Source organism: Adiantum capillus-veneris, chromosome 16, assembly GCF_014529385.1.
Source record: "Adiantum capillus-veneris isolate H3 chromosome 16, ASM1452938v2, whole genome shotgun sequence".
Taxonomy (NCBI): Eukaryota; Viridiplantae; Streptophyta; class Polypodiopsida; order Polypodiales; family Pteridaceae; genus Adiantum; species Adiantum capillus-veneris.
In genome coordinates, this window is record NC_140946.1 from 41,404,121 (window position 1) to 41,548,299 (window position 144,179).

Genomic DNA, 144,179 nt, shown 5'->3' on the forward strand with positions numbered 1-144,179 from the left:
AAGGCAATACCACCATCACACTGCTTAAACTGTATACCCAAGTGATGATGCAACAACCCCAAATCTTTCATCTTGAAAGTAGCATTCAAATCAGCCTTAAATTCAACAATATGTCTCTCATTTGGTCCAGTGATCAGAAAATCATCAACATAAAGGACCACAATGAGAAGTACATCACCCTCACGCTTTACATAGAATGTGCTTTCTGTTGGACTGTTATGAAAGCCTCGTTTGACCAAATGAGTGTCAGCTTTCTCATACCAAGCACGAGGAGATTGCTTCAACCCATACAAAGCCTTCTTACATCTACACACTTTCTCCTCGTCCTTTTATGACAAAATCGCGAGGCTGCGTTACATAAACTTCCTCAAATATGTCACCATTCAAGAAAGCAGTAACAATGTCTGATTGATGAAATCCCAACCAAAATGAGTTGCCAATGCACATAGAAAATGCACAGTAGTCATACGACAAGTGGGAGCAAAGGTCTCTTCATAATCTATGCCTTTTTACTGTGCATAACCCTTTGCAACAAGTCGAGCCTTATGGCAATCGATCTCATCATACGGCTTGCGTTTCAACTTGTAAACCCACTTTGTACCAATGGCCTTTTTGCCAGGAGGCAAATCACATAAAGTCCACGTGTCATTTTCTGTAAGTGCATCATATTCTGATTGCATGGCAGCCATCCAATTTTTGGAATTATGTGCTTCATCAAAAGACAGAGGCTCCTCAACATCATGTAAGCTAGACACAACCAAAGCATAACAATCTAATGCATAAGATGCATGGTGAGAGCCTGAACGAGTACGAGTAGACAAAAGTGCATCCAATTTGTCACGCAAAGTGTGCACCAACCATTTTGGCATACCTCTAGCCTGCTCATTTTCAGCCCTTTCCTCATCAAGTACATCATGTACATCTGCATCAGTAATAGGCTGATCTGTAACATTTTCAGAAACCCCCATAGGCTGTACATTTGCCTCATTGGAACTTACATTCGTATTTCCACCACCAAAAAGAGGCAACAAAGTGTCATAAATGTCATGTGAGCTTACATTACTGTCTCTAGTACATGACAACAAGGGCTGAACAAAATCTTCCACAAACACTACATCCCTTAAACCAAAATACGTTTTGTTTGCGGATGATACAACCTGTAACCTTTGCTTTCAACACTATAACCAACAAAAATACATTTGACAGCCTTATCATCCAATTTCTTGTGCTGTGTTTGCGGCACCAAAGCATATGCCAAACAGCCAAAAACACGCATGTGCTCAATAGAAGGCTTTCTATCATGCCATGCTTCATATGGAGTAATAGACTGTAAAGCTTTCGTAGGACACCTGTTTAGTACATAAGTGGCACACATGATGGCCTCAAGACAAAAAGAATGCAGCAAAGCTTGACTTTTGACCATACATCATGCCATTTCTGTAAGTGACCTGTTTTTCCTCTCAGCAACACCATTTGCTGAGGTGTATAAGGCACTGTACATTGGTGTTTTATCCCACGACTAGCTAGAAATGCATTGAATTCATGAGACATATACTCCCCCCCTCGATCGGAACGGAGGGTGCCCATAGTATATTTCGAGACATTTTCAGCCATAGCCGGAAATTGTTGAAGCACATAAAAACTTCGAACTTCGCTTTAAGCAGATTTACCCATGCATACCTGGAGTAATCATCAATGAAAGTCACGAAGTACAGGTAATTGCCCAAGGAAGGAGTTTGCATGGGCTCACAAACATCACTATGCACAAGCTGCAACCTGCATGTGGCCCTAACTGAACCATCCTTTGGAAACTTAGAACGTTGTATTTTACCCAGTATACAGCCTTCACAAACATGTTTGACAGGTGCTTCAAGAGGCGGCAAAGAAGCAACCATATCAGATTTTTGCAAACGCAGCAAACTGGCAAAATTCAGATGACCAAAGCGTGCATGCCAAAGTTTTGCATCTGAAATAGCCCTTGAATCTGCAACAGCATTTGCAAAATTTTGTCCACACTTGTCATACAAAGTGAGCTTATACAGCCCACAGCACAAAAGGCCAGATGATTTCATCACAAAAATAGAGATCTTGAACTGTACGTATGTCATCCACAAATTTGACCACAAGTCCAAATCTAGCAAGTGCGGATACAGACAAGAGATTCTTCTTGATCCCAGGTACATAAAGTGCATCAACAAGTGTGAAAGAATTGCCATTAGCAGCAATAAGCACAATCTTTCCAACTCCCTGAACCGGATAAGAGGCATTGTTGGCACAAGTGACTGAATTCCCATGAGGGACAGACTTGAGAGAGGTGAACTATTCACGATGTGAGGTAATGTGCTTTGTAGCACCACTGTCAAAATACCACACATGTGAACCTGCAGCAACTGACAAGCATGCATCATGGACAACAGGGTTGTAAGTGCACTCTGCACTAAAAGCCCATTCTGCATCAACATCAGCATCACAGTCTCCTTTCACATGGAGACTCAACAATGGCTGCATTTGTAGTGGAACCAGCATTTGCATTGGAATCAGCGTTTGCAGTGGAACCACCCTCTTTCTTCTTAGCCTCTTTGGCCTTCAACTTAGGACACTGCTTGATCAAGTGATCATTTGCTTTACAATAATGGCAACGCATCTTCATTTTGCCCTTATCACTAGAATTTCCAAACGTATTGCTGCCAGCAGAAGCATTAGGAACAGAAGTTTTGCCACTCGCAGCAGAACCATAAGAAGTGGCTGCATTGCTCTTACCACCCTTTCTTTGAGAAGCAATAAAATCCTGTTCAACTGCACGCTGCCTAGTCCTGTTTTTTCTGGAAAGTGACTCTTGCAACAGCAATGTGCATAATGCATCAAACTTGACAACTTCTGGATTTCCTTGGGTCATAAGTCTCCAAAACCTAGCAAAAGTCTGGTAAGAATCTGGCAAGGTATCAAGAACAGTCTGCACAAGGGAACTGTCTGAAATGACTTCACCTGCAGAAATAAGTTGCTCATTCATATCCTTGACACTAGCAAGGAAAGTGTCCATATCATCTTCCTCATGCATAATCTTTGACTCCAGCTCTTTACGCAGCAAAGCAATTTTAGCCTCATTACGACTTGCATAAAGACCAGCCAAAATATCCCAAGCCTGTTTTGTAAATTTTGCTGAACGGATGTGAGGAACAATGATGCGCTTCACAGACAACGCAATCAATGCATGAGCCTGTGCATCCTTTACATCCCAACGAGCTTGTTGTGCCGTAGGCAAAACAACTCTAATAGTTGCAATCCTTGCAGCAAGACCTGCAACATCCTCAACATCGCCTGCATCCTCAGAACCAGGACGTACATCAATGCCCCCTGCACAATGTTCCAGACACCCTTTGACACAAGAACGTGTTGCATCATATAAGCCCACATAGGGTAATTGTCCCCATCCAACCTATCCTCAGCAGCAAACATCTTGAACACATCTGTGTTGTTGTTGTCAGCCATGGTAAATGCAGCACCTGATGTGAAAACTGCCGAAAAATAGGAGAAATCGAGCGGGAACAACACGTGCTATATAGCACAAACCGTAGAAGACTGTAAGGCACCTATTATGCAGAAAACGACACTGACAAAAATTTTGCACAAAATGACGAAATTGGTTGTGCAGACCTGCTTGTAGTGGAAATGAAGGCAGAAATGTGCCCGAATCAAAAATCTGAGCAGACCTGCGAAGGCTCGCCAAACCTCACTGTAATCGGAGAAAGTGAGCACGCATGTGCTGGAGCAGCTAGCGGCTAAGCCCGGGAGGACGCAACCTGCTCTGACACCAATTGTTGGAATTAGGGTTGCAAAGAGACACACACAGCTTGGAGAAGACGAAGGAAGCTCAAGGCACACAATAGAGAGTGTGTTACTTAGTATGCAATGGGAAGATAGATAGCCCTAGAGTGATGGGCGTATATACAATGCTCGAGGGAAAAAACCTCCTAAAGCGGGAAAAAATGCCCCGGCAGTCCTAGTGTGTTCACACACATCACTACCACATGTATATGGTAACACGGTGCACGTCAACTATGAGAGAATCTAATGATTACTTTGAATTCAATGAAATTTTAGCTTATGAAAGGAGAGAGTTTATCTTAAGATAATTCTTTAGAGGAGACCAAAGGTTGTGTCGTGCTCATTTCATTACATATTTACACACTAGAACATTATAAATCATGCACATAACTCAAAGAGAATACCACAATTAAGATTGACAACTTGATGAGGACTGAATTTGCTTGGCAGTGGTTCCCCCTCCAAAAGATCTTTGTATTATAATTCTCTCTTGAAGAGAGATTTGATTACAAAACTTTTGCTCTTGCGGAGCTTTCTTCAAACTAAGAAGATGGTATTCTTCAAGATTCCATGGTATGAGCCTCCTTCTCAAGCCCTAGCCACCCCAAGCAGAGGGGAGAAAGAATTGCGGGGTAAGAGGTAGATGAGGGTGAAAGAAGTATTTTTCAAGCAAGAGAATAGATATTGTGTATATGATTACTCCATGGGCAAGCTCTTAGCATAGATTAGATAATAGAATAGTAGAGATGATGAAGAAGAAGGAGATCTTTCACTTGCTTGGATTTGCATTCATAGCAAAGCTCTCGAGCATAGAGTCCGTTTCTAGAGCTCCTATGAGAGAGAGAGAGAGAGAGAGAGAGAGAGAGAGAGAGAGAGAGAGAGAGAGAGTTTGGTCACACTTGTCACTTGAGAATGTGTAAATGAGGACGAAGAGAGCAAAATTCCCAATGACCCCTTGCTTTTAATTCATGCAAAACTTGCATATAAAATTTAAAAGGAATGCTCAGCAATTGTCTAATCAGAAGTGAACACCCAAAAATATAATGTATGCATACTTAAACACTTGTCCCCACTTTGTAAGCTTTTAGATTCTTTTCTTGGTCATCCAATCTCCTACTTTTGTATGCTATGGCATGCACTTCTTGAAGAAAAAGCTTTTCAATTCATGTAGATTCCTTGGTATAGGCCATACCTCCAATTTTTCAGGGTCCATTTGAATCTTTGTTTGGAAGATAATATGACCTAGATATTGAATCTCCTTTAAGAAACGCTCACTTTTCTTTTTATTAATATAAATCTTATTGTCTCTCAAAACTTGAAATATTACATGAGGATACTACTTATGTTCCTTAATAGACTTTAAGTAAACGATAATTTCATTGAAGAACACTCTTGTGAAGGTTTGATGAGGTCTAAAGAGCCCCTCTATAATTTGATTAAAGGTAGTTGGTGCATTGGTAAAGTCCAAAAGGAAGCACCAAGAATTCATATAGGCCAAAATTTGTACAAAAAGCCGTCTTATAAATATCTTCATGCACAATCCTTATCTGATGATAAGCACTTTTGAGATATATTCTACTAAAGTAAGTAGACATTTGTAACTTATCAAATAGATCTTTTATCCTAGGAATAATAAATATATTCTTTATGGTTATCCAATTAAGCGTCCGATAGTCCACACACATTCTTTAAGTACCATCTTTCTTTTGTACTACGAGAACTAGTGGAAAAAATGGAGATGAACTAGCCATGACCATCCCTTTTTTCACAAGCTTGTTCGCTTGCCTCATAATCTCCTCTTGTTGAGTCGGAGTGACTTGATAAGGAGGCTTATTAGGAGGTGAACTACCAAGTAGATGTTCCATGGAATGATCATCTTGTCCCCTTTTAAGAGGTCGCTCCCTAGGAATGTGCATTTGTAAACACATCTTGAAAATCATTTAGGGAACTAGAGAATTCTAACTCCTCTTTAGTTTCAATTTTAACTTCGTTAGAAACACACGTACCCTCCTTGACAAAAACCGTGTAACAAGAAAGAGAGCTTTTCACTCGCTTTCGTTACCTTGTCTAAAGTTTGAGTCTCTACAAGTGGTATAGTGTTTCCCACACTGATTACATGCAGTGAAACATCCTTTTGTCTATAGGAAAAGAGGACTTTTCTCTCAGAAAACTGCATAGTGGCAGCCAAGCAATCAAACCATGGTGCCCCTATGATAATATCTTCATGCTTGAGTGGAGGGATGAAGAAATATTTTTGGTCAACATAGCTCTGCTCATGGATGTAGCTTTCCAATCAATTGAGTGACTAAATCCTCTTGCCCTTTGAAATCTCCATCTATTTTTACCATATCCCCCATCTCAAAATCATGAATTCCTAGATTAGTAGCTAGCTCAACCAAAATAAAGTTTTGGGTAGAGCCAAGATCAAATGGTATGAAAGCATCATGCTCTCTTATTTTTCCCCAAAGAGAGTGATGCTCCTTTATAATGGACTTCCTCTTTTAGAGTTCCACCATGGTGGCTCTAGAAGAGTCTTTATGTTCATTTCTCTTTTTGACCTGCTCGAGAAACATGTCCTTGCTCCCCAAACTTGAAACACTTGTTATCTTTACGATAATGCTCAACCTCTTCAGGTGAGTTTTTGTTTTTACCTTGTAGCCTTTTTCCTTCGCCTTTCCTTTATTGTTGTTGTTGTTGTTAGCCTTGTGAGAATTCTACGTCGCATTGTTCGTCCCCTTTGGCTTAACTGGTACCTTAACTTCCATTGGCTTTGAGTCCTTCTTGCGGAAATGGATCCTTGAGGCGACCATAGTGTGACGTATGAGTGCCAAGATAGTTTTAGGTCTTTGAAAGTTGACATACTCAATCAACTTCTCAAATAGACCATCACAAAATTGTTGACTTTGTTCTGCAAAGTCTATCTTCTTGTAAACTACGATTTTGAGATGTAACTCCCAAAAGTTATCCACATACTTTTGAATAGACTCATATGGGTCATCTTCAAGCTTCGCCACTCCGTGAGAACTTTGTCTTTGGCATCACTTGCAAGGAATTGCTTCATAATAGCAATCCTCAGAGCTTTCCATGTCTTTGGAGCTTCACCTTGAGCACATAGGCTTGCCCACCATTGACATGCTGACCTTTGGAAATACATGGAAATATTTTGGAGCTTTGAAAATTCCAAGAAATCTTCATCTCCAAAAGCCACGTCAAACTGTTGGATAAAAGCTAACAATTTATCATTTGCTTCAAAGGTTTCATCATAGGTAAGGAAAGTGATGTTCTATCCTCCCTCTTTGAACGTTTTCAACTTATGTGACCTTTCCTCCGTTTACCCCTTCTCTTTTCTCTCTTGGGTGTCAAGTCACTATTCTCTGTGTCAAAGGATGGTGGTGTGACAAAGAGGAAGAGGAAGAAGAAGGCAAGGATGGTGACCGATGTCTTTGCATCCTCTTGCTTGGATTCCTTTCTCCCTTCTTTGAATTTGCATGAGAGAGAGGGCTTGATGACTTTCTCTTCTTTTTGGGAGGACTAGGAAACTGTTGTGCCTATCACCTTCTTGGGGTAGCATCTGCAGAGGTAGGAGGGGTGTTGCTTTCATATCTCTCCCTTGAAAGTTCAGGGCACACTTCTTTTTTCAAACAATTTGCCTTGGAGGTCCTTCCGGTAGCTCCTCTTCATTACTCAAAGAGATTCCTCTTTTGGAGGTCTTGTAGGAAATCTCTCTTCTTGGACACTTGGAAAAACTTGAAGGTCTTGAGTTTGAGTTTGAACCTCGGCTTGCATAATAGGGTTTCCCATTACTTCTTGTAACTTGTCAACAAGATAGTTGACAACTCTGCAACCATCATCAAATGTTATACCATTAGCCAAATCTAAGTTGTCAATATTGATTACATTCTCTTGATTATGTTGTGCCATGATTAAATATCCTTGCATGTGTATACTACCTCTTTCCTTGGCACTTCAAAAACTTTGGCTACACTCCTCGTATCCCTCAAAAATTAGCACTCAAGTATTACATTTGTGGCTTAAAATATTGTTAATTTCAAGGAGTAGTGGAGTGGGTTTAGTAGTGCTAAGCTAGCATCGGTTCCTATCAAGTGGCTAATAGCTCAATTATGGTTAAGCAGTAGGCAAGTTTCAAAAGACTCCAGTATTGAGACCATAGTTCCCAATGGTGTCCCTCGTAACCTGTTAATAGGCATGCCAATCACGATACTAAATCTTACCTTATTGCAATGAACAACTCCAACCTTTCATGGATTACTCAAGGACCTCTCTTCCTAGGCAGAAAGAAGAAACCTTTGCCCTAATACCAATGTCAGAGAATCTAATACTTACTTTAGATTCAACAAATTTTTAGCTTATGAAAGGAGAGAGTTTTCCTTAAGAGAATCCTTAGAGGAGACTAGAGGTTGTGTCGGGATTATTTCATTGCACATTTACGTATCAAAAAATTGAAAACTATGCACATAATTCAAAGAAAATACCACAATTAAGATTGACAACTTGATGAGGATCGGATTTGCTTGGAGCTAGTCCACCCTCCAAAAGATCTTTGTAATAATATAATTCTCTCTCAAAGAGAACTTTGATTACAACACAACTTGTGCTCTTAGGGAGCTTTCTTTGAGGCAAGAATATGGTATTCTTCAAGATACTATGGTATAACCCTCCTTTCTAAGCCCTAGCCACCCCAATAGGGAGAAAGAACTGCGGGGTAAGAGGTAGTAGAGGAGGGTCAAAGAAGTATTTTATAAGCAAGATAATTTTTACTGCATATACGCTTACTCCATGGGCAAGGTCTTAGCATAGCTTAGCATAATAGAATAGTAGAGATAATGATGAAGAAGGAGATTTTCACTTGCTTGGATTTGCATCCATAGCAAAGTTCTCAAGCATAGATTCAGTCTCTAGAGCTCTCATGAGAGTGGGAGAGAGAGGAAGAGAGATTTATTGCCACACTTAGGACTTGAGAGTGTGTGAATGAGAATGAAGAGGAGTAAAATTCTCAACGACCCCTTGCTTTTAATCAATGCAAAACTTGCTAATACACTTTAGAAGGAATGCTTACCACTTGTCTGATGTGACATGAATACCCAAAAATGCAACTTATGCATACTCAAATATTGACTCCACTTTCTAAGCTTAACCCCGCCCCCTCTCTTGTAATTTTCTTGGCAAGTGTACACACCACACACACTTGTTGAGTGACACAAAGCAGGTATGTGCTACTTTGGATATGTGGCCTAACCAAACTTAGAAAAGAAGAACTAGAGTCAAATTTTTAAATAAGGAAGGGTTGATCTAACCTTAGACTTTAGCTTGTCCCTTTCACTTACTAAAAACCATAAACTTACCCTTTAATTAAACTAGCTTGGGTGCAAGACCTTTGCACAAGCCTTTGGAGGATTTATGAAGCTGACTCGGGCTAGAGCCTACCTGCTAATTTAGGGCTTGTTAAATTAGGAAGAACAGTGGTAGAAATAAAACTCACCCTTGGGCTTTAAAGCTTTACCTCCTGTGCAAAACCGTAGCACAGTACGTTCAAGGTGCCGTGAAGCTGGACACAAAACTTGCTAAATTTAGACCTGCTGAGTTTAGACTATTTGTGGCAAGTTAGAAATTTACCCTAAGGCTTCATACTTGGAATCTAAGGAGTTATGTAAATTACTTGGACATAGCATAACAACTTTTGATTTTTAGACTCCTATAATTGCTCTATGTAACCTCCTTTGTCATGTCGCTTTGATCAAAGCTGCTCGCGATATATTCATCCTTCCTTGACCTATACTTATGAATGAGATCTAGACACCAATTACTCTTGCTCTTTTATGGACTTCTCCCATTTTGGTCTCAAGCCTTTGATCGAGCCAATACATAAGCACTTAAATCAACTTCACTTGTTCTGTTTTTCCCCGGATTAAAGTGGCCAAATAAAGATGGAAAATACTTTTAGAAGGTTCACAAGTTCCATTTTCAAGCTGTTTGGCATTTGTAGAAGTAAGCTATCTTTAACATAAAAAATTATGGGGCATCAAGTAACAATTAACATCAAAGAGATCGTTGCAAAAGATACTCATCAAGCGGTGCCATTTTGTCATGGGGTTACACAACCCATAGAGGTTATTTTGTATACAATACATACATTCATATCATAAGAGTTCTGTAACATTTCGTGCATGTGTTGTATCTTGTCTCTTACTTTCATTTCAATCACAAGGGAGGTGCACCCCACTCAATTCACATATGAAACTATAGGAAATACGCCATTGTAATGTGTTATCTGTATGGCATAATGAATTGATATCTAATCTTGCACCACAATTGCTCCTTGGCCTTTTTCACAAAATGTCAAAGGCTATCAATAGACTTGAAACCGAAACAACTTTCTATAATTCAAATGCAAACTTAAAATAAACACAAGAAAGAGATTTTTTTAACTATCATAAACTATAAGAAATTTCATTGGCTCAATTGCTACATTGATTCATAGTGCACTCTAAGTTTGGTGGTTGATGATCACATCAATACACATCCTTGATTAATTTTTACAATCACACACAAAAATTCATACCCTTTGTTCAAAATATAAGACCTATAAATGTGAAATAACTTTCTAGTTTTGATATCAAGAACACCCACATTTACATAGTAGATGTCTATCCTTGGGGAGGTCACTTTTCAAAACACGTATCATCTCATGTGAGTTAAAGAGAGAGGATTATGAATACTAAAAAATGTATACTTTTACTTATACAGTAGAGGGTGGTGGAGTCTTTAAAAATAGGCACATTATGTAAACATAACATGTAAATTGGGGTATTATTAATAACCGCTTGAATGTGCATGATATAGAGATCTTTTGAAGAGTGACCGCTCTGGGTATCAATCATACTAAATTCTTGTAAAGATCTCATAATTTGATTTCACTTAAGATTTATGGCACTTTATGATGTGAGATACTTAAGAACCAAAGATCCATGCCACCCATGTACATACCAATACTTACACTGATGTCATTAGAACCATGGACCATGATTTTGGTCAACATACTCATCTTGAATTATCCATCACACGTGTATCTTTATATTTGCTAGAAGACAACCAACACATCGTGACCCATGTTAATCTACACATTTGAAGCTCATAAAATTGAAGTGGTTAATATTCAATCAATTCACAACAAATATTATTTGCAAACAAAGGAGATAAAATGAGGGGTAGAAAATGCATCACTTTATCTTTCTATGACATAAATAAAAATTCAACTTCTCATATTTGTACATTAGAGAGAGAGAGAGAGAGAGAGAGAGAGAGAGAGAGAGAGAGCATCAAGTAGAAGTATGTGAACACTCTCACCTAAGTATGGCTTTGAATAAAACACTCAGTTTCATTCCAATCGGATAGAACTTTTACCATCGTAATTCAAAACTAAAAGCTTTGCAATAATCTCTAGATCCCTCACTAGACAAGTCAACCATATAGCTTCTTGCTAATTGGTTCCACATCAATATAGTCTATATTTGCAGTAGGTTAAGACGCAGAATCTTACAAATCCAGCTTCATTGCTCTCTCAATATCATTTCTATTATAAGCATTTGGATACCTTTTGAGAATGAATAAATGGAGACTCAACACCCTTCCCATCTTTCTTCATCTATCGAGACTATACAAATCTATTATAACTTTCATTTGGAAAAAGGGTTGTCATAAAATCTAATATCTAACCAACCCAAATGATTTTCTCATATTAAAGTGATCATTCAATGTGGGATAATACACGAGAACAAGGGTTAGAATATAGACATGCGCTTACCGATCTATCTCAACACGAGGCCAATGGTAAAGGGGTCCAAATGGGTCAAAGAGCAAGGCTAGCTAATGGAGCTTAAAAGACCTTAGGGTTAACTTCATTAAAGACCTCCAATGATTAGTGTTAAAAGTCCTTTGACCTTAGGCAAGCTAGGGCTGAGCTTGAGGTGGGAACCCGACCTAAGCTTGAGGTGCTTGTCGTGCTTGCTGATTAAGGTGCTTGTCATTCTTGTTGACTAAGGTGCTTGCGATGCTTGTTGTGCTTTCTGATTAAAGTGCTTGAGGTGCTTGTCATGCTTGATGAGGAAGGTGCTTGAGAAGCTTCCCATGCATTGGGGGTAAGGTGCTTGAGTAAAAAAGAGACCCTACAAAGGAGGGGGAAAGCCCCAAAGTTAGAGAAATCTTTGACTTAACCTCCCACTCACCCAAAGGGCACCCCCTTTCTCAAGGGGCACATGGACACATGTCATATTCTCCCTATGCTTAGCCACATGGTGTGCTTGAATCCTATTGGCTGGGCTAAAGAGGGTCCAATGCGCTTCTAGTTCAATTCAACACATATCTAGATATTTTCAAGCTCTCTCCCCCAAAGGGATAAGGAGGACACTTGTCCAGAGACTACCCATGTGCTTGAAATGCATTGTGCATGTGATTGGCTAGGGGGAGAGGGGTCCAATGAGCTTCAGGCTCGAGCAAAAAGGAGGGGTTGCCCAAAGCAAGCAAGGGGTATGCTTGGGGGTATACACCTCTCACACACTCATTTTTTTAAGAACATTCTCACCTGATGAAAGTGGGGGAACTCCATCTCCTTCTGCAAGCTTGTTAAGAAGTTGAGAGCCTACACCAACACTCTTGGCTATGGAATGCAAATCCAACCAAGAGCCATGCTTCGACGCTTAATCTTGCCATCTTCTCCATCTTCATTACTATGCTATTATGTATGCTAGCAAGAAGAGTGATGATAAGTGAGGAACTACTTCTTTCTCCTATGAATGTTTCTTCTTCTTCACTATCTCTCTCCACCTTTGAAGGTGTTTGAGGCCTTGGGACTGGGGCCGGGGATGGTTAATGCTTTCTACAAAGTCTATGTTATGCTCGTGATGCATGAGACTTTCCATCTTCATTACAGCACCTAGGTCACAAGGAAGACAAAGATTGTATTATACCAAGTCTCTCTTGATGGGATAATTTATAATACAAAAGCCTATTGGAGGGGGGGGACCGGCTCCACATAAATCAGGTCCTCAACTATTGTCAAGTTCTCTAAACTCTCTCTCTCTTGCAAAAGTATTGTTCATGCCAAGTTAATTAAGTACTATGGTTATGTTGCTATCGCTAATTAAGTTCACCCTCTATGTTCTCAAAGTAGTCCCACAAAAATGCTCTCTTTAATTCTCCTAATTCCGTTATTCTCAAAGCTCATAGGGCATTTCCATTACATGGGTGGTGGCTATCTACCTCCATCACTATTTGTAGTTGGCTTCTGTTTGTAGTAGACAAAGGAAGAGGAAACATAAATCATAATAAGTTTGTCAAATATTAGAAAGGCCGCAATAAGAACTTTAGGATTTCACACATAGACAATGTACTGAAGGAGGTGCTCACATAATCACGACATCTAGGTCTGTAGAGAACATGGGTGTCCCTTTCTTCAAGGCAATGTGGTTCATTCCCTCATTTAGAATTTGGTAGTATTTGAGGAAAGGTGACAAGTGCTATGATAGCTTCTTGATCTTTCTATCAAGTTCAAGAGTTACTATAAATAACCAGAGAGAAATAGCAAAGCTAGGATGGGTGAATACCACTTAAAGGTAAGTTAATCCAGTTGTGCTAGTTTTTGGGTGACAATTCTTCTCTTTATGTAGTAGTTCTCAATCCAACTCTTAGTTGTGTACAAAAGGGTTTTCTTGCTCATGCCATCGTCTTCTACTTGTGGCGCTCTTTCACTTGATTCTTGGAAGCCATAAAGGTTTTGCCTCAAACATTTAAAAAGGAGAATGCAATTCTTTTGTATTAAGATCATTTCATGCCTTCCTTGATTTTGGTGCAGGTATATGCTTGCCTAATCTCAACTATATGTGCTTATACATGGTATAGGAGGTGTTGGGTCTTGTGTTATGATTGTCCAAGCCTAATATAATTAATATAGTTTTTCAAATATCTTCTTCAAAAATAGTGCATACTTCTTGATGGCTCTTGATTAGGGGGACCCTTTTCTCTTGACATGCGGCAATTGTGAATGGGATCAATGGTTAGATACGAGGGCCATTCGATGCATTTTTGAAATTCAGGGTAAACTTAGTGGAAACAAAGGAAACATGACACAAAAGGCAAATTTGGTTGATGCTCTGACTTGGGACTCTATCTACCATGCTTCTTAAATAGATAGTAGTCCACTTGTTATTGTAGATTTGAGACATTGCAAGTTTGAGATGGATTAGTGAAAATGAATCTCGTTGAGAATGGATGTCATGTGTTGATGAGAGGACCTCAATTGTGATTTAGATGAATGTGAATTAGAGGTGAGCTACATGTGAACTCCACGAGCATTACATCTTTGGAGGTGAGAGCTAGAAGTGAATTCGATGTAAACCCGAAGTAAACTAGAATCATGGGCAAGTTGATAGTAATCATCATAATGCTACTGACTCGTTCACTGGTAAAGCATTCCACTTGGGATTGAGAACTTGTGAGTCTGCCCTCAGGTCTATATCCCACGAGGTATCAAAGAAAGTGGGAGTGTTGGGATCTACGATGGCGAATTGGGGTTTGAAACTCAAAATGTAGTAGCACTCTTGGATGGCATCCAAGTTTTTTTTCAGGTTCACGTTTATTTTTCTTTGCGATGTCCGAGTATCTTTATTGGTTCAGATCTAGTTTTCCACGTCGAGTATGCTTTTTTGGTTCAAATTTAGTTTTCCATGTTCGATAATGGTTTTCTAGTTTAGATTTAGGTTTCCCTTTATATATCACTCTCTGTCTTGCCTCATGTGACATCGAAAGCCATGAGTGCACAGGTCAATCGTCTCACAAAGGAGGGGGTCCAATTGAGGATCTGCTCTGATTTTTGGCATTGTCGGAGGCATGTGTTAATGCATTGTTTTGATTTTTTGTGGACAAAGTGTGGTCGGAGATCTCGGGACACTTTTGGGAAAGGAGGGAAAATTTGACGTGTGCTATGCTTCCATGAGTCCAATGTCGAGAGAGCGTGAGGAGATATTCTTCTACACGCCGTCGAGTGCATCTGCAAGCTCTCTCAGTGCACCCGTCCACTGGACATTGTCTTCTTTCCATTCATCCCACCAAGGTGGTGGTGGGATCAATCTTGGCACCACCTTGAGGTCATAAGCATCACTTTGATTTTTTGTGGACAAAGTGTGGTAGGAGATCTCGGGATGCTTTTGGGAAAGGAGGGAAAATTTGACGTGTGCTATGCTTCCATGAGTCCAATGTCAAGAGAGCGCGAGGGAGATATTCTTCTACACACCGTCGAGTGCATCCACAAGCTCTCTCTCCCTCTCTTCGGTAGTGCACCCGTCCACTGGACACTGTGTTGTTTCCATTCATCCCACGAAGGTGGTGGGATCAATCTTAGGTTACAAAGAATAAAGATACCAAAACAGACACAAACGCAAAAAATCAGATGGTCCGGAGTCCAGACAAGGTGCCCACCGCCCCCAATACGAAGCACGTGAGTGGTGGGGCCGTTGATTTAGGATTCATCGACCATCCTCAATGAGCTTGTTCGCATGCAGGTCGATCTTCAACCACGGCTACCTCAGGTGAAGTGCCGTGCTCCCTGTCTCTACTCTACTGCCGTGCTTAAGCTCATGAAGCTTCAAGTAAAGTGATCCACAGCTAGAGGACACACCCGTTGATTTTGCGCACAGTTTCAAGAATACCCTATTGGTTTTCCAGGAATGCTCAGAATGTTCATTTGATGGTTGTGCTGATCTTCAATGCACGTAGAAAAGCCTGAGAGCAATAGAAGAAAACACACGCTCTAAAACGTAAAACTGGAATTGATAAGTTGTCCCCACTGTGTTTGATATTTTTGGCATGCTAAACATGCCTTAGAGAAGAAGATAGAAAGACACAGAAACTTTGGTGTGTGCCTCTTTTTAGTTATTTCATGGGTCCCTATATCCAGGGCCTCATTCTCTGCGCTCCAAACTCCCTTTGGATGATGGCTGTAGGGAACTTTTACTATGAGTCACCTCTCGGGGCTACTTCTGCTGGGTTCTAAATTTGTTTCTAATATGCTAAATTTTACTTCTTCTTGGCGGCTGGAAAGCGCAGATCCTTGGATTGATATGGGTTTGCAACCTCTGACCGGTTAACTTTCCGTCCAATGCTGTCTGGTATTGCAGCTTAGGAAACACAGGAAATTGGCTAATCCAGAAGGGATTTTGACAAGGATCTGTGGCTGAAATGAGACCAATTTGTAATGCCTTCAAAATGCTGCTGCTGGCGGTGTTGCTCCTTCATGCGATAAATCCACCTGCGGTAACTGCACCCAATGTGCCTAACCTCTGGCTGAAAACTGCAAGCAAATTACAAAGTCTGGAGGGAGATTAAGAAGTAGACGAGGCACCACAGAGGCACCCTAGGATAGGCTTAGGAAGGTTGTGGGCTGAGTGTTACACCATCCCAGTACTATTCTTGCCCAAGCGCGCTTAATCACAGTCGTCCTCGATTGCAGATACAAGAAAATGTTTACAGTTTTAACATTAATACAACTTAAACTCTCACAATTGATCATTCAGTCATGCATTCTTCTGTCATGATGATCGTGCACACATAAAAGCTAGCTACAGACATCTCGGATGCGTTTGAAAACCCATCTTGTGGCCAATTTCTTAGCCAATGCCTATTAAAGGTTATTGGTTCTTGCTTGTGGTGTTGATCACACACCCAATATGATAGTCTTAGCCATTGCCTATAAAACGTCATTGGATGTTGCTTGTGGTGTCGTGCACACATCCAAGATCATAATCTCAATATTAGTCATAATCATAATCTTTATCGTCATAAATTCATACAAATGTCATTGGTCTTTTCTTTGATTCTTGATCCCTAGCTTGCCGTTGTTTCTTGAGTAGTTGGAATATTGAAATCTAACAATAACTTTGTTTTTGTGCTTCAATTGGATTATTCGTTCTCTTGCGTTAAATTGGGCATGATACTTGTAGAACCAAGGCATGCCTAATAGAATATCACATCCACCCAAATCCATAATGTAGAAGTTCAGACATTTGGATTTCCAAATGTCTGAACTTTGAGTTGAAGTGATCCAATCAATGGTGTCATGTAAGTCCCATTGGCCATTTGTGCTTCAATTTGCGTTTCCTTGTCATATTTCTCAATACCTAATCGTGCAGCTAATTCTGGGGAGATTGAAGGTGTAACAAACTTGGACACCCCAAGTCAAGATTCTGCTGCAACACAACAGAGATTCACTTCAAGATAACTCACAAAACACAAGAGAGACGACAGGCCCAGTGTAGATCCGTGCCAAGAGGTATTGGCCCCAAAGACTGGCGCCCCTTTCTATATTTATTTTTATATTAATCTTTGAGCAAAAGTACAATGAGTCTGCGGGTGTTGTCACGAGGACGTGGCAAATGCTAACCTTAGTTGTTGGTTTCTTTCCAATGATTTTTGTTTAATTTTTGAGACCCTCTTTTTGAAGTTGCAAATGGTCGGACATTGTATGGCCAATGTGAACGGTAGTTTCACCCGCAGACGGAAAGTTGGTCGGCACTGGAATTCGTATAGTAAGAGGATGTCTAGGCTCAGAGCAAGATCATGTAGGTCCCCCCATCGCACTTAGCAAGTTGGTGGATACTAGGAAGTGAACTCAATAAAGGCATAAAGTCAAGGTGGGATCACCAACAGAAAGTATCTGACAGTTGGGCCACATTGCACTTTTGGATGCGGTCCCAATGAGGATAGATGGTCAGATGACCAGTGGGAGCCCAACGGAAACATCTCCTAAAAATTAGGGAACTGCTATTTTGGGCCGTGAAATGTGTTCGCGTCATTACCTTCGGTATGACCAAAGAACATTTTATTACTCTGCTGCAAAGTCAACTGATGCACCAGCTGAGAGATTTTTAAGCAGGAAGCCCAATGCGGGGAAATTGCATGTTGAGTGCCAAGTGTCACTTTTTTGCCAATTTACCAAGTCTGGGAGAACAGAACCTGTGACTGACTTTTTGGAGTAGTTTTGGAGGCTGATAACTGTGATTTTCAGCCATTTCTCTCCATTTTTGAGCTTCCAATGACTTTACCTAGAACATAGGAGCTCATTTTCAGCATTGGAAGGCATCAGATGCGTGTTTGCAAGGCTGTTTTGTTGCGTTTTCAGCGATACGCAGGTTTTGGCAGCCATGGAAATCTTCCCCTTTTTGCATCTAATTTGTTCACAGATACATTGCAAGTCAAGGGCAGAAGAGGGGGCGCTCGATTCATATTGGGGGATGCTTCATTGAGAACTTGCCACAGGTTAAGAGCTATGGAGTGCTTGCTTTCCTCACTATGTACAGTGTGGTGCTAGGAGTGATGCCCTGCACGCTACACACTGCTCTCTCTCCCCTACGTGCAGTTATGTGATGCCCCACAAGAGGGCTCTTCATTTGACTGATGTACAATTGTGCGGGTTCATGCTTTTGTGCTGAGGCAAGAGCCTCCTTGAGCAGGAACAAGGGTAGCTAGCTGCTACTCCAAAGCAGGCACTGGTGGGTCATAACCTCACCGTACAGGTGCAAATTCAGCGCTGTGTATGCGCTGTAAATTGATTGTTTCTCAGCCATACGGAGGCCAGAACCATTGGGAATAGTGGCCCACTGTGGCAGAGGAGAGTTAGGGTGACTGTTTGGGGTTGAAAACAGGGCAAAAATCAGTAAATACAGCGTGCTGAATTTACTGTTTTTGGGCAGGAATCAGAGGGTTTATGCCAGTGGAAGTGAGTTCCAGCAGGGGAATTGGTTTCACGCAAGTTTTGGGGTTGTTATGTTGCGGAAATTTGGCCAAATCAAGTGGTATCTAATTGGATATAGACAAAGGATTCCCAGGACTCTACTTTGTAAATTTACCCTCTCAAAGTAGAAAGAAATACCGGCCTACAGGTTGTCGGCAACTGCTCGGGGCATTCTAGCTTCCGAGCCGTGTGTGCGCTTAAGTGTTAATTCCCGTCGCAGGTTTCCTTTGCAAAGTGCTCTCTTTGTGTGTCTAAAGTAAAGAATTTCAGGTGAAAGCCAACGCCTACCGCCCCACGGACCGGTTTTAGGTGCTCATTCTCGGACTTTGCGTATGGATGCTCTGAGAGGTGAGCCCCTAAAGGCCACTTATAAACATTACAAGGGATGCTAAAAGTAGAGCCCAGAAGCTGGTAATACAAAAGCAGGAGGCTCCAAAAGCAGCCAATGTGATTTGCGAAAATTTTGTACAATCAACGCGTTTTTTGATCCGCGATTAACTAACCCTTATTGCGATCATGTCTATAGAGATTTATGAGACTGTAATACTGCAGTCATTTCGTTTTTCAGTTCTTGCACTCAAACAAGTCAAGTACAGATCAATCATATTCTTTTTTGGGAATTCTTGTCATAAAGTCATACAACAGAATATTGGTCAGCCTATTGGCATCCCTGAAACCCAAAGGGGACATTAGTGACTCTATTCAAAATCGGGGTAATCAGTTGACAAAGGAGCGGAGTGACTCCCCTCTTGTGCAAACCCGTTGCACCAGATTCACCCTCGCTGAAATTGGGGTTCTATCGGAGTAGACTATCCTAAACCGAATGCTTCAAGGTAAAGTTCCAAAATTTGAGGAGTATCTGCTAGGTTCTCCTCCTCCATCCACTTCGCATCCAATGCAGGATAGTTCTTGAATTTAACCAAGAATTGCCTAATCGCTTTATCTTTTATCTTTCTGTCCTTGTGTGCAAAAATATGTTCTGGAATGAGTATCTCCTCGCTTTCCTCCACTTCGAGTTGCTCATCAGGCTTCCCATCATCGGACACATCTCCTTTAAAAGGCTTCAATAGACTCACATGGAATGCATTGTGAATCTTCCAAGTATCGGGCAGCAAGTGTTGGAAATTGTACTAGGTCGCTGTTGTGGAGTGGAGGATCGTGAACTTGGGTCTCTCTTCTGGGAAGGGGTGGTAATGTCAGTGAATACTAGTTCTTGCTTCATAATGTGATAACCCACTCTTGCATGTGACATTAGTTGACACATATTTGAGACCATCTTTCTTATGCAGTAATCCCACAATGGAAAAGGTAGGTCCACAGTGTACTTTTCAATCTGTTCTGCAGAAGTAATGTTTGGAAAAGTGAAAATTGGTAGATAAGCGTCCCAAAATCTTTGGGTGTAAGTTGGGAAGAGTGTCCGAGGGCTACATTCTGAGGCCAGACCTGGCTGCACTTATGTCTACTCTAAAGGTCTTATCCAGGAAGCTTGGGGTAGAAAGCGAGGTTAAAGTCATGCCAGGTTTTTGGAATGTCAGGTTTCTTGGTTAGGACAGCCCACCATGTTAAGGCACTATCTTTGAGGAAAGAGGTGACTATAGCAACTTAGATTCTTCTGTAAAATTTTTGTTAATAAATAGGACGTCGAACTATGTAGGACCCGAATCTGCTACGGGAGTTGTTGAGTAATAATAGTGTCACAAACAGGAGCACACACGAACAATCAACAAGGTGAAAATAAATAAACTTTCAACTAAAAGAGTCGAGGGAGAAGATTGACAGAATATTTGGGACCAGAAGATTGGCTGGTCCCCCCCTTTAAAGAGAATCTTTATTCGAGAGAATCTTTTTCTTACAAGCACAAGAACCGGAGTGACCCCTCCCGTTCTAGTTCATCTGACTCAATGGTCAACCCCTTCCCGTGCGGGAAATTCTCGAGAGAGAAGCTCTCAATTTTGTTTCTGTCTGATCCTAGAGCGTGAAGCTCTACAGACCGTTCCTGATTCTGTTTTGGGATTCTCTGATTTAGGCCGAGGCCTCTTTGCTCCTTCTCCATTATGGAGTACTTGCAAAAACAGAAACACGACACAACTCGTATCGCGAATTTGCAATCGGTACTTGTTGCTCCGAGTACGGGAAAGCGAATGCTGTGTATTGGCTTCTCTCGTTTACTTGCATATTCTTGGCAAAAGTGCTCCTTGCTGCTAGCTGGTGCTTCTGTGTAGCTGTTTATAGGCTGCTCCACCCGGCACGAATAGGGGGTGGCAGACCGGGCCGGAATAGGGGTGGCAAGTAGCGCTAGAAGGAGGAGAGGAGGGGGCTAGCGATTGAATTTTAGCGCAAGAAAGAGATCGCTGCTGTTTTCTTTTCAGACGTATGAGTGTAGCGTTGGCTTTTTTTTATTGAGGCTTAGTTTATTATTTAAGTGGGCTTTCCACTTATGAAGTGGGCGGCCGGTCATTTAAAAAAAAAAAGTGAACCTGAAAAAAACTCAAAAACAGTGAGTGAGCTGAAAATTGATGCTATATAGTTACATTCCTGGCATCCCCGGATGCAGTTCTCAGGTACAAATGCAATGCAAACACAGATTCCTCGCGGGAGAGCATTCGCTCTTCTCGGAAAACACTGAAAAATATTTCGCTTTTTTTAAAAAGCTTCTTTGAATTCATCTTATTCTTGTGCTTGTGTCTTTATGTGTATTCCTTTTTCCAGTTCGGGTTTCCTGCCAGACCAACAGAATATTCCCTTTTCGATGCTCCTGTCACCCATCACGCGACGCATGAGGAATATTCGTTTCTGAGTCTCTCCTGCCGAACTAACGGTACAACCCCTTCGCGATGGTTAATGTCACCCATTATATGACACATCAGAGTTGTCCGTTCTTGATGGCTTTTATTAATTCCCGTAGATCTATAGTTTCTAACATTACGGTTGAAGTGCACACATTTTCAATATCCTAATTTCAATAAAAAAAATTTACTCAGAAAATAGTCCATTTAGCAACATCATTGTTGCTTCTGAACAATTATCCTCAACTGTAGTGCTTGTACATATCCTTCTAGAATCTCGAGATAAGACGCTAATTCCTGCTCGGTCATCCACTACTGAGCGCCCAGAGTAGAATAATTCTTGAACTTTACCAAATACTTCCGCGTAATCTCCCTTATTTGAGTGGCCGTTCCTCATGATGAATGATCTGCTCCGGTTGGAGTATTTTTCTGTTTCCTCAACTTTAGGAGGTTCCTCAACAATAGGTTGACTTGGAGGCGGTCCCACATATAGCCGGAGTTAACTAACATGGAAAGTATTGTGGATTTTCCAATTAGACGGTAAATGTAATCGGAACGTCACATCGTTCACTTGGTCAATTATCTTAAACGGCCCATAATAACGATTGGAAAGTTTTACCACTTTTTTCTTATGAGTCGCTTGTTTCTTTAGTCTTGCCTTCTCAAACTTGAGTAAGACTAATTGATTGACTAGTAAGTCCAAGTTCCTTCTACGCTTGTCTGTAGCTTTCTTATGTTTTTCCTGACAGCGCAAAATTGCTCTTTTAACTTGCCCGTAGGCCGTGTCCAAATCTCGAACAAACTCATATGTTGCTAAAATATTATCCTTAGTGACAAGGATCGGTGGAAGCAAAGGCTTACCATAAAGAATCTCAAAAGGTGCTTTCCCCGTAGACGAATGTACGGTATTGTTATATGCGTACTCGACAAGGGACAAATCCTTCTCCCAGTCGTACTGTCTTTTTGACACATAAGATTTCAGCATATCCAATATTGTGGAATTAGCAATCTCACTCTACCCATTTGTTTGAGAATGATATGCAGAAGAAAAATTCAACTTTGTGCCAAGGTTATCAAGGCACGCCAAAAGTTCACTGTCATGCGAGGAGCTCGATCACTCACAATAGACTTGGGCATCCCATGATACTTAAAGATATGTGCTAGAAAAATCCTAGCCATACGATCCGCTTTGATCGTTTTCTTGACTGGAATAAAGTGACCTTGTTTGCTAAATCTGTCCACAATGGTCCAGATCACATCATTTCGAGTCTTTGGGAGGTCCATAATAAAATCCATGGCAATACTCTCCCAGGGTTGATCAGGCACAGGCAAAGGTTGAAGTAACCCAAGCGTCTTATGCCAATCGTACTTCACCTTTTGGCGAACCAAACACTCCTTGACATATCGATCAATGTCTTCTCTAAGGCTTGGCCAAAAGAAATACTTTTCCAATGCTTAAGTCGTAAGGAGAATTCCCCGATGACCCACAATGATTTTCTTCCTCAATGGTTCTGCCACACAAACTGCTTGGTGGTGATAGAGATAACCATCCCGAATCAAATAGGGATATTCATTCTCTCCATTTTGCAACTTACTCCAAATAGAGGAGAAGTCTGAGTCATTCGGATACAGATCGGAAAGAGTTTCCAATTCTTGGTGATATACAAAAAAGATAACTTCCGTTGTGTAAGAAAATGCCGCAAACTCTAGTGATTGGTTTTGATCACAAAATCCACTCCTAGAAGATAATGCTTCTAGGTAGACAAGGCGTGAATCACAGCCATAAGTTCCTTCTCGTGGATCGAGGCATGCAATCATCCTTAAGCCATCTACTTTCATAAGCAACTGCGCGGGCTTCTTGGTTAAGCACTGCACCAATGCAATCGCCTGAAGCATCGCACTGAATTTCGAATGGTTTCCGTAAGTCTAGCACTATCAAATTAGGTCCATGGCTTAATAGATACTTTAGCCTGTCAAAGGCACCTTGTTGTCTCGATCCCCATTTGCAAGGGATCCTCTTCCTTGTTAGGTCATGGAGTGGTCCTGCTACTTGAGCAAAGCCTCGGATAAACCTCCGATAATAGGAAGACAATCCCAGATTGCTACGTACAACATGTATCGTAGCAGGAGTTGGCCAATCTTGTACGGCCTGGATCTTTGTGGAATCCATACTCACTTGGCTGTGTGAGACTATATGGCCGAGAGTGTATCTCAGTGAGAAAGAACTTACTCTTCTTTGCATTCACATGCAACTCATGCTTGCGCAATCCTTGAAACACTATGTCCAAGTGCTTCTGTAACAAACTGTTGACGTATCAAAGCCTAAAGAATGGAGCCAACTTACAGATGTGGCCGAGGGGTCTAAACCCTAAGAAGAACAAGTAACAGAAGAAGTCCTACCAACTTATGGGGACCCCACCCCCCGTCCGATGGGCCCCAGTGACAAAAATAAAGCAGGACCTTCACACACACAAAAACTGATGACATGGCAGATTTTCGAAATTTGCGCTGACATGATGACATGGCAGGCTGTATGGATTTCCACGTTTTGCGTTGGTTGATGACGTGGCACGTTGTACGAATTTTCGTAAATTGCACTGACAGCTTTTTGGCTTTGCTTTTGGCCAGAAGCTTTTGAGTTTTAAAGGCTTTTTACTGTAACTGCTTTTCAAGCCAAGGGCCTTTAAATATGAGGCTAGGGCTCATTCTCTGGCATGCTTCCTGGTGAAGGTGCAGAGTTTGGAGTACCGGCTTGTACTGTGTTGATGCAATATAAAGAAATACCGAAAGGGGCGCCAAGGTTTGGGGCCAATACTCTCTGGGGTAGAATTCCGCCACTCCGTGTCGCGTGTCGTCTCTCTCTCTCTCTCTCTCTCTCTCTCTCTCTTTCAGTTTAGTTGTTATTGAAGTGCTAAAAGTCTGTTCAGTTTGTTCTTTTCTATTGGCACATGGTACCCACCTTGTGACAGTGGTATCAGAGCATCAGGCGTGTGCTTTTTTGAAAGCATACCGGTCCTACAAAAGAGCAGACAGAGCTATTGGAATTTTAATTGAGGTATGTTTGCCCTCCAACCCGGTGGAATTTTATTTGAGGTATGTTCACCCTCCAACCCGGACTTATTAGCCACTCCACCCTTACTTCATCGCGCATTGGGCGCGCTCCCGTCTTCACCGCTCATGTCTTACAGGGCATAAGCCATTAAGATCACTTGCAAAGAAGAATCAGATGTTTCTTTCGAGTCACTGGTTTTCTGAAAAGCAGTGCCGTGCAAATGTTGATGTCTATAGCTACCAAGCCGTACACTCCAAGTACTTGGCAAGCTTTCAAGAAAAAATTTGTCCGAAGTTATATGGTTTTAGACATCTTCCTTCAGAGTGCAACTTCTGGTAGAGTGGGGTATCTTGAAATGCTTGCCATGGAAACCCTAGCAGATTATAAGTTGAAATTTCTCGACATCTCTCAGTAGATGTCTCTTCACGAGCAGATGACCTTGGAGGTTCGATGTGATTGCTATCTCTTGGGACTACCATCGCCGCCAAAGAAACACTGTCTGTCGAAGAGGTGATGGACCATGCTATGCTCGGCTACGACCTCATAGAAGGAACCTAACCCTAATTTTTGGTGTAGGTTTCAAGATGGAAAGTCAGTCAACTTTTCGAGCTTGATTGATGTCGAGATTGCTTTTTAAGTTTGAGTTCTGTTTGATCTTGTTTGGTGATCCTGTTTGGAATTTGTTTGAAATGGATGGTATCTGTTTTGAACCTGTTTTGGTGCTTTTACTCCCGGGTGATTTTACTCCCGGGTGGAGAAGTGAGAAATGATGTTTGAGAATGCTTGTTCATACTCATGGCCCGGACCCTTGTGGTTATTTACGGAGGGAGTATTGTTGTTGTTACTCATGGCCCGGACTTGGATGGTTATGCGGGAGGAGTATTAAGAAGTCTGAGCTGTGGTTAGTCTCAGCAACTCCAAACGACGCAGGCTGCGGTCTGGAAGGCGTTTGGTTGTAAAAGGGCTCTATATCTCATGGCCCGAACCTTTTTAGGTTATTTGCGGGAGGAGTGATGAGGGAGTCGTTGAACAGCTCATGGCCCGGATCTGGATGGTTATTTGCGGGGGGAGTGTTCATCGGCGACTTTATGTTTTTATGTCTTGTAAAATGCATATGTGAGCATTTGTGTTGCATCGTGATGTGCCAATCACTGAATATTCCTAATTGGATGAGATTGCCTGGGTATGTAATTTTTTAGTGCATCAAGACACCCGTGGAAGATCAATACGGTGTGGGTGTGATGGCTAATTTTACTACGCCGGAATATCAAGAGTTCCGATCTGGACGAAAGGAGAAGCTAACTCCTTGATCAAGAGAGCAGAAAGGAGAAGCTAACTCCTTGATCAAAACAGTCGAAAGGACAAGCTAACTCCTTGATTAAAAGTGCAGAAAGGTGAAGCTAACTCCTTAATAAAAAGAGCAAATTGATTGTCCCTCCGAATGACCCTCGAAAATTTTTGAGCCAACTGGAGTTGTTTTGCAGATATACTGTAATCGCGGACGATTACTCTCTTTCAAGAAGGGGAGATGTAACAAACTGCTGACGAGTCAAAGCCTAAAGAATGGAGCCAACTTATAGATGTGGCCGAGCGGCCTAAACCCTAAGAAGAACAAGTAACAGAAGAAGTCCTACCAACGTATGGGGACCCCGTCCGATGGGGCCCCAGTGACATAAAGAAATTAAAATAAAGCAAGTCCTGTACACACACAAAAACTGATGACGTCACGGATTTCTACGTTTTGCACTGACATGATGACGTGGCAAGATGTACGGATTTTCGTAAATTGCGTTGGTAGCTTTTTGGCTTTGCTGTTGCACCAGAAGCTTTTGAGTTTTAAAGGCTTTTTACTGTAACTGCTTTTCAGGCCAAGGACCTTTAAATATGAGGCTAGGGCTCATTCTCGAGCATGCTTCTTGGCGAAGGTGCAAAGTCTGGAGTACCGGCTTGTACTGTGTTGATGCAATATAATGAAATACCGAAAGGGGCGCCAAGGTTTGGGGCCAATACTCTCTGGGGTGGAGTTCCGCCACTTCGTGTTTTGTGTCGTCTCTCTCTCTCTCTCTTTCTCTCTCTCTCTCTCTCTCTTTCAGTTCAATTGTTATTGAAGTGCGAAAAGTCTGTTCAGTCTGTTCTTTTCTATTGGCACATGGTGCTCGCCTTGTGACAGTGGTATCAGAGCATCAGGCGTGTGCTTTTCTGAAAGCATACCGGTCCTACAAAAGAGCAGACAGTGCTACTGGAATTTTATTTGAGGTATGTTTGCTCTCCAACCCGGTGGAATTTTATTTGAGGTATGTTCGCCCTCCAACGAGGACTTATTAGCCACTCCCACCCTTCATCGCGCATCGGGCGCGCTCCCGTCTTCACCGCTCATGTCTTACAGGGCATAAGCCATTAAGATCACTTGCAAAGAAGGATCCGATATTTCTTTCGAGTCACTGTTTTTCTCAAAAGCAGTGCCATGCAGATGTTGATGTCTATAGCTACCAAGCCGCACACTCCAAGTACTTGGCAAGCTTTCAAGAAAAAATTTGTCCGATGATATATGGTTGCTGACATCTTCCTTTGGAGTGCAACTTCTGGCAGAGTGGGGTATCCTGAAATGCTTGCCGTGGAAACCCTAGCAGATTATAACTTGAAATTTCTCGACATCTCTCAGTAGATGTCTCTTCACGAGAAGATGACCTTGGAGGTTCGGTGTGATTGCTATCTCTTGGGACTACCATCGCCTCCAAAGAAACAATGTTTGTCCAAGAGCTGATGGACCATGCTGTGCTCGGCTACGACCTCATGGAAGGAATCTAACCCTAATTTTTGGTGTAGGTTTCAAGATGGAAAGTCAGTCGACTTTTCGAGCTCGACTGATGTCAAGATTGCTTTTTAAGTTTGAGTTCTGTTTGATCTTGTTTGGTGATCCTGTTTGGAATTTGTTTGAAATGGATGGTATCTGTTTTGAACTTGTTTTGTGCCGATTTGAATTGTTTGACTCTGGTTTGATACTGGTTTCAACGATTGGTGATTTTACTCTCGGGTGGAGAAGTGAGAAATGATGTTTGAGAATGCTTGTTCATGCTCATGGCTCGGACCCTTGTGGTTATTTGCGGGGGGAGTATTGAATGATTGAAAAGTGCTGTTTTTACTCATGGCCTGGACCCTTGTGGTTATTTGCGTGGGGAGTATTGAATTGAAAAGTGCTGTTTTTACTCATGGCCCGGACCCTTGTGGTTATTTGTGGGGGGAGTATTGAATGATTGAAAAGTGCTGTTTTTTTACTCATGGCCCGGACCCTTGTGGTTATTTACGGGGGGAGTATTGTTGTTGTTACTCATGGCCCGGACTTGGATGGTTATGCGGGAGGAGTATTAAGAGGTCTGAGCAGTGGTTACTCTCAGCACCTCCAAACGACGTAGGCTACTGTTTGGGGGGCGTTTGGTTGTAAAAGGCCTCTATATCTCATGGCCTGGACCTTTTTAGGTTATTTGCGGGAGGAGTGATGAGGGAGTCGTTGTACAGCTCATGGCCCGGACCTGGATGGTTATTTGCAGGGGGAGTGTTCATCGGCGACTTTATGTTTCTCTGTCTTGTAAAATGCATATGTGAGCATTTGTGTTGCATCATGATGTGCCAACCATTGAATATTCCTAATTGGATGAGATTGCCTGGGTATGTAATTTCTTAGTGCATCAAGACACCCGTGGAAGATCAGTACGGTCTGGGTGTGATGGTTAATTTTACTACGCCGGAATATCAAGAGTTCCGATTTGGACGAAAGGAGAAACTAACTCCTTGATGAAAAGAGCAGAAAGGAGAAGCTAACTCCTTGATCAAAACAGCGAAAGAAAGCTAACTCCTTGATTAAAAGAGCAGCAAGGAGAAGCTAACTCCTTAATAAAAAGAGCAAACTGATTGTCCCTTGAAATGTCCGTCGGAATGACTGAAACCGGCCCGTGGGGCGGTAGGCGTTGGCTTTCACCCGAAATTCTTTACTCTAGACACACACACAGCACTTTGCAAAGAGAACCTGCGACGGGAATTAACACTTGAACACACATACGGCTTGGAAGCTAGAATGCCCGGAGCAGACGTCGACAACCTGTAGGCCCCAAAATTGGCGCCCCTTTCTTTATTCTTTGAGAGGGTAAATTACAAAGTAAGGTCTTGGAAATCCTTTACCTGTATCACACTAGTTACCACTTGATTTGGCCAAATTTCCGCAGCATAACAGCCCCAAAACTTGCACGAAATCAATTCCCCTGCTGGATCTCACTTGCACTGGCGTAAACCCTTTGATTCCTGCCCAAAAACAGTAAATTCAGCTCGCTGTATTTATTGGTTTTTGCCTGTTTTCAGCCCCAAACAGTTCCCTAGCTGTCCTCTGCCAACGGGGCACAATTCCCAAGGGTCTTGGCGTCTGTATGGCTGAAAAACAATCAATTTTCTGCGCATATGCAGCGCTGAATTTGCACCTGTACGGTGAGGTTATGACCCTCACCGGTGCCTGCTTTGGAGTAGCAGCTAGCTACCCCTGTTCCTGCTCAAGGAGGCTCTTGCCTCAGCACAAAAGCATGAACCCACACAGCTGTACATCAGTCAAATGAAGAGCCCTCTTGTGGGGCATCACATAACTGCATGTAGGGGGGAGAGAGAGCAGTGTGTAGCGTGCAGGGCATCACTCCTAGCACCACACTTTACATAAGAGGGAAAAAAAGCACTCCATAGCTTTTAACCTGTGACAAAATGCAAAAGGAGGCCTCTCCTAGCATAAAATTCAGCACCCATTTTTCTGTACGAGGCAAGTTCATGAAAAACTGCCACTTGGCGCATTTACAAGCATTTGCCCGTTTCACGGTTGTCGCCTAAAAATCTCCCGACTGGTCGCCCAGTTGACTTCGCGGCAGAGTTGTAAAGTGTTCCCCTAGTCATACTGGAGGTAATGACGCGAACACATTTCGTGGCCCAAAATAGCAGTTCCCTAAATTTTAGGAAATGATTCCGTTGGGCTCCCTTTGGTCATCTGACCATCTATCCCCATTGGGACCGCATCCAAAAATGCAATGTGGCCAAACTGTCGGATATTTTTTGCTACTTCCTAGTATCCACCAACTTGCTAAGTGCGACGGGGGGACCTATATGATCTTGCTCTGAGCCTAGACATCCTCTTACCATACGAATTCCAGTGCCGACCACTACCCATCTGCGGGTGAAACTACCGTTCACATTGGCCATACAATGTTCGACTGTTTGCTACTTGAAAAAGAGGGTCTCAAAAATAAAACAAAACCCATTGGAAAGAAACCAACAACTAAAGTTTGCTAGCAGTTGCCACGTCCTCGTGGCATAGTTAACAGCTGCCATGTCCCGTGACATACCCCCCTCTTGAAATCGCAAACGTCCTCGATTGCATACCATAAATACACGCCACTGATGATCTTGTGCTATTAACACTCTTTTATCATCGCATGTATCTGCAAGAAAGGTCGTAACACATAGATGCAAATGACTTAATGAGACCTTCATACTTTTGTCATTTCCATCTATTACACTGAATTCATATGTACATTTGATGTACTAGCTCTATCATTACCCCTCCTTTGCACACGTTGGGTTGGGGCATAAGTAGGCTGTAACCCAAAGGCTTCAAGGTAAAGCTGCAATACATTGGGTGACTCTGACAGTTCATGCTCTTCCATCCACTTTGCATCCATAGGCGGATAGCTCTTGAACTTCACCAAATAGCGTCTTGCAACCTGTCCTTTAACTTTTCTGTCCTTATGTGCCAAAACTTGCTCAGGTAACAGGATCTCATCAAGTTCCTCAACTTCTGACTGATCCTCATCTGGCATATCTTCTGGCACATCACCCACGAAGGGTCTTAGAAGACTTACATGAAACGCATTATGAATCTTCCACGCATCAGGCAACTTGAGCCTGTAAGCCACATCACTGATCTTGTCAAGCACTTGAAAAGGCCCATAGTAACGCATGTTGAGCTTAGGAAACAACCGTTCCTTGCCCTTCATCTTCTTTAACGTTGCCTTTTCGAACCTTAACAGAACCCAATCACCAGGTAATAACAACAATTCACGACGGTGACGATCAACAGCCTTTTTCTGCTTTGCCTGAGTCTTCTCCAAGGCAACTCTAGTTTTCTTTTACATCTCATCCATGTTCTCAACATATCGATCTGCCTCAAAGATTTGTCCTTTGTATGCAAAATGGAAGGAACCTTTTTGCCGCCTTCAACAATCTCAAAAGGTGCTTTGCCAGTAGACGAATGTACCGTATTATTGTACGCATACTCAAGCATAGGCAAATATTGTTCCCACTTGCCCTTATTATCTGACACATAGCATTTCAGCAGATTTAAGACAATAGAATTAGCCTCTTCTGACTGTCCATCAGTTTGTGGATGAAACGAAGACGAGAACTTGAGCGTAGTGCCCATGTTCTCAAACAATCCTCTCCAGAACAAACTGGTCATGCGAGGATCACGGTCATTGATAATCGATTGTGGCATACCATGGTACTTAAACACATTGTACATGAACAAGCGTGCCATCTGATCTGATTTTATCTTCTTCCTGACAGGGATAAAATGGGCCTGCTTGCTGAACCTGTAGATAATGGTCCATATACCATCATTCCCTGTTGGCGTTCTTGGAAGATCAAAGATAAAGTCCATAGCAATGCTTTCCCATGGCTTATCCGAAATCGGCAGTGGTTGTAACAACCCTGGTGCCTTTTGCCTGTCAAACTTGACCTTTTGGAAAACAATGCATGCTCGCACAAAGGCATCCACATCTCTCCTCAAGGTAGGCCAATAGAAGAATGTCTCTACCGCTTTAACTGTCACATCAATGCCACGATGCCCTGCATACGGTGGGACATGACTCTCTTCCATAACCTTATGTCACAATGGCCCAATGACACAAAGTCTACCATGCATCATCATAAAACCATCTCTGAGAAGGTAGTGCTCGTGATGTTGCCCCTCTTGTAATTGTTCAAAGATCCTTGCAAAATCTTCATCAGCAGTATACTGTTCCTTCATGTCATCTAGCTCATGATGATAAGGAATTGACAGCTGAAATTTGTGGCTTTCTTGATAACGCATCAGCCACAACATTCTTCTTACCTTCCACATGCATAATCTGGAAGTGGAACATGGAAAGAATGTTTGCCCATCGCATATGCTTTTTAGATAACTTTGACTGTGTCAAGAAGTATCGCAAGGTCTGATGATCTGTTTGGACAACAAAATCAGCACCTAAAAGGTAGTGCTTTCAGCTAGAAAGCGCATGAATCACGCCCAAGAGCTCTTTCTCATAGACTTGCATAGTCCTCCCTTGCCCTTACAAAATTCGGCTTTCATAAGCTACTACCCGTCCGTCTTGCATTAGCACTGCTCCGATGCTACTGCCACACGCGTCACACTGGACCACAAATGACTTCTTGAGATCTGGCAAAACAATTATTGGATCTGAAGTCAACTTTTTCTTTAAGAGACTAAAAGCTGAAATCTCTTTTTGGGTCCATCTGAAAGTGACCTCTTTCTTTTGCAATGCGTGAAGAGGCGATGCTATCTCTGCAAAATTTCTGATAAACCTTCTATAGTAGGAACACAATCCCAAGAAGCTTCTGACATCGTGCACAGTCTTCAAGTCTGGCCATGTCTTGATAGCTTCGACCTTTGCGGGATCCATTCTGACACCATCCTTTGAGACTATGTGGCCAAGAAAGTGGATCTCTTCCAGGAAGAATTCACTTTTCTTAGGATTGACAAGTAGCCTGTGACTGCGCAGCTCTTCGAACACAATGGTCAAGTGACGCCTATGCTCCTCTTCATTCTTCGAATACACTATCATGTCATCGAAGAACGTCCCAACAAACTGTTGATTCGAGTGGAAAATCCGGTCCATCATTCTGTTGAACGTGGCAGGAGCATTTGTTAGCCCAAACGGCATCACTAGAAACTCATAAAGACCAAATGTCGTTCTAAACGCAGTCTTGTGCACATCCTCTGGCCTTATATGAATCTGATGGTACCCACTCTTAAGGTCTTTCCTACTGAAAATTGCAGCACCCTCTAAACGATCGAGAATATCATCAACTCGAGGAATAGGAAACGTATTCTTGATGGTATTCTTATTCAATGCACGGTAATCAATACACATGCGCCATGAGCCATCCTTCTTCTGCACTAGGAGCACTTGGGAGCAAAGGGTGAAGAACTAGGCTGAATCAGCCCCTTCTCTAAGAACTCCTCAACCTGGCCCATAATCTCTTTCTGCTACGCCGCGCTAACAGGTTTATTTGGTGGGCTACACCCTAGCACCAAATCTATCCGATGGTCCTCAGGTCTCTCAAGCGGCAATTGCGACGGTAATGAATAAAAAAAACAGTCACTAAACTTTTGCAAAAATGCTGACCTTTCTTTATCTAAAACAGATAAATTTGACTGATCACTATCTGAGACATCACGTGCAAAAATCAAGTACACAGAAAGATGATTCTTTATTACAGAAGTGATAGCAGAAGCATATACAATAGGGACTGACTCTCCTTTAAGCTTTACATCCAAGATATGAGTTTTGCCCCTATGCTGTACAATGATCTTTTTGTTGTAGGCATCAGAGACTCCATGCACTCGGAACATCCACGGGATCCCCAACAAGGCGTCACATCCTTCCAGCGGCATGATGTAGAACTCTTCTGTGTCCGCATACGACTGATTATGCAGACGCAGCTTTCCAATGATGGGAGTAACACACTCTGAGTGGCCAGGACATGCCAACCCTGCCTCTGCTGTGTACCCCATCTCTTCAGCTCTGATGCCCAGCTTCATAGCTAACTCTGGTGAGATAAAGTTGGCTTTGGCACTTGGATCAAAGAAGATGAGTGCCGTCTGATCCCTAACTTTACCCCATGCCCTGCATAACTCACTGGCATCTGTATTGGGCCTGTCACCCATCATGTCTGGCACTAAACCTGCTGCCGTGGGTTTAGGCTTCTTGCCTTTCTGGTCTTCTTTATCATCAGAGTCAGCTGGTCTTTTCCTTTGTGGACAATTGGTAGCAAAGTGACTAGGCTGCTCGCATATAAAGCATTTGTTTTCAACCATTAGGACCTTCTTTTCCTTGAGCGACTTGCGCACAAAAGGCTTCCTTTTCTGTTTCTTTGTCTGCGCTCCAGAAGTCGCGGCTGAATCCTTGTCTTTGGTGGCCTTTTCTGACCCCTGTGACGTATGAGGAGCCGTTTTCACAAAGGGCTTCTTTGTTGAATTTCTCTTTTGTTGCCCTCCTTTGTCGTTGCTTGGAAACCCACTGTCCTCTCCTTTCAACAAGGCAAGACGAGTGTTCGCAACTTCCATAAGCTGAGTGAGGGTAGCCACTCTGTTCTTGGTGCAGTAATCACGAAGCCCTTTAGGCAGCCCACAACAATACTTCTCTTTATGCTCTGTCAATGGCACAAATCTATAGGAGGTCACTGAGAGTAACGCTTTACAAAACCTCCTATTGTACTCCAGCAAGCTCTTGCATGAAGTTGAAGTAAGCTGGTGCCAATCTGTCATGACGTCGGCTTCAAATTCATTTGACAGCCAAGCAGATGCAAACATTTGCTTGAAGTAAACCCAAGTGGCTGGTGCCTGTCCTTGAATTAACAATGTCGTCCACCATGTAAGCGCATTGTCCTTTAAGAAAGTGGCAGCTTTCCTGACTTTCGAGGCCTCTGTGAAATTCCCTCTTGCATAAGCTGTATCAAACTGTTGGAGGAAAGTGAGAGCCTTTGTCTTATCCTCGAAACCACTGAAGGTACTGAACTTCACAGCTGCACCACCTTCTTTGTAAGCTTTTGGCTTCTCCAGTGCCCCCAAATTATCATAAGGAATGGTCTGCAACGTGGGCACTGTAGTAGGCATGATCGGCACATCTTGGCCATTCACATTTTGCGTCAGAGATGCGATATCTGGCTGTTGTCCAGAAAAACTAGCCATGCCAAAATGACCCTGTGGCACCCCAAACTGGCCCTGGTTGCAGTGAAAACCTTGCTGCATGCCGTTACTTCCATACATGGGGTTTGGCATGATGCCTTGCATACCTCCAAACACTGTTCTTGGCATGTACGGCTGACTTCCAGGTGCATAACCAGCCATACTTTGGAACATTGATCCACCCCCGAAATACCCAGGATGTACCGTGGGTGGTGGAAAAACTGGGTGCATAATCTGGTATCCAGTTCCTTGTCCATTCAAGACAGCATGCTGGCTCTGAAAGGTGGCGGGCTGAAATGGCATAACCTGTGGAATAGGCGCTCTAGCCACCTCTTCAAGCACAGGAGGAACCTGTTTTGGAGCCCCTGACTCCGCAACATGCGAGTGTTCCCTATCCTCCTGAGTCGCATTAAGTACTTGGGCTTGAGCCTCTACAAGCTCCGTACGCGGCGTAGGTTGCCTATTTTGCTGTTGCACTGGTGGCGCTTGCAAGAACTCCATAAACCTTGGATTCTGCACCAGTTGCGAAAAGACATTCACGGCGGCAACTAGTTGAGTCCTGAAGGCATCATCCTCAAGTTGCCCAGTCATAAAGCCCTATACTACTAGAGGGACATTCACATTGACAGGAGGTACAAACTGACGTGACCGTGAGCTCTCGCCAATCTCGAAAACCATAGGAATCTCCTGTCTGTCCTTTGGAGAGGAACCCTCTTCCATAATGCCCTTCCCTTTGTCGGCCATAGTGTAATCCCGCGTCCTGCACTCTCTGTCTTTACCCAAAACAACCGAGGCTCACTCTTTAAGGAAAAAGTGATTGATATCCCGGCGATGGAACCATGAAACCGGCCCGTGGGGCGTTAGGCGTTGGCTTTTACCCGAAATTCTTTACTTTAGACACACACACAGAGCACTTTGCAAAGAGAACCTGCGATGGGAATTAACACTTGAACACACATACGGCTTGGAAGCTAGAACGCCCCGAGCAGACACCGACAACCTGTAGGCCCCAAAATTGGCGCCCCTTTCGGTATTTCTTTATTCTTTGAGAGGGTAAATTACAAAGTAAGGTCCTGCGAATCCTTTACCTGTATCACACTAGATACCACCTGATTTGGCCAAATTTCGGCAGCATAACAACCCCAAAACTTGCACAAAATCAATTCCCCTGTTGCATCTCACTTGCACTCACTTGCACTGGCGTAAACCCTTTGATTCCTGCCCAAAAACAGTAAATTCAGCTCGCTCTATTTATTGGTTTTTGCCCTGTTTTCAGCCCCAAACAGTCCCCTAGCTGTCCTTTGCCAGTGGGGCACTATTCCCAAGGGTCCTAGCGTCCGTATGGCTGAAAAACAGTCAATTTTCTGCGCATACGCAGCACTGAATTTGCACCTGTATGGTGAGGTTATGACCCTCACCGGTGCCCGCTTTGGAGTAGCAGCTAGCTACCCCTGTTCCTCCTCAAGGAGGCTCTTGCCTCAACACAAAAGCATGAACTAACACAGCTGTACATCAGTCAAATGAAGAGCCCTCTTGTGGGGCATCACATAACTGCACGTAGGGGGGAGAGAGAGAGAGGAGTGTGTAGCGTGCAGGGCATCACTCCTAGCACCACACTGTACATAAGAGGGAAAGGAAGCACTTCGTAGCTTTTAACCTGTGACAAAATGCAAAAGGAGGCCTCTCCCAGCATAAAATTCAGCGCCCATTTTTCTGTACGAGGCAAGTTCATGAAAAACTGCCACTAGGCGCATTTACAAGCATTTGCCTGTTTCGGGGTTGTCACCAAAAAATCTCCCGACTGGCCGCCAAGTTGACTTCGCGGCAGAGTTGTAAAGTGTTCCCCTAGTCATACCGTAGGTAATGACGTGAACACATTTCGTGGCCCAAAATAGCAGTTCCCTAAATGTTAGGAAATGATTCCGTTGGGCTCCCTGTGGTCATCTGACCATCTATCCCCATTGGGACCGCATCCAAAAATGCAATGTGGCCAAACTGTCGGATATTTTCTGCTGGTAATCCCACCTTGACTTTATGCCTTTATTGAGTTCATTTCCTAGTATCCACCAACTTGCTAAGTGCGAGGGGGGGACCTATATGATCTTGCTCTGAGCCTAGACATCCTCTTACCATACGAATTCCAGTGCCGACCACTACCCATCTGCGGGTGAAACTACCGTTCACATTGGCCATACAATGGCTTTGCTTTTGGACCAGATGCTTTTATGTTTGAAGGCTTTTCACTGGAATTGCTTTTCAGGCCAAGGGCCTTTAAATATTAGGTTAGGGCTCATTATCTTGCATGCTTCCTGGTGAAGGTGCAGAGTTGGAGTACTGGCTTGTATTGTGTTGATGTAATATAAAGAAATACCGAAAGGGGCGCCAAGTTTGGGGCCAATACTCTGTGGGGTGGAATTCCGCCACTCCGTGTCGCGTGTTGTCTCTCTCTCTCTCTCTCTCTCTCTCTCTCTCTCTCTCTCAGTTCAGTTGTTATTTGAAATGCTTAAAGTTGGTCAGTCTGTTCTTTTCTATTGGCACGTGGTGCCCGCCTTGTGATAGTGGTATCAGAGCATCAGGCGGGTGCTTTTCTGAAAGCATACCGGTCCTACAAAAGAGCAGACAGAGCTCTTTATTCGAGGTATCTTTGCCCTCCAACCCGAACTTATTAGCCACTCCCACCCTTACTTCATCGCGCATCGGGCGCGCTCCTGTCTTCACCGCTCATGTCTTACAGGGCATAAGCCATTAAGATCACTTGCAAGAGAAGGATCCATATTTGTTTCAAGTCTGTTTTTCTCAGAGGCAGTGCCATGCAGATGTTGATAGCTACCAAGCAGCATACTCAAAGTACTTTGCAAGCTTTGAAGAAATTTTTTTTGCCCGAAGTTATATGGTTTCTAACATCTTCCTTTGGAGTGCAACTTCTGGCAGAGTGGGTTATCCTGAAATGCTTGCCATGGAAACCCTAGCAGATTATATCTTGAAATTTCTCGACATCTCTCAGCAGATGTCTCTTCTCGAGTTGATAACCTTGGAGGTTCGGTGTGATTGCTATCTCTTGGGACTACTATCGCCGCCAAAGAAACACTGTCTGTCCAAGAGCTGATGGACCATGTTGTGCTCGACTACGACCTTATGGAATGAACCTAACCCTAATTTTTGGTGCAGGTTTCAGGATGGAAAGTCAATCGACTTTTCGAGCTCGATAGATGTCGAGATTGCTTTTTAAGTTTGAGTTCTGTTTGATCTTGTTTGGTGATCCTGTTTGGAATTTGTTTGAAATGGATGCTATCTGTTTTAAACGTGTCTTGGTGCCGATTTGAAATGTTTGACTGTGGTTTCAATACTGGTTTCATTGATTGGTGATTTTTACTCCAGGTGGAGAAATGAGAAATATTGTTTTGGTATTGTTTGAACCTTGGAACGATGCAGGCCGATGCTTGGGGAGCGTTTCATTGTATGCTAGAAAACCTCCGAACGACGCAGGCCGATGCCTGGGAGCATTTGGTTGTATGCTTGAACCTTCGAGCGACGCAGATTGCAGTCTGGGAGCGTTGGGTTGTACAGTCCTCTGAGCTCATGGCCCGGACCTTTTTAGGTTATTTGTGGGGTGAGTGACGAGGTAGTCGTTGAGTAGCTTCATACCGCAAACCGTTTTTCTTGGGGGAGTGCTCAGCGGCGCTGTTTGTTGTACATGCATATGTGAGCATTTGTGTTGCATTGTGATGTGTCAATTATTAAATATTCCTAGTTGGATGAGATTGCCTGGGTATGTAATTTTAGTGCATCAAGACACCCGTGGAAGATCAGTACGGTCTGGGGGTGATGGCTAATTTTACTACGCCGGAATATCAAGAGTTCCGATCTGGACGAAAGGAGAAGCTAACTCCTTGATCAAAACAGCCGAAGAAGAGAAGCTAACTCCTTGATCAAAACAGCCGATAAAAGAAGCTAACTCCTTGATCAAAAGAGCAGACAGGAGAAGGTAACTCCTTGATCAAAAGAGCAGAAAGGAGAAGCTAACTCCTTAATAAAAAGAGCAAACTGATTGTCCCTCGGAATGTCCCTCGGAAATTTTTGAGCTAACTTGAGTTGTTTTGCAGATATGCTGTAATCGCAGACAATTACTCTCTTTCAAGAAGGGGAGATGTAACAAACTGCTGACGTGTCAAAGCCTAAAGAATGGAGCCAACTTACAGATGTGGCCGAGGGGCCTAAAACCTAAGAAGAACAAGTAACAGAAGAAGTGTCACAAAGTGATGATGTGGTTGCCCGAGAGCAGAAACCCTAATTGCTGAAACCTAATTCTTGAAACCCTAACCCTAAAACTTGCAAACCCTAATTCTAGAAACCCTAACCCTAAAACTGCATAAACCCTAACCCTAACCCTAACCCTAAGGACAACAGGTAGAAATTTCCAAAATTTATGCTGACATGATGACGTGGCAAGCTGTACGGATTTTCCCGTTTTGCACTGGTTGATGACGTGGCAGGTTGTACAGATTTCCGTGATTTACGTTGGCAGCTTTTTGGCTTTGCTTTTGGACCAGATGCTTTTAAGTTTGAAGGCTTTTCACTGTAATTGCTTTTCAGGCCAAGGGTCTTTAAATATGAGGTTAGGGCTCATTATCTGGCATGCTTCTTGGCGAAGGTGCAGAGTTTGGTGTACCGGCTTGTACTGTGTTGATGTAATATAAAGAAATACCGAAAGGGGCGGCAAGGTTTGGGGCCAATACTCTGTGGGGTGGAATTCCGCCACTCTGTGTCGCGTGTTGTCTCTCTCTCTCTCAGTTCAGTTGTTATTTGAAATGCTTAAAGTTGTTCAGTCTGTTCTTTTCTATTGGCACGTGGTTCCCGCCTTGTGACAAGCAGACAGTGCTACTAGAATTTTATTTGAGGTATGTTTGCCCTCCAACCCGGTGGAATTTTATTTGAGGTATGTTCGCCCTCCAACCCGATTAGCCACTTCCACCCTTACTTCATCGCGCATCGGGCGCGCTTCTGTCTTTACTGCTCATGTCTTACAGGGCATAAGCCATTAAGATCACTTGCAAGGAAGGATCCGATATTTCTTTTGAGTCACTGTTTTTCTCAAAAGCAGTGCCATGCAGATGTTGATGTCTATAGCTACCAAGCCGCACACTCCAAGTACTTCGGCAAGCTTTCAAGAAAAAATTTGTCCGATGTTATATGGCAGAGTTGGGTATCCTGAAATGCTTGCCATGGAAACCCTAGTAGATTATAACTTGAAATTTCTCGACATCTCTCAGTAGACGTCTCTTCACGAGCAGATGACCTTGGAGGTTCGGTGTGATTGCTATCTCTTGGGACTACTATCGCCGCCAAAGAAACACTGTCTGTCGAAGAGTTGATGGACCATGCTGTGCTCGACTACGACCTCATGGAAGGAACCTAACCCTAATTTTTGGTGTAGGTTTCAAGATGGAAAGTCAGTCGACTTTTCGAGCTCGACTGATGTCGAGATTACTTCCTAAGTTTGAGTTTTGTTTGATCTTGTTTGGTGATCCTGTTTGGAATCTGTTTGAAATGGATGGTATGTGTTTTGAACCTGTTTTGGTGGCGATTTGAATTGTTTGACTCTGGTTTGATACTGGTTTCAACGATTGGTGATTTTACTCCCGAGTGGAGAAGTGAGAAATGATGTTTGAGAATGCTTGTTCATACTCATGGCCCGAACCCTCGTGGTTATTTGCGGGGGGAGTATTGAATGATTGAAAATTGCTGTTTTTACTCATGGTCCGGACCCTTGTGGTTATTTGCAAGGGGAGTATTGAATGATTGAAAAGTGCTGTTTTTACTCATGGCCCAGACCCTTGTGGTTATTTGTGGGGGGAGTATTGAAGTACTGGCTTTTTCTCATAGCCCGGACCCTTGTGGTTATTTACGGGGGGAGTATTGCTGTTGTTACTCATGGCCCGGACTTGGATGGTTATGCAGGAGGAGTATTAAGAAGTCTGAGCAGTGGTTACTCTCAGCACCTCCAAACGATGCAGGCTGCGGTCTGGGGGGCGTTTGGTTGTAAAGGCCTCTATATCTCATGGCCCGGACCTTTTTAGATTATTTGCGGGAGGAGTGATGAGGGAGTTGTTGAACAGCTCATGGCTCGAACCTGGATGGTTATTTGCGTGGGGAGTGTTCATCGGCGACTTTATGTTTCTATGTCTTGTAACATGCATATATGTGCATTTGTGTTGCATCCTGATGTGGCAACCACTGAATATTCCTAATTGGATGAGATTGCCGGGGTATGTAATTTTTTAGTGCATCAAGCTACCCGTGGAAGATCAGTATGGTCTGGGTGTGATGGCTAATTTTACTACGCCGGAATATCAAGAGTTCCGATCGGGACGAAAGGAGAAGCTAACTCCTTGATCAAAAGAGCAGAAAGGAGTAGCTAACTCCTTGATCAAAACAGTTGAAAGGAGAAGCTTACTACTTGATCAAAAGAGCAGAAAGGAGAAGCTAACTCCTTAATAAAAGGAGCAAACTGATTTTCCCTCGGAATGTCCCTCGGAAATTTTTGAGCTAACTTGAGGTGTTTTGCAGATATGCTGTAATTGTGGACGATTACTCTCTTTGAAAAAGGGGAGATGTAACAAATTGTTGACGTGTCAAAGCCTAAAGAATGGAGCCAACTTACAGATGTGGCCGAGGAGCCTAAACCCTAAGAAGAACAAGTAACAGAAGAAGTCCTTCCAACGTATGGGGACCCCGTCCGATGGGGCCCCAATGACATAAAGAAATTAAAATAAAGCAAGACTGGCTGATGACGTGGGAGGCTGTACGGATTTCCGTAAATTGCGTTGGCAGCTTTTTGGCTTTGCTTTTGGACCAGAAGCTTTTGAGTTTTAAAGGCTTTTTACTGTAATTGCTTTTCAGGCCAAGGGCCTTTAAATATGAGGCTAGGGCTCATTCTTTTGCATGCTTCCTGGCAAAGGTGCAGAGTCTGGAGTACCGGCTTGTACTGTGTTGATGCAATATAAAGAAATCCGAAAGGGACGCCAACGTTTGGGGCCAATACTCTCTAGGGTGGAATTCCGCCACTCCATGTCGCCTCTCTCTCTCTCTCTCTCTCTCTCTCTCTCTTTCAGTTCAATTGTTATTGAAGTACTAAAAGTCTGTTCAGTCTGTTCTTTTCTATTGGCACGTGGTCCCCGCCTTGTGACAGCTTCTGATGTTCCTCTTTAGTCTTTAAAAAGACTAGTATTTCATCAAAGAACACTTCTTTAAAAGCTCGGTGTGGACTGAATATTTGATCATCATTTGATTGAATGAGGCAGGAGCATTGGTCAAGCCGAAAGGCATTATCAAAAATTCATAAAGTCCAAAGGTTGTGCGAAAGGTAGCCTTGTGGACATCGTCATGGGCTATTCGTATCTGGGGATACCTGCTCTTTAACTCAATGCGACTAAAGGTGCTTGCTCTTTGCAATTTATCGAGAATATCATCAATCCGAGAAATTGGAAAACGATTCTGGATAGTGATCTTGTTTAGAGATCGGTAATCTATTCACATTCAAAACGTGCCGTCTTTCTTTTGCACCAGTAGAACTGGAGAGCAATAAGGCGAAGTACTTGGTCGTACTAGAGCTTTTCCAGAAGCTCATCAACTTGCTTCAATATTTCTCTTGCTGAGCAAGACTTACCTTGTAAGGGGGTTGGTTTGGGGGAGAGCTACGTGGTACGAGATCAATGCGATGATCTTCTTGTCAAAGTCGACGATGCGGAAGCGTAGAGACCAAGGGGAGTCAGCACGAGAGAGAGAGAGAGAGAGAGAGAGAGAGAGAGAGAGAGAGAGAGAGAGAGTCAGTCTCTTGAACCAATCAACCTTGGCAATGAATAACTGAATGTGTTTACAATGGAGGCAAGGGGTTGCTTATATAGCAATCCCAGTAAATTGCCCTACCCAAGACTTTGACAAATAAGTAAAATAAATACCTAAAAGCTAAACTAAATAATGGGATCACACTGGGCACTTCACTTGAGATGCCTAAACTTTAACACCCTCTCTACAGCTCATAATGGACATCAATAGTGAGACCAAGTCGATGAAGAAGCTACCATGTACACCCTGGAACCGGCCTGTTGGGGCGGTGGACGTTGACTTTCCCCCGAAATTCATTACTTTAGACACACACACAGAGCACTTTGCACCTGCGACGGGAATTAACACTTGAATGCACACACGACTCGGAAGCTAGAATGCTCCGAGCAGACGTCGACAACCTGTAGGCCCCAAAATTGGCGCCTCTTTCGGTATTTCTTTATACTTTGAGAGGGTAAATTTACAAAGTAGAGTCCTGGGAATCCTTTATCTGTATCCAGCTAGATACCACTTGATTTGGCCAAATTTCAGCAGCATAACAATCCCAAAACTTGCGCGGAACCAATTCCCTTGCTGGAACTCACTTCCACTGGCATAAACCCTCTGATTCCTGCCAAAAAACAGTAAATTCAGCACGCTGTATTTACTGGTTTTTGCCCTGTTTTCAGCCCCAAACAGTCCCCTAAGTGTCCTCTGCCAGTGGGGCACTGTTCCCAATGGTTCTGGCGTCCGTATGGCTGAAAAACAGTCAATTTACAGCATATGCAGCGCTAAAACGCACCTGTACGGTGAGGTTATGACCCTCACTGGTGCCTGCTTTGGAGTAGTAGCTAGCTACCTTGTTCCTGCTCAAGGAGGCTCTTGCCTCAGCACAAAAGCATGAACCCACACAATTGTACATCAGTCAAATGAAGAGCCCTCTTGTGGGGCATCACATAACTGCACGTAGGGGAGAGAGAGAGCAGTGTGTAGTGTGTAGGTCATCACTCCTAGCACCACACTCTACATAGAGAGGAAAGTAAGCACTCCATAGCTCTTAACCTGTGACAGGTTCTCAATGAAGCATCCTCCCAGCATAAATCGAGCGCCCCCTCTTCTGCCCTTGACCTGTAATGCATCTGTGAACAAATAGATGCAAAAAGGGAAAGATTTCCATGGCTGCCAAAACCTGCGTATCGTTGAAAAACGCAGCAAAACAGCCCTGTAAACACGCATTTGATGCCATCCTATGTTGAAAATGAGCTCCTTGGACCTAGGCAAAGTCATGGGAAGCTCAAAAATGGAGAGAAATGGCTGAAAATCAGTGTTAGCAGCCTCCAAAACTGCTCCAAAAAGTCAGTTACGAGTTCTGTTCTCCCAAACTTGGTAAATTGACCAAAAAGTGCCACTTGGCACTCATGCATGCAATTTTCCCGCATTGGGCTTCCTGCTTAAAAATCTCTCAATTGGTGCATCAGTTGACTTTGCAGCAGAGTAATAAAATGTTTCCTTGTCATACCGGAGGTAATGACGCGAACACATTTCACGGCCCAAAATAGCAGTTCCCTAAATTTTAGGGGATGCTTCCGTTGGGCTCCCACTGGTCATCTGACCATCTATCCTCATCGGGACCGCATCCAAAAGTGCAATGTGGCCCAACTGTAGGATACTTTCTGTTGGTGATCCCACCTTGAATTTATGCCTTTATTGAGTTCACTTCCTAGTATCCACCAATCTGCTAAGTGCGACGGGGGGACCTACATGATCTTGAATTGAGCCTAGACATCCTTTTACTTTACGAGTTCCAGTGCTGACCAACTTCTCGTCAGTGGGTGAAACTACCGTTCACATTGGCCATACAATGTCCACCATTTGCAACTTCAAAAAGAGGGTCTCAAAAATTTTAAAAAATGATTGGAAAGAAACCAACAACTAAGGCTAGCAATTGCCACGTCCTCGTGACATCCCTCCCTCTTGAAATCACAAACGTCCTCGATTGCATACCATATATACATGCCACTGATGATCTTGTGTTGTAGGCACTCTATTATCATCGCATGTATCCGCAAGAAAGACTATCAAAACATGTGTACAAATGACTTAATGAGACCTTCATACTTTTGTCAAACTGTACCTTGCTATTGCACTGAATCCATGAGTACATTTGATGTGCTAGCTCTATCATTACCCCTCCTTTGCAGACATTGGGTTGGGGCATACGTAGGCTGTAACCCAAAGGCCTCAAGGTAAAGCTGCAATACATTTGGTGACTCTCATAGTTCATGCTCTTCCATCCACTTTGCATCCATAGGCGGATAGTTCTTGAACTTCACCAAATAGCATCTAGCAACTTGTACCTGTGCAAGAGGATCTTGCCTCTGCAAACCAGCATAATTTCACAATACTGTGACGTACCACCCACGACCAAGTAAGCTCAAATTTCAAGATGATTTACCGATACGTCAAAGAATCCAAGCAATCGCCTCAGAGAATCGGCAAGCAGCGTGTCACGTGGCAGACCCACATCACTCCCGCAGGAGATGAAGTGGCCAATCTACCATCGTGAGACCTCTCCCTATCTCATCTTGGTTCATACTTGCAAACCCTAAAAATGCAGCAGAAAATCAGCCCTAATTTGACCACTTTTTGGCAGGGCGAACATGCGAAATTTCCTGTCTGTCCTGTGAAGAGAAACCCTCTTCCTTGGTGTCATTCATCCTGTCAGTCATAGTGTAATTCCAAGTTCTTGTACTCTGTGTCTTTACCCAAAACATCCGAGGCTCACTTCTTGACGAAAAAGTGATTGATGTCCCGGCGAACAGAACCATGAAACCAGCCCGTGGGGCGGTGGATGTTGGCTTTCACCCGAAATTCTTTACTTTAGACACACACACAGAGCACTTTGCAAAAAGAACGTGCGACGGGAATTAACACTTGAATGCACACACGGGTCGGAAGCTAGAATGCTCCGAGCATACGCCGACAACCTGTAGGCCCCAAAATTGGTGCCCCTTTCGGTATTTCTTTATACTTTGAGAGGGTAAATTTACAAAGTAGAGTCCTGGGAATCCTTTATTTGTATCCAGCTAGATACCACTTGATTTGGCCAAATTTCGGCAGCATAACAACCCCAAAAGTTGCGCAAAACCAATTCCCCTGCTGAAACTCACTTCCACTGGCATAAACCCTTTGATTCCTGCCAAAAAACAGTAAATTCAGCATGCTGTATTTACTGGTTTTTGCCCTGTTTTCAGCCCCAAACAGTTCCCTAACTGTCCTCTGCCAGTGGGGCACTATTCCCAATGGTTCTGGCGTCCGTATGGCTGAAAAACAGTCAATTTACAGCACATACACAGCGCTGAAAACGCACCTGTATGGTGAGGTTATGACCCTCACCGGTGCCTGCTTTGGAGTAGCAGCTAGCTACCCCTGTTCCTGTTCAAGGAAGCTCTTGCCTCAGCACAAAAACATGAGCCCACACAATTGTACATCAGTCAAATGAAGAGCCCTCTTGTGGGGCATCACATAACTGCGCGTAGGGGAGAGAGAGAGCAGTGTGTAGTGTATAGGTCATCACTCCTAGCACCACACTGTACATAGAGGGGAAAGCAAGCACTCCATAGCTCTTAACCTGTGACAGGTTCTCAATGAAGCATCCTCCCAGCATAAATCGAGCGTCCCCTCTTCTGCCCTTGACCTGTAATGCATCTATGAACAAATAGATGCAAAAAGGGAAAGATTTCCATGGCTGCCAAAGCCTGTGTATCGCTGAAAAACGCAGCAAAATAGCCCTGTAAACACGCATTTGATGCCTTCCAATGCTGAAAATGAGCTCCTTGAACCTAGGCAAAGTCATGGGAAGCTCAAAAATGGAGAGAAATGGCTGAAAATCAGTGTTAGCAGCCTCCAAAACTGCTCCAAAAAGTCAGTTACGAGTTCTGTTCTCCCAGACTTGGTAAATTGACCAAAAAGTGCCACTTGGCACTCATGCATGCAATTTCCCTGCATTGGGCTTCCTGCTTAAAAATCTCTCAATTGGTGCATCAGTTGACTTTGCAGCAGAGTAATAAAATGTTTCCCTTGTCATACCGGAGGTAATGACGCGAACACATTTCACGGCCCAAAATAGCAGTTCCCTAAATTTTAGGGGATGCTTCCGTTGGGCTCCCACTGGTCATCTGACCATCTATCCTCATCGGGACCGCATCCAAAAGTGCAATGTGGCCCAACTGTAGGATACTTTCTGTTGGTGATCCCACCTTGACTTTATGCCTTTATTGAGTTCACTTCCTAGTATCCACCAATTTGCTAAGTGCGACGGGGGGACCTACATGATCTTGAATTGAGCCTAGACATCCTTTTACTTTACGAGTTCCAGTGCTGACCAACTTCTCGTCTGCGGGTGAAACTACCGTTCACATTGGCCATACAATGTCCACCATTTGCAACTTCAAAAAGAGGGTCTCAAAAATATAACAAAAATCATTGGAAAGAAACCAACAACTAAGGTTTAGCAGTTGCCACGTCCTCGTGACACACCCCAGCACCGGCCGGGATATTGGATACACCTCGGTGTTTTTCTCCTCAATTTTGTACCTGAAAGTAATGCTATCTTGAGCTTCGGTTGCCTTTGTAGAAACTTTGAACTGTAGACAATACTACGTCCAATAATCCCCGTACGTGAACTGTGAACACATCACGTCCAAAATATAAAACTCCACGATAATGAATTGTGGAACACATCGTGTCCATGATTCGACCAACAACAATGAATTGGCGCGTCCATCCATAGTGTTTTAGACGTCTGATTGGTTCCCTGCTTGATGCATGTGCATTGAACTCCGACCTACGAGTCCAAACACCAATAACTTGAACTCCAACACAAGGGTCAAAATTAATTATAGGGAGCATTTCTTGCCCCTCTCTGCCACTCACAAGCCTCTCTCTAGCTGAAGCTAGTGGTGACACTTGTTGTTTGACTAGATGAGGCCACTGTGGCCACCGCCACGTGTGCCATGCTGATCTCCTTTGTCAAATCTTTATTACTGTAATCTCTGTCCAGCTTGCCTTTATCCTTGTCTTCCTGTGAGTTCCTACTTTTGCCTTTGGCTTCAAACTCTCGAGCCAAACAAATCGTCGAGTCACATGCATGACAACTGTGATCGTACCTCTTGGGTACCAAGGGCAGCTAACTGAGTATTGGTACTGCCATCCTTGTCCAACTGACCTTTGCCGCTGTCCGCTAGCGAACTCCTCCATTTCTTTCGACTTCACAAACTCGAGCCAAACAATTTGTCGGGTTTCTTGAGAACTGTGCCGATGCATAGGCCGCTAACTGGATGGTTGACGATCTGTTATCCATAGCTTTTGGTTGGTTTTGGTCGATGTTATCGTTGGAGGTCGAGAAAGGGGGGGGGGGGGGGGGGGGGGGATGTTGTGGATTGCTCCAAGGATCCTCTTTGACATACGAAGGCGAGGGACACGAAGTTCCTATTGTCTCAAGGTTGTCAAAAGATTCTCAAAAAATAGCCGATGGTCCCTTTGACGGCAAGGCGATGTCGGAACAGCCTCAAAATTGGCCCCACGATTAGGTGTGTCCCAAGGCTAACGCTGCTTGACGAGTTCTCGCTGCAGCAGCAGGCATTTCAGAACGCTGTACCAGAGCCTTGACCTCCTCACAAAAGGACACCACCTATCTCAGGTACAACTCCTCCAGCATAGGACACACCCGGCCGATCACGCCCATGGCAAGCCCCATCAGGTAAGCGAACTGCTGCTAGCGCAAGTTCAGAAAACACAGTGACGTTGCCCATGCCGCCCCTATTCCAGCCCTTCTCTCGTTGTCATGCACCCCACAAAAGCTGCTACTCGTCTGTTGCAAGGTTCCGCCTCCACTAAGGTTCAAAAAACGTAGCCAAATAATTTTCCGATAAGAGGGTTTCTTCTCGCCAATGAAAATTCTCTTCTCCACGTCTTCACAGGTTCTCTTCTTTGGGCCTCTCTCCACGCCAAGGGCTTCTTCGATCGCTGAGCTACACGGCGCTCTGATACTATGTCAAAGTCGACGATGCGAAAGCGTAGAGACCAAGGGGAGTGAGCACGAGAGAGAGAGAGAGAGAGAGAGAGAGAGAGAGAGAGAGAGAGAGAGAGAGAGAGAGAGAGAGAGAGAGAGAGAGAGAGAGAGAGAGTCTTGAATCAATCAACCTTGGCAATGAATAACTAATTGTGTATACAATGGAGGCAAGGGGTTGCTTATAGAGCAATCCCATTAAATTGCCCTACCCAAGACTTTGACAGATAAGTAAAATAAATACCTAAAAGCCAAACTAAATAATGAGATCACAGGCAGTTCACTTGAGATGCCTAAACTTTAACACCCTCTCTGTAGCTCATAGTGGACATCAATAGTGAGACCAAGTTGATGAAGAAGCTACCATGTACACCCCAGCATTGTGAGAGTATGCAACGGAAAGAGTGTGAGCCGCGTGCACTGAAAACGTTGGAGAGAGAGAGAGAGAGAGAGAGAGAGAGAGAGAGAGAGAGAGAGAGAGAGAGAGAAAACACAAGTGCTCTGCAAATGATGCTCTCAATACACAATCTGAATGACTACAAGACCCTAAGCATTCTATTTATAGATATTAGAATCTTAGGTTGAGGTAGGGTAAAAATGTGTAACTGGTGCAAAAAAACATAAAAGCTCAAAAATGGCTAAAAATGTGTGCACCCAATCGGGCTCAGAAAATGACCGGTCGGACACGTGCTAAAAGTGTCCGCCCATGCAATCTACATGATGTGCGATGGGTGGCCAACCTGGGACAATCACTAGCCATACAAACTGGCGAGGCAACTGTGGTGTAACGCTGACACCTCCTCTCAACACCAAATGCTGAGACAACACAGAGGAGTCGAAGGTGAGAAGCCAAAGTGTGCTGAGGTACAGCCTTCGTGAAGATGTCTGCCGCATTGTCCGCTGCAGGAACATACTCCAAATGAAGATCTCCAGCCAAAACCCGCTCCCGAACATAGTGGTACTGCACCTCAATGTGCTTTGTCCGAGCGTGAAAGATAGGGTTCTTGGCAATAGCAATGCAACTCTGATTGTCGCACAAAAGACAAGTCGTAGCAGTCTGGGGAAAACACAACTCTCCAAGTAATCTTCGTAGCCATATGGCCTCACAAGCAGCATAGCAAGCTGCTCTGTACTCCGCCTCTGTAGAAGATAGCGCAACAGTGGGTTGCCGCTTACTGCTCCATGAAATGGGTCCCGAGCCAAGTGTGAAAACTACTCCTGTAGTAGAGCGCCAAGTATCTGGATTTCCTGGCCAATCTGAATCGCACCAATCAAGTAAGGTGTAACCCTTGGAGCGATCATAGAACACACCATGGTCCAAGGTGCCATTGATGTACCGCAAAGTACGTTGGGCACACTGCCAATGTCACTGACGAGGTCGGGTGGTGAAGGAACTGAGGACAAAAACTGTGTAATAGATGTCTGGTCGGGAATAAGTCAGTCATACTAGGCAGCCAACAACATTCCTGTACTGCTCCAAGTCAATCCGTGGGAAAGGATCGTGAAGCGATACGTTCTCTCCGGACTCCAGAGGAGTGCCAATCGGTCTGGAGCCTGTCATTTGGAATCTCTCCAGGATAGCATTCGCATACTTCCACTGAGAAAAGAAGATGCCGTTTGGTGTCTGAAAAATCTAGAATCCAAGAAAATAGTGAAGAAGCCCAAGATCAGTCATCTTGAAACGCGTCTTTATAGCTTTCATGATCAACTTTATCCTGCTGGTCCAAGAACCTGTGAAAATGAGATCGTCCACATAGACAATCACTATCACAACCAAAGAGCCACCAGAGACAACATAATAGTTGGTATCTGATGAGGTACACCGTACCCCCAGCTTCACAAGAAACTGGTCAAGTATGAGGTACCACTATCGTCCAGCCTGCTTCAGTCCATACAATGCTTTCCACAACTGAGAGACCCAATCCTCCTTACCTGGTTATACGAAACCTAGGAGGTTCCCTTTTATCCAAATTTCCATTCAGAAACGCACTTTTGACGTCCATATGGAAGATAAACCAACCAAAGTTGGCTGCGAGAGCAAACACTTTGCGTATGGTAGTCATGCGAGCGGTGTGAGCAAAGGTCTCGTCAAAGTCCACGCTTGGTCGTTGTGTGAAACCCCGAGCAACAAGTCTCGCCTTGTGTTTGTCGAGGAAACCATTGGCCTTGCACTTTGTCTTGAAAATTCGTTTCGTAGGAACCACCTTTCGCTTGTTGGGCCTGGGAACCAAAGTCCAAGTTTTATTCCGCTCGATAGCGTCCACCTCTGTCTACATGGCACGCTTCCAACAATCATGCTGGAGTGCTTCCTCCACCGAGGAAGGCTCAACTGGTGAAGCCTGAATCTGAGACATGAGTGCAAAGTTCACGAACTCTGCATCATCATAAACTTGCCTATCCTTGAGGCATGCAGAACGTCGAGGCTGTCCAGGGTTCGGCGAGTCAGGTAACTTCTTGACGCTAGAGGAAGAAACCGTAGAGTAGAGCCAACTAGGAACTAACTTCTCCTTGCGAGGTGGGACCGCCTCCACCCAAGGAGAACCATCATTCACATCAGAATCTGAATCTGACATGGCATGATCGGGTGAAGTAACTGGCTGCGGTGTAGAGGGAACAGGAACAGGAACATGGATAGATCAGGTGTAGGAGGTGGACGAGGAGAAGGTAGGGAAGGGATATGCTTGGATGTTGCCCCCTCTGCAGGTGTGCTGAAGAGCTCCATGAAAGTCACATCATGGCTAACTGTGGTGGTCTCGCCTTGAAGTCTAGCTTCTGTCGCTTCTCCTTTGGCACATGGATAAAGGTCGGACACCAAAAAACTCGAAAGTGTGAGACCGAGGGCTTGCGCCTGTAGTAAGCCTGATAAGGAGTCATGTCTTGCAAAGCATGGGTAGGAGAACGGTTCTGGATGTAAACCGTCGTGTTGCATGCTTCTGTCCAGTAAACCCGGGGCAAGGAAGCATGTGCAAGCATCGCACGAGCCATCTCCATGATAGTCCGATTCTTCCGCTCAACAACTCCGTTCTGGGAAGGAGTGTAAGGAGTAGTCAGCTGGCGCTGGATGCCCTCTGACTTGCACCACTGTGCAAAGTCCTTCGAGGTGTACTCACCCCCTCTGTCTGAGCAAATACATTTGACATGCAAGTCCTTCCCTTTTCAACCATCGTCTTCCAATTTCAAACAAAATTGAAAGCCTCCGACTTGAGCTTTAGGAACCAAGCCCAAGTGTACTTGTTGAAATCATCTACAAGCACAAGCAAAAATTGTGAGCCAAAAAATGAAGGAGTGCTCATGGGGCCACATAGATCAATGTGAAACAGTGCAAGTGGTACCGAAGCTCTATTGGATGCCTGCTTCGGAAAGGCAACCTTGTGTTGCTTGTCCATCTGGCAAGCGTCGCATACGCTTGATGAGGAGCGTATCGCTGGTAAACCCTCCACCATAGAGGTCCTAGCAGCCTACTGAAGTTGCTGATAACATAGATGTCCAAATCGTGCATGCCATAGAGAAGAAGACTCCGTGGTCCTAGACAAAAGAGCAGTGAGGAAGTGAGTTGAAATCCTTGAACTGGAGGTTGTACAACTCCCGTTCAAGTGTGATTTGTCTGGCAAACGAGGTCTCCTCAAACTGGTCAAGAATTCGTCTCCACAATGGATGTGCATGCTCCTCTTTGGAAACTTCCTTCGTGATGCGGTCCGAGAGGCTCATCATAAGAAAGGTGAAGACTTGTATGTGGCGGTGGGAAGGGAAGGCTGAGTAGCCGAATGGGTGAAATCATTCAACCATTCTTAGAGTCGATGGTAGGCAATAATTGTGCGGAGTCGTGTTCTCCACACAGAATAGTTGTGTAAATCCAACTTCTTCTCCTCAACAAATTGGGTGATGGCATAATTGTTGGATGTAGCGTTGACAGATGTCGACGTAGTCGCAGGAGACGTAGTGGCCCCTTTTGGGATTGTTTTTGTTGTCCCTTCTGCTTCGGAGTTGACATGTTGCGTGCTTAGAGAGAAGTCCCAAAGGTAGATCGATAAGACCGCAAGTCATCGATGAAGGGTACCGTTCCCAAGGCTGTAGCAGTTCAAGATAACCGCACGGACAACCACTGGATGGTGTCCTGACGAGCAAGGGATGGTTCAACCACACAAGATGTAATAATTCAGCGTGCTGTCTGCCCAAAAAACGCTGCAAAGGGTGCTGAAAACATTGCTGTAATAGAGATTTCAGCGTGCGTGTATGCCACCGGTCGGTGCGGGAGCGTCGCAGAGTGTCAGAGGAGAGGGTTCTCGCACTTTTTAGCCGTTGATGGGCTGAAAACAGAGGAAAAGCCAGCAAGTAATATGTAGCGAAAATGGTGCCGATTGGGTGTAGATACCTCTCCAAGGTGTAGATTTGCAAGTTCCAGGCAGCGTAGAAGACTCCTGGGTATTCCTTGGCCGCTCCCATAGGTGCACAAGATCAGCGTTTTGTGAAAAACGCCACAAATCACTGAAAACGCCAGCAAAGCACGGAAAAACGCAGCAAGGTCTGCAAAACGCAGATCTGTCCAAAAACGCTAGCAGATTTTGGTGTCGGTTTGGTGCAAGTTTGTTGCAAGAGGGAAACGCTGGGACTTGCGAGTGCAGATCAAGCTACAAATGCAAAAAACACTGGTTGAATCAGCAAAAATGCTAGGTTGTTCAAAAACGCTAGGCTGAAATTTTTGCAGTTTTCCGTGACGGAAGGAGCCAGAATTGCAAGCGCTAGCCTAAGGAGGAGGGATCGTTGTAGATTCTCCGCGTCTTGGCGACAGATACCATGTGAGAGTGAGCAACGGAAAGAGTGTGAGCCATGCATGTAGAAAACGCTGGATGGAGAGAGAGAGAGAGAGAGAGAGAGAGAGAGAGAGAGAGAGAGAGAGAGAGAGAGAGAGAGAACACAAGTGCTCTGCAAATGATGCTGTCAATACACAATCTGAATGACTACAAGACCCTAAGCATTCTATTTATAGAATCTTAGGTTGAGGTAGGGCAAAAATGTGTAACTGGTGCAAAAAATATAAAAGCCCAAAAATGGCTAAAAAGGTGTGCACCCAGCTAGGCTCAGAAAATGACCAGCCGGACACGTGCTAAAAGTGTCCGCCCATGCAATGTACATGATGTGCGATGGGCGGTCAACCCGGGAGGATCACTAGCCGTACAAAATGGCGAAGCAATGGTGGTGTAACTCTAACAAGCACCGGTCGGGATACTGGATACACCTCGGTGTTGCTCTCCTCAAATTTGTACTTGAAAGTAATGCCATCTTGAGCATCGGTTGCCTTTGTAGAAACTTTGAATTGTAGACCATATTATGTCCAATAATCCCCATTCGTGAACTGTGAACATATCACGTCCAAAGTATAAAACTCCAAGATGATAAACTGTGGAACATATCCTGTCCATGATCCGACCAACAACAATGAATTGGTGCGCCCATCCATAGTGTTTTAGACGTCTGATTGGTTCCCTACGAGATGCATGTGCATTAAACTCCGACCTACGGGTCCAAACACCAGCAACTTGTACTCCAATACAAGGGTCGAAATTAATTAAAGGGAGCATTGCTTGCCCCTCTTTGCCACTCACAAGCCTTTCTCTAACTGAAGCTAGTGGTGACACTTGTCATTTGACTAGAAATCTGACGTCGAGGCCACTGTGGCCACTGCCACGAGTCCATATCGATCTCCTCTGTCAAATCTTTATTACCGTAATCTCTGTCCAGCTTGCCTTTATCCTTGTCTTCCTGTGAGTTCCTACTTTTGCCTTTGGCTTCAAACTCTCGAGCCAAACAAAGCGTCGAGTCACATGCATGACAACTGTGATTGTACCTCGTGGGTACCAAGGCAGCTAACTGAGTACTGGTACTGCCATCCTTGTCCAACTGACCTTTGCCGCTGTCCGCTAGCGAGCTCCTCCATTTGCTTTTGACTTCACAAACTCGAGCCAAACAATTTGTCGGGTTCCTTGAGAACTGTGCCGATGCATAGGCCGCTAATTGGATTGTTATGGATCCGTTATCCATAGCTTTTGGTTGGTTTTGGTCAATGTTATCGTTGGAGGTTGAGAAGGGGGGGGGGGGGGGGCATCTTGTGGATTGCTCCAAGGATCCTCTTTGACATACCAAGGCGAGGGACACAAAGTTCCTATTGTCTCAAGGTTGCCAAAAGATTCCCAAAATAGCCGATGGTCCCTTTTACGGCAAGGCAACGTGGGAACAACCTCAAAATTGGCCCCACGATTAGGTGTGTCCCAAGCTAACGCTGCTTGACGAGTTCTAGCTATAGCAGGTGTTTCAGAATGTTGTACCAGAGCTTTGTCCTCCACACAAAAGGATACTGCCTATCTTAGGTACAACTCCTCCAGCATAGGACACACCCGGACGATCACGCCCATGGCAAGCCCCATCGGGTAAGCGAACTGCTGCGAGCGCAAGTTCAGAAAACGCAATGACGTCGCCCCATGCAGCCCCTATTCCAGCCCTTCGCTCGTTGTCATGCACCCCACGGAAGCGTGCTACTCGTTTGTTGCAAGGTGCCGCTTCCACTATGGACACACTCGACCGATCACGCCCATGGCAAGCATAGGACACACCCGGCCGATCACGCCCATGGCAAGCCCCATCGGTAAGCGAACTGCTGCCAGCGCAAGTTCAGAAAACGTAGTGACGTCGCCCCATGTAGCCCCTATTCAAGCCCTTCACTCGTTGTCATGCACCCCACAGAAGCGTGTTACTCGTCTGTTGCAAGGTGCCGCCTCCACTAAGGTTTAGAAAATGCAGCCGAATAATTTTCCAATAGAGGGTTTCTTCTCGCCAATGAAAATGCTCTTCTCAGGTCTTCACAGGTTCTCTTCTTTGAGCCTCTCCTCCACGCAAAGGGATTCTTTGATCACTGAGCTACATGGCACTCTGATACCATGTCAAAGTCGATGATGTGAAAGCGTAGAGACCAAGGGGAGTGAGCACGAGAGAGAGAGAGAGAGAGAGAGAGAGAGAGAGAGAGAGAGAGAGAGAGAGAGAGAGTCTTCTGAACCAATCAACCTTAATAATGAATAGCCAATGAATAACTGAATGTGTATACAATGGAGGCAAGGGGTTGCTTATATAGCAATCCCAGTAAATTGCCCTACCCAAGACTTTGACGAATAAGTAAAATAAATACCTAAAAGCCAAACTAAATAATTGGATCACATTGGGCAGTTCACTTGAGATGCCTAAACTCTTAACACTTGCGGACGTTCCGGAGGTAGCTTGTCCAACAGAGTATCGGTGAAACAATCTTTATACTTTCAAGAAATTGAAAACGTTTGATTGCCAAACTAGAGAGCGAACCCTCATTAGTTTTATCTTATTTCCTTTTAATGGAGATATGGCTTACAATAGGGAATAGCCAATCCCCTGCATCAGCAAAAATTTTAATATTCTTGCCCTCATGTTCAAAAGCGAGTGTCTTTTCTACATAATTTGGGACCGGTTGCATATTGTAGTGCCATGGCATACCCAGGATGATATCAAATCCCTCGATGGGTGCCATCAAAAAGCATTCACAGTCCTTGTACTCAACAATTTGAAGATTGAGCTGTCCTTGCACGGGAGTTGCATTGGTGGTCAACCCCCCGAATGCCGATCTGGAAGTGACTGGAGTTCCAAGCTGAGCTGGTGTGAGGCCTAAGCGTTCTGTAGTTTCTAGTGAGATGAAGTTGTCCGTCGATCAAGGGTCGTAGAGGATCAACACCCGTTGGTTATTCACGGATCCCTAGCCTTTAAGGAGCTGACGCTTCCCTTTTTCGGTTGCTGTATTCGCTTGCACATCAAGAATGGAATTCAAGCTCAGTGGGGTGGGTTCCTTCTTCATCTGCTCCTTTGAAGATGCTTGTTCGTGCCGTTGCTGCCGAACAAGGCAGTCGGGCTTCATGTATCCTTTCTCACCACAGTAGAAGCACCTTCCTTGCTCTTTGAAGATCTGTACTTGGTTCGGCGTGAGATATTTGAGCCGTTTTCTGGTAGCCTCTGGCTTCTTAGGCTGACCCGAGTCGTCAGGGGGATGCTTTTTACCTTGGTTGCCATGGTCCATAAACCGCTCTTTGCCTTGCACGGTACGTGCTATGTTCCATCTGTTTGGGCGTACCAATGGAATGTACAATGATTGCGACTCCATCATCCGTGGAAGGGTTTGTGTGGGTACACCTCATGCTCTTCCGAAGCGGTGGTAAAAGGCCTGCTTCGAACTTTCACATCTTTTCCTCGTCAGAAATCTTCATGAAAGGCGTAACTTTCAGAAAAACCGACCAAAACTTGTCAACATAAGCAGTGACTTTCTCATGCTCCTTCTCGGGGAGCCAGTCCCATTCCTTTCGAATGTCCTTCTCGAAATCAGGAGGAAGAAATTGTTCATAAAATTCAGCTTTGAACTGAGCCCACGTTTTGGCTTGTGTATCTTCCAGAATTTTGGCTAACCACCAGTTGCTTGCTGTCTCCTTGAGATGCATCCCAACATGACGCAACTTGGATTTTTGGGTGAAGTTCCCATTGGCAAAAGCAACTTCAAACTGCTTGATGAAAGACAGTGCCTTGGAGATACCCCTCCGTCTTGTGTAGTTGCCAAACTTCACCGGATTTGAAAACCCGCATCTTGAGGTGACACATGGTATTATCCTTCTTGAACTGGGTCTTTTCTTTAGTATTACGTAGGGAAGTAGTAGGAGTTTTCTTCTTTGGAGAAGATTTCGATACTGTATGAGAAGTAGATGTAGTAGTATAGTAAGGAGAGTATGATGGAGAAGAGATAGAGACATCCTTGCTTTCATTAAGCAGAGAAAGTTCTTTTTTCTGGCCCTTGCTCTTGGAAGGCCGTTTGTGCTGATTTAGAGATCCCTTGTGCGCTTCGGCACCTCTTTCCGCACCATCCTCCTGTGGGTTGCTTCCACCGGCCGGATTTTTCCTGACGCCCATCGACATCTATTGCTTGCGGCTTCTTGATTCCGTCCGAAACCTTTTGGACAGCTGGCACTGAAATAAGTTGCTGCAATTTTGCAAGTTGAACTCGCATTTGCTGAAGTTCGTCTTCAACGGTTCTTCCTTGGCTTGTCATGGTTCTTCTCATTTCTTCTCGGTATTGTCCTCCTTTGCAGAGAAAGAGAGGAATCCGAGCTTCGATACCACTGTCACAAATGGGAGTGCACACGAATAATCAACAAGCTGAAATTAAATAAACTTTCAACTAATTAGGTCTCCTGAATCTCGGAAAATTAAAAATCCTTTCAAAACATCTTGAGTGCATAAGTCAAGTGTGAGTTAAGGAAATGAAAAGACCATGGAGATGGAATGTCAAAAGACTTTTTGTGTGCATATAAATAGAGATGGTCGAATGCACTTATACATTTGTGTTTCTTCTCGATTTTCTTTCCTCTAGTGTTTTCAAGCCATTAGGCATTAGGTATACCTTTTATTTTTATTTTAACTAAAAGAATCGAGGGAAAAGATCGACACAGTTTTTGGGGACAGAAGATGGGCCAGTCCCCCCTTTTAAAGAGAATCTTTATTCGGGAGAATCTTTTCTTTTACAAGCACAAGAACTGGGAGTGACCCCTCCATTCTAGTTTATCTGACTCGATGGTCAATTCCCTCCCGTGCAGAAATTCCCGAGAGACAAGCTCTCAATTCTGGTTCGGTCTGTTCCTAGAGCGTGAAGCTCTACAGACCGTTATTGATTCTGTTTCTAGAATGTCTGAGCATAGGCCGAGGCCTCTTTGCTCCTTCTCCGTGATGGGAGTACCTGCAAAAACAGAAACTTGACACAACAATTCGTATCGTGAATTCACAATCGGTACCTATCGCTCTGAGTATGGGAAAGCAAACTCCGTGTATTGGCTTCTCTCATTCACTTGCAGATTCCCGGCAGAAGTGCTCCTTGCTGCTAGCTGGTGCTTCTGTGTAGCTGAGAGAGGGCGTGGGTTGCTTTTGTAGGCTCCTCCACCCGGTACGAATAGGGGGTGGCAGACCGGCTCGAAATAGGGGTGGCAAATAGCGCTAGCAGGAAAAGGGGGCTAGCGGCTGAATTTTAGTGCAAGAAAGAGATCGCTGCTCTTTTATTTTCAGAGTGTAGCGCTTGCTTTTTTTATTGAGGCTTAGTTTATTTTTAAGTGGGCTGCCCACTTATTAAGTGGATGGCCGGTCTTTAAAAAAAATAAAATTAAACCTGGACAAAACTCTAAAAAAGTGAGTGAGCTGAAAATTGATGCTATACAGTTGCATTCCAGGCGTCCTCGGATGTAGTTCTTAGGCACATATGCAATGCAAAGTTCAAACACAGATTCCTCACGAGAGAGCATCTGCTCTTCCCGGAAAACACTTAAAAAATATTCCGGTTTTTAGAAAAAGCTTCTCAGAACCCATCTTTATTCCTGTGCTTGCATCTTTACGTGTTTCCTTTTTCCAGTTTGGTTTTCCTGCCACACCAACGGAATATTCCCTTTCCAATGCTCCCATCACCCATCACGTGACACATCAGGAATATCTGTTTCCCGGTCTCTCCTAGCGAACTAACAGTACAACCCCTTCGGGATGGTTAATGTCACCCATCGTATGACACATCAGAGTTGTTCGTTCCTAATGGCTTTTAATAACTCCCGTAGATCTATAGTTCCTAACCTACGGTTGAAGTGCATACATTTTAAATATCCTAATTTTAATAAATTTTTTTAACTCATAGAACTAAGAAAATAGTCCATTTAGCAACAAATAGTAATGGTGATGGTGCACGTCGGATGAAGAGGAAGGTGCAGTAGGTGGTGGTGGTGGGACATAGAAGTGAGGTGCACAAAGGCAACGGTAGTGGTGCTTAGGAAGCCACATGTGGTCGATCTCCTGAAGCTATGTTCTTGAAAATGCCGCCAAGAAACTGAGAGACATCTCTGGAGCTCTGTCATGAAGAGGTAATCGGGTGATTTTGAGAAGGGTCAGGTGGAAGAGAATAGTAAATCTGAGAGGGTTGTGGTGGCAGAACAAGGTTAGCAGGGGCATTCAAGGTGCCCAAATAGCTGTGCAAAGCTTGTTGTTCAGCTAAATATACCAATTGTCGTACCACATACTGGGCATGTGTCTCGTCAGGGTGCCATTATTGAGTGGATGGGCTAGGTGGATTTCCTCCTTCGGCAGTTTGATCTTTTAGTCCATGAAACTTTGTTTAGTCTGTTCTTTTTTTGTTGGTATGTGGTGCGCGTCCCCTTGAGAAGCTGGAAGCACGTTGATTAATGGTGTTGTGCATAAAGTTTCCTCGTGTATTTAACCATGGCAACAGACTAGCGAACGGTTCTTGGCTGTGTGTGTGTGTGTACACACACACACACTCACACACACACACACACACAATGGCCACTTAAGGTTTACAAAACCGCAAGTGCTCTACCTGTACACACACACACACACACACACACACACACACACACACACACACACACACACACACACACACACACAATGGCCACTTAAGGTTTACAAAACCGCAAGTGCTCTACCTGGCCATCTTCGCCAGATGTCTATTCCCCTCTTATGTCACCTGTGCTGCCTGCAACGGTTTCTTTCCATACGTTTTGGTTGTTCTTACGTAGGTATTTTTCTTTAAGGTCTCTAGGGATGGTTTCCTACGACGTTAAAATATTCTTCTTCTTCTTCTTCTTCGTTTCTCCTGGTTTTTGTTTGCTTAGCTTGCTTGCTGGTGTGCGCCTTACTTCTTTTTTGTGTGATGCTTGTGCTTGTGGATTTGTATGCGCTTGGGGTGAATGCGTTTTGCATGATTGCTTGTGGTTGAGATGTGTGCGTGTTTTGCATGTTTACGGCTTGTTCTTTTTTGTTTTTTCTCGTGTGATGGGTTGTTTAAGTTTGGAATTGGTTTGGTGGGTGTGGGTGTGTTGGGCAGTTGCTGTCTCACCTTCAAATTTGCACTATATATTACTTTTGCTTGTAGGTTAAAGAATGTCATAGCTGTATTGATCATCCCTAGTGATGGCTAGAGGTTCTCTCTCTCGTGGGTTTTTGGTGCAGAGTCTTCTTGTGGTGGTGATGTCTCTTCTGTTGGGACGCGCCGTTAGAGCCTTGGAGATTTGGAGTTGGCTATTGAAGATTCTTTGGAGTTTTTGACCTCCTGTCGGACGTTAATGTGGCCTGTTTTTGCTTCAACTCTTTGCTACTTTCTTTCCTCACTCCCTTGCTCCTAGCTTTTGTGGTACGATCCATCTTTTGTAACTTTGCATCACCGGTAGTTTCCCGCTTTGGTTTGTAATCATTGAATACTGCAGGGGTTTTTTCACTATTAGATTTGCTATCCTTGTATGTCTATTGGTTGATGTAATGCCTTCGGGCTTGTACTTTTGATTACGTAATACAAAAGGGTACCCCCAGCAAGATCTTTGAGGTCAAGCTCAATCCTGATCTCGGCTCGAAGGTGACGAAGACGCTCCGTCCTCGCAGCGTGGCTGAAGCATACGAGCTGTTTGAGCTTGGCGAACCTTCCATCCTCTGCCATGCCCAACAGCTGGAGAAGTCACTTGTTACCCAAATACTGTACCCCTATGTTGAGGGAGGCTGTGAGGATGGAGATGGCACGATACTACAATACCAAGCCCCACTTCTTTCGAGAAAGAAAAAGAGAGATTTTATAGTCCTCGGAGGTCGAATAGGATGTATCTTTGGTCCCATAGAGACAGAGATAGATGTGTGGGGGGAGGGGGAGATGTCATCACGGCTTGGCATCATTTGAGAACGAAAAAGGAAGACACTTTGGTTGACTATTGTCAGAGATTTTGGGATAGAAGATGTCATCAGGGCTTGGCATCATCTGAGAACGAAAAGGAAGACACTTTGGTTGAGTATTGTTAGAGATTTTGGGATACCATTTTACCAATGTCCTTGTTTTGCAGGATCATCGTGAAGGACCAAATTGAGCGGTTTTGTTGTGGACTACCAAAAGATATTTGACGATATTGCTTTCAAGCAAAAGTCAAAATCCATTCAAAGGCTTGTGGGACATGCCAAAGAAGCCTTTGGTATGCACGCCGGCTCATTGACATATCCTACGGACAAGTTAGTGTCCACTAGGGAAAAGAACCGCGCAGATTCTCTTCAATTTTGAGCTGTACCTTTATGGCTTTTGGATTTTTAGTAGTGTCTATTTCTTAAGTGCACATCGAATTAACGGGTTGAACCTAGTGTTGCACAAGAGGGGAGCCACTTCATTCACTTGTCATAGGTTGCCTAGATTGAATAAAGTCACTAATTTCTCTTTGACATTTTTTTGACTTTATGAAACTATGTATATGAATTGGAGATTTCCTAGATTGAACTGATTACATGTACTCTTTCATGTGTGTATTATGAGAGTGATATAAAAGAAGATGAAATGTCTCCAACATTTTATTTGATGAATGATTTGATGAATTTAGTGCATCTAGACATCTGCTAGAGATCAACGAGATTTATATGTTATGGCTAGGTGAATGTGATTGTGCATCAAGATTTCTATCTTGATGAGATGGTTGGATACTTTTCTGAGTGCAACAAGAGTTCTGAAGGGATGAGATGAGGTGCATCAAGAGTTCTGAACTAGATGAGATGGCTAGATTGAATGATTGAAACATGGTGTTGAGTGTGAACTAAGTGTGATATTTGTGGAGTACAGGCTTTGTGAATGTACTGTCTTGTCGGGATGGTCATGTGCATGCTTTGTTTGAAATGTGTGGAAAGATATGAATCTGGCAATGACATGATTTAGTCGATCAAGATATTCGTGAAAAGATCAGCATGGTCTAGATGTGATTGCGAAAAAGGTTACAATGATCATGAGTCGTATCTTGGACCCTTGACAAGAATGTGATCGATCAGTGACTGATGTCTTTGTGCAAGTACTCGGATGTGTGCAGTCTAGTGCATGTGTGCATAGAGTCAGTGTCTACTGAAGAAAGTTTTTGGCTTTTGTTTGTTTTGCAGGCGTAATCGAGGGCGATTACAGTTCTTCAAGAGGGGGATACGTCTCAAGTTTGTGATGTGGCGTGCCCAACTTGAGGAACTGGCCAAGAGGACAAGGGGTTAGAGTTTAAAAACTCTAACCCAGAAGATCCGATGGAACCCAAAAGATGTAGACACCGACTGAGGCGCTTAAACCTTGAAAAGACCAAAAGCGTAAGGGCTGTTGCGCTAAAGTGACATGTGGCATGACTCTACGGATTTCTGCACTTTGCGTTGGCTGGATCTGGCAGGTTTTGCGCTATGCATTTGGGAGTATATGCTTTTGAGGTAAGGTGCTTTGGCTGAGAAGCTTTTGGGGCATCCCTTTGTTTGCGAGGAACCTCTAAGCCACTCTTTAGAGAGCATCTAGAAGCAGAGTCTCAGAGAGCTGGAGGACTTGTACCTTTGCGAAGCCATAATAAAGAAATACCGGAAGGGGTGTTAGTCTTTGGGGCCAGTGCTTCTAGGAACGGAACTCCGCCGTTCCATGTTGACTCTCCTCTTCTCTCTTTCTATTCAAGTTCAGTTCAGTTATTTGCAGTTTCTTTTCGTGTGTTGCTATTGATTTCTTGCTTGGACTGTCCAAACATGTAACAATACCTTCAATGAAGATCAGTTGATAGATGACTTGGCAATGATTGTATGCTCACTTGACTCGTGTATGCTCCTACCCAATGTTCCAAGCCCTTCTAATGGATGCAGCTCTTGGGGCTGATTTGGGTAGGTCATGGATGCTGGATCTAGGTTCTACATGGCTGAAATAGGTTCCTATGGGCTGAATTCTTGGATGCAATGAACTAATCTGATTTGGATTCACTTTAGAGATAATTCTTGACCCTTTTGAGCATGATCGAGGGACTGGGAAGCAGATCTATATGCTGCAAATCTGGCTACCAAATACGTAGGGAGATGCTGAGATTTATGGGGTCTTCTTCGACTTAAAGCAGGGCTGTAAGGTCCTTTCTTAAGGCTGACCTCCCTCCTGCATATACTCCTCGATTCTGGATGGCTTGGCATGCCAAATCCAAGGCTTCTTGGCTAATCTGGGTCGCCTATCTAGTATCAGGGCTGGCACTGGCTTACCCAGCTCCAGCAGAATCGCAAGGAGTGCTGGAAGATGTGATGCCCCAAGTGCTATTGAGATGGGAAGGTTTGGCCTGCCTAAGGCTGCAAGGTAGTACTCCTAAACTTGGAGGCCTGTAATAACTGGGTAATGAAGAGCAAGGACTCCCTTAATTGTGGTAGCCTCTTCTCTATTCCTTAAGTGACCACCCCCCAAGGGGCGCTTATATTGTAATTTCATTTCGAATCCCAACTTTTAAATGAAAAATCCCTTAAAAAATAAGCCAAGTCACCTCTGGTTTCCAGTTGGGAACTTCGAAATCTATTGTAAGTATGTGCAAAAACACAACGGATGGCACATGCACATGCTTGCAGACACCGTGATCCACAGTTCCCACCGGTACAGGAGCGCAAACATGCAAACTTGTCCTAGGCTACCTACTAATGTTGCTGGTTGCAGGCTGCTCCTTGTACAATCAATTATGCAGAAAGGGTTATCCAGGGTTTAAACTGACTTAATGGATCAGTCCAAACTGGTGCTGCAAATGAGCTCACAAAGGTAATGGCATATGATCCCCTAGGCTTTTGTAGTTTAAGGGTTTGGCTCTAGGTCCACCTTGTTGAAGATGGAGTATTTGTGCAAGTGCATGCACATTCACATCCGGCTATTTCAATCAGAGTGACCTTAGGTTCGTGTATTGAGGGCGAAAGTTAAAATCACCAGGTTCATTACCCCCATAGGTTCGAATATGAGAAGTGAATAGAACGGAATAGAAACAATGTATCATAGGCTTATGTTTTGATGTTGAGTCCAGGAGGTGTTGATGTCTAAAAATCTCACTTCTATGCTGATAATCCATGTTTGCAACCAAGTGAAAGTTACATCCAAAGATGTTCGCTGCAAGAATGTTAAAGTATCTCATTAGGAGCTGCATTTAATGGTTCACATGCTAGTCTGTAAGGCGCAGCGGACGAATGTTGAACTTTGCTCAAGATGAGTGCTCTGAATTGTGCTCAAGGTTCCTTTTACTTAGGGAAGGGAGAGCCTTTTGTTCTTAATGAGAGAGTGCAATGGACACGAACAAAGTGAATGGACACTGTGCTTGAAAGTGCATGAGACTGAGAGATAGAGAGAGAAGAGAATACGACACCAGTGGTTGTAAAACCCTCCTCCGAAGGCCCCACTCTCGATGGTGAGAGTGGTCTACGATTGATTGCACAAACTCGTACAAACTCTGATGCAACTTGATGACTATGGCAACTAAGATGATGTCGACGGCGACGATTTGCTTATGTCTTTGACTGAAATTGGTGCTGAAGTAGATGCTGAATGGGCTGAATATTGTTGATGCAAAAACGCTATCTGTTGGTCCTTCAAGGTTGCTGATAATCTGCTGTATTGCTGCTGTTCAAAAACGCTATAAGGGCTGCAATCTGTTGATTTCAAACGCTGAAATCGGTGGCCCCAAAACAGTGGCCAAAAACGCTGATTTAGGTGACTGAAAAATGCTATGTGTTGAGGCTGGAAACGCTGCACTGCTGGCTGAAAACCCTGGCAGGCTGAGGCTATGGCGATGAGGCTAAATGTTGGAAACGCTAGGGGGAGTGTTGTGTAGATCGCTGGTCTTGCTGGGGGAAATCGCCACCAAAGGGGGGAGTCTTGCTTGAGAGAGAGAGGGAGAACCTGCTGCCCTTGGCCTGTGTTCTCCTTGCTCTTCTGCCAAATTGTGCTAGCTGTAACAAACTGTTGACGTGTCAAAGTCTAAAGAATGGAGCCAACTTACAGATGTGATCGAGGAGCCTAAACCCTAAGAAGAACAAGTAACAGAAGAAGTCCTACCAACTTATGGGGACCCTGTTCGATGGAGCCCCAAGTGACATAAAGGAAGAAAATAAAGCAAGATCCGGACACACGCAAAAACTGATGATGTGGCAGATCTTTGAAAATTGCGTTGGCATGAGACGTGGCAGACTATACGGATTTCCACATTTTGCGTTGGCTGACGACGTGGTAGGCTGTACGGATTTCCGTAAATTACACTGGCAGCTTTTGGCATTGCTTTTTGGACCAGAAGCTTTTGAGTTTTAAAGGCTTTTTACTGTAACTGCTTTTCAAGCCAAGGGCCTTTAAATATGAGGCTAGTAGGGCTTATTCTCTGGCATGCTCCCTGGCGAAGGTGCAGAGTCTCGAGTACCGGCTTGTACTGTGTTGATGTAATATAAAGAAATACCGAAAGGGGCGCCAAGGTTTGGGGCCAATAATCTCTGAGGTGGAATTCTGCCTCTCTGTGTCGCGTGCCGTCTCTCTCTCTCTCTTTCAGTTCAGTTGTTATTGAAGTGCTAAAAGTCTGTTCAGTCTGCTCTTTTCTATTGGCACGTGGTGCCCGCCTTGTGACAGTGGTATTAGAGCATCGAGCGTGTGCTTTTCTGAAAGATATCGGTCGTACAAAAGAGTAGACAGAGCTATTGGAATTTTATTTGAGGTATCTTCGTCCTCCAATTCGGACTTATCAGCCACTCCCACCTGTTAGGGAATATGACGTAGCTAAATAGATATTTGAGTAGATTACTTAATGGAGAGAGATAGATTTCACACACAAGAGATTATAGAGTAAAGTGAGAGAGAGAGAGAGTACACACGATATACGTGGTTCACCTAATGTGGGCTACGTCCACGGGAAAGCAGCCACTCAATGGCTTTAGTACTTCAAAACAAAAAGTAGGTTACAAAGGGATTATACCCTTTTGGAGCTCCCGCCTTGCTTCACTCTCACCACCTCACACTCACCTTGTTGCATCAACTTCACACACTATGAAATGTGTGTAGAAATGACCTCCTTTTACAGGCCAAAAGGGCTGCCCTCTCTCATGAGAGGCAGCCATGTGTAGCCGCCCTTGTGTAGATAAGTCCAAATCGGACCTTCCAATCCGCCCATGTGTGGCCGCCCTTGAGAAGACAAGTCCGTTTTTTAATTTGGTCACCGGCTATTGAATTCGGCCACCGGCCACCGGCCAACCGGCCAACCGATTGGTTGGTTTCCGGCGAGTGATTTTCCTTCACGCACGATGGCTTCTCCTCATAATGAGAGCCTTACAAATGTGCGCTTTTACCACAGAAAATTACGAGGGGTAAATCAGGCTTCATACTTAACACCACCCTTACTTTATTGCGCATCGGGTGCGCTCCCGTCTTCACCACTCATGTCTTACAAGGCATAAGCCATTAAGATCACTCGTAAAAGAAGGATCTTCGAGTCACTGTTTTCCTCAGAGGCAGTGCCATGCAGATGTTGATTGCTACCAAGCAGCACACTCCAAGTACTTGGCAAGTTTTCAAGAAAATTTTTGCCCGAAGTTATATGGTTTCTGACATCTTCCGTCGGAGTGCAACTTCTGGCAGAGTGGGGTATCCTGAAATGCTTTCCATGGAAAACCCTAGCAGATTATATTTTGAAATTTCTCGACATCTCTCAGTAGATATCTCTTCACGAGTAGATGACCTTGGAGGTTTAGTGCGATAGCTATCTTGGGACTACCATCGCCGCCAAAGCAACAGTGTTCGTCCAAGAGCTGACGGACCATGCTGTGCTCGGCTACGACCTCATGGAAGGAACCTAACCCTAATTTTTGGTGCAGGTTTCAAGATGGAAAGTCAGTTGACTTTTTGAGCTCGACTGATGTTGAGATTGCTTTTTAAGTTTGAGTTCTGTTTGATCTTGTTTGGAATTTGTTTGAAATGGATGGTATTTGTTTTGAACCTGTTTTGGTGCCGATTTGAACTGTTTGACTCTGGTTTGATACTGGTTTCAATGATTGGTGATTTTACTCCCGGGTGGAGAAGTGAGAAATATTGTTTTGGTATTGTTTGAATCTCGGAACGACGCAGGTCGATGCCTGGGGAGCGTTTCGTTGTATGTTTGAAAACCTCGGAACGATGTAGGCTAATGCCTGGGGAGCGTTCCGTTGTATGCTAGAAAACCTCCGAATGACGTAGGCCGATGCCTGGGGAGCGTTTGGTTGTATGCTTGAACCTCCAAGCGACGCAGACTGCGGTCTGGGGGGCGTTTGGTTGTACAGTCCTCTGAGCTCATGGCCCGAACCTTTTTAGGTTATTTGCGGGGGGGGGGGGTGACCAGGTAGTCGTTGAGTAGCTTCATACCGCAGACCGTTTGTCTCGGGGGAGCGCTCAGCGGTGCTGTTTGTTGTGTCTTGTAACATGCATATGTAAGCATTTGTGTTGCATTGTGATGTGCCAATTAGTGAATATTCCTAATTGGATGAGATTGCCTGGGTATGTAATTTTAGTGCATCAAGACACCCGTGGAAGATCAGTACGGTATGGGTGCGATGGCTAATTTTACTATGGCGGAATATCAAGAGTTGCGGTCTGGACGAAAGGAGAAGCTAACTCCTTGATCAAAAGAGCAGAAAGGAGAAGCTAACTCCTTGATCAAAACAGCCGAGAGGAGAAGCTAACTCCTTGATCAAAAGAGTAGAAAGGAGAAGCTAACTCCTTAATAAAAAGAGCAAATTAATTGTCACTCGGAATGTCCCTTGGAATGACCCATGGAAATTTTTGAGCTAACTTGAGTTGTTTTGCAGATAAGCTGTAATCGCGGACGATTACTCTCTTTCAAGAAGGGGAGATGTAACAAACTGCTGACATGTCAAAGCCTAAAGAATGGAGCCAACTTACAGATGTGGCCGAGGAGCCTAAACCCTAAGAAGAACAAGTAACAGAAGAAGTCCTTCCAACTTATGGAGACCCTATTCGATAGAGCCCCAAGTGACATAAACGAAGAAAATAAAGCAGGATCCGGATACATGCAAAAACTGATGACGTGGCATATTTTCGAAAATTGCGTTGGCATGATGACGTGGTAGGCTGTACGGATTTTCGCGTTTTGCGCTGGCTGATGACGTGGTAGGTTGTGCGGATTTTCGTAAATTACACTGACAGCTTTTGGCATTGCTTTTTGGACCAGAAGCTTTTGAGTTTTAAAGGGCTTTTTCCGGTAACTGCTTTTCAGGCCAAGGGCCTTTAAATATGAGGCTAGGGCTTATCCTCTGGCATGCTTCCTGGCGAAGGTGTAGAGTTTGGAGTACCGGCTTGTACTGTGTTGATGCAATATAAAGAAATACCGAAAGGGGCACCAAGGTTTGGGGCCAATACTCTCTGGATGAAATCCTGCTACTCCGTGTCGCGTACCGTCTCTCTCTCTTTCAGTTCAGTTGTTATTGAAGTGCTAAAAGTCTGTTTAGTCTGCTCTTTTCTATTGGCACGTGGTGTCCGCCTTGTGACACTAGCCTAGGTTTGCTTATATATTATCTTACCCAAATTGCCCTACTTAGTTCCCAACAAAAGTCATTTAAATTCATAAGTGAAAAATATCAAAAATAGGAAAAATAGGTTTAATGCACTGGAAAATGCTCCTGATGGATTCTGATGGTAATGCTGATGATCATGTTGTGTGCAACCAGAGGATATGCATCTACTCTATGTGCCTGGGCATGCACGGTCTGCGAACAAACTCACAAAAGTGCCAGAACACTTCCTAAGCTAGACTAATTGGACTGACTGAACCCTTGTCATGCTGTAGCTTGTCCACGCACACATAGGGTTGGATGTATCATGTGACATCCCCTTCTTTTTAAAGTGAGGTATTGGTACCGAGCTGCATAGCTTCCTTTTAGTCTACCAACAACTCTGGATAATCCTTGAAAAACTCTTCGTCGACCCACACCGCTTCATGGGTTTCTCGATCCTTGAACTCCAAGAAGTATTGTCTCACTTGCTTCTTCGAACCATGTCGAAACTGATGCAACAACACTTGCTCCGGCTCCATAACTTCAACTTCATTGATGATCTCCGGTTCTTCTTCTTCCGAAATGTCCTTTGGAGGCGTTCCCTGAAACACTTTCAACCAAGAAACATGGAAAACGCTGTGCATTGACCATGAGTCAGGCAACTACAATTTCATTGAAACCTCATTTATCTTTTTAATGACTGGAAATGGACCATACATTCGAAAAGACAACTTTGGACACTTCTTTCCAACTTGCTTAAGACATTGCTTCATGATTCTTTAATACACCCAATCCCCTTCCTTGATCGAAACATCCTAATGATGCTTATTTGCCTGCCATGAATAAGTTTCCTGAGCCTTGGTTAGCTGAAGCTTCACACTCTCAGAAATCTCATCCAATGATTGACTTTCAGCATTGACATCAGGCATTTGACTGACCGAGCGAGTGAAAAGTGACTGGAACGGACGGCCAAAAGTTGCCTCATACGGAGTTCGACCAATGGCAGAGGAAAACGAGTCATTCAAAATAGCCTGAACCAATGGAAGGTAGAGCTCCCATTGAGACTGCTGATCATGCACATATGACTCTAAAACATCAAAAGCCAATTGATTGTAAATCTCTGTCTGACCATCTGATTGTGGATGAAAAGACGATGAAAAATTCAACTTAGTGCCAAAATTTTCAAAGAGTTCCCGCCAAAAATTGGACGTGAACTTAACATCCCTATCTGAAACAATTGATTTTGGCAAACCACAGAGGGGGTACCAATGCTTAATGAACAACCGTGCTATATCTTGTGCAGTGACTGTGGCTTTACAAGGAATCAACATGCAAAACTTGCTGAAACGATCAACAATTGTTAAACATTGAGTGTTCCTTGAATGAAACTTGATGGAAGGTTGGTCAGAAAATCCATGGAAATATCTTGAAAAGGTCCATTGGGAATAGGCGGCGGAAGTAAGAGGCCTTGCTGCTTACCTCGAGGAGCTTTTACCTTTTGACATATGGTGCACTGTGTGACATGACGAAACACATCCTTTCGCATTTTAGGCTAATAAAAGAATCTTTCTATTTTTTCCAAAGTGGTGTTCATTTCCTTGTGCCCATCCATGAGAGAATCATGTGCATCATACAATATGGTTGGCCTGAGAGAGGGCAACACACATAGACGTTGATGAAAGTACAACAAACCATCACGAATGAGATAGTTGCTTAGTCCTTGGGAAGCAAGAGCCTGCAACCAATGCTTACCAAACTCGGAATCCGCATACTGATTCTTCATGCTGTCGAAAGACACACCTTGAATAGAAAATGTGGACCTTGACTCAAGAGCCAAAATTTGTCCTTTGTGACTCAACGCATCTGCAACAGCGTTAGTTTTTTTTTTTTTCCCCGAGAAAAAGATCCTTCTATTAGCTACTGAAAACTGTCCATAGGGCTACAACCACCTCTTCAAGAGAGGGCTACAACAACCATGGTGGAAGACTCTCCCAATGAAAAAACCAGCATATGTACAATGGGGCTAAATCAAGAAATGGGGGGAGGAAAAAGCCACACAGGTGGTCGGTAGTGCCATCGGAGTACACCCTGGACCATGGTGTAGAAAGGCCCAGGACGCCAGAGTCGAAGAAAAGCCTCTCTGTGCTCCTTCATGCGGTCGGAGTTGCCCTGTAGTCCCTCGAGTTGTCCTTTGAGAGTGTGGATCAGCTCTAGCCAGAAATCACGAACACTCTCTGCTGGTGGCACGTGACGAGCCTCAAAGATGCGGAAGCAGCGGGCCCGCCAGATGAACCAGAGTGCCAGGCCACTGATGAGCTCCCAACACTCCTCTCTCACTCTGCACCACTCCTGTGGAGTAAGCCCTATAGCAGGCTGGAGTGTAGGTGGCCCCTCCTGCATCACTATCATCCTGCTGGTGGAAGATAGCTCAAACTGAAGTGCCGGGCCTGAGAGGGTGGACCAAGCACTGCACCCAAGTGTACTGTCGAGCCGTGGAGAGAGCAGGCATGAGCCATCAGAACTTGTAGCCACACCTACTGGGCCGAGGGACAGTCCCAAAGACAGTGACGTTGACTCTCCACAAGGTGGTCACAAGCTGCACATGCGGCCGAGAGACCACTATGCACTAGCCATCTCCTGATTGCTGTAGCTCTGTGTGCGACCAGCTTCTGAAACAAGGTGACTCGCCTCGGCTGTCTGGAGTCCCACAACCTCTCCCAAAAAACTGCCAAGAACTCAGCTGTGAGCCCCTCCTCCTGCCAATGAGGTGCTGCAGCGGGGCGGGCCTCTCTGTGTGCTGCTAGTATATGACGTCCTAGTCGAACAGTGTACTGAAAGAACGGGACTCCTGGGTGGTCTGCAGAAGAGAAGAGATCTCTCCATAGCCACTCACCAAGATCCCACTGTACTCGTGCCAGTGGACAACACTCCCAAGCCCACAGCCTCCAGTGTCCAGTCTCGAGCTGCTGGGTCAGGGTCTATGACAACGGTCCTCCCACAGATGCCCACTACTCGGATCCTCTGAAAACAACACTCTGCTACCTGCGGGGCTTCTACTGCAACTCGCTGAAGGCGTCCCCCACCCTAAAGTCGAAAAAAAGAGCTGAGAGAGTCTCTGAGCAGGCCCTGGCTAAGATGAGAACCTCCAGTCGTGTGAAGGCTCCCATCCACCGGGGTGCTACTGGCTCGAGGGGCGTGAGCCACTCAGCTGGAACTGACTCTGAGATGTCCTGGCACATGCTCTGCACCCCTCTCATGCCCTGTAACTGAAGGCCCTGTACCTCCTCTGACAAACCTGTGAACTCTAGCCAGTCACCTAAAGAGCGCGCTGGACCTGCTGCCATGGGACCCCAGGAAACATGAGGCCGACTACCAACCAAGTGGCCTGTCTGAGTGCTAACCATGGGTTCCAGACGAGGGGCTGCCGTAGGCGCTCCTTCGTGCACGTAGGCTGTCTCTGCTCCAGGCCACGCCGCAAGTGCTCCCAAGATCGAAGCAAACTCACAGCGAAGCGGTCCTCCAGTCTCCTGGTCAGACCAACTCTGCGCATCTCTGTAAAGATACATCTGGTCGAAGGCTGCCAAGGGCCTCCTGCCTGAGGCACCCTAGCACGAAGCCTCTGTAGCAAGAACTCCTTCTAGGGCTCCTCACCTGGAAGAAGTCCTCTGACGATGAACTTCCCAAGAAGGGCTCTGCTCTGCTATGCTGGATCAATGATCCCAAGCCCTCCCTGTGAACAACGAAGAGTGATGACCTACCTAGCCACCTTGGCTCGGGCTATCTGAGTGTCACGTCCTGACCAAAGGAAGTTCCTGATCAGCCTCTCTACCTGGCTGATACAAGAACTCGAGAAGATCGAGCAGGAAGTGATGTACCACTTAGTCGCCAACAACACCTGGTTGACAACTACTACTCTGCCAACCAAAGAAAGTCGTGCTGAGCTCTAGTGTAACAACTTTCTCCTGATAGACAAGAGAAGGGGAGCAATCTGCTGCTCGGGAGACAAGTCCAAACCAACCTGACAGCCCAAGTATCGAACTGCAGTCCCTGGGGGAATCCACCTGAAAACCTCTCCTGGCATCCAATCTGGCACAGGGTCACTACCAACCGAGAAAGCCACTCTCTTTCTCCAGTTGATCAGTGCTCCCGATACACAACAGAAGGTCTCCAGAGCCTGCTTACACCTTTGGAGGTTGGCCTCCTGGCCATCTAAGTACAAGGCTGAGTCGTCGGCAAACTCAGCGTCCAGAAGCTCATCTCCCCGAATAGGGAGTGCTAAGCCCCGTAGACCAACCTGCTGCGACACCAAAAACCTGCTCATCGCCTCCGCATAGAACAGAAAGAGGAAAGGGGCAAGAGGACAGCCCTGTCTGACCGAGTGTGTAAGCATGAAGCGATCACCTCTCCCTCCTGCCAAGAGTACGTGACTATGAGTCTGTCTGTACAAAGCTGACACCCCTCTGATCCAAGCATCTGAGAAGCCCATCCTGCGTAGAGTGCCCTCTAGAAAGTCCCAGTCAACTCCTTCGTATGCCTTCTCAAAATCGAGAAGAAGGATCATGAGGTCCTCACCACGGAGCCGTGCTAGGGCAGAGGCCTCCCAAAAGGTAAAGATGTTGTCAAGGATATTGCGTTCCTTGACAAAACCTGTCTGAGTCCCATGAATCAGGCTCTCCAGAAGTGGCTGAATCCTCAAACTCAGAGCCTTGGCAAGAATTTTGTAGGCTGAGTTGAGGATGGTGATGGGGCGCCACTGTCGAATCTCATCCAAGGAGCCACCCTCCTTGGGAATGAGGTAGATCAGGCCCTCACTCATGCTGTCAGGCATCACTCCTGTGTGCAAAATGTACTGAAAAGCACTGCAGAGATCTGGGCCAAGCAGGTCCCAGTACTCCAAGAAAAAACTGGGAGTCAGCCCATCCTCACCTGGACAACTACCACGGGGGAGGTCCCTAAGAGCCGTGTGCAGCTCCTCAAGCTGAAGTGGCAACTCAAGCCTCTGACGCATCTCCTCAGTCACAAGACAAGACATCTGTGCCCAAACCTGCTCCCTGCATGCATCTTGACGCTCTGACAGGGACTCTACAGACAGTAACTCACGGTAAAAGTCAGTAGCAACTGCACGTATATCCTCGGGCTTAGAAGCAACTGACCCATTGGGCCTCCTCAACTGGCTGACCTTGGCATGCGAGTGCCGAGGTCCCACTGCCTCAAAGAAAGCACCAGTCACTCTGTCGCCCACCTGGGTCCACTGAGATGCCTGTCGGTGGAAAGCAAACTCATGTCGCCTCTCCTCTGTGCGAGCAAGCTCCTGTTGAACCTGCTGTAACTGCTCCTCCAACCAAGGACTGTCTGGATGCTGCTCCTGCATCCTCTGTAACGAAGCAATGCCACGTCTGAGATGCTGCTGCTCCTCTCTCGCTGCACCTCGGCGAGCCAGAGACTCTTGGAGAAAAAAACGACTAATCTGTGCTAGGCCTGCGGCCACTCTGTCAGCACTGAGCAGGAGAGTCCTGCCTGTCCAAGCCCTCTGTCTAGAGAGCCTCTACCCTCTCTCTGAGTGCTGAGTCCAACAAGACCCTCTCTGGGATGCGAAGCATCGTGCTCCCACTCCTCTGCCTGTCTGCTACTGTGAGGATCACTGGTGCATGGTCCGAGAAGGAGGTCCTTGCTAGGATGTCCACTGTCCCTCCCAAGTCACTGAAGTGGTCACTAGTGTAGAAGCAATCTATCCGCGATAGATTCACTCCTCCCACTCTGCGGTCCGATCGAGAGAAGGCAAGGTTGTCTGGAGGCCTCACAAAACCAGAGTGCTGCCAAGCATCCGAGACCCTCAAAGTCATACAAAGCCTCTCCCAAGCTGCCAACTCAACTCCATGCACAGTAGCATGGCTACCACCAATCCTGTCGGAAGGGTCCTCCAACATGCTGAAGTCCCCCCCTATGCACCAATGCTCTGCCTGCGGCAGAGACTCAACTATCTGTGACCAAAACGCTGCACGAGCACTGGCCACATTGGGCGCATAGATGTTCAGGAAACCCACTAGGCCACCCTGAACCTGCATAGTAATCCACTGAGCCCTGCCTGGCACAATGATCCCTCTGCCCACTATGGCCTGCTGCAAAGAGTCCGCAATAGTCATACATACCCCACCCTAGATGCCTCCAGGTCCAAAAGCAGCTGACCAAAAAGTATCATATCGTCCACGCAAGAGCTGACCACAACGTCTAATGCGGCTCTCACACAGATGGTGCTCCTGAAGCAAAAGGAGATCAATCTCTCCTCCCACAAGACAACGCTGAAGCTCCTGACGCAGTCGGCCCTGCTGACGTTGAAACTGGGGTCCACCTAGTCCCTGCACGTTCCATGAGACGATCCTCATGGAGAACGAGAGGATAGATGCTACCGCAGCAGGTAGATGGGCTTCGAGGCTGGCTTGGATGGGGAGTAATCCGCATCCGAGCGTCCTCTAGATAGGCGTGAGTGCAACGAGTGCCTGGTCCAAGCCCAAGCAGAGCGAGCAGTACGTAAAGCAACCTCCTCTGTCCAGGAGTCCTCATGAATGTATACATAGCATGGCAAGCACTGTGTATCGACAAAGAAGTACACCACAATGTGTCTACATCCTGCTGAGTCTGGAGGTGTCACTACAAACTTGGCCAATGGCCACAAAGTCTGGAGCATATCTGTAACTCCTAGTTCTCCCATGTGGTGAGAGAACTCTAGTACCTGTGTGTGCAACCATCCCAACACTGAGTCGAGAGTCCACTCTGTCTGGTCTCTGCCGCAGAGGGGGAAGGAGAAGCCAACTGCCGAGTCCAAGGCCTCTGTCTCCCTAGCGGCAAGGAACAGAACATGGATCCTGAAGCAGGTTGCCTCATGGTCTGCTGAGGGGTCGCCGAGAAAACGAGTAAAGACGTAGTCGAAGAAGTCCCATCGGCGCCGGATGTCAATGCTCGTCAGACCACGAGGTATAGTTGCAAGGGAAGATGTCTGTACCTGCAGAGGGGGCCGCAGGAAAGGCTGTCCCTCTCTCGCTAAGCGACTCGTGGCAAAGGCGTTGCCAAGAGATCTCCTAACCGCAGGAGAAGGCCTTGCCCCCTGGGCCGATTGTGGAACTGTAGCAGGAGGGGGGGAGCGGTGGAGAAGAGGGGCGGGAAGGAGCGATAGAGGTAGAAGGGCGGGGGGAAGAGGCGGCGGGAGCAAGAGGCGGGGGGGAGGATGAGGAGGAGGGAGGGAACTCTGGGGGGGGGGGGAGGGGTTGTCGAGGGTGAAGCTGGGGAAGGGGCTGGGATAGGGACCTCATCTTGCTCTAGGAGGACCAAAACGGTTCCCCGTGGGAACCCACTGTTGCTGAGTAGGTGCCTGAGGACCACTCTGAGTGCCAGTCTGACACTGTGGCCCCTGTCGTCGTCTACCACGGACCTGCTGCCATCCTTCCTCCACTGGAGCCCCAGGCTCAAAGGGTGGCTCTGCCTGTGTGCGCTGTCTCTGGCTGTGTCTGCTGGCCAGCCCTTGCAGGCTGGGGCTGAGGCTGTGGTGTAGGTCGAGGCCTCCTCCGTGGACAGGCCTTCGCTAGATGGCCCATCTATCGACAAATGAAGCACTGGTTTGGGAGGCCCGAATACTCCACACTCTGTCTGAACCAACCCCCACTCACCCGAGGCAGAAGAATAACCTTCGGGAGCGTGTGAGTGTCTCTGACCAAAACGCGAACTAAGGGAATGCCAGCCGCCTTGGCAGCTACTGAGGCTGCCATGCGAGGTGTCTCCAGGACAGTCCCAATGGCTGAGCCTATCCTGGACAGAAGTGGTAAGTACTCCCTCTGCAAACCCGGAAAGCAGACAGAGATGGGGATGTCTGCCTCCTCTACTAGAACATCCGAAGCAGGGTCGAAACCATGTCGCCACTGTTGAAAGTGGGTACGTGCTGCTCGGATGGTCAGTGGACTCATGGCGATGACCTTGGATGCTATCAAACTCGATCTGATAGTAACCGCGTCCAAGTATTTGTACGTCCAAGATCTTGCCCATCTCTGCGAGAAGGCGGGCCTGGAGAAGGTCACGGAGCTCTCCTCTGCTAGGTCGAGTGCCGAGAATCTTGCAGATGACAGAAGTCGCCTGCAATCGCTCTACCTCTGCGGCTAGGCTCGCTTGCTCTGTCGGCGAGAGAGCAAGTCGAATGGTGGGCTCAGCGGGGTCGGGCGAGGGGGCTTCGGACGAGTCTCTCTGTGGCGGAGCTGGAGCCTCCATCTGTGTCTACTGCTGTGGCGAAAGAACTGACGGCGGGGAGAAACTGCAAATAGGTGCACCTAGCACTGCCCAAAGAGGACAATGCGGCTCAAGCCAAAGTGTAGAAAACTTTGGGGAAACGAGGAGAGCGGGGGGGGGGGGGGTATGTAAAGGCGGCAGCGGGCAGGCAGCCCGAACGGGGAGCTGCAGGCAGCGGGCGTGCGACCAGGGGCAGTGGGCGGGCAGCGCGAGCGGGGTGGTCAGCAGGCGGGCGAGCAGGGACAGCAAGGGGGGGGGTGGGAGCGGGGGCGGGAGCCTGCGCAAGGGGGGCTTGGGGGGGGGCGATGGCACAGCAAGGAGGGGGTGTCGAACAGCAGCAGCGAGCCAGTTCGCTATTTAGTGCTTGAGCACAACGCTAGTTTTACCAGGCACATACTCAATCAAACCTCCAAATTGCTCAAAAAATTGTGACCACCGTGCCTGGTGATCACTCCAATGTGCACTAAGCATAGATTGGAGCCACTTGAGGGCTTGATGATCTGTGCGAACTGTAAACTCTCTACCATAAAGAAAATGCTTCCAATGCTTAAGAGAGTGAATGATAGACAAAAGTTCTTTATCATAAACTGAATAATTCTTGTTTGTACTATTGACCTTCCTGCTAAGGAAAGCTACCGGACGACCATGCTGCTAAAGCATAGCGCCTATGGCGACATTGCTCGCATCCCTCCATACCTCAAAGAGATCATCCCAAGAGGTAAGGATAAGACACGGTGCTTCTGTCACCGCAACCTTGAGAGCTGCGAAAGTCTCAATGGCTGCTTCGGGCAAGTTTACGCGCCGACGGCGAGTCTTGACCCCTTTCAAAACATCAATCATAGGTGCGGCAATGCGTGCAAAATTCTCTATGTGCGAACTATATGCTTGACATAAACCAAGAAAAGAACGCACATCATATGCAGTTTTGGGCAAATCCCAATTACGAACCTGTTCCACCTTCGCGGGATGTAGCTTAATGCCTTCTGCAGAAATAATATAACCCAGATAAGTGACTTCAGTAAGAAAAAATTCAGACTTCTTAGCTGCAATGTACAACTGACACTTATCCAAGCGGGTTAGTACCCTTTCGACATCCCTTTCATGTTGTTCCCACGATGCAGAAAAAATGAGATATCATCAAGAAAGGTGAACACACATACACCAACCATATCGCCGAAACGGCTTACCATGAGACGATTGAATGTACCTACGGCACCTATCAATCCAAAAAGGCATAGGAATATACTCCCATTGCCCTCGCTCGGTGCGAAAAGCGGTCTTGAAGATGTCGCCTTTGAATTCGCGTACCTGATGGTATTCACTCTTGAAATCGACCTTGCTGAAAACCTTTGCTCCATTGAGCCTATCTAGGATATACTCAATGCGAGGCATCGGAAACTTGTTCTTGACGGTCATCTTGTTCAATGCCCTGTAATCAACACACAAACGAGACGAACCATCCTTCTTGCGAACAAATAAAATAGGAGCAGCAAAAGGACTTACACTAGGACGTATGAATCCTCTAGCCACCAACTCCATGAGTTGTCGCTCTAACTCTTCCTCCCGTGTCTTGTTCAAACGATAGGGAGCCTTACTGACAGGCTGTGCCCCCTCTAGAAGCTCGATGCGATGGTCCTCCGGCCGCTCGGGTGGAAGACGGGGTCGAAGATCATCCTGCAAAAAGAGATGTTTAAACTTGGTAAACAAATTTGAATACTTAGCTGAGCCTGAATGCTCTGGGAAACTGGAGCAACACAGATGAATGCCGCTTGTGCTTCTCGTCGTAATTCACGCTTTACCTGCACATGAGAGATGAGAGGCAAAGAATGCAAACCCTCCTCAGCACGAATGATGAGGGGCGAGTCAGTTTTGGCATTTAATGTGAGAGTGTTAGCCTCCCAATCAATGAGAGGGTTATGCTCACGAAACCATCTAATGCCCAAAAGCATATCACATCCTGAAAGAGGAGACACAAGAAATTTCCTACGGAAAGCAGCTTGTTGAACTGTAAACATCACATCAAGGCGCTTTCGTGATGAGAGAGTCCATACCAGGAGCGAAGCCAGATACCTCGAGAGGAGATTCCTGACTAACCTCTAGGCGGGCTCTCTCAACAAGAGAGGCACTAATCACATCATGCATACTGCCTGGATCAAACAATATGATAAATCATTGACCCTTTACATGACCATAACACTTCATGAGAGACTCATCAATATGTGTGTGTCACGTGACACATCCCAACCCTATGTGTCCGTGGACAAGATACAACACAGCAGGGTTCAGTCAGTCCAGTCAGTGTAGATTAGCAGTGATCTGGCACTTTTGTGAATCTATTCGTAGACCGTGCATGCCCAGTCACTTAGCATAGATGCATATCCTCCGGTTGCACACAACATGATCATCAGTATTCCCTTCAGAATCCAACAGATTCAGTCAGGGGAATTTTCCAATGCATTTAGCCTATTTTCCCTATTTTTGGTTATTTTCATTTATTATTTTTAAGTGACTTTCCAACAAAAGTAGGTAGGGCAATTTTGCTAAGTTAATATATAAGCAAACCCAAGTTAGCACTTTCCGGCAGAAGAGGCAGCAGGAGCTTCCCGCTCAACAGGCAACTTCTCAGCAGTACCCCCCCCCCTCAGCATTAGACCATCGCCATCCTCTCCCATCCCTTGGCGTTTTCACTCACAGCAGATCCTCGCCATCAAGCACCCTTATCTGGCGTTTTGCTCACCAAACATCAGCCCCAATCAGCGTTTTTACTAACGCTAGGGACTGCTACAAGTTCAACGATTTTTCAGCAATCACTAACGCTAGCAGAAGCCAGCAGATTTCAGCCTTTGTAGTGTTTTCTCAGCAGGTATATCTCAGCCTTTGCAGCGTTTTCAGCAGGTGCAAAACCAGCCCTAAACGCAGCCAAAAAGGTACAGACCATCAGCATTTCGCCATCAGCATGAACCCCCGACAACTCCATCATTTTCAGCCATGAAAACAGCATGAAAACAGCCATTTTCAGCCACCAAGACAACCACGAAATTCAGCCAATAGAAGATCTCAGATTTCAGCCATAAGTCGTCGTCGTCATCATCACCGTCGTCGTCATCGGCATAGTCCCATTGCATCAGTCCATTGCATACGCATTGTACACCTTTGTGCAATCAAAGTAGACCACTCTCGCCGACGAGAGTGGGGCCTTCGGAGGAGGGTTTTAGAACCTCTCGGGTGTTGTATCTCTTTTCTCTCCTTCTCTCAGTCTCATTCACTTGCACGCACAATATCCACTCACTTTGTTCCTGATCATAGCACTCTCCATAAGACGGAAGGCTCTCTCCTTCCCTAAGAACTAAAAGGAACCTTGAGTAATAAAGATCACTAATCTTGAGAAAATACAACATTCATTCCGCTGCACCTTACATTGGTATCAGAGCTTTGGAAGTGTTCTGCATTACTCAAGGAAAGAACCACAAGAACCACAAGATTTTTTTCTGCTTGTTGCGATCGCACGAACCCAAGTTTACTTGGACGTGGCGATTCCTAATCATGTTTTGTTGAAGAGTGACAGGAATCCCAAGAAAGAAGGGCTTGTGCAGCCTCCCCTTGTGTCTCTTTTCACTCATTGAGAGCGGACCGTGCACTTAGCGGCCGGCCAATTGACGTGGGGTGGGAAAAAGCAACCTTGGTGTGAGCGCAAGGCCGCCAAGGGGTGCGCCCGCAGAAAGGAGTAGAACTCGGGTGAAGAGAAGATCCTTCTCAACGCGATTTGCAACCGAAAGGAAACCTCAAGAACCTCAAGAACCCAAGATCCTGAAGACTCAAGAACCTCAAGATCCTCAAGAACCCAAGATTCTCACGAATCAAGGACCTCAAGAACCTCAAGACCCTCAAGAACCCAAGTTCCTCGCGAGCTTAAGACCCCAAGATTATAGTGCATGGTCGTCACCCGAAGCAGAATGGATACTTCGCATACAGGTGATGAGCATAAGAGAGGCGACGAAGACTCGTCCCCACCCGGAGATGATTTCTTCAACCCTCCCCCTTCACCATCTACGCCACCAAGTGCACCAAACCCTATGGAGGCAATGGTCAAGCAGATGACGGTCATGATGGATAGACAAGAAGCAAATCGCCTTGCTCAGGAGCGTGAGCGCCTTGCTCTTGCCGCAAAACAAGAAGAACATCGCCTTGCTTAGGAACGTGAGCGCCTTGTTCAGGAACGTGAGCGCATTGCTCTTGCCGCAAAACAAGAAGAAAATCGACTTGCTTTCGAACGCGAACGCGATGAACGAGAGGCTCAAAGGGAGATTCGTCATCAAGAATTTATTTCCCACATCCTAGCCTCGAAGACCGAACCACCCAAAGATCGTGGGAGTTCGTCAAGTGGCGCAAGCCACGATGCGGATTCCAACCATCCAGTCACAAAAAAGTTGACTTTCAGTAAGTATGACGGTAAGATGGATGCTACAGTTATTCATTCTTGGTTGCATCAATTTAATGCTTATTTTGCGACAACTAAGAAGACAGGAAATAGCAAAGTTTTGACGGCAGCTATGTACCTTGTTGGTGATGCCATCAATTGGTACCACGCATGGCAAGAGGCACAGCTAGCCGCGCACCTAGAGGCAGCCGACGATTTCACGCCCCTCTCTTTTAGTTGGGCTGATTTCCAAGACAAGATCAAGGCGCGGTTTATGCCACCTCAATACCTCGCACGATTGAAGGACGATTGGCGCGCTCTCAAGCAAAATGGTATACCGGTTATGTCTTTCTTTAATCGTGTTTTGCAGCTAGGTACCCAGCTTCGCATGTCAGATGATGAGCGCAAAGAGGCTTTTCTCTTTGGATTGGACGAGTATATCAAGTACGATGTTGAGGTATTCGATCCAATCGATCTCAACAAGGCGGTAGCGATTGCTCTCGCACAGGAGATGAAGCACAACAAGGGAAAGCCTAAGGAGAACAAGACTTCCACAAGTACCTCGCAGACTTCTCAGAACCAACAGAACGGTAAGAATGATAACTCTTCTAACCAATCTTCCAACAGTCTCTCATTAAAGAATTCTTCCAATGAATCTAAGGGTAAGGCTAACACAACTGCTAAACCTAAGCTTACTCCAGATGAAAAGGTAGCACAAGGAATTGTAGGAGGTTACATCACGTCGGAAGAACAAAGCACTTATTCTAAGGAAGGTCGTTGTTTTCATTGTCACAATAAGGGTCACATAAAACGAACATGTCCTAAGCTTGAATCGAATGAATCTAAAGAACCCACAACACCCACTACATCTGTCAATGCAATGAATGATAACACGAGTGTGCCCCAAGTTTCTCAGGACCCTCCCATTGATGATTCTCTCATTAAATGTTATGGTCGTACGTCGGGGCACCGTTTTGTCATATTGTTTGACCCAGGTAGTATGCATGATGTGATCAGTTCCTCTCTTGTTGAGAGAGCTCGCCTCGAAGTTAGTCCGAGATCTCCTATCGAGGTCTCTGGCTTTCGTCCCGGTATGGACGCTCTCATCACAGAGGAGTGCCTTGACGTTTTGTTTGCAATTCAACAGACTGCCTTCACTAGAAGATTTGTTGTTTCTCCTCTCTCAGGATGTGATATGATTTTAGGCATGAAATGGTCTCGTGAACTAAACCCTCTCGTTGATTGGGAGGCTAACACTTTAACTCTCAATGCCAAAAGTGATTCTCCTACTGTCCTTCATGGAGTGGACATTGTTCATTCTCCATCTCTCATTGCTAATATGCAAGACAAGATTGGACGGATTCAGGAGGAGGAGACTCTCTCAGTCTCTTTGTCTCCACAGCATGACACACAGAATTTGCATGATTATGAGAAGCATGATGAATTGAATGACAATGATTTGCATGATGATTTGGATGAAAAAGACAAGCATGAAGATGATGTGATTGTTCACAAGGATGAGGTATTAGTGAATGCTTTTTCTAGCGAAGCTAACCTCGTTGTAGATTCGATCAATCACCAAGAACCGATCTTGGCTTTCGAGTCGAGGTCCAAAGAACCCCCACAAGACGATTCGATCATTCAAGAAGCGATCTTGGCTCTCGAGCCTTGGTCCAAAGAGCCCTCACAGGAAGTATTATGTGTTCGCATGATTGATACGCACGCATTGTTCGAGTGTTTCATTCGTGACGGTTTCCTGTATTTTAGTTAGCATCGTTATGTGATCCTTTTTCCTAGGCATGACATATTGCATGTTGAGCACGTTTCTCTCATGGATGAGCACGAATGTATGCGGATTGTTCATGAAAAGCTGAAAGGTTTGTATGTCAGGAAGTCGCATTCTATGTCTCTTCCTTGGCATGACACAGTTTCCGAAAGAGCACATTATAGTGTGAGCACCAAGCATGGGCATTTCCATTGTGATTTGCCACAATTGATTGATTTCGATCAAACAGAAAAGATTCGAGCGCATTGTTTGCATGTGTTTGATGAACGGGTTGTCACTCTGTCTCTATGTTCATCTACATTGCATACACAGTCTTTAGAGAAGACAAGATTTTTTTCCTTCACTTTACATAGAATGGGTATGTTCATGGTTTTGTGTTGGAGATGGTTTCAGGAATTTTCAGCCATGGAGATTCTTGAAGACGAAAGAAGCAAGACTCTAGACGAAGTTGAAGCATCGAAGGAGCCACAGAAGAATTTGAGTCGCTTTCGGCGCGACCCAAAGAAGCAAGCGTTGCAGACCTTTATGAAGTTCAAGTATCGCATGACCCACACATCAGAGTGGGCCGGCGAAGAGTCCCTTCCAGGATTCCGGATGCTGTTGGTGATCTCCCTCGACGCCATACAGTTCGGTACCAGTACCTCACTTTGAAAAGGAGGGGATGTCACGTGACACATCCCAACCCTGTGTGTCTGTGGACAAGCTACACCACAGTAGGGTTTAGTCAGTGCAGTCAGTCTAGATTAGCAGTGATCTGGCACTTTTGTGAATATATTCGTAGACCGTGCATGCCCAGTCACTTAGCATAGATGCATATCCTCCGGTTGCACACAGCATGATCATCAGTATTCCCTTCAGAATCCAACAGATTCAGTCAGGGGAATTTTCCAGTGCATTTAGCCTATTTTCCCTATTTTTGGTTATTTTCACTTATTATTTTTAAGTGACTTTCCAACAAAAGTAGGTAAGGCAATTCTGCTAAGTTAATATATAAGCAAACCCAAGTTAGCACTTTTTGACAGAAGAGGCAGCAAGAGCTTCCCGCTCAACAAGCAACTTCTCAGCAGTACCCCCCCCCCCCCTCAGCATTAGACCATCGCCACCCTCTCCCATCCCTTGGCGTTTTCACTCACAGCAGATCCTCGCCATCAAGCACCCTTATCTGGCGTTTTGCTCACCAAACATCAGCCCCAATCAGCGTTTTTACTAATGCTAGGGACTGCTGCAAGTTCAACGATTTTTCAGCAATCGCTACCGCTAGGAGAAGCCAGCAGATTTCAGCGTTTGTAGCGTTTTCTCAGCAGGTATATCTCAGCAGGTATATCTCAGCCTTTGCAGTGTTTTCAGCAGGTGCAAAACCAGCCCTAAACGCAGCCAAAAAGGTACAGACCATCAGCGTTTTGCCATCAGCATGAACCCCCGACAACTCCATCATTTTCAGCCATGAAAACAGCATGAAAACAGTCATTTTCAGCCACCAAGACAACCACGAAATGCAGCCAATAGAAGATCTCAGATTTCAGCCATAAGTCGTCGTCATCATCACCGTCGTCGTCATCGGCATAGTCCCATTGCATTAGTCCATTGCATACGCATTGTACACCTTTGTGCAATCAAAGTAGACCACTCTCGCCGACGAGAGTGGGGCCTTCGGAGGAGGGTTTTAGAACCTCTCGGGTGTTGTATCTCTTTTCTCTCCTTCTCTCAGTCTCATTCACTTGCACGCACAATATCCACTCACTTTGTTCCTGATCATAGCACTCTCCATAAGACGGAAGGCTCTCTCCTTCCCTAAGAACTAAAAGGAACCTTGAGCAATAAAGATCACTAATCTTGAGAAAATACAACATTCATTCCGCTCCACCTTACAGTGTGTCAGAGGCATGAAAAGATTCAACTTGGTTCATTAAAGTGCTTGTTGTTGCTGTGGGTGCCTTTGGTTCTTTAGGTCGGGCTGTCTTAGGACAAGCCTTCTTAATGTGACCCTTGAGGTGACATTGAGCATAAATCACTTGTTCTTCAGCCGTGATGTATCCTCCTATAATTCCTTGTGCAACTTTTTCATCCGGGGTTAGCTTAGGTTTTGCAGGTGCTTTAGCTTTACCCTTAGATTCATTGTTAGAGTTCTTTTCCAAAGAATTACAGAAAGATGGGCTAGAAGAGTTACCATTCTTACCGTTCTTACCATTTTGTGTGTTCTGAGAATTCTGAGAGGTTTCTTAAGAAGTCTTGTTCTCCTTAGGGTTTCCCTTGTTGTGTTTCATCTCCTGTGCGAGAGCAATCGCTACCGCCTTGTTGAGATCGATTGGATCAAGCACCTCCACATCAAACTTGATATAGCCGTCCAGTCCATAAAGGAATGCCTCCTTGCGCTCCGCATCTGATTTGCGTAATTGAGTGCCGAGTTGCAAAACACGATTAGAGAAAGACATAACTGGCATACCATTTTGCTTGAGAGCGCGCCAATCGTCCTCTAATCTTGCGAGGTACTGAGGTGGCATAAACCGCGCCTTGAGCTTGTCTTGGAAATCAACCCAATTGAAGGAAAGGGGTGTGAATTAGTCGGCTTCCTCTAGGTGCACGGCTAACTGTGTCTCTTGCCATGCGTGGTACCAATTGATGGCATCACCAGCAAGGTACATAGCTGTCGTCAAAACCTTGCTATTTCCTGTCTTGTTAGTTGTCGCAAAATAAGCATTAAATTGATGCAACCAAGAATGAATAACCGTAGCATCCATCTTACCATCATACTTACTGAAAGTCAACTTCTCTGTGACTGGGTTGCTGGAGTCCAAATCGCGTTTCGCCACTTAAGGAACTACCAAGATCTTTGGCTGGTTCGGACTTCGAGGCAAGAACTTGTCGAACCAATTTTTGCGTGCGTAGGTCTCTCTGAACCTCACGATCGGCCTCAAAGGCTGCTCGTCTTTCTTCAGCTTCCTCCTTTCTTTGTGCTTTTCTTTCTTTTCGTGCATCGCGCTCGCGTCCAAAGTAATGCGAGCGTGTCGCTTCTTGTTGTGCCAGCGCAACGCGATTTGCTTCTTGTTGTTGTGCCATCATGTCCATCATTGATTTTGCCAAAGCCTCCATAGGATTTGGTGCAATCCCTGGCGTAGATGGCGAAGAGGGAGGGTCAGGAAAATCTCCATGGTGAGGAAATTCTTCTTCACTACTTTCATGCCCGTCACCTCCATGTGAAGTATCCATTCCGCTTCGGGTGATGACCATGCACAGTGATCTTTGGCTCTTAAGTTCACGAGGAACTTGGATTCTTGTGGGTCTGGAGGTTCTTGGGTTCTTGAGGGTCTTCTTTCGCTTGCAATCAGTGATTCTGTGTTAGAGAAGGATCTTCTCTTCACCCGAGTTCTGCTCTTTTGCGCGGGCGCACCCCTTGGCGGCCTTGCGCTCACACCAAGGTTGCTTTTTCCCACCTCACGTCGATTGGCCGGCTGCTAAGTGCACGGTCCGCTCTCAATGAGTGAAAAGAGGCGCAAGGGGAGGCTGGACAAGCCCTTCTTTCTTGGGTTTCCTGTCACTCTTCAAAAACACGATTAGGAATCGAGACGCCCAAGTGAACTTGGGTTTGTGCGACCTCAGCAACCAAAAAAAAATTATGTGGTTCTTTTCTTGAGTGATACAGAACACTGCCAAAGCTCTGATACCAATGTAAGGTGCAACGGAACGAATGTTGAACTTTGCTCAAGATGAGTGCTCCGAATTGTGCTCAAGGTTCCTTTTAGTTAGGAAAGGGAGAGCCTTTTGTTCTTAATGAGAGAGTGCAATGGACACGAACAAAGTGAATGGACACTGTGCGTGAAAGTCCATGAGACTGAGAGATAGAGAGAGAAGAGAATACGACACCAGGGAGTTGTAAAACCCTCCTCCGAAGGCCCCACTCTCGATGGCGAGAGTGGTCTATGATTGATTGCAGAAACTCGTACAAACTCTGATGCAGCTTGATGACTATGATGCAATGGCAACTAAGATGATGTCGACGGCGACGATTTGCTTATGTCTTCGGCTGAAAATGGTGCTGAAGTAGATGCTGAATGGGCTGAATACTGTTGATGCAAAAACGCTATCTGCTGGTCCTTAAAGTCTGTTGAAAATCTGCTGTGTTGCTGCTGTTCAAAAATGCTATAAGGGCTGCAATCTGTTGCTTTCAAACGCTGAAATCGGTGGCCCCAAAACGCTCGAATCAATGGCCAAAAACGCTGATTTAGGTGGCTGAAAAACGCTATGTGTTGAGGCTGGAAACGCTGCACTGGCAGGCTGAAAACGCTGGCAGGCTGAGGCTATGGTGATGAGGCTAAATGCTGAAAACACCAGGGGAGTGTTGTGTAGATCGCTGGTCTTGCTGGGGGAATCGCCACCAAGGGCGGGGGGGGGGGGGGAGTCTTGCTTGAGAGAGAGAGGGGGAACCTGCTACCCTTGGTCTGTGTTCTCCTTGCTCTTCTGCCAAATAGTGCTAGCCTAGGTTTGCTTATATATTATCTTACCCAAATTGCCCTACTCAGTTTCCAACAAAAGTCAGTTAAAATAATAAGTGAAAAATGTCAAAAATAGGGAAAATAGGTTTAATGCATTGGAAAATGCTCCTGATGGATTCTGATGGTAATGTTGATGATCATGCTGTGTGCAACCAGAGGATATGCATCTACTCTAAGTGCCTGGGCATGCACGGTCTGCGAACAGACTCACAAAAGTGCCAGAACACTTCCTAAGCTAGACTGACTGGACTGATTGAACCCTTGTCATGCTGTAGCTTGTCCACGGACACATAGGGTTGGATGTGTCATGTGACATAGTCTCTCACTCTTTGGAGTGGATTTTGTGTCATTCAAGCAGTTTTTGACATACCACAGTGTCTACACATTTGATACAAACAGATTTTCTTCCTTTAGTATCCATGAAGAGAGCCCTTAAAAGATGTACGTATGTGGATTGTGAAGAAGCAATGACGCTGGTAGTGTAGGCTCTTACGTTAAATATTGTGAACTTCTTATTGGCTTTTTTCATTGGCAATGATGGAAGTCCTTGATGCATCACAGCACAGCATGTGATCGTCATTTTTACATAAGAAAACCAGCAGTTCTATCTACCGGGCTGGATTTTTTAAGTGAGATTTTAAAAACGTTTGGCTTCCGCAGGTATTAACCACTCGCCAGCTCTTATGGGACATGTTGATGAGTGCTCTTCTGGTTCAACAACTCTGGAAAAAGGTTTGCCGTTCCATCCATTTCCCCAAGACTTGTGCACAGAGAATATTTATAGTTTGGAACTATATTTACACACCATTCTTGTAAGTTGCACCTTCAATTCACCCAAGAAGTTCTATTTTTCAAGTTCAGACATTGGCTTTGTTGGAGTCCACCATGTTGGCATCCTTTGCAAGGACCTTGACAAGTCACTAAAATTCTACTCTGGCGTACTTGGTGAGGATAGCTTAACCTTTCTGTCAGTCATGCTATTGTAGCTATTGTTGACGGTGGTCATCTGCAACATGTCCTGTTACAGGTATGAAAGTGTGTGACCTCCAACCAGATAAAACTCTTCCTTTTTGTGGGGCTTGGCTATGGGTTGGGGATCAGATGATTCATCTCATTGAACTGATCCTGTTCAGGGACGACCTTTACATGGTGGAAGGGATCGACACATGTGCTTTCATGTCAAAAATCTGGAAGGCCTAAAATGCGCACTAAAAAATGCAGGTTGCGAATTGCTTTAGCATCCATCCAGAAATTGTTTTACAAGTTGATTGCTGGTCTGTAAGGTTAATCTCCTCATCTTTTATTTACGTTCCCGGTATCACTCTGTACAGGTTAAGTCCTCTGTTTTATGCAATTTTATAGGAGAACAGTAGGCGGTTTTACAAGCACATCCAAGAAGTGTCCAGCTGTAGGGTGTTATCTCAGGAAGCTATAGAAAGATGGAAGATTGAACAGGGACAAAATGGGAAGGTGAATGGGGAGGGTGGCCTATGATAGGGAGCGGGCGAAAAGTGGAAAAGGGAGGGTGGAAAAAGGGGTGGTTATGGCTTCAAAGAGTAAGGAGCTTAAGAGGGGGTGGGTAATTTACAGGGTGGAGGAATAAGCAAGTTTGGAAGTTAGAAATTGAAAAGATGTGGGCAATGAGCAGTGAGTTGTGATTTGAAATTGAGGCTGATTACACACTGCCTGCTATAAGTGAAACGCCAAGCCAATCGCAAGTTTGCACGTCGATTTGGGTGCTGCCTCACCTTACACACTGCTATCTAGAGGTCGACGCCATATCCTACTTGGAAGACAGCACACGCCCAAAACTGCGAGGGTTTTGGACGGGACCTCCAGGCTGCCCAAAGGTGGTGGGAGCTGCAGCAACCAATCAGCTAGCGAACTCCACTCAGATTCTTGCTTCAGTTTCCAGCTGTGCAGAGCACCCTCTCGGCAATGATGTGTAACTGTGTGCGCTGAAATGCATGCCCTCCATCACCAAGTCGACGCCAAGGTGGGCATGTCTTCTTTGTTGGCAATTGGACAATCACACATTAGGATGAAGTTTTTGGTCATTTTGATGGCAAGATTCTTGGTTGTCCGCTTTCTACACAACTGACTTTAGCATAGAAAAAGCGTGTGGAGTTTCTTGATTGGACTCCATATTTGACAAATGGTTCTAATTCACTTCGCTTGGGAAGGTATTCACTGGGATTTAAATATGTACGTTGGGCTCTCTCTTTGGCATTTTACCGTGTGGGGAAGCAGAGTAGAGTTACTAGAGCTTGTACCTTGTTGAAGCAATGCCAGGGTTTGGGCCAGTCACGTGCACAATTAACCCTATGTGCATGTGGACAAGCTGTACTTACTTCTACGGTTTAGGTAGCCTAGGAAGTGTTATGGCACTTTTGTGAGCCTGTATGCAGGACGCACATGTCCAGGCACTTAGAGTAGTTGCATACCCTCTACAACCCATTAACAGTAGCATGAGTATCCAACACCCAACATAAGCGTTTTCACCGCATGAACCCATTTTTCCCAAACTACGTGTGAACCACCTCTTGCAGTCAATTTATTAATGATGTGACTTTTCAACTACCCCAATCGTGGGGTTTTGGAGTGTAAGGATTCTAGTTACTAATTCTTAATTAAGTACTTAAACTCATGATTAAGACTTAAGAAACTTGAACTTGACTCTGAGATAAGACTTAGAAGACTCTGTGTTTGATTGATGAATGAATGCTTGAAAACCGAGTACAATAGGCTCCTTATATAGGAGACGAAGAGACACAAATGAAAAGACACGTCTCATGGTGAAGAGACGCGACTTTAGACGTAAAGACACGTCCTTTCGGCGAAGAGCTGCAACCATTGGACGAAGAGTCGCAACCGTAGAGCGAAGGGGTGTGACCAATCGTCGAAGGAGTGTGGATTTTGGCGAAGAGGCATGTCTCTTGAGCGAAGGGTCGTGACCATCCAAGCGTAGGGGTTCTCCTTGGCATGGCACTTTGCGTATCTGCAACTAGGAGTAGATGTAATACTGTAATATAGTCACAATTGTGACATGGAGGGTTGATCGACCCAAGTTTTGGCACCTATCCATTGGGTGCTAGTAGAAGGCAGAAGACACAGGGGAACAAACATAGAGGCACCAAGTAGTACCAAGCAGTGCTGCAATACGAAGTATCTCCTGGTGTTTTCTCAAGAAGCACCAACGTTTTTGGCATCAGCATTTTCAGCCAGCAGCGTTTTTGCTCTACCCGGTGTACGGCCGCAGTATCCTAGTAGATCATTCGATCTTTCCATCGTGGTCAAGACGTTGCAAGTTCCGATCAGCATCCACATTGATTTCAGATTTCAGCCACAAGCATCAACAACATTTTCAGACTTCAGCCCATTAGCTTCGACATGGTCGTCATTATTGTTGTCGACATCGTTGTCGTCAAGCTTCATAGCATTTAGAACCGTTGTACCAGACTCGTACAATCTAAAGCAAATACCTCTCTATTAGAGAGGGGGGCCCTTGGAGGGGGGTTTGGAACCCCATCTGGTGTCGTATCCTCTCTCTCTCTCTCTCTCTCTCTCTCTCTACCACTCATAGCATTTTCACTCTCTTATTTTGGGCATTGCGCATTCTTTCACTAAATTAAGGAAGGCTCTCCCTTCCTATAAGTAAAAGGAACCTTGAGCACACACTGATCACTCATCCGGAGCTTGCACCATCACTCTACTGCTGCACATTACAGCCGATGCCGTCTGTGTTATATTTACACTACTCTGCTGCTTCACACAAGTCTAGGGCACTTCCTTGTACGGCTAGTGTCTCCGGCCTGGCCACCCATAGCATAGGTTGTACCTTGTCCGGCTGCCCACTTTGAGTTGGGCGTCCACCTTGGACACTCATGTATATGGGGCCAGGGGGCTATACATTTCATTATCATTTGATCATCTGGTCATTGTATATTGGGTCTTCTGCTCATGTAGTCATGGGGGGCTGATCGTCCCCTCCTCTCACACCTTGCGTTTATGTTCTCTCTCTCTCTCTCTCTCTCTCTCTCTCTCACACGCTTCCGCACACGTGCACTCACATGGTATCAACAGCTTCAGGCTCTGTCGTGTTCCAAGGCGCATCTCTGCATACGGTACTCTTCCCAAGAAGCAGATCAGATCAGCCAATGTTTTTACACCAAGAGGGGGGCGACATCAGTTCGAGGCCATCCATCGCGAAGACCTCAACCCTCACCTTATGTTTTTGTTGGAGAACTACAGATTTGCCCTTTCCACACCTAGAGCTAGCAACATGAGGGCTTTTCATTGCCGGAGTTGCCACCTACCATCATCGTTTTTGGCCAGCAGACCCTAGCGTTTTTGGTTCGCTTGCGTTTTTGGCAATCAACATCAGCGTTCAGGTTGGGAATATCAGCGTTTTCAGCCAAGGGGGGGCAACATCCATAGATCTTTGCCCCACCGGCTCGGCATCCGGTGCCTTGCCAACAAGAATCCTCTTCAAATCTTCAGATTTCAGCCAACAATATTGTAAGGATTCTAGTTACTAATCCTTAATTAAGTACTTAAACTCATAAGAAACTTGAACTTGACTCTGAGATAAGACTTAGAAGACTCTGTGTTTGATTAATGAATGAGTGTTTGAAAACTGAGTATAATAGGCTCCTTATATAGGAAATGAAGAGACACAAATGAAAAGACACATCTCATGGTGAAGAGACGTGATTTTATACGTAAAGACACATCCTTTCAGCGAAGAGCTGCAACCATTGGACGAAGAGTCGCAACCGTAGAATGAAGAGGTGTGACGAGTCGATGAAGGAGTTTGGCTTTTTGTGAAGAGACATGTCTCCGAAGCGAAGGGTCGTGACCATCCAAGCGTAGGGCTTTTGGCGAAGAGGCCGTCTCCAAAGCAAAGGGTCGTGACCATCCAAGCGTAGGGGTTCTCCTTGGCATGGCACTTTGCGTATCTGCAACTAGGAGTAGATGTAATACTGTAACATAGTCACAATTGTGACATTCCCTCCTATTTAAAATGAGAGCCTCGACTAAAGGAATGACTTCTGATGTTGATAGAATTCTGGAAAAGCATTGAATCTTCGAAATTTTTTGTCTTTGAGTTATCTGAAATCTTTGTCTTCAACCTTTGCTTCTTGCGAAACCTTTTTGCTTTGACTGCTAAATCCCATGTCATTGCATCATTCAAAGACTTTTTAGAGGAATATGGCACAATCAGGTTGACTGCAACAAAGGATTGATTCTTAAAATCCTTCATTGATGTAAGAATTTTCGTTCAAAATCTTTCAATAACTGCGAAATATTTAGTGAAGAGGAAATATTTCAAGGAACTCTTGAGATGGGGTAACTTCAGTTTTAGTAATCACTGGAGAGAATTTTGGCTTGAGAGTGTAATCATCGTCGAATAATGAATCCCAAAATTCTTCAGAGTCATCTTCAGAAACTGCCACTTCATGACTTGCAATTGGCATATCATCATCCAACAAAGAATCAAAGAACGCATAGTCGTCTTCATATTCGGAATCTGGAACTATGTCGTTATCGTTGTCTGGTAACGAAGTATCACTTGGAAAAACTTCATCAATAATAATTTATGCATCTGCATCGGAAATCATATTCGTTTCATAATCCATTGTATCATGCCGTTTGACTAGTACACATGAGGCTTGAATTACTCGTTCCGCATGAGAAAGCCCGTGTAAAATCAATTCACGTCCATCTTTGAACAAGTTGATAGTATGTCTACAAAAGCTAATTGCTGGATCATATTGGAATAACCAATGTTGGCCAAGAATCATGTCGTAGTAAGATAAAGGCATGACTTTGAAATCCAATTGATCTGCATAATTTTGAATACCGAACTACAAGTGTCGAACTGTCTCATCACAAGTATTGATCCATCTGCTAATTCCACATCATGTAAGTGAGATGTCTTCTGAGTTGGTAAGCCAAGTTGTTGAACTATCTGAGTGCTGATGACATTGTTGGAGCATCCACTTTCCACCAAAACATTGATGGACCGACCATTGAGAGTTTCAAGAAGGCTCAAAACTTGCTTTGAGAGAGACTCTAAAATTGAAGAACCACACTGAGCATGCTTCATAAGAATTGTCGTATCCGTTGAGACATGGATTGTATTGACCACAGATTTACTTTATCTTTAGCAGAATCTGGTTGTTCAGAATTCGATGATTTTTCCGCGTTGAAATTTCTTTTCAAATTAGACGGATTTGGTGTCTTTGGACATTGATACCATCTTTGGTCACCAATGCAAATTGTACATAAACCATCCTTCTTTAAAGTCGAAGATGTATTTGAGGAAGAGCCTTGCTGAGTATTGGAATGCCGATCTTGAGAAAAATCACGTCCTTTACCACGATCAAGTGGAGGAACATTTGAGAAAGATCTGCTTTGAGATTGTGGATCTTGAGAATAGAACCTTGAAGTTGAATAAGGTGTTGTGGCTTGTTGTCTGAACTGAGATTGATGCTGTTGACTTTGGCTTCTCTGCGATCGCGCTGTGAAAAGCGAGCGCTATTTGAAGATCTGTCACTCGGCAGAAAAGTTCGTGTAGGGTGCCGATTATCGCCAAGACGCTCCACATAGGCTATTGCAGCATCCAAGGTGGTAGGGTTGTATTTGTGCACATCGTCCTTCAGGGTTGGTTCAAGCCCGTAAGACGCTCCACATAGGCTATTGCAGCATCCAAGGTGGTAGGGTTGTATTTGTGCACATCGTCCTTCAGGGTTGGTTCAAGCCCATCAATGAAACTGTATAGTTTATCAGAGGGGTTGAGATTCTCTATCTCCAGAGTTAGTCTTTGAAACTCTGTGATATACGCGGCCAAGGCTCAGGTGGCGGATAGAGGACCAGGCACGAAAATCCGCATTGGCAGGTTCGAATGCCTTGCGAATAGCATGCCGGAATTTGTCCCAAGCAGGTGTGTGTTTAGCATCAACAACCCTTCTTTGCCACCAAAGAAATGCTGTGTCCTTGAGCAGAGAACTAGCAAGTGCAACTTTTTTACTCTCGACTAAATCTGTGTTTGATAAGTAGACCTCCATTTTGAACAACCATTGGTCTAGCACGCGCTTGTCGCGGCGACCATTATACGGTTTCGGCAGTTTAACATCAAGCTTCTTCTTCTGTGCAGCATTAAAAAACTTATAAAGCAATTGAAGTTCACGATTGTCTATTTCATAAATTGGATCTGGTTTGTTTAGTCCGTTTATTGAAGCTTCGGAAGAAGGTGTGGAAGAAGCAACATTAGTCGTCCGAAAAGTTGTAGGATGACTCGGAGAAGTGTTTTGCGTCTGCATCTGATCCAAGCGAGTGTGTAGTGATGCGAGACTTGTGGAAAGTGTGGCCATGTCACGTGCACATCTAACCCTATGTGTACGTGGACAAGCTACTTCATGTCTAGGGTTCAGTTCAGCTTAGGAAGTGTTCTGGCACCTTTGTGAGTCTGTTCGCAAGCCGTGCATGTCCTGGCACTTAGCGTCCTCTCTCTTAAATCCCTTTGCAGTGTTACCTAAAAGCGCCCCCCATGCATGCTCTCGACCTGCTTCATATCCCACTTCTGGCGGTTGCATTTCCTCTGGTTGCACACAACATGATCATGAGATTACAATCAATACCCACCAGGAGCATTTTACAGTCCACAAAACCTATTTTCCCTATTTTAGCCATTTTTCACTTATTATTAAGTGACTTTGTTGAGAAACTGGGTAGGGCAAATCTTGCAAATGACTATATAAGAAAAGCTAGCGCTAGCACTTTCTGGCAGAAGAGGCAGCAGGGACCAAGTGTCTGGCAGTGCACCTTCTCAACAAGACCCCCGGTAGGAACTCCTAGCGTTTTTCAGCCCTCAAGACAATCTAGCATTTTCAACAATTGCAGATCAGTTCCAGCGTTTTGCAACTTGCAGATCAGCCTGGCGTTAGCAAATTCACAGCAGATCCCCTAGCTTTTTTGCAACAGACAACAAATCAGCCCAACGTTTTTTGCAATTGCAAACTACCATCAGTGTTTTGCAGATTCTCGCCGACAGAACCATTCATTGCATCAGTGTTTTGCATTTTTAGCAGTTAATTTCCGTACCGTAATCCCCAAACCTCGTAGATCTCACCTTCTTGCAGCAGATCCTCGCCGCACGGTCAGATCAGTCATCGTTTGCAGATTCAGCCTGCTACTCGTAGATTTCAGCTTCGGGGTCGCTAGGGGCTCGTGAGGTGATCTGGTGCATTTTCGGGGCAGAAAACAGAGAATTCAGTGTGCTGCAGGTTCTTACCAGGTTTGGGAAAGTGCTCGAATGTGCTAGGAAAGTCACCTTTTGCACGGGATTTTGTCTATGAAGCCTCCTACTGTGGTTATGCCGTCGAAATTGGGCTAGAGTAGGTCATTTTCAGCCCGTTAAAAGGGGGACAGCTCGTAGGAATTTGTAGGTTTCCTCCCAAGTTTAATAAGAATAAAGAAATACCAAAAGGGGCGCCAGTCTTTGGGGCCTACAGGGTGTCGCTGTCTGCTTGGAAGCACTCTAGCTGCCAAGCTGTGTTTTTGTTTGAAGTGTTAAATTCCAATCACAGGTTTATTCATGGAGTTTCTCTGTGTCGTGAGGTCTAAATGTCACAAGACGGGCACCATGTGCCAATAGAAAAGAACAGACTAAACACACTTTTAGCACTTCATTAACAATTGAACTGAGAGAGAGAGAGAGAGAGAGAGAGAGAGAGAGAGAGAGAGAGAGAGAGAGAGAGAGAGAGAGAGAGAGAGAGAGAGAGAGAGAGAGAGAGAGAGAGAGAGAGACGACACGCGACACGGAGTGGCGGAATTCCACTCCAGAGAGTATTGGCCCTGTTGGCGCCCCTTTCGGTATTTCTTTATATTACATCAACATAGTACAAGCCGGTACTCTAGACTCTGCACCTTCTCCAGGAAGCATGCCAGAGAATGCCCCTAACCTCATATTTAAAGGCCCTAGGCCCCAAAAGCAATTTTACATGAAAAGCCTTCAAACTCAAAAGCTTCTGGTCCAAAAGCAATGCCAAAAAGCTGCCAGCGTAAATCACGGAAATCCGTACAACTGCCACGTCATCAGCCAGCGCAAAACGCGGAAATCCGTACAATCTGCCACGTCATCATGCCAACGCAATTTTCGGAATTCTGCCATGTCATCAATTGCTTCGTCAGCTTGTCCTGTGTGTGTGTGGGTCCTGCTTTGTTTTCTGTTGCTCTGCCGCTTCACTTAGGGTTTAGGCCCCTCGGCCACATCTGTAAGTTGGCTCCATTCTTTAGGCTTTGACACGTCAGCAGTTTGTTACATCTCCCTTTCTGAAAGAGAGTAATCGTCCGCGATTACAGCATATCTGCAAAACAACTCAAGTTAGCTAAAAAATTTCCGAGGGACATTTCGAGGGACAATCAATTGGCTCTTTTTTTAAAGTATTTAGCTTCTCCTTTCTGCTCTTTTGATCAAGGAGTTAGCTTCTCCTTTCGGCTCTTTTGATCAAGGAGTTAGCTTCTCCTTTCGGCTGTTTTGATGAAGGAGTTAGCTTCTCCTTTTGGCTCTTTTCATCAAGGAGTTAGCTTCTCCTTTCGGCTGTTTTGATCGAGGAGTTAGCTTCTCCTTTCTGCTCTTTTGATCAAGGAGTTAGCTTCTCCTTTCGTCCAGATCGGAACTCTTGATATTCCGGCGTAGTAAAATTAGCCATCACACCTAGAACGTACTGATCTTCCACGGGTGTCTTGATGCACTTAAAAGTACATACCTAGGCAATCTCATCCAATTAGGAATATTCAGTAGTTGGCACATCACAATGCAACACAAATGCTCACATATGCATGTTACAAGACATGGAAACATAAAGCCGCCGATGAACACTCCTCCCGCATAACCTAACAAGGTCTGAGCCGGGAGATATTCAACGACTCCCTTATCACTCCTCCTGCATAACCTAAAAAGGTCCGGGCCGGGAGATATAGAGGCCTTTTACAACCAAACGCCCCCCAGACCGCAGCCTGCGTCGTTTGGAGGTGCTGAGAGTAACCACTGCTCAGACTTCTTAATACTCCTCCGGCATAACCATCCAGGTTCGGGTCGGGAGCCACAACAACAATACTCTCCACGTAAATAACCACAAAGGTCCGGGCCATGATTAAAAAAAGACAGCACTTTTCAATCATTCAATACTCCCCCTGCAAATAATCACAAGGGTCCGGGCCATGAGTATGAACAAGCATTCTCAAACATAATTTCTCACTACTCCACTTGGAGTAAAATCACCAATCAATGAAACCAGTCTCAAACTAGAGTCAAAACAATTCAAATCGGCACCAAAACAGGTTCAAAACAGATACCATCCATTTCAAACAAATTCCAAATAGGATCACTAAAAAAAGATCAAACAGAACTCAAACTTAAAAAGCAATCTCGACATCAATCGAGCTCGAAAAGTCGACCGACTTTCCATCTTGAAACCTGCACCAAAAATTAGGGTTAGGTTCCTTCCATGAGGTCGTAGCCGAGCGAGCACAGCATGGTCCATCAGCTCTTGGACAGACAATGTTTCTTTGGCGGCGATGGTAGTCCCAAGATAGCAATCGCACTGGACCTCCAAGGTCATCTGATCGTGAAGAGACATCTACTAGGAGATGTCAAGAAACTCCAAGTTATAACATGCTAGGGTTTCCATGGCAAGCATTTCAAGATACCCCACTCTGCCAGAAGTTGCACTCCGAAGGAAGATGTCAAAAACCATATAACTTTGGGCAAAAAATTTTCTTGAAAGCTTGTCGAGTACTTGGAGTATGCTGCTTGGTAGCTATCAACATCTGCATGGCACTGCCTCTGAGAAAAACAGTGACTCGAAACAAATCTTGGATCCTTCTTTTGCGAATGATCTTAATGGCTTATGCCCTCTAAGACCTGAGCGGTGAAGACATGAGCGTGCCCAATGCGCGATGAAGTAAGGGTGGGAGTGGCTAATAAGTCCAGGTTGGAGGGCGAACATACCTCAAATAAAATTCCAATAGCTCTTTCTGCTCTTTTGTAGGACCGGTATACTTTCAGAAAAGCACACGCCTGATGCTCTGATACCACTGTCACAAGGCGGGCACCATGTGCTAATAGAAAAGAACAGACTGAACAGACTTTTAGCACTTCAATAACAATTGAACTGAAAGAGAGAGAGAGAGACGACACGCGACACGAGTGGCGGAATTCCACCCAGAGAGTATTGGCCCCAAACCTTGGCGTCCCTTTCGGTATTTTCTTATATTGCATCAACACAGTACAAGCCGATACTCCAGACTCTGCACTTTCGCCAGGAAGCATGCCAGAGAATGAGCGACCTAAAAAGCAGTTACAGTAAAAAGCCTTTAAAACTCAAAAGCTTCTGGTCCAAAAGCAAAGCCAAAAAGTTGCCAATGCAATTTAGGGAAATCCGTACAGCCTGCCATGTCATCAGCCTGCCTCGAATAAAATTCTATCAATAGCTCTACCTGCTCTTTTGTAGGACCGGTATGCTTTCAGAAAAGCATACGCCTGATGCTCTGATACTGAAACCGGCCCGTAGGGCGGTAGACGTTGGCTTTCACCGAAATTCTTTACTTTAGACACACACACAGAGCACTTTGCAAAGGAGACCTGTAACGGGAATTAACACTTAATTACACACGGCTCGGAAGCTAGAATGCTCCGAGCAGACGCCGACAACCTGTAGGCCCCAAAATTGGCGCCCCTTTCGGTATTTCTTTAATCTTTAGGAGGGTAAAGTACAAAGAAGAGTCCTGGGAATCCTTTGACCGTATCCCACTAGATACCGCCTGTTTTGGCCAAATTTTGGCAGCATAACAGCCCCTAAACTTGTGCGAAACGAATTCCCCTGCTGGAACTCGCTTCTACTGGCGTATACCCTCTGATTCCTGCCCAAAAACAGTAAATTCAGCACGCTGTATTTACTGGTTTTTGCCCTGTTTTCAGTCCCAAACAGTCCCCTAACTGTCCTCTGCCAGTGGGGCACGATTCCCAAAGGTTCTGGCGTACGTATGGCTGAAAAACAGTAAAATTACAGCGCATACACAACGCTGATTTTGCACCTGTATGGTGAGGTTATGACCCTCACCAGTGCCTGCTTTGGAGTAGCAACTAGCTACCCCTGTTCCTGCTCAAGGAGGCTCTTGCCTCAGCACAAAAGCATGAACCCACACAATTGTACATCAGTCAAATGAGGAGCCCTCTCGTGGGGCATCACATAATTGCACGTAGAGGAGAGAGAGAGCAATGTGTAGTGTGCAGGGCATCACTCCTAGCACCACACTATACATGAGAGGGAAAGGAAGCACTCCATAGTTCTTAACCTGTAACAGGTTCTCAATGAAGCATCCCCCCAGCATAAATCAAGCGCCCCCTCTGCTGCCCTTGACCTGTAATGCATCTGTGAACAAATAGATGCAAAAAGGGGAAGATTTCCATGGCTGCCAAAACCTGCGTATCGCTGAAAACGCAGCAAAACAGCCTTGCAAACACGTATCTGATGCCTTCCAATGCTGAAAATGAGCTCCTTGGTCCTAGGTAAAGTTATGGGAAGCTCAAAAATGGAGAGAAATGGTTGAAAATCAGAGTTATCAGCCTCCAAAATTGCTTCAAAGAGTCAGTTACAAGTTCTCTTCTCCCAGACTTGGTAAATTGACTAAAAAGTGCCACTTGGCACTCATACATGCAATTTCCCCGCATTGGGCTTCCTGCTTAAAAATCTCTCTACTGGTGCATCAGTTGACTTTGCAGCAGAGTAATAAAATGTTCCCTGGTCATACCGAAGGTAATAACGCAAACACATTTCACGGCCCAAAAATAGCAGTTCCCTAAATTTTAGGGGATGCTTCCGTTGGGCTCCCACTGGTCTTCTGACCATCTATCCTCATTGGGACCGCATCCAAAAGTGCAATGTGGCCCAACTGTTGGATACTTTCTGTTGGTGATCCCACCTTGACTTTATGCCTTTATTGAGTTCACTTCCTAGTATCCACCAACTTGCTAAGTGCGACATAGGATACCTACATGATCTTGCTCTGAGCCTAGACATCCTCTCACTATACGAATTCCAGTGCCGACCACTTCCCATCTGCGGGTGAAATTACCGTTCACATTGGCCATACAATGTCCAACTGTTTGCTACTTCAAAAAGAGCGTCTCAAAAATAAAACAAAATCATTGGAAAGAAACCAACAACTAAGGTTAGCAGTTGCCACGTCCCCGTGACAGATACCACTGTCACAAGACGGGCACCGCGTGCCAATAGATAAAAACAGACTAAACACACTCTTAGCACTTCATTAACAATTGAACTTAGAGAGAGAGAGAGAGAGAGAGAGAGAGAGAGAGAGAGAGAGAGAGAGAGAGAGAGAGAGAGAGAGAGAGAGAGAGAGAGAGAGAGAGAGACGACACGCGACACGGAGTAGCGGAATTCCACCCCAGAGAGTATTGGCCGTAAACCTTGTCGTCCCTTTCGGTATTTCTTTATATGCATCAACACAGTACAAGCCGGTACTCCAACTCTGCACCTCTCAAGGAAGCATGCTAGAGAATGAGCCCTAACCTCATATTTAAGGCCCTAGGCCCCAAAAGCAGTTTTACATGAAAAGCCTTCAAACTCAAAAGCTTCTGGTCCAAAAGCAATGCCAAAAAGCTGCCAGCATAAATCACGGAAATCCGTACAACTGCCACATCATCAGCCAGCGCAAAACGCGAAAATCGGTACAGCCTGCCACGTCATCTTGCCAGCGCAATTTTCAAAATTCTGCCACGTCATCAATTGCTCCGCCAGCTTGTCCTGTGTGTGTGTGGGTCCTGCTTTATTTCCTGCTGCTCTGCTGTTGCACTTAGGGTTTAGGCCCCTCGGCCACATCTGTAAGTTGGCTCCATTCTTTAGGCTTTGACATGTCAGCAGTTTGTTACACTAAAGAGTGTAAAAATTGGGTGAAAGCTAAAGTGTACTGCCCTGATGGCCAGTTTCATGGTTCCATTGTTGTTTAGTCCGGATGTCACGAGGCTGTGGCCACTGGCAACCACTAACCTTAGTTGTTGGTTTCTTTCCCTTGAACTTTAACAATTCTTGGGACCCTCTTTTTGAAGTCACAAATGGCCGGACATTGTATGGCCAATGTGAAATGGCCGATGGCCGAGAGTTTCACCCGCAATAGTGAAGTTCAGGTCGCCACGAGTTGGTTGGGCTAGTCGGCACTGAAATCCGAGCAGTGAAAGTATGTCTAGGCTCAATTCAAACTCATTTAGGCCCCATGCGACACTTATAAGTTGGTGGGTACTAGGAAATTGACTCAAAGGAAGCAAACTGGACACTTGGCGGTACCAGAGCTGCAACATCAGCTGGAGGTCCACAAAAAATTGAGAGGAGGGCTGCTTCTCCTTCATTAAGTGCCTACAGTGTATGGGAGTATTGGGTGCAGGTCTTACAGGCTACAACTATAATGGAAAGCTTGCCTTCTCCCTTGTCTTATGTAGCGTGATGATTCTACTCTCGTGCACCTCTCCCCCCCTTTGAATACAGAAACGTGATACCCTGCTCGAGGACTTTTCATCTTTACGTATAGTTGTGTGGGTTCATGTGCGATTGTCAAGGCAAGAGCCTCTTGCATAGGTACTGGATTAGCTAATTGCCAATCCCCCGCCGCTACGGGTGAACTCGGAGAGATTTCACGCGAGAAATCTTACTCGATTCAAAGGGCAAGTAGCCCAACAGTTGCAGGAGCTCGAGGGCTTGCTATGGAGGCGATCAGCACGCGAAACGGAGCCCAGAACAGTAAATTATAGCCTGCTGTGTACTTTTGCAGGTTTAGGGTTTTGGCCCTACTTGATCCCTAATACCCCCAGGAGCTTCGGGGACGGTAGGGGATCGTGAGGCAATCTGGTGCATTTTTTAGGCTAGAAAACAAAGAATTCAACGTGCTGCAGATTCCTGCCAGGTTTGAGAAAGTGCTCGAATGCGTCGGGAAAGTCACCTTTTGCACGGGGATTCTGTCTCTGAAGCCTCCTACTGTGGTTATGCTGCCGAAATCGAGCTAGAGTACGTCATTTTCAGCCCAATAATTGTAAAATTTGCAGGTTTTCTCCCAAGTTCAATAAGAATAAAGAAATAGTGTAAGGGGCGCCAGTCTTTGGGGCCTACAGGGTATCGCTGTCTGCTTGGAAGCACTCTAGCTGCCAAGCCATGTTTTTGTTTGAAGTGTCAAATTGCAATCATAGGTTTATCCGTGAAGTTTCTGTGTGTCGTAAGGTTTAAACAATGTAAAGACTGGGTGAAAGCTAAAGTCTACTGCCCTACGGGCCGGTTTCACCTTTGTTTGCTATGCATTTCTTGTATATGATATACTCTGTGGGTTTTCCTCATTTTGAGGTTTCACACTAGTGATGCAAAAGTAATTTACCAAAGAAAAAAGAAGTGTTTGTATGTTTTTTGGGGCCGGTTTCACCTTTGTTTGCTATGCATTTCTTGTATATAATATACCCTGTTGGTTTTCCTCATTTTGAGGTTTCCACTAGTGATTCAAAAGTAATCTACCAAAGAGAAAAAAAGAGTGCACGCGCGTGCACTTTTTTTTTTTTTTGGGGGGGGGGGGTCTAAATGGTCAAGGACGTTTGAAATGTCACATATTGTAATGGTTAAAACTTGCCAGAACTCCTTAGCCATCTCGTTAGAGGTTTCCTACTGTTTCTTGTCAAGAAATGGGACAAGGAATGTAATTTATGTTCCTCACCTTTTTGGCTGTGAGATGGTCTGTCTTGTCCTTGTGCAACTAGCTTCTACAAAACAAATCAGTGCTTTGATTGCATGGCAGGTGAATCCATATATATTTCTTCCTCTTTCACCAAAATGGCTTGCTACATGCCTCCACTACCCTAGTGCATAAGGCCTTCGATGCCTTGTATATGTCTGAAGGACTCTTGGGCTAAGAACTTGAAGGGTGAAAATATACCAGCTACCTACCAAAAAATTGTTTGATTTTGATGTTTGCATGGACTTAATTCACTCCTTTTGTGATATACCTAGTGTCACAAATTGGTGACGTGGCAGAGCCACCCGGACATACAAACGCACACTGACGTGGCAGCAGCGTACGGACACCGGAAAAAGCGTCGACAGGCTGACTGTACGTATCTCCAAAAACACGCTGACTGTACGGAATTCCGCGATTTTCACTGGCTGGTTTTTATTGGCAGCTTTTGGAGATGATTGCTTTTGGGTTGAAGCTTTTAGGCCTCTGCGGCTACTGCCAGTAAAAAGCTGCCAGTAAAAACCAGCCACCGGAAATCGCGGAATTCCGTACAGTCAGCCTGTCAGTACTTTTTCCAGCGTCCTTACGCTGCTGCCACGTCAGCAGGCGTGTGTTTGTATGTCCGGGGGGCTCTGCCACGTCACCAATTGGTGACACCTAGCATGTGTCATATAGCTTGTGATATTCCAGCATTTCATTTGTGGATGATAACATGTCCACAATGTGGGAACAAACATTATAAATTCAATTGGCATTCCGGTTGCTAAATGATAAGTGGCCCTACCCCACCAACCATGCTATGCGGCCAATGCGAGGAAGGGGAGTCTGTGGCCAAAGTATAGGCTTTCCTTATTCAAATCACAGAGGAGATGACATCATTGCCTAGTGCACTATACTTTGCATTTGGAATCTGGATAATGTAATGCCATATGAGCTATTGGTTGAGGCTACAACTAGTCCTATCAATTTTACATGCAGTTCTGTCAAATCATGCAAATTCCTCAAATCTGAAGAGTTGAAAAGGTTCTAAGTTTTTTCCAGGTACCTAGTGGTGAGCACATATAGGCAGATAAGAACATTTTTTTTTTCAGAGGCTAAGTTGATATGTCCACGCTGAACCTAACAAGAAAGCTTTAACTTCTTTTGTTTTGATTCTTGGCTAGATGATTATTTACCTTGCACCTACTTTTTTGCATAAGGAAGAGCGTGTTCTGAGCACAATGATGTTCTTAGTATCCTCTATCAAGTTGTTCCGAATTTAAAATCAGGAGTAGTAACTTTTTTAAAAAAAAGATTTCAGGTGCCTTTTTTACAGAAAGTGAGTCCTTAAAGGTATTCGTTTGCGATCCTGATGGAAACTGCCTGGAGTTCCAACCACATCATGGAGTTCCAACCTCTTGATGTGGGACCCTCTACAGGATGCGATCCTAATGGAAGCTACCTAAAATTCTAGCCTCTTGATGTGGAATGCATTTCTAGGAGGCAGATTAGGCCAATGCCTTGAAAAAAAATGCCTTTCTACATGAACTTAGGGCCATGTTACCTTTTGTAAAACATATTCATGTGTACATTAGCCTTCCTAGGTATGTTGTAAGATTTTTTTGGGGTCCTATCTTCTTCATGATGATCCTAATCTAGTGAAAGTTTTTTAATTAGTGTGGACTCGTTGACAACAAAATTTTTTCCCTTTCCTTGACTTTCCAATCCCTCTTTATTGGCATTGTCAATGGCAAAGTGTCAAGCTTTTAATACTCGACAAACTATAGCCAGCAAGCCACCATTGTGGAATGAAATTCCACTTAGCTTCAAATTATATAATCAAAATAAAGCATGCAAAAAATTGCATTTTTTGTAGATTGTAAATTTCTTGCTTCAGGAGTGTGTAACTTATGCAGTTGATGGCTTGTATGATCACATCTTCGAATGGATATTTCAAGGCCCTGTTTGTCGTCGACTTTTAAAAAATTGAAAGCTGGTTGATTTGTTATCATGAATCTTGTGGTCCACTTGCTTCAACAGCTTGGAAGTTGTAATTTTGTCTTGAACATGGTATCCTTATCTTTTGGTTGTCAAAAGCTGGATATGGTGCTTGATTTAAGCTTTTGCTTTCAATAATTGCTGCTTAGTGATGCCCTGGCTACAACGTAATGGGGGCTCTCGATACTATACTAACCACATAATCACGTAGGATCCATATCATGACATTTTTTAATAAATATGTTTGGTTGTGTGGACATTTTTCCATCAAACTAGGTAACTGAGTTGGATAACATAATAATAGCATATGAGCCATGGGTCGAGACCACAACAATGGTATCGATTTACATGTATTTTATGCAATTGCGTCAAATCTAAAGAAACAAAAGGGTTCTAAATTTTTTATTGGTATACAACAAGTGGCTGCTTTTTCTCAAAAAAACCTTCATTTTTCTTTTTGGTTTTGATTCTTGGCTAGGTGATCCTCTACCTTGCATTAACTTTTTGCATAAGGAAATGATGTTCTTAGTATCCTCTATCAATAAAGTTGTTCCAAAAATATGAAAATTCTTTCTTTTATAAATAAATTGCAAGTGCCTTTTCCATAGAAAGTATGTTTTAAAGGCACTTGTAATTTGCTCGCAATCGTGATGGAAGCGACCTAGAATTCCAACCTCTTGATGTGGGATCCATTACAGGGAGGTAAATTAGGCCAAAACTTGAAAGAAATGCCTTCCTAAGTGAACCCAAGGCCATGCTATGTTTGGTTAAATAGATTCATGTGTATATTAGCCTTAGATATACTATAAGATAATAATTTATTTTCCTATCTTCTTGATAATCATTCTAATCCAATGTTACAAGTTTCTCAATTAGTGTGGAATCTTTAACAGGGAATAATTTACCTTTTTTTTAAAAAAAAAAACCTTCCGGTCCCTTTTTATTGGCATGTAAATGGCAAAGGCATAAGTGTTTCATTGTGTAATTTTAGATTTGGATGAGGAAATGAAGGCTTTAAGTGGATAATCTTAAATAATTGTTCATTCTTCAATGCTAAATCTTCATGTTGAGAAAATCAAGTCTATTCATTGCCATGGAAACTTGCACTCATTTCTTCAAATGCTCATGATCTCCTCTCTCTCTCTCTCTCTCTCTCATATTCAAAGTCATCATGATCTTTCAAATGAGGTTTCCTTATCTAGTTTTGTTTCCCAAAGGAAACTCACTCTCTCGCATCTCAATATATCTATGTTGAAATGCGTTTTTAATATTTGACAAACTACATTACATTTTGGTTGATGGGCATTCATACCCTTTCAGCTCTCTCTCTAACTAGCAAGCCACAATCTTAGAATGAAATTCCACTTTTGAAATAATTTAACAAAAATAAATCCTCTATGAAATTGTATCTTATGTAGATTGTAAATTTCCTACTTCTATTGAGTTTAACTTATGCCAACGTCAAGATTACTTGCCTCTATGGTCACATCTTGGTATTGACACTTTGTGACTCCTATTGTTGACTCTTAAAAGTTTGAAATCGTGGATGTTTGATGAGAAATTAAGACATGGTTGATGGAGACCTTGTCTTTCACTTTGAAGGAAACAAAAAAAGAAATGTTGCAGCTTGTCATTACCACTCTCAATGGTAAGCATTCTATAAGAGCTACGCCATATTTGATGGGGATATACTCTATAAGAATATTGCTTCAATATCCGCATGTAGTGCCTTAAAATGTAGCAGAGAGGCTACAAGGGGTTGCTCCTTGACCTAGTTTGATGGGAAAATGTCTAGACAACCAAAGAAAAAAGCACATAAAAGACTTGAATATCTAGCATGTTCATATAAAAATGTCATGGTAGTCAAGGCACTTCTAAAGTAGCTTATTGAAATTAAACACATGAATCAATCATTATATCTCTTGTATGCTCTTCAAATGTATTGTGTGCTTTGAACGGTAGTTTGGAGACTCTAAACTTACCACACATATCAATGAGAAAAGAGCCTAGCTATCCATTGCTCGATTTACCAAGTTCCTTCATTTATGAGCTCACCAGAAATTTGGTCTTATCAATTAGAATCAAACACAAAAAATTCATATGTATGAATAGTCTTTTGACATGTAGGGAACAAGGATAAAATAATAAGGGCGTCGAGTCTTTCAATGATTAGAGAAAACAAAAAACAAGTGTTGAAATTAAGGGTCCTCAACCTCGGGGGCAATATGGTGAACAAGGATAAAATAATAAGAGTGTTGACTCTTTTCAATGATTAGAGAAAGCAAAAATCAAGTGCTGAAGTTAAGGGTCCTCAACCTAGGGGGGAATATGCTTCAGTAAAGAGATTTGTGCTTGAACATCATAACCTACTATTTTTGTTTTCATTTTCATGCCAAATTTAGATATGGTGATCAATTCAAGTCTTCATTTCTAGTAAGTGCTACTTTAAAGTGCCTTGGCTACAAGGCATTTTTATATAAAGGTTTTAGGTATTTAAGTTTTTCTAGCGCTTTTTTTGTTTGGTTGTGTAGACATTTTTCATCAAACTAGATCAAGAACCAAACTCTTTGTAACCTCTCTACCACATTCAAGGCATTACATGTGGATATTGAAGCAATATGATTTCATAGTACATCCCCATCAAAGCTTCAACCTATGCGAGTACAGTATATACTTAGTGTTAATTGTGAGAACCTAATGGTTGACCCTAGGTAGTTTTGAACATTTCAAAAGGCGTAATTTAAAATGTTGGCTCCATAAAAATGTTTGGAATGTGAAGGATATTTTTTTATCAACAAGGAAAAGGGAAATTTGAATCTAGATGTCTACTATAGACCTAGCACATGCAACACCTATGGGAGTTATCATCTGCCATATAAAGAGAGATGAACTTCCTAGAAAAACCATAAAAATAACCATAGGTACATGAAAAAGAAATCACTCAAAAAAAAAAACTTGAATTTCCTTATCATAATAATGTTTTGAATATTTTTTTGGCATTTTTTTTTGAATTGTTTTCCAAATGCGTCAAAAAATGCAAACTTCATTTGATCACTTACATCTTTGAAGCAGAAGATGGTTTCCAATATGTCAGCCATATTGAAATTTTCCAAAGCATCTACATAATGCCACATGCATCTAATCTTGTTTTTTTAAAAGGCGGCTAGATTTATACAAGTTATGTAAGAAAGAATCCCAACAAGTATGTATTTTTTGGGTTTAATCTATAGAATCAGTTTAGATTAGAGACTTGCATTAAGAAAACATTGACTCTTTGATATTAGCTTTGCAAGACCAAAAATTACCTCCCAATCAACATTTTCAAAATTGCAATTTTTGGCTTTAGAATTAGAATAGGCATGAAAATTACACTTTTGAGGATAAATTTTCCTTTTTCAAGTGTCATTACCTATAAAAAATGATTCATTAACATGAAAAATAAGATTATTTTGAGAAGTTACAGGGTTTTTTTTACATTTTTTAAAGAACAACTTAAAATTTTCCTTAAGTTTTTAGCTTAAAACTTTTCATGAATCTCTTAGTATAAGATTCATTTGATATAGAAAAACAATTCTTCAATTTTCTTCATGTCATAATTTTTGAAATACTCAGAAATGCGAGTGGAGATGATATATTACTTTAGCAAACAATGTACAATGAACCTCAAGCACTACATGTGCCTTCAGGGGACACCGTTTTCACAAAAGGGGGGTGTACAATTCACCAGCCTGAGAGCCATTGATACAACTTAGAGCATGTTTTCAGTTATCGGTTTGTGCATTAGACTCCACTCTTGAGCCTATTGTGTATATAAACTCTGTGCGTGATATCCTTGAAGTGGGCTACTACAAAGTTTCTCTCAAAGACCTGGATGTTCCTTGCCTTTTGGATTTGCTTCAGGTCACATTATTTGGTAATTTGTATGCATACCAGAATTAAAGTTTTTTGAAATCTTTTCCCTACCAAGACCAAGTCAATTCTAAAGAAGAGCACCTTCCAAGTCCTCTAACTAACTTGCAAATTTTGGCGAGAAGACCTTGCAAAGAAGGACAGTCTGTAAACGATGCAAGGGAATCCCTTGAAGCTACTTTACATCCAGAGAAAGTGTCGGGGCCTATCCCTCTAAGAAGAATCTTGTTTCTAGTTGGGATAGCTACGCACGATATCTTCCAAGTGAATATCTTCATTGAGCTTTGCCATGTTGCCTCACAAATGTTGTTCACACTCTTGTGCCATTTTTTCTTAGACTAATTCACCTTCCACAATTTGCAAAGTATAATGAACCAATTTAACTTATACAACAGGGGCCTATGCTTACTGATTTGCGTGCCCTTGTGGAAAACCTTTTATTTTTCTCCTTTCTTGACCCTATGGAGGCAAAAAAAGCAAAGAAATTGACAAAACTTATGTTCCCACCTCGGACATCGATTAGTCCGTTGAATTTATCTGCAAAAGAAACAATGTGCAACTTAATAAATGACAATTCATAGTTTACCATGTTTGAAAGCATTTGAAACATAAGTCAACCTAACGTACAAAATAGAGAGACAAATTCATAGATTTCATAAATACTGAAAATTACATCATTCATGGGGGTGCCCGAAATTCTCTTTACCATTTCTTGGTGTCTCTCATGGGCATTGGGCAAGTTACCAAGAAACAGAGAGTGTGCTATCGATCGATCCAAGAGGGGCATGGATCCCTATTTAAGCAAGCACCTTGCCATGAAAACCGGTTCCAAATGTTGTAGATTACTAAAGATCTATGCACTAGGATCACGACATGGATGGTTTGGGCAATGATGCTAAGATAGAAGACCTTAGTCAAGGCCTTCAATAACCATGTCATGAAATGACTTTGGGGAGTGAAGCCATTCTGTAAAATGGCAAGATTTTCGGGGGGAGTTTTCCATTGTAGTGTGCAAGGGAGGACTTTGGTTTGAAGGCCGTCTTTGTTGCAAACTTGTCAATATCCAAAATGTCGCAAACCAAAAATGTAGGGTAGAGAATAAAAATTAGGCTATGAATAGAAGGCAAACACAACTCAACGTTTTACCTCCTACTCCTTGTGCTCCTCTTTCCTATTCCCCTTGGTATCCAAGTCAATGCATGGCTTGGCCGTATCCACAATCTTGTGCTCATCAGAGGGGTGGGGTTTGGGAGGGGGGGGGGGGGGGGGGGGGGAGATGCATTGGCATAGGCTTCCTTGCAACCACAAATTTGGTTTTAAGGCTAGAAATATTCTTCTTCCACAACCAATTACTTTGTTGCACCATAACCTTCTTGCACACAAGTGCAATAGTGTTCCGAGAGTCAGGAGCTTGGTCTCAAGGGCATCTAGAGTGGATTCAAGGGGAATGTAATGGAAATGGCCTATGAACTTTGAGAATAGTGGAATTAAGAGAATTAGAGTGAGCATTGCGAGATTACTTTGAGAACATAGAGGGTTAACTTAATTGATGGTAACTTAATTAATTAACTTGGCATGAACAATACTTTTTCAAGAGAGAGAGAGAGAGTATTAGAGAACATGACAATAGTTTGGGACCGGATTTACTTGGAGTCGGTCCCCCCTCCAAAAGCCGTTTGTATTATAGACTCTCCCATCAAAGCATAGCATAATAGCATAGTAATGAAGATGAAGGAGATGGAAAGCTTAAGCATTGAATCATGGCTCTTGGTTGGATTTGCATTCCATAGCCAAGAGTATTGGTGTAGGCTCTCCACTTCTCAACAAGCTTGGAGAAGGAGATGGAGCTCTTGCACTTTGCACTTTCCACAATGAGAGAGAGAGAGAGAGAGAGAGAGAGAGAGAGAGAGAGAGAGTATACCCCCCTCTTATGCTTGGTCCACCTCTCTCCCTCTCTCTCGTCTTATTTAATTAATTATCCCACATTAAATGATCAGTTTAATATGGAAAATCATTTGGGTTGGTTAGATATTAGATTTTATGACATTACCTCTCTCTTGAAATCATAGTCATCCTCGACTATGAGGTAGAAGAGATAAAGTCTTAGTCATTAGTCTATGCTTCTTAGCGGATAGAGGATCCCTTTTCACCCTACGATATCATTGCAAAATGGATGACTAGTCCATTTGGTGCTTGGGAGATGTAGCTACCAGGCAAGCATGTTTGCTCTTTAGTCATATCATACTCCCAAAGTAGAGTGACAAATTATACTTGTTGTTTGAGTGACATTGTCATCGCAAACATGATTCTAAGCATGGATACTATTTAAATTTGTGCACAAAAGAAGATTAGTCTTATAAGACAAAAACATTGTTCATCTAGAAAGCATTTACATTAGCTTACTCTAGTGCAACATTGTAAGCATTGACAAGGTTCATACTATCCTTAATCTATATTCCTTGCATCCATCTAGCATCTTCAAAAGGATAATTTTTGAACTTAATAAGATACCGTTGAATAATCTTACCATGCCGTAGTACCTTGTCTTCATGCCAAAGGATAGCTTCGGGTTGTAGTACCTCTTCTTGGTCTTCGATTTCTGGAGTTTATTCAATAATTGGTTCTCTTGGTGGCTCTCCTTTATAGGGCTTATGTAGGCTCACATGAAAAGCATTGTGTATGAGCCAATGGTTGGGAAACTTGAGTTGATAAGCCATGTCATTGATTGGCTTCAAGATTTGAAAAGGACCACAATATCTTTTTGCGAATTTAGCATAATACTTTTGATGGCCCGTAGGATTTTTGCCCATCGTTTGCCTTCATCGAGCCTTGGGAAACTTAAGTAATACTCAATCATTTTCTTTGAACCTTAAGGTCCTTTTGTGCTTGTAAGAAGCAGCTTTTTGCCTTTGTTGAGATATGGATATAGCCTCTTTAACGTTTTAAAAATATTCTTGTAGGTCACGACTATACTCATTAGCATGAAGATCTTCCCATGTACTTTAAGTAGCAAGGGACTTTTAGGTCTTCCCTCTATGATCTCAAAAGATTCTTTTCTTGTAGTAGTATGGACATTATTATTATACGTATACTCTATAAGAGGTAAGTACTTCTCCCATTGTGAACATTGATCTACTTCTGTAACATAAGTCTTTAGTAGATCGAGTATTGTAAGATTGACTAGGTTGGACATCTGTTTGTGGGTGATAGGCTGAAGAGAAATTCAATCTTGTACCCAACTGGATTTTCAAAGAGACCTTTCCAAAAATTACTAGTCATTCTAGAATCTCTATCTGACACGATGGATGTTGGTAATCCATGGTGTTTGAAAATCTGAGATATGAAGAGGGTTTCCATTTGGTGTGTCTTAATAGTCTTTTTGACAGGAATAAAGCGTACTTTTTGTCGACTATTGTCCATATTCTCGTATTCCCATGGATAGACTTGGGTAATCCAAAGATAAAATCCATGGATATACTCTCCTATGGTGAATTAGGGATTGGCAATGGTTGGAGTAATCCAGGTTTCTTCCCTTTATCATACTTAGTGTTTTGGCATACCACACATTTTGAAACATACTCTTGTATGTCCACTTTCATGATAGGCCAATAGAAGTACGTCTCTACTTCTCAAATAGTAGGTTGAATGCCTCTATGCCCCGCATAGGGAGGAGCATGGGATTCATACATGAATTTCTCATGAAGGGAGTGGGTATCACATAGCCTATTGACATGTACATCCTGCAAGGTGGATGGTTCCTCTTTCTTCCCCAAAGCAAGGGCTGAAATTAAATCTTTAAAGTCAAGATCAGTAGGATAGATCATTGTGAGTTGCTATAGACACCGCATTAACTTTTGGTCATTGTGAAAGTGCATTGGCTACTTGATTGTGCTTACCAGCAATGTGAGCAATATAGAAATAAAATTGCGAAAGAAAATTTGCACACCTCATTTGTTTGTTGGAAAGCTTAGTTTGCGTCATGAAGTACTTTAGACTTTGGTGGTCTGTTCGTAAAATGAATGGAGTCCCCAATAAATAGTGCTTTCATGTGTTTAGGACATATAGAACAGCTAAAAGCTCTTTCTCAAAAATGCCCAAGATCCGTTCACCCGTATTGAGCCTTCGACTCTCATATGCTATGGCATGCCCTTCTTGAAGCAAGATTGCTCCAAGGCAATCACCACAAGCATCACATTGGACCTCGGATGGCTTTGAAAGATCCGGAAGCATGAGGACTCGTTGAGAGGTACGCTTCTCTTTGAGCTTGTCAAAAGCATTTTTCTCCTTAGCAGTCTATAAATACTTAACGTTCTTCTTTGTTAAGTCATGTAATGGTCCTGCTATTTGAGAAAATTTTGATATGAATCATCTATAGTATGCACACATACTAATAAAGCTTCTTAGCTCATGTAGATTACATGGATTAGGCCATGCTTTTATTACCTCTAACTTCAATGGATCCATATGGATACCATCTTGAGAGATAATATGACCTAAGTATTGAATTTCTTGAAGGAAAAATTCGCTTTTCTTTTGGTTGAGAAAAAGCTTGTTCTCCCTCAATGCTTTAAAAATCACTTGGAGATGTTGCTTGTGTTCCTCCAAGGACTTGAAGTAGATGATGATATCATCAAAGAACACTCTAGTGAACTTGCAGTAGGGTCTAAATATTTTCTCCATCAAATGATTGAATGTGGATGTTGCATTGGTCAAGCCAAAAGGCATGACTAGATATTCATAAAGACCAAACGTGTACGAAACGCGATCTTTAGGATATCTGCATCCACTATCCTTATTTGATGATAGCCACTTTTAAGGTCAATCCTACTGAAGTAGGTAGAGCCTTGCAGCTTATCAAACAGATCTTCTACTTGAGGCATGAGAAATCTGTTTTTGATAGTGATATGGTTTACTGCTCGATAGTCCACACACATACAATATGTACCATCTTTCTTTTGCACTAAAGGGATTGGAGGGCAAAAGGGAGAGGAGCTAGGCCTCACCATCCCTTTTTCTACCAATTTTTGTATTTGCCTCATGATATCCTCTGGTTGAGCTTGGTAAACTTGATAAGGAGGCTTGTTAGGCGGTGAGCTTCCTGGTAGAAGGTCAATTCAATGGTCATCATCCCCTTGTTTTGGAGGTAAAATCCATAGGGATATCATTGATAAAGACATCTTGAAATCCATTTAGAAAAGTAGACAAGTCTAACTCTTCTTGATTTTTACCATTTTCATTTGATAAATCATTAGCATCATTAGTGGATTCTTTGACAAAAATCATGTACGCAAAAACCGAGCTTTTCATTGACTTATCAAAAGCCGGTGAATTTAAAGTGGTATAGTACGACGAGACTCATTAGCATCTATATATATGCTTTTTCCCCTATAGGTGAAGTAGATTCTCCTTTCAGGGAACTTCATGTTGGCAGCCATGCGGTTGAACCATGGTGCCCCTAGAATAGCATCTTCATGTTGGAGAGGAGAGATGAAAAAGTCTTCTTTATCGACATAGCTTTGGACATGAAGCCTCAACTTCCCAATCAAGGGAGAAGTGGAGGCTTGCTGTCCCTTGAAAGCTGTGTCAGCAGTTACAATACCTCCCATCTCAAAAGCTTGAATGCCCAACTTGGTGGCCAACTCTGTTGATATGAAGTTGTGAGTAGAGCCAGGGTCAGAGCCAGGGTCAAACAAGATGAAGGCATCATGTTCCCTTACCTTTACCCAAGCATAGGAGAGAGGCGATCCTTTGCAATGAGCATCCTCTTTCGGAGCTTGGATGGTGGAAGCTCTAGGAGCTCACTGCAGGCATTTCTCTTGGGGCAAGAACGATAGCCATGTCCTTGCTCCCCCCACTTAAAACACTTATGGTCCTTGCAAAAATCTTCAAGATCTTCAGGAGAGATTTTGTTTCTGCCCTTGTAAAATCCCTTTATCCTTGGATTGATTGTTGTTTTTGTTGTTATTGAAATTTTGGGCATTGGAAAGAATTTTGGGCATTGGTTTTCCTCTTTGCATCACTTTTGTCTTTGTTTTCCATGGGCTTGACATTCCGACTAGCCCCTTGTTGAAAATTGATGCAAGAAGCAACCATGGTGTGGTGGATTACTTCGGTGATAGATCCAGGCCATTGGGAGTTGACATACTCGGCCATTTCTTCAGGTAATCCCGCACAAAATTGTTGCTTTTTCTCGGCGAAGTCTATCTTTTGGAAGACAATAACCTTGAGATGTAAATCTAAAAAAAGAGGAAAGCTTGGAGATTCCAAGTGTTCTCCCCCACACCTTCTCACTGGATAAGAGGCCATTAAGAACTGTAAAACTACCTTGTCCCCCTATTGTTTTGAGGGCATAGAGTGTGTCCACCACTCTCTTCCTATTGGTTAGCCTATGATTAACCTTAAAGGGCCCTTATATGGCTCACATTTTTCCTAATGTACTTTAAAAATTTAGAATCACGAGATAATGAAACACGATTTGCAATATATCTATCACCATTTACAAGTTTTGTATGAACACGCTATGTTTTCTTGGGTAACAAACTTGGAATCTGATTTTTCATCAGGATATGTGGCCCCTCACACTATGCTAAGAGCATAATGGCCCACAAAACAATCACTATGCTTTCCTCTCTGTTGTATATAATGGCTTTCTTAAAGTTGAAGTCATGAGGAAGAGTCCTTGCCTTTGTACCTTACTTTGATCTACATGTGTCCTTGTAGTTTGTATGATTCTCGGCATATAGGTTTGCCATGGCCTCCATGTGAATGATCCACCCCTGCCAAATGCAAGGAGGATTTTCTCCATCATGTGAGGAATGACATTTTTTTTATATTGTGCAATAATTATTGTAGAGAAAGTGGCCTCAAATAACTCTTTTGCGTTTTTTTCTTTGGCCATACTCACTCGACATATGGGTCACCTACTGGTTTGTTTTAAAATTAACAATTAAAAGGTATTCCTAATGGCTTCGAACAAAATAAAAGGCTTTCCTAATGGCTCTAATGGTTTGAAAACGCTAGAGGAAAGAAAATTATTTAAGGTCCACTTAACCACCTCAATTTATATGCACACAAAAAACTTTTGACTTTCCACCTCCATGGTTCTTTCATTTCCTAAACTCACCCTTCGCTTATGCAATCGAGATGTTTTGAAAGGATTTTTAATTTTTTGAGATTGGGGAGGCCTAAATAAAACGAGCTACTTCCTCCCGAGATCCCCCCCCCCCCCCTCATTTTTCCTAGGCTCTTGCACTCTCTCACCTCCTTTGTCATCCCTCGCCTCCTACGGTCTGCCACTCCCTCACATCCTTCCCTTATCCATGAGGCCACCTTCGCGTATTGGAGCCCTTCCTCTCTTTATTTCCCTATTGAAAACTAGCAAACATTTCCCGCAAAAACAGAGGCAAACTCCCCAAGCATAGTTGCACTGTCGCTCATCGCCAACTGTTGTCCACACCCCATGTACCAAAAGGCAGATGACAACATTACCCTCATGCAGGTTGACATAGCAGCGTACCCTTAAGCCAGACACCATGAATCTAACGCTTGGTTGCCGTCGGCACAAATTTCATGGAGAGAGAGAGAGAGAGAGAGAGAGAGAGAGAGAGAGAGAGAGAGAGAGAGAGAGGTCCCTACAATGCAACAACCACAAACAGCACACACGCCTTGCTTAGTCTCATGTTTGCTAATTGGAGAAGGACTTTCGTAAGTAAAATTGCACGATGCTATGCAGACTGTAGGCGGGGAAACTAAAATTAGGGGAGAGAGAGAGAGAGAGAGAGAGGAGAGAGAGTTGATTCTGCATGCATGCAAAGCATATTGAAAAGAGAGAGTCTTAGTGGCAGTATATATATAGAGAGAGAGTCAATTACTTCCTTACTGGATACACACACACACACACACACACACAATCTAGAAGGATTTGCTATAATAATCTTTTTGTAAAATTGGCAAGTTAGTAGTTTTATTCAATTCATATTGAGATTCCTCAAGATTCTCTTCTTGCCCTATGAAGGATCATCACATTCACCACCCTCACAAAAAGAAGTGTGAGATTCAAACCATCACCTTCTTAAGTATGTCCCACGAAACGTGCTCCTGTAACCACTCCGGTAAGCACGCCAGGTTGCTCGCTTGTATCTATCTATTTTTAAAAATAATAATTACCATCTGCCTCTACCTGAGCGTGTCCCCCTTCCTCCCGTCGCCTTGCCAGACTTGCTGCCTCCACCTCTACGTCACTGCTCGGTCCATCTTGCCTGCGCGTCACTGCTTAGCAGACTTGTGCCACGCTACCGCATATTTGGAAATTCTGCTCGTTATATGAATAAACATCAGCTCAGCCGACATTGCCTCCTATACTACTCACGATGACTAAAAGTCATTTATAAGAAAAACTCCAATAGAACTAAGATGAAAGAGAGGCTTCTTCTGGAGTGTTTGGGATGCTTCTGGTCTAGACGTGAGCCTGACCCGTACATCGTGAGCATGGAGGCGTGATGGAGGAGGGATGTGTAGGGGCTCTTTGGGTTAGTAGCGACGGGCTGGTAGGTTATGGAGGAAGCCATCATGCGGGGAAAGGGTTGTCCCCAGGTGGGGGACTCTCGACTGCCCTCTCTCTTCACTTGCATGTCCTTTCCAAAGCCCAATTTTTTTGCTAAGTTGGAGGGCACCCTGCCTGCACTGCTTGTGGGGCAAAACAACATTTATGTCAATATTGCTTGCCTACTAGGTTGTTCATGGGACATTGTTGGTACCCCTAAGGTCCCAATAGTTGTTTTCTGCTCTGTCGGTTTGTGTTCAAGTTGTTCCTTCAATGCGGTTGGCGTTTGGATGTTTTCTGGTGACTCTGGAGGTGGAGTTTGTCCCATATTGGCTTCCCTCCAACTGTTTGGTTTGCTTTTCCTTTGCTTTTCCAGTTTGTTAAGGGCACTTTTGGAGATGTGGCATATCCATGGGGGCGATGATGGGAGCCTTGGCAAGCTGTATAGGTCTTCGACTTTATTTGTGTTGCATTGTAAAGCTGAGGCTCTTTGTAAAAGCCTAGAGCTTTTTGTTGACTCTAGTCTCATGGCAAGTTCTTGCATGAGAAGTTGTATTGTGTTGTTATTTTTAAAATAAATAAGCTCACATAATGTGAGCATTGCAAAAAAAAGAAAACTCCAATAGTATCTTTAAAACCCTAAAAGAGTACTCTACACATGAGAAGAGATTGAATGACTCAAGATAATTGACATGCATTTAACTGAGACAAATGTTGCAAACAAAAAAATCATTCATTACTCACAACTGTGTGTGGATCAGGGCTATATTATCACAAAAAAGTAATGTACAAATATTCTCAAGGCACTTAGCCTCAAGCACGCTAAGTGCCTTGAGGGATCATAATACATGATTTAGGGGCTACACAATCTTGGATAGACAAGAACTACTAAGAAAGTTACATTTTGGTGGCTTGTAGATACCAGATCTGAGAGGGATTTGATTGCTTGATTTTAGTCCTCAAAGTTTTTGTGTTTTTCGATAGAGATGATCACCTCCTTGCTTTCCTAAATAATCTCTTTGAAGCTGGCCATTGAGTGGTCCTTTTCAAAGATACAATGATTCCTAGTTTTCAAAGTTTTCTTGAAGTAGTAGAACCGAACAAATTGTGTGCATATTAAGATGGCTTGGTCCTTCCAAATCTTACCTCTTAGGAACAGGTTGTTCTTGAAAAGCAAGATCTTTCCTGTCTTATGTACCCACCTACATAATTTACCGGCTAGGACTCTCGTAGTTAGACAATTTTAAATAAGTGAAGGGGATCCTTAATCACAAGCCACTTGGCACCCTGAACATATATCATAGCATATCCCTCTAGATATAATCTTACCCGATAGGAATAGACCCCATAACACCTTCCATATGAAGATCTTCATAGCTGGGGGCTACTGAGGGTATGTTGCTTGCTACCGATGTCCATTTGAATTTTGGCCAATGCTTTTTCCATTTTTTATTGAGTCGGGAGAACTAGTTTGATTTGAACCTAAGATTGTCATATATTTCCTTAGTGTGAGGCTTGATGAAGTTTTTGTTCTCAGGAAAGTGCTTTGCTTTACAATCAAATTGTGTCTCACAAATAGGCATGAGCAAGTACAAGTGATGGGCGACTGGACACCTTTGGCGTGTTTGATCAGGCTAAGAGGCACAACACATTTACCCCAATAATCTCCCACTTGAAGGTGAATGTGCCGATAAGTGGTACTATTATATGGTCTATTAGTATGCACAAGAGGTATAGGGAGGAATCTGGTCCCAACCTATGTTGATTGGCTCTCTCAAAGTCGATGCATGCTACCATATAGTCAGTCTCTAGCAGTGTGCAAAAGCATATATCCCTACTAGAATCACCATGTATTTGCAGGTATGCTGTAATGACCTACACTGCTCCACTGCAAACTCTCCCAACTACAAACAATCCCATTGTACCTATTAGTCTTGAATGATAATACCAATTGCAAACTCTCCCAACTACAAATGCTCACAATGTACCTACTATATCGGATCTCAATATTAAATAGTCGTACATGAGAGTCTCGAAGGCTAATAACAAATGCGTATCTATGCTAGCATACACGTGCCAATCGCATCAACGTCATGTACAATGACAGTTGACGTCCACCGATCCATCCGCAGTAGGTATCTCAACCCTCACTGCATCACCACCAAAACTAGTCATGCATGGACATGCCAATCCTAACTCCACGATAGTTGTAACTCCCTCATCATCCATAGAAATTGGATCCACATATCCTAGCATCACCATATCAACCTCTTGCATGAGCATGTCAAAGAATTCCATATCGCTCATCTCTGTGGTAGGGGACATCTCTATCCTAAGAGGATCAATCTGTTGTGTCTCGCACTCTGCATCTCTTGACATGTTATGCACAACAATCTGCAACTCATCCAGGAAAGATATGTGTCTAGTCTCTCACTAACATGACTGTAATGTTTTTGAAACTATGATGTCTCGCACCTCAAATACATGCATTGGGTAGAGCACACCAATAATCATGGATCCTCTCGCAATGACTAGCAAACCATAGTTCCTCTAGAAAAAATTCTCTCTAGGTAGTACGTGACATCCAATATCTCTCAACTGTCTCACTGATATCAAACTATGTCTCAACTGAGGAACATATTGCACATGACGAAGTGTGTGTGATGCACCAATGGACAATGATAAGCATACGTCTCATGCACCCTCTATGTCACATAATAAACCATCAGCAAGTCACACACAACAAAGTCTCCCACTAAAAAAACTACTAACCAATCATGACATGGTGTGATGTGGAAATCAACATTGTCATCTAGTAACCACTGTGGAGAAAGTGTACTATCCATAGACATATCTGCAAGAGGTATGCTCAATGCAAGGATGACATCACCATCATTTGCATATACCACCACTGTAACTGCCTTTGTAACATATGTCAACACCACATCTGCATCTCACATGCATCTCTCTTGCTGTCTCATGCGTCTCAAGCAACATCCTCTAATGTGCCGTGTGTGACCACAATGCCAACATCTCAAGTGTCAACATAAATGAGATAGTTCTCTCACATGAGTCATCATCGTGGACTCATAAGTGTCACACCTATCAATCTCTAGAAGCGAAGTTCTGGATGGATCTATAGCATGTATAAGGGTAATGTGCATAAAACAATGCCAAAAAGAGTGCACTAAACCTAGAACAAAAGGAGCTCCTTGTGGAGAGAAAACACTCTCAAAAGAGATCATATCAATGCATAAAACCTCTCGCAATAGTATAACCACACTACTGTGCTCTACGATTGTTACACAAATGCAAGTCTCAACTGCCAAAAGTAGACGGAACTTATAACTAGTGACTACCTATAAACTTGATGTAGTAGAATTATAATTGAAATGTTTGTTGATCGAAAACAATGCATACCATAAATCTACCTATAGCCACGAAAAGTATACACAAACCTCACTCTTGTGAGAGTGGATACAAGAACACTAAATCTGTGTTCGAACTGATAAAAACTATCAACGTGAGAGTGAAAACTTGATCACTATCAATGTGGAAGTAGATCTCAACCACTAAACCATCAGAGAGTAAACTATCAAAACTGCTCTTGGATAGGAGCACTATGTGGTAACCGATGAATTTGTTGACAATCTTCCTCTTGAAGAGAGTATTACATACATACCAAAGGACACAACCCGATGAGAAAATACTCAAGCCCACAAGAGAAAACGTTCTTACAATGCAATGCAAACACACTATGGCAATGTTGAAGGAGTACGAGCGAAAGTGCGACGCGAGAGAGAGTGCGAGAAGAAGAGCACGACGATATGGTGAACTCGCTCTACTGTAATGTGTAGAGCATAGTGAGTTCTTATTAGGTTTTTACAAAAGAATATGTGTACATACCTGGCGGCCCGCCCACTTACCTGGGCGACCACATTGGGCTTTATACCCCAACAACCTCCCACTTAAAGTCCAATGTGGTACTTTAAGTGTGAGAGAAGCTACTATACAAGCTAATATACAAGAGATGTAGAGAAGTGATGTACTACCCTACACCTAACTGCTTGCAAAAATGCGCAAAGCTCTCTGAGGGAAGTCCTTTTGTAAGTAGATCAGTAGGATTTTCTGTGGTGTGAACTTTGACAAGCTGAATTTTCTTATCCTCGAGCATCTCCCTGAAGAAATGATACTTCACATCCACATGCTTTGTCTTTGAGTGATAAACTGGATTGCGAGCCAATTGTATAGCACTCTGACTATCACAATATAACACAAGCATCTCTTCTTTGATTCCCAAATCTATTACTAGTCGATTAAGCCAAATTGATTCTTTGCATGCCTCTGATGCTGCAACATATTCAGCCTCTGTAGTAGACTGAGTAAAAAAATCTTGTAATCTAGAACGCCATGATACTGCTCCACCAGCCAATGTAAAGACATACCCTAAAGTAGACCTTCGGTTGTCTAAGTCACTTGCATAATCTGAGTCTGTAAAACCCTTTACACTTAGCTCCTGACTCCCATAGCATATACGCATACTCTTTGTAGCTTTCGGGTATCTCAATATTCCTTTCAATGCCTCCCAATGTTTCTTGCCTGGGTTTGACATGTATCGACTTACTACTCCCACTCCAAATGCAATGTCTGGGCGAGTAGCAATCATTGCATACATCAAACTACCCATTGCAGACGCATATGGAATCTTATCCATTTCAGCCTGTTCTTCCTCAGACACAAGACAATATTGTTTGCTAACTTTCACATATGGTGGCAATGGAACACTCAATGCCTTTCCCTTCTCCATATTGAAACGTTGCAAAACCTTGTCAATATACTCTGTTTGAGATAACCAAATCAACTTCTTTGATCTGTCTCTCTCAATGCGCATACCAAGAATATGACTTGCCTCACCCATGTCTTTCATGTCAAACGATTTTGCCATCTTTGACTTCAAAGCTGAAATTTCTTCCAAGTGCTTGCCAGCAATCAACATGTCATCCACATACAAAATAAGGATCAGCCAACTGCCATCCTTAGCCTTCTTTGTATATAGACAGTGATCGAACTCACTACGTTTGTAGCCTTGAGAAAGCATAAACTTGTGGAGCTTATGGTACCATGCCCTCGGTGATTGTTTTAAGCCATAAAGACTCTTTAACAACTGACATACCAAATCTTCCTTGCCTTTCTCAACAAACCCTTCTGGCTCCTGCATGTAAATTTCCACATCTAAATCACCATTCAAGAATGCTGTCTTGACATCCATTTGGTGCAACACCAAATCTAATATGGCAACCAATGCAAGAAAGCATCTCAATGTAGTAATCTTGACCATCAGAGAGAAGAATTCATCAAAGTCAATGCCTTGTTCTTGCTTAAAGCCCTTGGCAACAAGCCTTGCTTTGTACTTTGGCTGACTATCATGAGTGGTGATCTTATACCTGTAAACCCATTTACAAGGTAGATCCTTTTTGCCCTGTGGTAATTTAACTAGCTTCCATGTCTGGTTTTTATGTAGAGCTATCATCTCTGATTGCATGGCCAATTCCCAATTCCCGGAGTCCTTCATTTGCACTGCTTCCTTGTAACATGAAGGATCATTGCAATCAGTGAACATGACATAGTTCATAGATGGAACAAACCGATCAGGAGGTCGTGAGATACGTCCCGATTTACGCAAAATAGGTGGTTGAGGCTCAGCCACAACCTGTGGTTCCACTCTATCCTATCCTTGATCCTCTTGAGCCCTGACATTTTGTCTTGCACGTGCAGGTCCATCTTCTTGGAAGACAACTCTTCTAATCTCCTCAACCCTCTCTGGTTTAGAATGATATTTGGCTTCATTAAAGTGAACATCATTGCTGCGGATAACCTTTCTGGATTCGGGATCCCAAAGTCTATACCCCATTTCACTAGAATTACCATAGCCTAGAAAGATGCACTTTCTACTCTTTGGCTCAAGTTTGTTCCTAAATTCCTTTGGAACGTGAGTATATGTCATAGCCAAAGACTCTGAGATGCTTGTATGAGGGTACCTTGCCTGACCATACCATCTCTGCCACTGAATCCTTCTACAAAACCTTTCTAGGAGATCTATTTATAAGATGAACAGCTGTTGATACAGCTTCAGCCCAAAACCCATTTGGCAGCTGTGCATTAGACAACATACTTCTGACCTTCTCTTGTATGGTCCTATTCATCCTCTCAAAAACACCATTTTGAGGAGGATTGTAAGGAGCAGTAAGTTCACATTTTATACCTTTTGACTCACAAAAGTCCTTAAAGGCCTTTGAAACATACTCTCCACCATTGTCAGTGCGTAAGCATTTAAGCTTCTTGCCACTCTGATTCTCCACAAGTGTCACAAACATTTTGAAAACACTAAACGCTTCATCCTTGTGCTTGAGAAAGTAAACCCATACTTTCCTCGAGTAATCATCTATAAATATCATAAAGTAAGAAGCTCCCCCTAGAGATAGGTTAGGAATAGGTCCACACAAATCACTATGAACAAGCGCCAACTGTGTATCTCTTCTACTACTTCCATGCTTATGTGGCTGCTGTGTTTGCTTACCATACACACAATGTTCACAGAATTCAAAATCATTAAATGAAAAGCCAGGCAAATAACCAGAACGAGACAAGATTTCCATTCCCTTCTTGGACATATGTCCTAACCGGCTGTGCCACAAAGAAACGTTCGGCTGCTCGGTTACATTGATTACATTTTTAGAGACATTTGATACATAAATCATGTAAAGTCTAGACTTTACTCCATGTGCTACTGTCATAGAACCCTTGGATATCTTCCACATGTTCTGTCCAAAAGTGGTGACGTAGCCAACATCATCAAGTAAACCTGTGCTGATCAAGCTCTTTGTAATTGCGGGAACATGTCTCACATTTTTCAGCATGAAAGAAGAGCCATTCTGAAACTTCAATTGAACATCTCCAACACCTAAGATCTCACATGTCTGCCCATTGCCTAGCCGAACATGATCTTTAGTGGGGTCACATAAGAGGTAAACCACTCCTTATTTGGAGACACATGAAGTGATGCCCCTGAGTCTATAATCCAATCACTCAGTGCATTTCCATCAGATGCTGTAAGAAGAGCTGAGTCCATTGTATTCTTCAAGAAGTAGATGTCTCCTGACACTAGACTGTCATCCTCTGCAACAGTGTTTGTCACATTTATTTCTTGAATCTTCATTGAGGACTTGTTCTTCTCACCATGGTCTTCAGCTTTCTCTTTGCCTTTTTCTACTTTCCATTCTCTGCAGTCTCTTTTCATGTGACCCTTCTTGCCACAATGGTAGCATTCTATGTCACTCTTGCCTTTAGCACTGCGGGACTTGCTACGAGACTGATTCCTCTTTCCACCTTTGTACTTTTCTTTGGTCCTTCCCCTGAAAACTAAGGCTGTTCCTTTGCCTTTGTCCATTGTCTTTTTGTTGGTTTCTTCAGTAAGCAGACTGCCTTCTACACCTACTATGGTCAAACCATCTAGAGGTGCATAATTACTCAAAGCTATGCGAAAAGTGTCCCAACTTTCTGGCAATGTGATCAACAGGAACATAGCTCTAACAGGTCAATCAAACTTGACACCTTGAGATGACAACTGAATGTAGATGGTGTTGAATTCATTTAGATGATTGGACATAGGTGTCCCTTATTTCATCTTCAAGTCAACAAGCTTCTTAAGCCAGTATACCTGTGAAGTTGCACTCTGCTTCTCATAAAGATCACTCAGCTTTGTCCATGCTTCATAAGCCGACATCTCGTCTATTACATTGAAGTAAACGCTTTCTGCTAGAGTCAGCATAATGGTAGAAAGTGCCAACTCATCCATTTCGCTCCATTCATCTTCGTCCATATCTTCTGGTTTTATCTCCTTGAGCTTTATAGGTTTTATCTGCTTCTTTTGTACCAACACATGCCAAATTTGATTCTTCCACAATGGGAAATTGGTTCCATCCAGCTTCTTGATATTGTAAAGAGCAGTGTCCTGTGATCCAGCCATAGCTACGCTTCACAATAGTTTACTTTCCTGGGAAAAATTCGACAGAGTTTCCCCTGTAAAAAACTGACCTCTGAACCAATATCAACCTGTCAAATGAACCAAGAAAACTTCAGGTTCTGCAGAAATTTCGGCAGAGTCTCCTTTGTAAAATGGCTCTGGTGTACTCAAAAACAGACCAAAAACAGCTCAAAAAACCAATGTCTCTCTAACACTGTAAGCTGTGGGTAAACCTGTCCTGCACCTGTACTGTTTCTCACTGTCCTGTAAGCATAGACTACGACAATGTCTCAACGGTAGTAAAGCAAAGATGCAATCCCAATTTTCTAACTCACAGTAAATACATCCTAGCCGCCTATCTAAGGGTGCTCGAGGGATCGCTCCAAGACCTGTATCACCGAAAGTATCTCAACATTCGAGAATCCCCTAGCTCAATAAAACCTCACTCGACCCTCAACAAAGGCTGCAATAAATCTGACAATACATAGACTTCCCACAAAGTCATATATCCACAAATTTCCCACTATATGTTGTAACCGCTGCGGCGGTTGTTTACTGCGTGACTCACAGCCAGCAAACCCTCAACAGACATACATCATCTCTGACAATACATCCCATGTGGAAGTACCTGCAATGTCAGGATTAAATATGGAATATCAAGCAGCAAACACAAGCTACCTGATGAACCAGTGGATGTCGCCTACAGTCTGTGTGTAGATGCACCCGTGTCGTATGTGACACGCCTCCAAGAACTGTGAGCCGTCCTTCGATGTGTAGACAGCCACAAATCAGCACTCTGGGAGTACCGATATCCTCAGCACCTACAGTCGTAGGCCGAAACCCCAAATTTGCAGAGTCAGATCTGCACCCGCCAAGACCACGTAGTCGAAAATGGCCTGCACAGAGCTTTGTCGAAGCCAAACGGTAGCCGAGATGACCTCAGAATGAAATTCTGAGAACACCAATCCCTTCAAGCTTACCCACAGGATTTGGGGCCGTGTCTTCGCCTGTCGAATCTCACTCCAATCTGAGCAGGTGACTCTGGCTACCTGTAAATGCTGCCCCGAGCCTCGATCTGAGCTCTGATACCAGTTGAAGGAGTACGAGCGGAAGTGCGATGCGAGAGAGAGTGCGAGAAGAAGAGCACGACGATATGGTGAACTCACTCTATGTAATGTGTAGAGCATAGTGAGTTCTTATTAGGTTTTTACAAAAGAATATGTGTACATACTTGACGGCCCGCCCACTTACCTGGGCGACCACATTGGGCTTTATACCCCAACAAATGTAACCATTGGGTGCCAAAATTCAATCAAAGTACAATTGCAAACCATGCGCATGAACAAGTAAAATTGCAAAAGAATTCGATAGAGTTTTGACAGTATTCGGGCTATTTGATTATAATAACCGTACATGCCATAAACATGCTCAAGACACCATGAGTAAATCATGTGCAAAATCTGCACTCAATCATGTATACATGAGCTACACCAAGAAATTTTGCAATCCGATCAACCTGTGATGACTCTGCTCTCAAATTTTGAGAGTTTACAAGAGTTCATTCATCCACTAAATGTTCTCAATTTATGCACGTAAATTTGCTAAAATTTTTAGCCCACATTGTTTTCATTCAGAGAAAACCACAAATGCATAAAACAAGAGAACAACCAAGCTCAATTACAGTTCTCTAGATGTAACAAATTATCTCCAAAAGCCCACTAAATCACCACATTATGCATACATAGTCTGCATATCAATTTGCACCTTCCAGATTAGCTTATAGTTGATCAATTGATGTCTCTCAAACCATAGAGAATTGGCAAAAATTTCCTTCTGCAAAATTGTAGATCTAAAAAAAAAGGCATGGAACGAGCTGCTTTTACAGATCATAGCAGATATGTAAGAATTTGTAATTGTCTATCCTTGACCTGAAGGAAGTCCGTCATTGTGGAATTTGAAACAAATTTCAACTAGAAAGTTGTAGACCATGATGTTTTTGGTAAGGAAGAACCAAGCTGGAAAAATCTTTTTACTCAGTCAAATATCTATTGCAAAATAGAGTTGGAAATTTTGCAGCTTCACCACATTCTCTACCGTCACGACGTTGTAATGATGCAAGACCTTCACTCCGTCTCTAATATCGATTGTGATGCACAAATGCAATGTGAGTGTGGGGAGAGAGAGAGAGAGAGAGAGAGAGAGAGAGAGAGAGAGAGAGAGAGAGAGAGAGAGAGAGAGAGAGAGAGAGAGAGAGCACATGATGGGGTGGAGCAACTCACCACAGTGTGTGAGAGAGACCCTTATTCTTCTATCTAGTAAACAATAAAGTGTGTACCGATGATGGCCGGTCGGACACCTCTAGCGTGGCCGACAGGGGTAAGAGACACCATGCCGTTACCCCAACAAGATCTAGAAAGCTGCATAGCATCAGGTGAAGCAAGGCAATCAAAGGTTAAGCTAGGTACAACAAAGGGATCCCACTTTGTCTGTGATAAACTCCTCTGAATGATGACTGCAAGCATACGGCCCGCACCAACTCTTGTCAACACACTCATGCTCTCTCGCATTCTAGACAAAAATTGATGCGATTATCTTGGGTTGAGGTGACCTTTTATAAGTTCCCCAGGTCTTCTTAGGAAATAGGGGAGCACATTTTCAAAGCATCTTAGGATCATAAGTTTACACATTTTCTAAGCTCCATATGTAATGAGATGCACCCATAGTAGATTGCTCAACATGGGGAATGGCGATGGCATGTTGTTGGGGAAGGAAGTCTTGAGCTAAGGGGGAAAAGAAAGAGCAAGGAGAACTTAGAAATGAGCAGCGATACATCAACTCCACCAAATTCGACGTTTGTGTTTATTGTTGAGGGGTAAAAAATGAGCCGACAACTATACTAGTCTAAGTGGCCCCGTTAAAGCCTTGAAGCCTTTCTCTTTTGGTGCAATATGATTGAGGTGATTTTACAAGTTGTTAATATGGTCAGCCAAAACAAGGATTTGGATGGCCAATTTATAAATGTTGAATTTAATCCTAAAGTTGCTCTACAAAGCCTAGAGACCTGCTAATCAATTGCTCTATAATAATCAGTTGTGCTATACTTCATGGACAAATGCATGACGAGTCAAGATCTCTAGGACTGGATGTTGAATTTGCTTCCCTCTGTAGAAATGAGATCTTTCATTTCATGGCAGTGGGCAAAGGATTCTATGTGGCTGCATGTGGCTCAGAGCAGGTGGCTCGGGATCTCATCATAAGAGGAGGTGTGTGGGGGGCTTCGTTTTTTGCATATGCAATGTTGTGGACAATGGAGTTCTATCCACATGAGAAGTTTATGGATTTTTGTCCTGTAGTATGGGTTACGCTAATAAATCTCCTCTTTGGCTGTATCATAATGTTCAGTTCATTCCTCTATGTTGGGCCGTGTGCTGTTCATACCAAGGCTACAACCGACTAAATCAAGATTGGATGTTAAGGTTTGTATCTTATAAAATATGAGCATGCCCATTCCCAAATATGTAGATCTAAACATGGGATGTTTTGGATCCTTTTGGAAGAGTTAGCATTTTCCTCTTTCCCCAACGCTTGTTACAAATGTCGCAGATTTTTCACTATGCTAGGAACTGTCCCGAGGCAGCGATCATCAACAAACCAATGGTCAAATCCACTCGGAGGCGTGTTGCTAGGGATGTCACACCCCTATGGAAATGAATGCAAACATGCCAAATCTTGAACAATGAGATTGGTGTGCGCCTAAGGATATGTTGGTTGACGATACTTGACAGCCTACATAAAAAAAGCAAGCGGAAAAAAGCAAGCTTCAAGAGCCCTATGCAAGACGTCTTTTTTGAGGTCACTCATGGCCAAAAGTTAGATCTCCTTAGCCATCGTGTGGGTGTCCTGAATCGTCCAAAAGTATTGGTCTAGTCAAAAAGAAAAAGAAAACAAAGAAGTGATCCTTTTAAATTTATGCCTATATGGGTTGCTGGCTCCTATAACAGATAGGTATCTACAGGCCTTAAGTTCCCCATGGAAAAGGCAACTTTGTATGGGTAGTGTTGTATTTTTTGATTACTTTTAATACAAATATCCCATATAATGTGGGAATTCCAAAGAAAAAAAGAAAAAGGAAAGACATTAAAGAGCCAATGCATGACTATATGATAGAGTGAACTACCTTCTCACCCATGACCATGCATGTGCTATTTTCATCCTTATATGTTGGAAGACCTTAGAGTCCCATGGGCATGTAAGAAATTGAATAGTGCTTCTCCCCCTCAACAATCTAGATGGTTGGCATGTGGCACTCTTCACTGGCTTGGAGAAAACATACATGACCATGGAAGAGATTGCTCGAGTAACCCTTTGTTGTTCACAACCCACATGATTCACTTGTGTACACCAAGTTCCCACAGTTGACATGGTGCACCTTGAAGGTTCCAATGAGAGACCTCAAAGGCTCCCATTTGATGACTATTTATGGATAGATCGATTCAACATTGACAATCCCCCTTTTGGGCTATATCTTAGTCGTGTTAATTAGGTTTGGGCAAGTAGAAGGGCTCAGGAAGACTTCCTTGAGGCCTTGATGACTTTAGACCCTCAGCCCTAAGTAACACCTATATTTAAGAGAGGGGAAAAGAGAGGGGGGGGGGGGGGGGGGGGGGGGGGGGGGGGGGGGGGGGTTCCAGACACGAAGGTCGGGGATATTGCAAGCGCAGAGATATCAAATCAAAAACTAAATGTGGACACGTCCTAAACCTGGCCAACCTGGGCATTGCATGTCAACTTATAATATAATGTTGTAAAAGCGATTGAGGATACAGGATGTGCGCGCGAGTGAGGTGGTTAGCTCATGTGACACTAATCCCGGACTGCGTGGTCACGGATTCAAATCTCCACGATGCTCCTTATTTTCCACACTGGCCAGGTTTAGTGCGCCTCGTTTTTTGCGTGGCCATGTTTAACGCGCCACCTCGAGATTCCGTCCCCCCAACCTCGATCGTTGATCCCATTACTCTCTCTGCATTAAATATAGGTGTTACTTAGTGCCAAGGGACTTTAAACTGCTCAATGTACTATGCTGGAAGAAGTCAAATGTGGGATTCCAAGACCGAAAAAACTCTTATCAGATACATTTCTAAGTCAAACACTTGGGAATGCCCACCGTAATTAGAAGGGTGAAGTCCTATTATGCAACCATGTGTGGCTTGATTCACAGTCTTGACCATGGGCTCTTCCGATTTAATGTCCGTATCATTTAGGAAATACACACTTGAATCCAAAATGAAACTTAGCTAATGCACGCGCGCGCGCGCACACACACACACACGTATATGTATATATCTGTTGAATGTATGTACATACACACATATATTTAGGTATACATATATGTACACACATATACACATGTATATATATATCTATATCTATACATATGTGTATATGTGTGTGTGTGTTTTTTTAATGCTTATACAACGCTTTGGCCTTCAAAGGGAGAATATATTAAGAACAATCTCTTGGTGATATTCATGTTTCACGTCCTTTTTCAAGATGAGCTTTGTGTATATGTGTATATGTGTGTGTGTGTTTTTTTTAATGCTTATACAACGCTTTGGCCTTCAAAGGGAGAATATATTAAAAACAATCTCTTGGTGATATTCATGTTTCACGTCCTTTTTCAAGATGAGCTTTGACATCTTCAAAATCTATATTTTATTGTTATTTTTATGTCTAAGGTAGGAGCTTATCAACTATGACTTTATACAAAAATATAAATATGCGAGGGAGTCAAAACTTCACGCAAGCAAGGTCAAAATATTGTGTTGTGATTTGGGGTTAGGAAGAGGGTCAAGTAGAGTTATTGATTTTAAGGTGGTTAGGGCATGAAGTTGGGAAGCATCGTCACCATCATCACTTTTCCCTATCAATTCATTAGCTTCCCGCATGTGACTAGCCACTAGAGTAGGAGATGCTCCCATGGGGAGGCTATCATAGGTGTGAGTCATGCAAGGTTGCAAAGTGTTTTCTATCTCCTCTTTGGGTCTAATATTGCAAGAGGAAAGTGGTGGTGGTGAGGAGATCGGATGGCCAAGGAGCTGTTGCATGTGCATGCTGTCCAAGTGTTGTCTTTGATCAAAGGGTAGAAAGGCTCCAGCGAGATGTCCACATTGTTGTTGCTGTTGCTATTGTAGAGCCATACAAATTGTTGCTGCTATGCTTTTGCTATTTTCTAACTGTGCATAAACAATATTTAGCTCGGATTGGAGACTTTGCACCTGCCCATGGACATCAACATAGAAATGTTTATCATTTGATCAAGCAACATTACTTCATGACCTTTGTTTATCACGAGAGTGGGAATGCGCATGCTGTGTCCCAAATGTGCAAGTGTATCACATGAGCTCACTCAGTATGTGGCTCTAATTAATGGTTTCCCTAAAAAAGTCGTTTTGGGAACTCAGTAAGTGCCCAAAACGACTTTTTTAGGGAAACCATTAATTAGTTTATGGGGGGGGGGAAAGAAAAGAAAAGGGAAGGGTGGGGAAAAAAAAGGGAAAGGAGAAAGGAGGGGCTAGGGGTAGGGTAGGGGGGGGTTTATTGTTTTTTTTTAATGCTTAAAGGGACCCCAAAGGGTACCGTGGGCTTGTAGCGTAGTGGTTAAGGTTGAGCTTTATACTCTCTACGTGATGAGGTCAAATCCTACCCATTAGGAATGGTTTTAAATCGTGAGCTGCATGGAGATGCTAATTGGAAATGCTAAAGCATCTTGGGAAGATTCTATGTAATGAAAATTGAAAGTAGAGCCAGGTAGGTAGTAGGTTTTCTAAAATTTTCAATAACTACAAAATTACATTCAAAAGAGGGGTTTCAACGGACCCCTGAGAGCATCTCCACAACAGTTGAACGTTGCTCAGAATATACCCTTGCTTTGTAGAGGAACACTCACCTTTTAAAGATCCCACATTACTTGTCTCTCTGCTGAGGTCTCATAAAAGGCCCAAAAATTGCTTCTCATGAGTACTTATTAAGTTTTTTTATGTTACTATATGCTTTTTTTTAAAAAAAAAGGTGCGGGGAGCAAAATTTTGATATACAAGTGTGATCACAAAATAAATCTTTATATATATATAAAAAAGAAAATTACCAAAATACCCCTCTAATTTATGGAAATTCCCAAAATACCCCTCAAATTTCAAAAATTCCCAAAATGCCGTTGTATCTATTTTGGTTAAATTGTTCAAGATTTTCTATTCTTTATTCCTTTTTTACAATTGAGATCCATCTCTTTGAGTGCTTATCATGTAGTTTGCACCTCACAAAAGAAGGCAATTATGTCAGAATTAGAGGGGCATTTTGGTAATTTTCCCCAAATAAAAGCAAGTGCTATCACAAAATAATTTTACTCAATATGCCACCACATTATCTCCTTAATTACCACATTACCAAAATCATATTTTGTGCAAATATCTAACAAGAATCCAAATCTTGTTCTCTTTGCAACCATATTACCTCCTTACTTGCTACTATTGGCACCTACTGGGCCTACATTCCTAAAACCCCAATAATTTGTTACCAAGATTCCGAGCGAATCTAGAATTTGAAGTAAAAGTCTTTCCAGAAGTCGCTATCAATGCCTTACGCAGGCTGTGTTCACACACCCTCCCTGCTCCTCGTACCTGCCTCTTCCATCGCACAAGCCTGGTCCAATGACCACCTCCAACCTCCTTTCTACCTCTGTCTTGCAACTCCATCAGCAACAGCACGATTCGCTTTCCTTCTCCCTCTGCTCTCGGCACCACTAGTCCGATCATCACCTGCGTTTTTGCCTTCCTAGCAAACCATGGCATCCGACCTGCACCTCGCTCCTCACCTCTGGTCCATCTCAGTCACTCAGTGCCTTCAAAAGCAATGAAAATTATTTGTGTCCATGCTCCATCCGATCCTGCTCTTCCTGACGAGGCACGCCTTGCAGACAAACAAGAGGCAAAGGCAAGCATTGCCCGCCCCTACCCCCGCCCCCTCCGCGGGTCGTGCTGCCCCCTACGACGAGTCACAGAAAAAAATATATACTTTCTCTTAAAACAACAGAGCATCTCTACCTCCCCACGTGCCCTCTCCTCTGAGTTTCTCCTCAAAGACCTGAGAGGATCTCCAAAGATTCTCACTAATGAGTCCCAAAAAAGTCGTTTTGGCTCCCGACTAGTGCTATTAAAAAAATGTTTTCTTCACCATGTTTTTTAAGGGCAAAGTAGTTGGGGTTCTATGCCAAAAGCTAGGATATTTGTAGATAAAATGCTCAATTTTTGAAAATCAAGGTGCAATGGATTTATAACGGGATTTTTCATTTTCAACCGAGAAATTTACACTACTAACCGAGTTATATGAGCACTAATTACTAAGGGCCAAACATATTGTTTTCGTACTTCTAAGAGTCAACATGCCTGAGAAGAGCCTATTGTACATTGTAACTCTTGTTTTATATAAAGGCATGCAAGAAATTATTACAAAGAGGATAAAAAAAGGAGATAAGAAATTGAGTTCATCATTTACACATATAAAATCTACTTGCATGGATTGAAAAGGGGGCCCGCATGGGGGGGTTTGGGGGGTGTCGCATTCCAACCTCAAAATGTGTAACCATATCATATGAGCTCACCCGCGGGGTTTTTAAAATTTCCAATAGTTACATTATTACATTTGAAAGAGGGGTTTAAAAATGGAAAGAAGTTGCAAGTTTATGAAAGAAGATGGGTCATGTAATATATGGTAGAACATGTGTGTAGAGGGATTTTAAAAATATCTCTTGAATGCATATGATATAAACAAATTTTGAAAGGCATGGACCCAGTATTGACAATGCTCATTATAGAACCAAGGCCTTACTTTCACAAGAGGAGTCCCATGAAGCACCTATTTGCTCCTAATCCAAAGATTTCCTCAAGAATAAGAAAAACAATGTGCTAGTCTATAGCATGTAATATCGGGCAATAACGAAGCACGTAGATTTGCAACGGTATTAGCTGAGAAGGACGAATACAACATTTTGAGAGAGAGAGAGAGAGAGAGAGAGAGAGAGAGCAAAGAAAACACTAAAGAGAAGAGAAAAAAATGCTAAAGTTAAAATGAAGGAGAAGATAGACAGCTCTTTATATGGACACAAAAGGTCTTTTGACTTTCCACCTCCACCTTCGTATGTCCTTTCATTTCCTAAATTGATCCTTCACTTATTCACTTAATATGTTTTGAAAGAATTTTTCTTTTTTTGAGATTGGGGAGAGAGAGAAAGATAAAAAAAAGTGTTAAATAGAAAATAAAAAAACGCTAAAGAAAAAATAAAAGAGAAAAAAAACACCTCTTTATATGGACACAAAAGGTCTTTTGACTTTCCACCTTCCTTTGTCTTTTTCATTTTCTAAACTCACCCTTCATTTATATACTTAATATGTTTTTGAAATAATTTTTATTTTTGTAAGATTTGGGAGACCTAATTGCGACTAGCTAATCTATATGAGTTTTTGTTTTTCAGCCTGAAATTTATTGGTTAACCCTGTCTTCTTTTTCTTTAAATGATTATTGTTATGGATAGGCTTTTGCTTTTCATTGTATCTTTTTTTATTTTTTTGAGATTGGGGAGAGAGAGAAAGAGCAAAAAAAGCGTTAAATAGAAGATAAGAAAACACTAAAGAAAAAATGAAAGAGAAAAAACACACCTCTTTATATGGACACAAAAGGTCTTTTGACTTTCCACTTTCTTTGTCTTTTTCATTTTTTAAACTCACCCTTCACTTATACACTTAATATGTTTTTGAAATAATTTTTATTTTTTTGAGAGTTGGGAGACCTAATTGCGGCTAGCTAATCTATATGAGTTATTGTTTTTTGGCCTGAAATTTATTGGTTAACCCCGTCTTCTTTTTCTTTGAATGATTATTGTTATGGATAGGCTTTTGCTTTTCATTGTATCTTTTTCATAAACAAAGAGCAAATGTGTGGGCTTCAAGGAAAGCCTCTTAACACCCTTCCCATCACAATTGGGCTTTGATCTTTAGAAATCTTAGTATGTGAAATCTTTGCTTTGTGATTGTTGTTTCTTGAACATTAAAGAGCAATCACCATTGAGATTTTGATTTATTTGAATTTTTTTTTAGCAATACTTGAACAATAGTGAGTAAGAATACCAAAAAGAATTACAATGAGAGCCCTGCACAACCAGTGTTAGGGCATGTTTCTAAAACATTAATGAGCAATCCCTCTAATACACTTGAAATCAACATCAGTGCCACATACTTGCACTTAACATCATTGATGATCCTTAGCGAGAGGAATTGGCTCAATTGTGGGTGCAAAGTAGCAAGTGAAGATCCCCCTCCCTAATTCAAGGGGTGCTCGGCTATTATAGGCCTTGCGGGCAAAATTTGCAAATGGATACAAAAAAATTGGAAGTCCCATGGACATGTAAGAAATTGAATGTGGAAGGTGCTATGGGGGGTTACTCCTACTGGTATTAAGATATTAATCAGAGGGATATGCTCTGATAGATGCTCTAGGTGCAAAGCGGCTAGTGAGGATCCCCCTCACTTGTTCTAAAATTGTCTAGCTATGAGATGCTAGGGAGCAAAATATGTAAATGGATACAAAAAACCTGGAAGATAATGTTCTCAAGAATGACCTTCTCTTAGGAGGAAAGAATTGGAAGAGGCAAGCCATCCTAAGCTATACAGAGATTGTCTGCTTCTGCTATTTCAAACAAGTTTGGAAGGCAAGAAACCGATGTATCTTTGAAAACAACCACTCGAGGGCTAGCTTCAAAGAGGTCATTCAAGAAAGCAAAGAAGGGATCATCTCCATGGAAAAACAAAAGCACTCTGAAGAGCAGAATCACGCAATCGAAGCCATCTTGGTATTTATCGATTACCAAAATGTAATTATCTAAGTAGCTCTAATTTGTTAGGGATGTCCCAGAGTAGCTCCAAAACATAAATTATGACCCCTCAAGGCACCTAATACATTCCTTTCTTGGTTAATATAAAGCATCCACTCACAATTGTGAGTATTAAAAAAAAATTCAATTTGTCTCTAAATTGGTTCCTTTACCCTACGTCTTGTAGTTTATAAGAAACTACTCACTCCAAACGCACATATAAAGATCTTCAAACAACTACTTAGAGGATACAACCTTCTATCATACAATGCAAATTACTTTGTCTTTGAAGGCACAACAAGATTTAGAAATTTTCTCATGTAAGAAAACGGAGTCTTTTTCAGAGTTTTCATACAAGCATAACACCATAAGATTTTGCTCGAGAGGCATCGCATACCGGCTAGGTAAGATTGGGGGCAAGGGACCCCCGGCCCATCGGTGGGGGGGACCGGCGGTCCTTTGCCCCCAATCGTGCCTAGCCGGGTATGCGGTGCCTCCCTCACAAAAGCTCATGATGTTGAGATAAGTCACAATGTGGGAATTATTGTGAGAATTTATCCAAAACTTCTTTTGATCAGGGCATTTCAAAATCTTGTCCTTCATAGTGAAGATTTATTTTAAAAGTAGTCATCCAATGGGAAGGGTTCTTTGACCGACTTGCTCTTCGCAGGGAAGGCCTATGGAAAAATTTAGACTTAGCAAGAAAAAGGTCTCTCCAAGTGAATTTTTTTTTAGTTATAGCTTCAAATACCAGAAACCTCTTCTATAATATTTATGACAAGTGCTCGCTAAAACCTTGATAAACCTACAAAGGGAAATTTTTTAAAGGTGATTAACTATGCTTGTAAGGTTTTAACACTTAGATTTCCCTAAATTCTGTAGGTTTCCTCACCTTCAAAAATAAGTTTAGATGCGAATTCTGGGATTACACTAAACCTAGGCTTTTTTAGGGGCTTTCGCCGTTTACAACACTAAATTTAACACTAAGGAAATAATTTCTTATTCCATTTGTTTATTTTTTTTTCCTAGACATTATAAACTCTCTCTCTCTCTCTCTCTCTCTCTCTCTCTCTCTCTCTCTCTTGCCCCACACCCAAAAAAATAAAAAAATAAAAAAAATCCAAACCCTCCACAAAACCCAATCAGATATGTTATTTCAACTTTGGGTGTGCACCTAATATTGGTCAAATTAATGCACCTAATATTGTAGGTGTCAATGTAAATGATCATTGGCTTCGTGTGCTTTTTGGGGGGGATGATATATCATGATTTTGAAGGTTCTTCTATCCAAATTTGTAATTCTACCTGCATGAAATCATTCAAATCATGTGCGTTCAAAGGGTATTAAAAATATCCCTATACTTACATGCTATGTGATAATAAAATAACCCCATCCCTTCAAGAAATTTATACTTCTACTACTACTTTGCCGATGGAACCTCAAGGCAGGGTTGAGGAAATTGTACCTCTTTACATCTTTTTGGCTTTCTAAAAGAAGCCTTAGTGTTGAGTCTAGTTAGGCATTCTTCCAATGTTTTCAGTGCCAACGATGGAGACTCATCTTAAATGTTGATGGAGTTTGTCAAATGGGTCCATTTCATTTCATAGCCTTGCAGGGCTTTTTAAGATTTTGTCTTGTTTATTTTTTTTGTCCTTACTCATCTTATATTATTTTCAACACGAACACACAATTTATACTTGTTCTTTTTTCTTAGGATGGAACTACATTGCTTTTATTTTGTGTACCTTTTTATTTTTAAAGCTTTTAAAGAGTAAATAGCTTTTTTCACAAGAACAAACGATTGTGACTCTCTCTCTCTCTCTCTCTATATATATATATATATAAATATAAATATATAAATATAAATATAAATATAAATATATATATAAATATATATATAATATTTTTAATCCCCTCATATCTTGATTTTTTTTTTGGAAAGCCATCGTGAAATCTCACCTTGTTCAATTTGAATCTTTCTACTTTCTCAAACAAACAAAAAAGATGGAAGTTGAACATGGAAACTGCAATTCAATTACAAAAGTGGAGACCACAACTCTAAAATTCTCATTGGCTAGTATAGTAGGATTCATGAAGGTTTCTATTCTTTAGATCTTATTCTCCAAGTACCACTAAATTGATTGAAAAGATGTATTCCAAGTACCACTAAAATTGATCGAAATGATGTATGGACATTAAATTTATCCCACAAATCCCACTAAAGTACTAAAGTGTAGGGCTCTAATTGTAATATAATATAGAAAATTACACATCAAGAGATACGTACGGACAAGTAGTAGAAAACTTCATCCAAGGGGAGTACACTTCCAAAAATGTCTCTCTAGCACGTCAAAAATTTTCAAAGAAAAAAGGGATATTTTAGTTGGTGAAATGTTTAAAACTTAACACGATTACATTTACAAAAGACGTTTTTTCTTTTTTCATTTTTGTAAAACTTATAAATTTCGGGATTGTTTTTTCACCTCATAGCATTTGAGTATAGGGATACTCTTAACACTGATCTTTGAATGTTCGTATATTTATACTAAAGATAAAGAGGGAGGGAATTCCTGTTCCCCCTCTGCCATGCGTCAGCTTCTCCTTCACCCGGCGGGTGTGGCCTACAGCGCCCGGGAACACAGTGATGCAGAGACAGAGAGAGAGAGAGAGAGAGAGAGAGAGAGAGAGAGAGAGAGAGAGAGAGAGAGAGAGGCAACGAAGCCGACGGCTATACTAGTAAATGATTATCTACAAGCAACCCCTCAAGATCCCGTAGTCCATATGGCCTTAGAAAACTGTTAAAAATTGTTAGGATGTGGAAGCATTCTCATAGCAAAGTTAATGATGGTAAACTTTATAATGATCTACGAATAGAAAAGCATCCTTTAGAGTGATAGTTATATTGAAAGAAGAAACCCCTTGCTTGAGGCCTTCCTCTTGGAAATCTTGTAAGCAAATATTGTGCACCATTGGATTCACCTTGTTGATTAGTGCCACATGCCAAAATTCAAGATGACAAGCAATTTATTTTATTGTAGATGGATATTTTGAGAATAAAAAGCAAGAATGTTTAAAGTCACAAAATAACAAAATTAAGCGACCTCAAAGATTTGTTGGTCTAATTAAGAGAGATTTGTTGCTAATCTATATAACTCATCTCCCATGAGTATTGCAAAAAGAGAGATTTGTCACTCCGAACTGAGCAAACCCTAGTGTCTCTCTACTTGCCGTCAGCTCTCGCATTCTCTGCATGAGTTGGGAGGGCTCCGGACGAGGTTGTCCAAGGGATGGGAGTGCAATGGATGTCTGGGGCATTGCCAAGAGTGGTTGTTTGACTCTTGCAAGGTCCAAATCTGCTGAGCAGACAAGCTAGAGGTTGCCTTGGGAGGCGGGCTCCTTTCGGTTCTTGCTTGGTTGTGCAAGGATTTCGGCTCCCTACCTCTTTTTTGCTGAGGGGATTGGGGCCTGTCGCCTCTTTTGTTAGAAGGGAACTTGCTCGCCATATTTAGATGGTTCTACATTTGTGGTACGTGAGCTTGGGGATGTGGAGGTGCTTTGATGGGGACAATTACTAGTTGTCGGTGTGCTGCTTCCTTGGGTAGCTTGTGAAATGGTCGGTTGCTTAATTCAATTATGTAAGCCTGGCACTGCTTGCTCTTTTTTATCTTGTAATGGTTCTCAAAAGTCTGTATTCCTAGCTCCTATTTGGGCATGTGGTATGCATATGGCAAAGGTGACAATGCTGCATTCTGAGAGGATTCTACTGGTGAAGGGAACTAGGACCCTGCCCTGTCGGCTGGGTATTTGGTATGCTTTCGTGTCAGTTATGGTCTATGAGATCCTTTGCTCTAGGTTGGCCTCCCTTGTTCTAGCATGTTTGTTGTATTTCTTGTTGGACATTGTGTCTACATTGCATAGTTGGGTGGTATTTGGTTGTGGGTTGAGATGCCCTGGCTTCTTTTGAGCAAGGTTGCTTACTGTAATTCTTTTTAGTTATTAATATACCACTCACATTAGGTGACTTTTATCAAACTAAAAAAATAATAATAATTGAGATAACTGATTTACCACCATGACGACTCCATGAGGGCTTCACCTTAAAAGATATTCATATCACATGCATTCAACGGTAATTAGAAAGACCCACCACGTGCATACTTTGATGACTAAAATGACCCTTTTTCTTCAAAAACCTAAGGATTTTTTCAAATTGGTTTAAATTATCTCTTTAATTTTTCTAACCTTTGTTAATTTAACACTATAGTGCTGACAAGATGCTTATAAATCCTCTTAACTCAGCAATTTCCAAGAATATGTATAAGAGATGAAAATGGGGTTTGAAGTGACTTAAATCTATAAATTTACCTTAGAAGCTTAGACAAACTTAATCCTTCCTTTTTTTCATATGAATTCCATCTTTAAAGTTGTGTTTGCAAAACGATTTTCAACCTCAAAAACACTACAACAAAAAAGGGGGTTATCGACGTATATAATGACGCTCAACGTCGTTTTATGCATCGATATATGCGTCTTTGTGAATATGTCGTAAAGAGCATCGATATACGCGTGGAAAGGTTTTATTAGCGACGCGGATAGCGACGTGTATATCGACGTTGGTATAAACGGATATAGCGACGCGTATATCGACGACCATAACATTAAAATTTTTTTCTTGGGCAGAGGACAGGTAGCCTTGCCTGTGCCCAATGAAAAGATGGACACAGGCACCACAGCCAGACTTCCTGCCCTCTGTCCAAGAAAGCGAGTAGCACCAAAATCAACTGTGCTCCCGCAAAAATTTCGGCAGAGTTCCCTTCGTTTTTACATAAACTTTTCAAAAAAATTATATCATGTGTACGCCTCCTACATGCTATCCATTTAGGATCTCACATGAGATTTAAGGCCAATGACCATAACGAACCATAACCATAACCATAACTTAAAAGCATAACCATATGAACCATAACCATAACTTAAAACCATAACCGACCAATATAACCACTTTGATCATAACCAGAAACAAAATTAACAATAACCATAAACATAACCAAAAAGTTAAACATAACCATAAACAAAACCTGAACCATAACTATGTCTATACAAGAATAAGAGAAATAACCATGTTTATACAATGACAATGACAATAACCATAACCATAAGGAAAACAATAACTGTCTGAACAATAATCCGGGCCACTGATGACTAAGCATCACAACCTGCACATAGGACAACTCACAAAATTAGTATTCACATATACTTACTTAATTAAATCAACTCACACATATTAATGTCTCACCTCAAGTGATCAGCGAGACTGTAAGGCCGCCCAGTCTACAGGATATCCTGAAGCATCAAGATCATTCAATACTTCATAGATACCTTTGCGATATCCATCTGACTCCTCCTGACGTGTCGGGGCTCGATGCATCGCAAGATTCTGCGTTTATACAAAAATCAGAGTAATAAGAATACATGATTCATCGCGTTTTAAAAAACGCCATAGTTAAGATTGGATTAGAAACTCACAAACTCATAGCGAAAGGTGTCGAAGCCTCCGCTGCCAAGATGAGATGTCCCCTTGGTCATCTGTCGTATCTACGCAGTCTCACGCTGCTGTCTGAACCGCATGGCCGCTGTCTGTTCATCCTCCCTGATCTGAAGCCACGTCTCGTGTGGGATGCCCAAAGGCTTCGGCGAGCCGACGATCCTAAAAGCCTTCCGAGCTGCATCTCGTTGATGTTTCACGGTGTCCCGTGCAACACCCTTGATCCAGATACTTGGAACAACGTCAGAACCCGGAGCAGGCTGGTACTCTCTCAGGAAGGTCTCCACTATGTAATTGAATTTGTCCTTTTCCTGCTGATCCCAAGACGTCAGAATGCTGGTCGAAAACTGTAGCTCCGCGAGCTGGCGAATCCGCTATCTCATCTCAGTCCCGACTCTATCCATGGCAACAGAACCATCTGGCGTACAATATAGAGCTTGGAGGCACTAGGATCGTGTGCCCCCCAAGGTGTCTGAGGTGTGTCGAGAGGTGTGCCTGGGTAGGACGAGGGTCGTGAGCGAGGAGGGGTCGAAGCATCTGTGGACCCTCCTCCACAACAACCACCACCTCCACCTGACGATCGCCGAGATCGGCGAGTGCGCCTGTGCTGCGGAGATGAGGACGTACCCGCCTCTGCCCCACACCTAAGTGTCGAAACGGCCGTGATGGGAGAAGCAGGCGTCGTACCCATAGGCGTCCCCCCCCCCCCCTAGGTGGGCCCCCCCAGGCGTCGGATCCTCAAGTGTGAAGCTCGGAGGCGTAGTACCCGTGCCTCTGGCTACCCAGTACTGAGAAGCCTCTGCCATCTGAGCAGGCGTCATCCGTGTAACGAAGCCCATGAATGCATCTGCACTCATAGAAGCGGGATCTGGAAACTGGTCTGCCATACTAAAGTCCTGCACAAAGAAAGTAAAATAAAGCATCAGAACACAGTTGTTTAAATTAACTTTAGGCTTAATTTTAAATCAACGTCTTCACACAAACACTTACAAGCCTAGTCCTCGACGAGTGAGGCATCATCGCTAAGATCTTGCACCGTTTCATCATCTATCTCTAATTGCAAACATAACTCTGTCCCAACTCGTTCTAGCAGTTGTCTTCATCCATTGCATCTTCATCTACAAGTGTCAATTCTGGCTCGTCTGCGCCATCCCTGGCATAGAAGCCATTTTTCTCTACCATACCTTCGTCCATCTCATCTAATGTCACAGTAGTATGGACTTCGTATGACTGACTTTCCACCAGGAGATCTTGCCCTTCAAATACTTGTTTATTTCTTAGAGAAACCTGAATCACAAACCACCACTGTCGCTCTCGAGGGTCCGGTACAAAGACCATTTGCTCGCAATGTTCGGGGAGAGCAAATGTGTCGCTCGCATATGTCCAAACCTTTGTAGAATCTATTTGCACAAGTTTGTTTCCATCTCTGCGTACCGTTGCATTGCGACCAGAAGTAATCACCTTGAACCACTTCACATCCAACAAAAACATCTCAAACCGCCTGAAGCTTACTTTCAGGATATCTGACATCAGACCACAATAATCTAGGTTGCTAGTGCTCTCATTCATGTCTCTGGCACTAGCCCTGCTCTTTTGCATGAAACTAACCATTACCCCACTTTCAAACGTGTTTCTTCTGCTGTCAATTTGTTGTGTTCTGAAATGCTTTCCATGCGACCATAGTGCCATGTATGTATGATACTTCCAGTCACATCCAATAGCCAGCTCTTCATCTTCTAGAGATATGGGTTCTCCGATCTGCC

The 144,179-nt window shown here is 43.6% G+C and overlaps 1 protein-coding gene across 1 annotated transcript; it reads left to right on the forward strand.

Moving 5' to 3' along the window:
• Positions 1 to 15,059: 15,059 nt before the first annotated feature.
• LOC147438900 (uncharacterized) lies at positions 15,060 to 101,142 on the forward strand. The gene is made up of 6 exons (XM_086484859.1): positions 15,060 to 15,425; positions 88,361 to 88,432; positions 88,562 to 88,645; positions 88,728 to 88,849; positions 88,922 to 88,978; positions 89,063 to 101,142. The coding sequence occupies exons 2-6, from the start codon at positions 88,384 to 88,386 to the stop codon at positions 89,192 to 89,194; spliced, it is 444 nt and encodes a 147-aa protein (XP_086340985.1). The 5' UTR covers positions 15,060 to 15,425; positions 88,361 to 88,383; the 3' UTR covers positions 89,195 to 101,142.
• Positions 101,143 to 144,179: the final 43,037 nt, after the last annotated feature.

What these genes read in the sequence shown, in the direction of transcription:
- LOC147438900 (XM_086484859.1), top strand. Translation starts at nt 88,384, where the DNA reads ATGGGACATGTTGATGAGTGCTCTTCTGGTTCAACAACTCTGGAAAAA. An exon ending in TCAGGGACGACCTTTACATG is followed by an intron (nt 88,850 to 88,921) that starts GTGGAAGGGATC and finishes TAAAAAATGCAG; the next exon opens with GTTGCGAATTGCTTTAGCAT. An exon ending in TACAAGTTGATTGCTGGTCT is followed by an intron (nt 88,979 to 89,062) that starts GTAAGGTTAATC and finishes GCAATTTTATAG; the next exon opens with GAGAACAGTAGGCGGTTTTA.